General features: G+C 48.4%; 1 protein-coding gene and 1 pseudogene across 3 annotated transcripts; one reads left to right on the top strand and one right to left on the bottom strand.

The window, feature by feature from the left end:
- Positions 1 to 12,857: 12,857 nt before the first annotated feature.
- Positions 12,858 to 13,455, top strand: LOC146036749 (HIG1 domain family member 1A, mitochondrial pseudogene; annotated as a pseudogene).
- Positions 13,456 to 29,286: 15,831 nt separating this feature from the next.
- On the bottom strand, positions 29,287 to 77,115 carry PRRC2A (proline rich coiled-coil 2A). 3 transcript variants are annotated; one of them, XM_083160103.1, is made up of 32 exons: positions 76,961 to 77,115; positions 64,078 to 64,215; positions 63,701 to 63,878; positions 63,428 to 63,527; positions 61,617 to 61,689; positions 61,001 to 61,144; positions 60,726 to 60,910; positions 59,331 to 59,410; positions 59,107 to 59,246; positions 58,940 to 59,024; positions 58,564 to 58,792; positions 53,776 to 54,064; positions 52,796 to 53,019; positions 51,884 to 52,187; positions 49,769 to 49,970; positions 47,688 to 49,679; positions 47,391 to 47,599; positions 47,184 to 47,287; positions 46,930 to 47,041; positions 45,883 to 45,968; positions 45,642 to 45,803; positions 45,442 to 45,558; positions 38,595 to 38,669; positions 38,374 to 38,497; positions 38,147 to 38,187; positions 37,733 to 37,800; positions 37,394 to 37,622; positions 37,219 to 37,314; positions 33,870 to 34,031; positions 30,870 to 30,955; positions 30,739 to 30,793; positions 29,287 to 29,684 (listed from the first exon to the last, which is right to left on the bottom strand). In XM_083160103.1, the coding sequence occupies exons 2-32, from the start codon at positions 64,187 to 64,189 to the stop codon at positions 29,559 to 29,561; spliced, it is 6,189 nt and encodes a 2,062-aa protein (XP_083016229.1). In that variant the 5' UTR covers positions 64,190 to 64,215; positions 76,961 to 77,115; the 3' UTR covers positions 29,287 to 29,558. The 3 variants fall into 3 exon arrangements, with proteins under 3 accessions (XP_083016229.1, XP_083016228.1, XP_083016230.1); XM_083160102.1 differs by having other exon boundaries at positions 76,946 to 77,107; XM_083160104.1 differs by lacking the exon at positions 45,642 to 45,803 and having other exon boundaries at positions 76,946 to 77,107.
- Positions 77,116 to 117,139: the final 40,024 nt, after the last annotated feature.

Below are 117,139 nucleotides of genomic sequence, written 5' to 3'. Positions count from 1 at the left end.
CAGGATGCGTCCCAGTAAATATAAGGGCACCCATATGAACTAGAAGAGAAATAAAAAAAAAACATTCAAAAGCAGGCATATATTAAACCAGCAAATACAAATAACAAGTGATGAAAAAGGAAATCCCGAAACAGAGTAAAAAGTGTCAAACCAAAAATGGTTTAAGTTCGAATTCACCAAGTTTAGGCCTTTGTGGACACGGTGCCCAAATGGTGAATCCAGCGTATCTCAGTCTGTGACCATCTTTTCTCCAGATCACAAGTGCATCATATACAGTAGGACTTGCTGAATTCCCCAGAAATGATGATGGCATATTCCTTAGATTCATAGTACAATAACTAAATAACGGGGTTTTGGTACTTAATGGTAAATCCTTTTTTTCTGAATCCACAGGGGGTACTGGAGTGATATTTACAATGGGTATAGATTGGTAGTCACTGGGAGCTGGCAAGAATTTAATCAGTGTGACCACTGCTGCTCCCCCTCTATACCCCTCCTACAAGCTAGTCTTAGTAACCGTGCCCAAGGAGAGCTGAGAAAAGGGGATTTTGTACTTACTGTTAAATCCTTTTCTCAGACTCCATAGGTGACACTGGAGAGTTACAGTGGGAATAGAAGGCGACCACAGGGAGCTTGGGCACTTTAGAATAAATTAACAGTGACTAACTCCTCCCCTTCTACTTCCTCTCCTATGCAGTCTAGGTATGTGCCCGGAGGGAGCTGGAAGAAAGGAAAAACACACACTTCCGAGAGGAGGTCAAACATAACATAAGAAGTCACACACTCACATAGAGTGAACATATAGTTTGAAGTAGCATTCATAACAGAATGAACCCATCCATAAAAATCTTTAGAATTCAGACTAAGTACAACAGTCTCTTAACGTCAGGTAATCGAACCAACCTGAAACCAAACAGTAAAAAGGAGAGACAGCGTCGGGTGGGCGTCCAGTGTCACCTATGGAGTCTGAGAAAAGGATTTAACAGTAAGTACAAAATCCCCTTTTCTCTTTCCTCCACTAGGTGACACTGGAGAGTTACAGTGGGGACGTCCCAGAGTTCCCAACACGGGTGGGATAACGCTGAGAGCCCCTTACCACAGAACGGCCAAACCGCGAAGCAGCTGCCGCAAAAGTGTCAAACTTGTAAAAGCGGACAAAGGTCCTCTGACCAGACCACGTAGCCGCTCTACATAGATCCTGTATAGAAACTCCACGGGCAGCTGCCCAGGAGGTACCCACCGACCTTGTAGAATGGGCGGAAATTTAAGAAGGTGGCACCCTAGAGGAAGCCACATAAGCCTGACGAATCGTCAATCTGATCCACCTGGCCAGGGCCTGCTTGGAAGCGGGCCAACCAGGACGCAGGGAGTCATAGAGGACAAATAAAGCATCCGACTTACGTACAGACTCCGTTCTGGCCACGTAAATGCGCAAGGCCCGGACCACGTCTAGCGCCCTAGACTCCTGTGAGTCCACCCGAAAGGCCGGCACCACAATAGGTTGGTTAATGTGGAATGCAGAGACCACCTTTTGGGAGAAAAACGCTAGAAGTGCGCAGCTCCGCTCTATCCTCGTGGAAACGCAAGAAGGGTGCCTTACAAGAGAGAGCACTCAGCTCCGACACCCGTCTAGCCGAAGCCAAGGCCAGCAATAGGACAGTCTTCCAAGTGACATATTTAAGGTCCACCTCCTTCATGGGTTCAAATACAGAGGACTGGAGAAAAGCCAGTACCACATCAAGGTCCCATGGAGCAGTAGGAGGCCTGAAGGGAGGTTGCAGCCGCAACACCCCCTGGAAGAAAGTCTGTACCTGAGGAAGAAGAGCCAGCTTCCTCTGGAAAAAAATGGAGAGGGCGGATACTTGAACCTTCAAGGACCCCAGCCGGAGTCCTGAGGACAAGCCCTTCCCTCCTGGATTCGCACCAGGCCACATAGGCCCTCCAGATGCGGTGGTAATGCACCGAGGTAACCTGCTTTCTAGCTCCTATCATGGTTGGTATCACTGCCTGCGGGATCCCTGCTTTCCTCAAGATGGACCTCCTCAACAGCCATGCCGTCAAATGTAGATGTTGTAAGTTGGGACAGGTGAACGGACCCTGTGTTAGCAGGTCGTCGCAGAGAGGTAGAGGCCATGGTTCGTCTACTAACAGGCCTGTTAGAACCTTGTACCACGACCGGCGAGGCCAGTCTGGAGCGATGAACAGCACTGTCACCGACTCCCGTCGGATTCTCTGCAGAACCCGAGGGATGAGAGGCACTGGAGGGAAGATGTAGAGGAACTGATCCGTCCAGGGTGCCGTGAGAGCGTCCACGGCCACTGCCTGTGGATCTCTTGTCCGAGCGCAGTACCGGGGCAACTGGTGGTTGTGTCTGGAGGCCATCATGTCTATCTGCGGACAACCCCACCGACGAGTCAAGGTCTGGAAGACCTGAGGATTCAGACACCACTCTCCGTGATGGACGTCTCGGCGGCTGAGGTAGTCTGCCTCCCAGTTTTCCACGCCTGGTATGAAAATGGCAGACACGGCCCCTGCGTGCTCCTGCACCCAGCAAAGAATCCTCTTCACCTCTCTCATCGCTGCACGGCTGCGAGTGCCTCCCTGCTTGTTTATGTAAGCCACAGCCGTGGCGTTGTCCGACTGCACTCTGATGTCCTTGTTCCGGAGAACCACTTCCGCTTGGAGGAGGGCATAATATACCGCTCGTAGTTCCAGCACATTGATGGACATCTGTGCTTCCTCCGGGGTCCACAGTCCCTGGAAGTGGAGGCCCAGCGTGACCGCTCCCCAGCCCCTGAGGCTGGCGTCCGTGGTGAGGAGCGTCCAATTGTGTATGGCAAACCTCCGCCCCTCCTGCAGGTTGCTGGAGTCGAGCCACCACGCCAGTGATGCTCGAGCCTGATGGGAAAGAGAGATTCGCTGATGTAGAAACAGGTGTGAACCTGTCCACTGGCGGAGCAGACACAGATGAAAGGGGCGAGATCGAAACCGCCCGTACTGCACCGCCTCGAACGTGGCCACCATCCTTCCCAGCAGCCTTGTGCAAAGGAGAACAGTGACCGTTCGATGCTGCAGCACCAGTCGAACCGCTGCCTGCAGGGACAAGATCTTGTCCATGGGAAGGAACACCCTTCTCTGGACTGTGTCCAAAGTCATCCCTAGGAACAGGATCCTCTGCGATGGTGTCAGCTGTGACTTCTGGATGTTGAGCATCCAGCCATGGGACTCCAGAGTCTGACGTGTCAGGTGGATGTTGTGCAGAAGGACCTCCTTGGACGGAGCCTTCAACAGGAGGTCGTACAAGTAAGGGACAATGGTAACTCCTTGAGCCCTGAGTATCTCCATCATGACAGCCATCACTTTGGTAAACACCCGGGGCGCAGAGGAGAGGCCGAATGGGAGGGCTCGGAACTGCAGGTGACAGTTCTGGACAGCAAAACGCAGGTATGCCTGGTGAGGGGGCCAGATGGGGATATGCAGGTATGCATCTTTGATATCGATGGATACGAGAAATTCCCCTGGTTCCAGGCCTGCAATGACTGACTGCAGTGACTCCATCTTGAAGCGAGTGAACCGCAGGAAGGGATTGAGCTGCTTTAAGTTCAAGATGGGCCTTACTGAGCCGTCCGGCTTGGGAACCAGAAACAGGCTGGAATAGAATCCCTTTGCCTTTTCTGGTTCCGGGACCGGGATAACCACCCCTAGATCCCTGAGCTTTTGAATGGCGGCCTGTAAGGCCCTGCCTTACTCTTGTGAAGCTGGCAAACCTGTGGGAAAGAACCGTTGAGGAGGAGGCAACAAGAAATCTATCTTGTAGCCTGCTGCTACCAAGTCCTTTACCCATGCGTCCTGGCATGATCTGGCCCAAACCTGATGGTAAAACAGCAGCCGGCCTCCCACCCTGTGATCTGGACAGGAGTTGGGAGAGTCATGCCGAGGGCTTTGAGGTAACCTCTGCCTCTTCCTCGGAAGCCTCTGGAACTGGTAGCCGATCCCCTAGACCTACCCCTGAATCTGGGGGTGGGCCGAAATGACCGAAAGGACTGCCCTCCAGTAGTAGGAAATGACCTACGAGGGGGAGGGGCTGCAGTAGGCAGGAACTGAGACTTAGCCCCTGTAGCCTGTGAAATAATTTTGTCCAGCTCTGGACCAAAGAGCGCCTCACCAGCAAAGGGTAATGCTTCCACCGCCTTCTTGGAGTCGGCGTCTGCATTCCACTGTCTCAACCAAAGAGTACGGCGAGCAGATACTGAGAGGGCAGAGATACGAGCCGCAAGCATACAAACATCTGAAGAGGCTTCTACCAAGTAACCTGCAGCCTCGCGTATGTGTTCCACTAAGAGCAACATATCACTTGCCCCTGGGTCTAGAGAGGAGGCCACCTGGGATGCCCATACCTCCATGGCCCTATTGACCCAACAGCCCACTTGTGCTGGACTTGTAAAAGACCAGCGGCTGAATAAATATTCTTCAGAGCACTCTCTAACCGCCTATCAGACACATCCTTAAGGGTAGAGGCTCCTGGAATGGGCAACACTGTCTTTTTGGACAAGCGTGATACCGAAGAATCAACAGCAGGTGGCGTTTCACATGACTTCCTAGCATCTTTAGGAAAAGGATAGGCAGTGAAAAATCTCTGAGACACCTGAAACTTTTTGTCTGGGTGTACCAAGCCTTTTGCAAGTGCTCATCCAGCTCCTCTGAGGCTGGGAAATATGCAGACTGTTTCTGCTTTTTAGCAAACACTGAGGGACGCGCAGCAGGTCTCTCCTCCGTGACATTGAGGGTTAACCGGACTGCCTGTATTAAGTCCTCTAAACCCTGAGAGGGGACATCAGTGTCCTGTATAAGCAGAGCATCAGGCTCATGAAATTCACCCTCCTCTAGAGCTGGCATGTCATCATCTGTATCATCTAACAGAGGGACCTGAGGAAACATCCTATTAGCAGAAGCCAGTCTAGGGGGAGGGGGTGTAGAGGGGTCTGCATGCAATGCTCTAGACAGACCCTCCACAGCAGAGGTTAACTCTGCCTGCTGATCCCTGGCTGCATCCCTATCTTGTCTGGCCGAAGATAACTCAGAGGCTAGCTGAGAAATCACTGTAGACAACTGGGAAGCCCATACAGGCATATCCTGCCCCGACGTTGAAGGAGGGGGGGCTGGGGATGCAGCACATGAGGGGCATAAAATGGCGCCCTCCGCGTGTGGGGTGAATTTATTGCTGCATTTCTTGCACGCAATCTTTTTACCCGCCATCATACACTCAGCAATCTTTCACAGAGAGGAAAGAAAGATGGAAATACCGGACAGGAGAGGAGGTATAGAAAAAAGAGTCTGCCACAAGCCTGATACGCGCACTGTATATAAATATAACTTGCGCCGGCTAAGGGACCTTTTTGGACACAGTCCAAGCCGCCCTGACCTCCTATGTCCCGCTGTGACTCACTGAACCAGGGTCACCGGCACTTCACAGACGCCTCGATGGAGCCGCGGATCACGCTGCTGCTTCAATGGCCGCCGCTCCTACAAAGAAGGAGGAAGCGGAAGTACCCAGCATGCCGCGCTCTCGCTCCTCAGTAATGGCGCTGTATTTAAAAAGTGCGCTGCCGCAGCTTTTTACACTGAATTCCCCCCTAACGGGAGATCATTGCTATACTCACCCCTGCCTTGGCTGTCGGGTGCGGCGTGCTGACTGGTCCTCGAGGCGCGCTGCAAGCAGCGGCGATGGGACCTCAGGATCTGTGGATCCTGCAGCCAGGTACCGGAGGCAAGCTGCATGCAGCTGCGACCGGACCCGCCGACAGCGCCCTCGTCGCAGGCAGGTAGGGACAGGGAGCTACCTGCCTGTCCTCTTGCTGATTGAAGATCATTTATATTATTAAAAAAAAAATTTAAAAATTAAAAAGCTCAGGAGTGAGCCTTGAACGCACCCAGCTCCCGCAGGGCACATGCTAAGACTGGGTAGGAGAGGAAGTAGAAGGGGAGGAGTTAGTCACTGTTAATTTATTCTAAAGTGCCCAAGCTCCCTGTGGTCGCCTTCTATTCCCACTGTAACTCTCCAGTGTCACCTAGTGGAGGAAAGAGAAACAATGAATGAGGGAGAGAACAAGAACACACATAACTGACTGAAGAATATATAGGGGGAATTTACCAAAATGGATTCGTAAAAAATAGGTTTATTCGTAGGCAGAAATACACCTATTTTTTACACATTTGTATTTTTGGGATTTACAATCCCGAAAATACAGCAATTCGTATTCCTAAAGAATTAACAAATACGAATGTCTACACCATCGTTAGAATACGACAGAAATCACCATTCAAAACAATGGTGGTTCCTGATGTACTAAGGAGCCGTATTGATAATACGGCTGCTAATTGGTGTAAAACAGGCACGCAAATACGGCAGGAAAATACACCTTGCTTTACCTGTCGTATTTGCTTTAAGCCTGCATGGATCAGTCAGATCCGTGCAGGCTGCAGTGTAAAAAAAAATTAGAAAAATTAAATAAATAAATAAATTTAAAAAACAGCGTGGGGTCCCCCCCACAGCTGTAACCAGCACCAGGCTGAAAGAGCCGGAAATTAAAAATCAGGGAACCCGACAAATAGGGGTTCCCCGATTTTTAACAACCAGCCCCAGGGCTGGTTCTCAAAATACGGGGGACAAAATGAGTAGGGGTCCCCTGTATTTTAAGAACCAGCCCCAGGCACAACCAGCCAGCAGGGTAATGTCACAGCCGGGGGACACTTCTGATATAAGGTCCCGCTGCCAAAACATTAACCCCCAGACCAGTCAGCCTGGCCAAGGGCCCTGGGGGAGTGGGGACCCCCCCCCAATAAAGGGGTCCCCCCCCCCTCCAGGACTTACCTGACCAGGCTGAAGCCTGGTACTGTCCCCGGTGACCCTGGGCTGTGGTCACCGGGCTGATAGTGGTGTAAAAAAAATAGATGAAAAAACTATTGTCTAATACTGGGGAACTATGAGTCCCAGCAAGCCTCCCCCGCAAGCTGGGACTTGGAGAACCACAAGTCCCAGCCTGCGGGTCATTAAAGGGCCCGCTGGGTCTTGTAGTTCCACAGTATTAAAAATAGTAAAATAAAACACACTGACACACACTTAAAATAAAACTTTAATACATCCAAAGCCCTTACATACTGATACTTACCTATCTTCATCCCGTAGGTAGCGCTGGTCCTGATCTTCTGGTCCTGTGTCGTCTTCTGGCTCCATGACGACCGTCGCTGTTGCCGTTCGGGTCCGACGAAAACCATGGAGGAACCTATGGAAGGAAACTATACTCACCTGTCCCAGGGCGACGTAGTCCAAGGGGGTCTTGGCAAAAAAACAAACCGAGAAGCAGAACCAGACGAACAGCTGAGCCGCACGGTACTGTGTGTACATCGTGCGGCTCCGCCTCCGAATGCCGCTATTGGCCAGCGGCCAATCAGGAGCCGCACGATGTACACACAGTACCGTGCGGCTCAGCTGTTCGTCTGGTTCGGCTTCTCGGTTTGTTTTTTTGCCAAGACCCCCTTGGACTACGTCGCCCTTGGACAGGTGAGTATAGTTTCCTTCCATAGGTTCCTCCATGGTTTTCGTCGGACCCGGACGGCAACGGCGACAGCCGACATGGAGCCAGAAGACCAGGACCAGAAGACCAGGACATCAGGACCAGGGCTACCTACGGGATGAAGATAGGTAAGTATCAGTATGTATGGGCTTTGGATGTATTAAAGTTTGATTTTAAGTGTGTGTCAGTGTGTTTTATTTTACTATTTTTAATACTGTGGAACTACAAGACCCAGCGGGCCCTTTAATGCCCCGCAGGCTGGGACTTGTGGTTCTCCAAGTCCCAGCTTGCGGGGGAGGCTTGCTGGGACTCATAGTTCCCCAGTATTAGACAATAGTTTTTTCATCTATTTTTTTTACACCGCTATCAGCCCGGTGACCACAGCCCAGGGTCACCGGGGACAGCACCAGGCATCAGCCTTGTCAGGTAGGTCCTGGAGGGGGGGGACCCCTTTATTGGGGGGTCCCCTCTCCCCCAGGGCCCCTGGTCAGGCTGACCAGTCAGGGGGTTAATGTTTTGGCCGCGGGACCTTATATCATAAGTGTCCCCCGGCTGTGACATTACCCTGCTGGCTGGTTGTGCCTGGGGCTGGTTCTTAAAATACGGGGGACCCCTACTCATTTTGTCCCCCGTATTTTGGGAACCAGCCCCGGACCTGGAGCCTGGTTGTTAAAAATCGGGGAACCCCTATTTGTCGGGTTCCCTGATTTTTAATTACCGGCCCCGGCTCTTTCAGCCTGGTGCTGGTTACAGCTGTGGGGGGGACCCCACGCTGTTTTTTTTATTATTATTAAATTTTTCTATTTTTTTTTTTTTTACACTGCAGCCTGCACGGATCTGACTGATCCGTGCAGACTGCCTGTAGGAATTCGTATTAGCGGCCGTATATCCGGCCAGCAAATACGAATGGTTACAAAGCAGTCGTATCTGACTGCTTTGTACATTCCCCTCCGGAACACGACTTTGCATACGACTGAAACAGTCGTATGCAGTCGTAGGGAAAATACTAATACGAAAAACTAGGTTTTTCATATTAGTAAATTTCCCCCATAAATTCAAAGATAAAAAAACATCATGTAACACCAAGGCAGGACCAAAGGCGTAACTACCATAGGTGCAAGGGGTGCAGCTGCTATGGGGCCCAGAGCTGAAGGGGGCCCATCTTTGCTGTCGAAGTATATGTTTTACATACATTTATCACCATCAGTTGCTAAATAGGGGGCCCTTACAAAATTTTGCTATGGGGCCCACGATTATCTAGGTACGCCTCTGGGCAGGACGGAACAGCGCCGGGTCCCGTGTCCCCTGTGGAGGGTGTGGTATATGGTCCTGACAGTCATTAGCCCGACATCGGGATCCGGACTCAGCATGGCGAGCGCAACAAAGACCCTTGGAGGCTAGCTATGCTTGCCACCTATTCTATTCTCCCTCTATGGGGGTCGTGGACCCCCACGAGGGAGACCTCAAGTGTCTGGGTTTTGACTGTCAGGATCCCGACTGTCGGGAAACTGTCCAGCACCCCCTGTGGATTCAGGTAAAAGGATTTACCGGTAACTACCAAAATCCCATTTTCTCTTTGTCAGGGGACACTGCAGTGATGCTTATAATGGGGACGTCCCAGAGCTCCCAACCAGGACGGAAGAGCACAGAGAACCTTGCAGAACTACACAGCCAAATTGTGACACAGAAGCTACGAAAGGTGTCAAAACTGTAAAAACCCAAAAAGGTATGATGGCTTGACCCGTAGCGGCTCTACATAGTTGGTCCGTAAAGACTCCACGAGCAACTGCCCATGAGGATCCCACTAAGTGAGTGGAGTGAGCTTTCACCACTGGAGCTTTGGATGCATCGAGGTAAGCTTGTCTAATGATAACACATATCCAACATGCCAGCATCTGCTTGGAAGCCGGCCAGACTGGCCAAGCAACATCATACCAGACAAACCGCAAATCTGACATCCACAAAGAAGCAGTTCTGTCCACATAAAAAATGAACGGTGGAGGAGTGAACGGTGGTTGCCACCAAATTACCCTTCACAGGGCTGGGCAACACCGGCCCTCTAGATGTTGATGAACTACACATCCCAGCATGCCTTGCATCAGTTTCAGCATGGCCACATAGCAAAACTAATGCAAAGCATCCTGGTGTGTGTAGTTCATTAACATCTGGAGCGCTGGTGTTGCCCAGCCCTGCTCTAAAAGATCTGGAAGTATGTCAACTGTGAAAACCTCAGAGAAAAGAAAATAGAAAGGGTAGAAAACTTGGACCTTAATAAGCCAAGACGCAAAGCACCCTGCAGGAAAAGGAGAAGAGATGTCTTAAAGTTCAGAGGGGAAAAAAACTTCCTTCACACAGGAAATTTAAGTTTTCCAAATATGATAATAACGTAACCACCTTATGGGTGGTGAGCATTGTAGGAATGACAACTGATGGAAGACCTCTCTTCCTCAGGGGAGCCAGCTCAACAACAATGGCTTCAAATTAATATGCTTTAAGACCAGAAAAAATAAAGGTCCCTGCTGTAACCGATCTTCACTCAGAAGAAGGGTGCCATGGTTCGTACACCAGCTGTAGTCAGAAACTGGAGTACCCAAGCCCTGTGGGCCAGTCAGGAGCTATCAAAAAAACACTGAGTGGCTCCCTCTTGATTCGTTGAAGAAGACGAGGCAACAGAGGAAACTGATAGACAAACTGAGACTCCCAAGGAGCTACAAGTGCATCCGCTGCCACAGAGTCAGCTTGAAGAAGCACATAGCGAAACACGTGTCCTGTCTACTGTAGAGTTAGGGAAAATGACTGTTTGGTGTTAGCATAGAAAATTTCTTTCTCATGTACAATAATAGTATTCCAGTGTTGATGTCTCCTTAAATTTTGCTTTATTAGACCACAGAGAGGGCTATTATAGTGGTAAAGATCATTCAGGCGAGCCTGAGACCATCTAATTAATAATACCAATGTGGGGTTTTATATTCCATACCTACATATACCACTAACAGAAGTGGCCAATAGATGGTGCTGTCGCTCCACCTTCCAAAGCTCTAAATAATTACACAAGGAGCCTGACTTCCCCAGTTCTGGGCATAACGCCAGATCTGAATAAAGTGACACAAATAAATGTATCAAGTGTGAAATAGCAACATTGTCTCTGCATTTACAAACTTAGGAGAAATCCCTTGTGGTCAAACAATCACTACACTTGAGAACAAACCCATTGAAAAATATGTGCGTATTCTTCTTCTCAAATAAAGTATAAACACAATATAACCTGTGAAACATCCGAGGAGCCTGGTGGGAATTATACCCCTGCTTATATGCAGTAAAATTATATGTCATATACTAACGACATACCAGCATTTGATACCCCCTTTTTTAGTGATGTCTGATTAAACCACAGAGAGGGCTGTTAAAAATCAGCAGGGATTATCTAAGCCAGCTTGAGACTACCTAGCTAATAATACTAATGTGGGCTAGTATGATTTATATTTAAATGTACCACTGACTCAAGTGGCCAATAGATGGCGCGGCCGCTCCATCCTTTCAGACTCCAAATATCCATACAAGAAGCCTGATACATTTAATCCTGGGCATTACGCCAGATTTTGAGTGAATTGATATAAACTACTAAATGTGAAACAGTAATATCATATTGTCACCTAAAGATCCACTATAACCCTCTGTGGCTAAGCAACTATTACACTGGAGAAAAAAACCCATTGAGGTATAAATTTGTATATTTCTCCCAAAGTGTAAATACGACTAAATGTACATACAATTTATGGAGTACTAGACATCAAGAACACTGGTGGGGAATATACCCCTAAACACACCAAAAACCAACAGTCACCCCTACCTACATTTTAAAACTCTCAAAATCACATTTTCTTGTCTTTATCGTCACTATATGTATGTATGTCATTGTCAATTTTAACCCCTTAATTTTGCTACTAGTGGCCGTCTCCTTATCCTACTTTTTTGAACAATAAAGATAAAAGGAGCTCCCACTCATTTTATATAAAACACAAGGAAAGGAATTAGTTCGTAAATTTCTTTATTGAATCTGAGGAGTGCATCCAACACAAATTCTTTCTCTTCTTCTTTGTCCAAGTTTGTGATTGTTCCTGGAGGCCATGAGATCGACCTGAGGAAGACCCCACCTGTGAGTCAACAACCGAAAGACACAGGGGGGCAGAGACCATTCCCATGGATCCATGTCCTGCTGAGGGAGGTAGTCGGCCTCACAATTCCCCGGTATGAACATGGCCGACAGCGGTGGCATTGGCCTCTGACCACACCAGGAGGCAACTTCTTGTGCCTCTCTGGCAATGGATGTACACCACAGCACCTTGCAGAAGATGATGAGCCTTTTGGAGAGCCAAAAGCATCTCCCTCAACTTCAAGATATTTATTGGTAACCACATCTCTTGTGGAGCCAAAAGACCTTGTAAGTGCTCCCAGCATGGCACTGAGCCCCAGCCGTGCAGGATTGCATCCTTGTCCGATTCCAAACTCTGAGTCTCCATCCTGAAGGCAGCGAGAGTCCAACCACTAAAGGAGAGACAGACATGTCTTTTGTGACAGACACACTCTGAATAAAAAGATGTGAGCACAACCACTGTGTCAGGAGGTCAAGCTGGAACATCCTGGAATTAAATAAAAAAAACGCTCAAATAAAAGCCTAATTGTCATTGATGCAAGGGGACTGGGGTTATTGCTCCTGCTAGGAGCAGTCTGGAAATGGCCCCCTTTGAAAACAATCATTTTTCCTGGTGTTGCGGCGTCTCCTCTGGAAGTGTTGCCCCCCCCAGGGAATGGCTTTGGAAATGGGCAGAGGGCCGAAAAGACCAAATGGAAGGGCTAGAAAAACATCTAGGGCAGGGGCTGCAGATGGCAAAAAAGTAGACTTACCCCCATTGCCTGGGAGAGCCATATATCCAGCTCCTCTTCATACAGGATATTTCCTCAATATTGCAGTGCTTCTACCGCCTTTTGGATTCAGAATCCGCTTTCCACTGTCATAGCCAGAAAGGCCTGCAAGCAGAAATCATTAGCCCTGACAACCTGAAAGCTTCACCCAGAGAATCTATCGACTCCTGGATGTGTTCTGCAAAAGAGAAAAGATTGTCTATCGGCCTCTCCGCTGGCAGGTCTGCAGCAAGCTGAGATGCCCACGTTTCAACAGCTTTGTTCACCCAACAAACCACTATAGCCAAATGCAACAGAACACTTGCGCCTGTGTTATTAGATTTCAGGGAGCTGTCAAGTTTCCTATCTGAAATCTTGTTTAAAGAAGTGGAGTACTGTGACAGTCAGAGAGCCGCCATTCCGCTACAGCTAGAGAGATACCGACAAGATGACGTCAAGTTCCGAAGATGTCCTCCCAACCTTTGAGTTAAATGACTCTCAGACCTCAAAACTCATGAGAAAATCCAAGGAGTCTCCCTTTGTGCCAATAGGACTTGCTGGACTTGTGGCGGTTGTGGGCTACGGATTGTACAAACTGAGAACCCGAGGAGACACCAAAATATCGGTCCACCTTATACACATGCGCGTGGGGGCCCAAGGCTTCGTTGTTGGAGCAATGACTTGCGGTGTCTTATACTCCATGTACAAGGATTACCTGGCAAAGAGCAAGGATTAGAAGCGGAGCACCCATCACACATTGTTTACAGAACAAAGATATGGACCCCACATTAGGATGGCGCTTTTTTTTTAACTGCATACAGCACCTTTATCTGCAAGCGGACCCTGCAGTGCGTTGCAGACCGGTTCAGCAGCTAAGGGGTTAATTGTTTTAGCTTTGGTAAAGGACACATTTACTCCACTTCTGTGATAGAAAATCTATTTATTTTTTTTAAAATATTAAACCTATAACAATCCGGTACATTTGGTGCGGTCGTGGGGTTTGTATTTCTGGCCGGTGTTAGTCTGCGCTCCGGCGTGGGCTGGTGCTGCTTTTTAGAGTTGTTTTTTTTTTTTTTTTTTTTCGGTTTTCCCACTACCACAAGTCAGCTCAGGGCTCGCGGGTTCCCACTTGGTCAGGTGCAGTGTGATATTCACCCCTCATTGTAGAAGCCTCATGAGTATCAAAATCTATTCTGAAGATCCCCCTCTGTCTTGGATGGTACATTCCACTTCTGTGTTACCCGGTTTACTGAAAAAAAGAAATCTCCTCCCCAATAAATAAAATAAATAAATAAAGAAGTGGAGTACTGCCTTTTTAGAAAAAAACACAGCACTGCAGTTATTTATATATATATATATATATATATATATATATATATATATATATATATATATATATGATAGTGAAGAAACAGCAGCGGCACTCTGGGGATTTTTAGAAAAAATATATTTTCAGCAAAAAAAGCTTCCAACGTTTCTGGGTATGTGACACCCCTTTGTCAAGGTTATACATGCACGTATAACCTTGACAAAGGGGTGTCACATACCCCGAAACGTTGGAAACTTTTTTTGCTGAAAATATATTTTTTCTAAAAATCCCCAGAGTGCCGCTGCTGTTTCTTCACTATCCTGTACTTCTGTTCCTGAAGGCACCTGGGTTACCTGTACTAAGTTGATGTGACACCTGGAATCTATTATTTGGAAGGGAAAGGGGGATTGGGTGGGTTCCGGTGCACAAGTCACTTATACGAATAAAGACAACAATACATGAAAGTATGAGAATCCACAATATTAACAATAGGGGGCTTTTTATCTGTATGATAGCTGGTGGAGGTGCTCTTCAGAGTAAAATACAGTACTTGAACAAATAGAAGGAAAAGTACTCTCTTTTTTTCTGGGGGCACTGTTAGAATTTTTTTTTTAAACTTAACTTTTAATATTAATTAGTTGCAAGAGTAAAATGGACATATTATAACACACTCAACATGAAGCACAAAAATGATGTTTAGCACTGAAAAAGTGTACTACACCCTCATCCAATTCTAGAGTTTTGAATAATGCACAATTAATGATATTCTCAAGATCAGAGGGTGCACACTTTAACACAACAAGAAAAACACTGATCTGTTATTTTTAGTAAGTGTATTTTATACCTTTAAATGGGTATTAATAGTTAATCTTTCAATAGCAATATATGCGAAAATGTTTTTTCTGTTAACCACAATTAATCAAAACTAAGCAAGAAATAAATATAAATCTTAATACAGATAATCAAGGTGATCATTCAGTATAACCCTGTTGCTTCTCAAACAACAATTCAGAGGATATGAGCCTATGATTAGAATAGTAACACAATAAACTGCAGCTTTGTATATTTAATCTGCTAACTGCTTGTGAACAATGTAACAAATTGCTTAGTAAGCAGCTGGGTCACAATTCTAAAGCCCCGTACACACGGGGGAGATATATTGCTCAGCCATATACTGCTAGCAATATATGGCTGAGCCATATATTGCTCAGTTTCTCCTTTTCATCAGCGACCAGAGATGGTCGCTGATGAAAGGAACCTCTGCCGGGGGGAGCTTGCTCCTGCGACCAGCGATTAGAATGGGGCTGAAAACGGGAGCGCGCACCCAGCAATTTATGGCCGGGGCACACTCCCATCACTGGCAATATGGTCGCCTGCGACCATATTTCCAGCGATTTCAGCCCATATGGCCCCGTGTGTACACAGCTTTAGGCTAAAGTGATAAATTGGTTCCTCGTAAGAATAGATGAGGGAGATCACTAGGTTTATTGTTAATCGGGTGCCGGACGGGTTCCCGACAGTCGGGATCCCGACAATCATTTACCCGATGTCGGGATCCCGACTGTCAAAACGCCGACAGCCGGGTGCCCGACAGCCACCCGCTATTTTCCCTCGTGGGGGTCCACGACCCCCCATAGAGGGAGAATAGAATAGGTGGCTTGCGTAGCGAGCCACCGTGCCCGCAAGGGGCTTTTTTGCACTCGCCATGCTGTCTGACTCTGGCCAGTCGGGATCCCGACGTCGGGATAATGACTGTCGGGATCCTGACTGACGGGGTCCCATACCACACCCTGTTAATCAATTAGGATAATTGCTCACTATGATTGTAATGTTAAACAGATATTTGTTTTTAAAGAATAAAAGAACAATAAAACAAACTGGTTTTTTTTTTGTGTGTGTAGGTATTGAACCTAGTAAAATTACCGTTCTGCAGCTTTACCTTAATTCCTAGAATAAAATATCTAGCTAATATGACCAAAACAATGTTCATTGGTTTTATTAAAGTAACACCTGTATGTAAGGGAGCGATAAAAAGAGGTGATGAAATGGTGAGAAGGGTACCCTCTCTGATTCCAGGACCGCGGCTTCTGCGTCGGAGTCCGGGGCAAGGTAGCTGCCAGTGAGTGGGTCCGTGGATCTCAGTATGGGGGTGAGCGGGAGGATATTACTACTGTCCTGAGGAGAGATGTGGCACAAACCCCTGTTGGTTGATGCCAGTGCAGGGTGTTCAGCCTCACACTCAGGATGAGTATATATCTGTGGATGAGTGAAAGGAGACAGGGAGTGTGGGTCCCTGTCCACTGCTGCTCACAACTTGCCAGTAGCAGAGGTGGGAAGCAATGTTCCCTCTAATTTTACGAAGGCTGTGTGCGGCAAAAGATTTTGGCTGTGCAACTTTGGAAGGAAATTTAAATTTTTGTGCGCCACAACTGCAAAAAGGGACCACTGCTGCTTTGTGCGCACAGCTTAGAGGGAACACTGGTGGGGAGTGAGCAGCACATCAGTGGGTGCAGAGATTCCCTGGGGTAAAGAGGAACAAAGTCAAGTGTGTAAAGAGCAGAAATGTTGAGGTCCCTTCCGTCGGGACCTCAGGGACTGAAAACGGGAGCGCGCACTCAGCGATTTATCGCTGGTGCACACTCCCATCGCTGTTAATATGGTCGCTTAGCGACCATATTGACAGCGATATTTGCCATAATCGCCCCCGTGTGTACGCACCTTTAGAGTGTGCACCCTCTGATCTTCAGAATATTACATCATTAATTATTATTATTATTCAAAACTCTAAAATTGGATGAGGGTGTAGTACACTTTTTCAATGCTACACATCATTTTTGTGTTTCATGTTGAGTGTGTTATAGAATGTCCGTTTACTCTTGCTACTAATTAATATTAAAAGTTACGTTTTAAAAATACTTTTTTCAAGCAGTGCCCCCAGAAAAAGAGAGAGTACTTTTCCTTCTACCTGAAATCTATTATCAGGATGCAGCCAAGCAAATGACAGAACGTCATAAGATTCATGTGAGTCAGGAGACTACAGCAGATTTCTGCATTTTTACCCCAAAAATAATACATTTTTGGCGGACCTTAGCCTCCATCCAATATGCCACATCTGCCAAACAGCAAAAATAAACACGTGAATTCCCTATGGAACAGTCTGTATCCTCCAAACACAGTTCCCTGTCAGAGGCCCAAGTAAACTTGCCCTCCTCCTGTTGGGGGTCATCCTCTGTGAAGTATCAGATTGCAGTACAGAGGGGAATAATCTTTTCTCAGAAAGCTGAGGTGGTGTAAGGGAAGAAGTTTTAGGGACCAATACCTTAGATCAGGGATGGGGAACCTTTGACCCTCCAGCTGTTGTTAAACTACACATCCTAACATGACCTGCTACAGTTTTGCTATTTGACCATGCAAAAACTGTTGCAGTGCATGTTGGGACTTGTAATTCAACAACAGCTGGTGGGCCGAAGTTCCCCATCCCTGCCTTAGATAAACCAGCTACTGTCTTAACCAATGCATGGGCTCAGGCTGGTCAGAGTCAAAGGAAGCAGACAGCCTAGCAGATTATCTGTCCACTCTAGAAAAGAGCTCTACTGGGAGACCACACATAACCCTAGTGAGCTCAGGAATACATGTCTCACAGAACAGGGAGTTACTAGATTGTCCCTGAGTAACATTTGCAGCACAGCACACCCTGAAAAAGGGAGTGCTTTTTCCCTTTCCAGCCATGGTGATAAAAACACTGATCAATACAATATAGGACAGGGGAGAGAGGGGCAGAAAGGGAGGAACAACCACACTTTATACTCTAATCACGTTATATAGCTGTGTTAAGAACTCTAGGCACAATATACAGTAACTGAAAAGAGGATTTTTGTTCCTGGCATGCTGGCTCCTCCCCTCTATATCCCCTCCCACAGCCCAGTCTAGGAAAACTGTGCCCAAAGGAGACGGACAATTGGACATAATCAGAGAAGAGGAACCTACTTATCATAAAGAACAGTGAAAACATAAAAACAGCATAACCGGAGAAGACTGCAAGCCAATACGAGCAGTGAACTGAACAGTATTACTGAAGTCAAAACCACACAGGAAACAATGGTGAAGCACAAGGGTGGGAGCCCAGTATACCCTATGGACTACAACAAAAGGGTTTACCAGTAGTAATCTAAAATCCTCTTTACTCTAACATCCATAGGGTATACTGGGAAGCAGTTAGTACAATGGGGATGTCCCAAATATCCCAGAAAGGTTGGGAGTGTGCTGAGACCCTTGTAACACAGAACTTCCAAACCGAAGATCCTCAGACTTTAAAGGTATTGAACTTGTAGAACGTCACAAAAGTATTTGTCCTAGACCACGTAGCAGCTTGACAAAACTGTAAGGTTGTAACCCCTCTGGCAGCCACCCATGGTGAGCCCACCGACTTGGTAGGATGGGCTTTAATAGGATTCAGAACCGGAAGGACCAGCCAAGAGTATGGCTGCTGGATAGCAAGCCGGATCCAATGAGCGATAGTTTGCTTAGAAGCTGGACAACCAATCTTGACTGCGTCATATCAAGGCGGTCCTTCTGATGTACACGCTCAATGCCCGGACCATGACAAGAGATGCCCGGACCATGTCCCGTGGATGGGACTCCCCATGACGCTGACTTCATCGCTGTTAGGGGGTGGAAGCGGCTGGTAACCTCCAACTGCAGAGCGGCACCCTCAGGAAGAATCCTGTCGGCGGGGACATGTAGGTTGGTACAGACCAAGAGGTTGGTACGGAGCAGACAGCCTGGCACCAGACTGTCCAAAATAACAGGAAAAAAAAAATCTTCTGGAGCACCATGGAATGCAACTGGTCATGAGGGCACATTTTTCTACATTGACCTGTAGGAGGGGGCATAGAGGGGAGGAGCCAGCACACAGGAAACAAAAGTTTATTTGGACCGGCTCCTCTGGACCCCATCTATACCCTATTGTACTAATTGCTTCCCAGTATACCCTATGAATGTGAGAGAAAGAGAAAGTAATGTGCTCCAAACACTCCTGGCAAGCTGTACGCCTCTGTATTTACTACTCTGGTGCAAAACAACTTCCTCCCCAACAGCGGTAGCCATCTACTACACCATCAGCCTGTAACATGTGCTGCTGAAGAAAATGGCCAACAGCTGGGAGCCAGAAGGTAGTCTAGTCAGTGATCTCTGCACTGCTACAATGGCGCTGCTTTGTAAAGCTGCACTGAGGACCGCTGAAGGAATCTAATGACTGGCGTAATGCCTGGCCTACCGCTAGTCATTTTGCTATTACCCAGTTTCATTTTATCTGCGTGTCCAATAGTAAAGCGCATACAGTATATAAGAAACTGTTAATAAATATATAACAAGAGTTATGGTAGACCTACCTTCGGTTAACTCTCTTTCTTCGAGGTCCATGGTAACCACAGGGTGACATCGGGGTTGTAGGCGGATCCAGAGGATCGTGGCACCAATCAGCAAAGCTTTTGAAGTTTCCCAGGATGCCTGGTCCCTCTCCCCTATAACCCCGCCTCCACGCTCAGCTCCTCAGTTTTGTTAACCAGCCGTTAGCAGGACAAATAGAACACATGCCCAAGTACTCATACACACTCTTATAGCACAGAGACATTACTAAGGTCATGGAAGGTCACAGTGCAGTATACCACACATAGGAATACCTCAGGTCTAAATTTAGAGTGGGCACCCTGTGGTTACCATGGACCTCAAAGAGAGAGTTAACCTAAGGTAGGTCTACCATAACTCTCGTTTTCTTCTTCGGTTTCCACCCACAGGGTGACATTGGAGATGTCTCAAAGCCGTATTGAAGGGAGGGAATTTGCCTGAGGTGGCAGAAATACCCGACGACCAAAGGAGACATCCTGGGAGGCGAACGTGTCAAATGCATAGAACTTTATGAACGCATGGACAGACGACCACGTTGTAGCCTTGCACAATAGTTGCTCGGCAGACGCTCCGAGGCGTGCTGCCCATGATGGACCTACCGCTCTGGTGGAGTGTGTCTTTATTGACAAAGGAACGGGAAGATTAGCCTGCTGGTAGGCTTGATGAATTGTCATGCGGATCCAGCGAGCGAGCGTTTGCTTGTTCGCTGGCCAACCCTTTTTGTGGAAACCATAAAGCATGAAAAGAGAGTCTGATTTACTGACCGAAGCAGTACGGTCCAGATAAATGGTCAGAGCCCTGACCACATCCAGTGTAAGTTCTTCGCAGAGAGATCCTCAGAGTTGAACGCTGGAACCACTATTTCCTGGTTGATGAGGAATTTGGAGACTACCTTGCAAAGGTGAAATGGCCAGGTCCATAACACCGCCCTATCTGGATGGAATATAAGGAATGGCGTTCTGCAAGAGAGAGCAGACAACTCCGATACCCATCATGCCAGAATTCTGGCTACCCTAAACACCTTAGTGTCGTACTTACGAGATGAGAAATAAGTGCCAGACTCTGTAGTAAATTCTGGCAGACGCTGGCTTGCGTGCCTGAATCATAGTCCTGACAACCTTGGCAGAAAAAACCTGGTCTTTCAGTAAGGCACTCTCAAGTGCTATGCCGTCAAAGACAGGTTCTGAAGCTATGGGTGCAGACAAGGTCCCTGACTCAGCAAGTCTACCAGGAGGGGTAAGTGGCATGGTGGCTGGAATGACATCTGTTGCAGATCCACATACCAATGCCGACATGGCCAGACCGGGGCTATCAGAATCAAAAAAACAAATCTGGACCCCAACTCTCCATCCAACTACAGGCCCATCTCCCTCCTCCCTTTTGCCTCCAAGCTCCTAGAACCTCTGACCTATAATCGTCTCCTAAGCCACCTTACTGCTAACTCCATTCTAGACCCCCTCCAATCCGGGTTCCGCCCTTTACATTCCACTGAAACTGCCCTGACCAAAGTCACTAACGATCTACTATCGGCAAAATCCAAAGGCCTCTTCTCTATCTTCATCCAGCTTGATCTGTCGGCTGCCTTTGACACTGTTGACCACCCTCTCCTGCTCAACACCCTCCGCTCTTTTGGCATCACTGGCACGGTCTTCTCCTGGTTCACCTCATACCTCTCCGATCGTTCCTTCTCCGTCTCCACTCCGAGCTCCTCCTCTCCTACTACCCCGCAGCCAGTCGGTGTTCCCCAAGGGTCAGTCCTTGGCCCTCTCCTCTTCTCCCTCTACACCACCTCTCTGGGCACCCTCATCAGCTCCTATGGTTTTCATTACCACCTTTATGCTGATGATACCCTAATCTATCTCTCCTCCCCCGACTTATTACCATCGCTCCTGTCCAAGGTCTCCGAATGCCTCACGGCCATCTCAGCCTGGATGACCCAACGCTTCCTGAAACTAAACATGGCTAAAACTGAACTTCTAATCTTCCATCCCCCGAACATCCCCTCTTCTCCCACTATCTCCATCAGCATTGGTGAAACCGAGATCACGTCCACCGACCAAACGCGCTGCCTCGGTGTCATCATTGACTCCTCCCTCTCTTTCACCCCCCACATTCGTGCTCTCTCACAGTCTTGCCGCTTTCACCTACGCAACATCTCACGCATCAGACCATTCCTCTCCACTGACGCGACCAAAATTCTCATTCACTCTCTTGTCATCTCCCGCCTTGACTACTGCAACATCCTTCTCTCTGGGCTACCTCTCACCCGCCTCGCACATCTCCAATCCATTCTTAACGCTGCTGCTAGGCTCATCTTCCTCTCCCGTCGCTCTACCTCCGCCTCCCCCCTCTGTCTATCTCTTCACTGGCTCCCCATTCCTTTCCGAGTTCTCTTTAAACTCCTCACCACCACCTACAAGGCTCTCTCCTCCTCCACAGCTCCCTACCTCACTTCACTGATCTCTATCCACACTCCCTCCCGTCCTCTTCGCTCCATCGCTGACCGCCGACTGACCTCTCACCTAATCACCTCCTCCCACTCCCGTGTCCATGGCTTCTCTCGCGCTGCCCCCCCTGCACTGGAACAACCTCCCGCCACCCATCAGGCTATCTGATTCCCTTACCTCCTTCAAGCTCTCCCTCAAAACCCACTTTTTTCGACTAGCCTATCCCTCCTCCTAACCTCTTTTTATCCTCCTATCCTGCTTCCGTTCCTACTTATCCTATTGTATTTCGTTCATCCACCCACCTATTTTTAGTATGTTAACTCTTATGAGTAGGGTCCTCCTTCCTCACGTACTAACCCTACCTCATTACCTCACCTGTGCTCCTGTCCTGTTCTTCCCTTACTCTACTTCATCTTCAGTCTCCTCGACAATTTTGACACCTACTTCTGAACTGATGCTGATTTATACTGTATTTTTCAACACACCCTGTACGTTACCTTGTAATTTGATTTTTTGTTTGCTATGTACGGCGCTGCGGACACTTTGCGGCGCCTTATAAAGTACGGATTCTTACCGTTAATACGCTTTCCTCTACTCCACCATGGCAGCTGTACTATGGGTTTTCCCCCTCATTAGGTAGATCTGGAAAGGAAAAAAAGACACAACACTGCCCCTATATAAGGACCGCCCCTACTGAGGCTCAGTGTCTTGATTATCAGCAATTATACGCTTTAACATAACATAACATAATAACTTATCTTGCTTCATATATCCCAAGGGAGGGAATAATGCTGCCATGGTGGAGTAGAGGAAAGCGTATTAACGGTAAGAATCCGTACTTTCCTCTACCTCCCCATGGCAGCTGTACTATGGGTAATACCATAGCAGTATAAAGAAATATTCTTTGGGTGGGGCAAATATAGAAAGTAAATAATACCTCTTAGGGTGCAGGTTGTCATCACCTACATGTAAGGCTGCTTTAAAAAATTAACGTTCTTCCCCTTTTAAAGGGGGATTTAGTGTATTCTTTAGATTACTGCGCTTAGTATCTTCCTGCCCAGTTTTGCATCACTGGAGGACTCGACGTCCAAGCTATAATGTCTGGAGAAGGTGTGTGCTGAGGCCCAACAGGCTGCTTTGCATAATTCTTCCAGGGATGCTGCCCCTTTCCTGGCCCAGGAAGATCCTACTGCTCTAGTAGAGTGAGCCTTTAAGCTTTGCGGCACTTCCTTATTGTTCCTCCTACACGCCTCAGCTATGCATGTCTTGATCCATCTAGCGATGGTTGCTTTTGAGGCTCCGAGACCCTTGTTCTTGCCTTCAGTCACCACAAAGAGCCTTTTTGTCCTCCTCCAGTCCCTTACTCTTTGTAGGTAGATAGTTAGTGCTCTTTTAACATCGAGTTTGTGGAGCCTTTGCTCTTTCTCGTTCACTGGTTTTGCGCAAAGCGACGGTAGCACTATCTCCTGATTGATGTGAAAAGAAGTCACCACCTTGGGCAGGAAGCTAGGATTTGTCCTTAGGACGACCTTATTTTCGTAAAAGTTCAGGAATGGCTCTTCTGCCCATAGGGCTTGCAGCTCTGACACTCTTCTTGTGGACGTTACAGCCACCAGGAATGCCACCTTAGTTGTAAGCCACTTGACTGGTACTTCCTCAAGTGGTTCAAAAGGGCTCTCTGTTAGGGCATTCAGTACCAGATTAAGGTCCCATGGTGTAGTTGGGCTGCGAAACTCTGGTCTTATTCTCTTGGATGCTTGTATGAACCTTTGTACATATTTATCCTCTGCTATTCTCCTGTCTAGTATAGCCCCAAGAGCAGATACTTGGACTTTTAATGTACTGACTGATAGTTTTTTGTCTAAGCCTGATTGCAGGAAGTCTAGCACCGTGGGTATAGCTTTATGACTTTTCCCCTGAGTTTTGCAGAATTGTATATATGTTCTCCAAATTCTGTAATATGTACCTGAGGTTGAACTCTTTCTAGCCTTTAGAAGTGTTCTCACTACTTTAGAAGAGAAACCTTTATTCACCAAAGTTCTGGTTTCAGCAACCATGCCGCTAGGTTCCAACTCCTGGGCTGTTGTTGCGCATATTTCCCCTGCCCCAGCAGGTTTTCCCGGTCTGGCAGCCTCCAGGGCCCTGCTACTGCCATCCTGACCAGTTTCTGGAACCAGGCTCTTCTTGGCCATGTGGGTACGACGACTATCACCATTGCCTTCTCCTTCTGTATTTTGTTCAACAATCTGGAGATGACCGGGAATGGCGGAAAGGCATACATCAGACCTTGCTCCCATTGGCACGTTAGCGCGTCTGTCTCCCAGGACTCCTTTTCCCAGTGTCTGGAAATGAACTTCTCCACTTTCCTGTTGTCTCTGGTTGCCATAAGGTCTGTTTTTGGTATTCCCCACATCTGGGCTATCTCTTCGAACACTTCTTGGGATAACTCCCACTCCCCTGGTTTTATCGACCTCCTGCTTAGGGCGTCTGCACAGTGTTTTTTTTGTCCCGCAATGAATACTGCTGAGAGACTTTCTGTCCAGGCTTCTGCCCAGTTCAGTACTTGTGTGGCTGCTGCCATCATGGATCTGCTTTTTGTACCTCCCTGCTTGTTGAGGTATGCCACTACCACCAGGTTGTCTGTTCTGATTACTATGTCTCTCTGGTACAGGTGGGATTGAAAATGCAGACACGCTTCCTTCACTGCGTTCATTTCCCTGATATTTGAGTGAAGCATTCCTTCTTGTCTTGACCATTCTCCTTGGGCTGCTGCTCCTTGGCATACTGCCCCCCAGCCTGACATGCTGGCATCGGTCGTCACCAGCACTTGTTCCCCTGTGGTGAAGGACTTCCCTTGTCCTAACCTTCCTTTTGTCACCCACCAGAGCAGGTCTTGTTTGGCTCTTTTTGATAAGAGAATCCTTTGTGTTGTTTTCTTGCTGTCCCCGTCCCATTGAGACAGAAAGCAATTCTGTATGCTTCTTGTATGAAGCCTTGCCCAATTTATGGTGTCCGATGCTGCTGACATAAGGCCCAGTAACCTTAGACAGTCTGCTGACCTGACTGCTCTTCTTGATAAGTAGTTTATTTCCTGCCTTATCTTCGTTATTCTCTCCCGTGTCAGCACCGCTTTCATTGCCCTTGAGTCTATGACGACTCCCAGGTACTTTACTGCTGTTGTGGGTTGAAGTTGACTTTTCTTCAGATTTATAATATAGCCGTGCTCCTGAAGAAACTCCATCACCCTGTGCGTGTGTCTTAGGCTTTGCTCCTTTGACCGTGCCATTACAAGTAAGTCGTCTAGGTAGGCCCAGACTGTAATGCCTTCCTCTCTGAGTTTTGCTACAAGAACTATCAGGACTTTTGTGAAAGTCCTTGGCGAGGTTGACAGGCCGAACGGCAGTGCCGTGAATTGATAGGTTATGCCTAATATTCGAAATCTTAAGAATTTTTGGTGCTCCGAATAGATTGGTATGTGTAGGTAGGCATCTTTGAGGTCTATTGTGGTCAAGAAAGCGTTTCTTTTTATGTCTGGGAGTATCGTCCTGAGGGACTCCATCCAGAATTTTTTGGCTGTTACATACACGTTCAGCCTCCTCAGGTCCAGTATGGTTCTGAACCCTCCTGATTGTTTCTTGACTACGAAGAACCTTGATTGCCATCCTGTCATCTCTTGTCCTTAGGGGACCGTCACCACAACTCCTTGCATTATCATGTCCTGTAGACTTTGTCTTAAAGCCAGTCTTTCTTCTTTGTTCCTTGGTATAGGTGAATCTTCCAGCCATACCCCAGGATCCCTTATAAATTCTATTTTGTATCCTGACGATATGACCTCAGTCACCCATCTGTCCTTTGTAGATCGGCCCCAGACTGAATGGAACTTCTTCAGCCTGCCCCCGACCTTCTCTTTGGCGTCATTGTGCTTGTCTATTGTATCCGAACCTTCCGTCTCTGCCTCTTTGGCCACGAAAGGAACTTCTTCCCCCAGACCAGGGCCTTCTGTACCCTCTGCCCGGTCTATATGTCCTTGCCTCCTTGAAATCTTGGGACTGAAATTTCTGAGATCTATTAGGCATTTTCTTAAAGCCTCTGTCCTGGGGAAGCCAGACTGACTTTCCCCCCGTGGTTTTCGATATGATCTCATCCAGATTCTTCCCGAACAGGTAATCACCCTGGAACGGGAGTGATACCAGCTTATTTTTAGATTGTGCGTCCGCCGACCATGGCTTCAGCCACAATGCTCTCCTGGTAACCGCGGTGCTCGCATTTGTTCTGGCCGCCAGTCTAACCGCATCCAGTGATGCATCGCAAATGAACTCAACAGCAACTTGCACGTTCTGAACTATCTTGAGGAGTTCTGACCTTTTTACCCCATCCAGTAAGTCGGACTCTAGGTCCTGGCACCAGGACCTTAGTACTCTCGAAGTCACCGCTATTGCCGAGGAGGCTTTAATAGAGGCACCGGACGTGATGTGCTGCTTACGCAGGCTCATCTCCATCTTTCTTTCCATTGCGTCCTTAAACACATTGACGTCTTCTAAGGGCAAAGTAGTTTTCCTTGACAGTCTGGCAATGGCTGAGTCGACTTTAGGAGCCACCTCCCACTTCTTCACCTGTTCTGTGTCGAATGGGTACATCTTGTTGACTCTGAGTGGTACGGCTATTTTTTTTATCTGGGTTAGCCCACTCTTCCTCTACTATGTCCTGAAGTGGCTTTGATAGAGGGAATGATTTTGGTTTTTTCTTTTTATCCTTAAAGAGAAGGTCCTGTAACTTTCCTTCTTCTTGTGGATCCTCAATGCTGAGTGATTTATTTATAAGGATGAGAAGGTTGTTCAGGAGATCTGGATTAAAGTCCAGCTCCATTTTCTCCTGGGTTACTTCCCCATCTTCCACTTCCTCCAATAAGTCAGTGGCAGGACCTTCCCCTGGGTCAGAGTCATCAGATGGTGGGTCCCTAGGCCTCTTTAACCCCTTCTTCATATCCTCCTTTGTAACAAAGGTATCAGCTAAGGAAGTTTTAAGCATGGCGACCAAGTCCGCCATTTGGTCTGGCCTCATTATGGGGGCTCTTTTGCAATTCTCACACACAGCACTTTTCCATTTTTCTGGCAGAGGTGCATCACGCAGAGCATTTAGCCACATGCAGCTTTTTGTGTTTCTGCTTAACTTCCAGCTTTTCTTTACTTGATTCTGACCTGCAAGGAATAATAACCCTGCTCAGAGCTAGAAATATGAACTTTACTAATAATTTCCTCCTGGCTTACCCTGATTTTGCTTGCTGCTTCCTATCGTCCTCCATTGCTGCAGAGTCACTGTCAGCACAAATATGCTAGTTAGACATGTACTGGGTAAAATAGTAAAAGAATGCACTCCAGCAGCAACGCTGCCCAGTGGAGTCTTACCCGATATCCGTCTGGCTTAAAGAACTCAGCAGCGTTACTGTTCAGCTGCGGCGCCATTTTAAGTCCTGGCGTCCTCCTCTGCTTGTCAGAGGCGGCACGCCCCGCCTAGCGCCTTCTGATGACATCAGACGCCATATTCCCGCGCCCTGGGCGCGTGCCAGTCTGAGACCAGCGCGATGCCGTCAGACGCCATATTCCCGCGCCCCAGTCTAAGACCAGCCCGATGACGTCAGACGCCGCCCCTGGCCGCTTGAGGCTGTATCAGCGCCTCCTGACCCCGGAGTCCCGCCGGAGGGAGAGAGGTCCGAAAAGGATGGGGTGAGACGCCCGGGGGCTAAATGCCAGACATCCATTGCACAGCCGCGTTCCGGTATGGCAAGGTACAACTGGGGGGTTTTAGTTTTTTTTTTTTTTTTTTAAATCCATAATCCACAGCTGCACTAGGCAGAGGGGTATCGCCAGACAGGTGTCCCTACTACACTAGGTAGCGGGTAACCTCTAATTGCCTAAACCCCTAGCTGCACTAGGCAGTGGGGAAGGCTGCAGCAGTCTCAGTGTAAGCCTCCTCTACCTGGAAAGGAAAAAAAGACACTGAGCCTCAGTAGGGGCGGTCCTTATATAGGGGCAGTGTTGTGTCTTTTTTTTCCTTTCCAGATCTACCTAATGAGGGGGAAAACCCATAGTACAGCTGCCATGGGGAGGTAGAGGAAATAAATGTACTACTACTAGATCCCCTACTTCCTGTTTGAATTTCCTGAGTACTCTGGGAATCATGTATATTGGAGGAAAGACATACGGAAGATGATAATTCCATTGTACTGACAGTGCATCCGAAGCTGGCTTGAGGATCCCTGGACCTCGACCCGAACGTTGTCACTTTGTTGTTGTGCCTGGACGCCATTAGGTCTGCATCTGGAAGGCCCCAATGGTCTAGTAGGAGAGAAAATACCTCGGTGTGGCTTGACCACTCCCCCAGATGGATATCTTGGCGGCTTAGGAAGTCTGCCTCCCAATTTAGTACACCTGGGATGAAGACAGCCGACAAGCTAGAAGATGCTGTTCTGCCCAGGTCAGGATCTTGGACACTTCCCGCAGAGCTGCTAGTGTGCCCCCCTGACAATTTCTATATGCGACTGCAGTGGCATTGTCCAATTTGACCCGAACAGCCTTTGCTTGGAGGAGGTCCTGTGTGCGGATGAGGGCATTGTAAACTGCCTGAAGCTCCAGTATATGGATGGACAGTCGAGTTTCTGGGATGGCCCATACACCTTGCAAGGCCCGGGATTCTACTACCGTCCCCCAGCCTCGTTACAGACTTCTGTTTAATGTCTTCACCAAATAAATGTATTGGCCCAATTATAAGAGCCATTCTAAGTGCACATGGTAAACTAATTTTATAAGCTGTAACATTAAAACCACATGCCTTATATTGTGTAGGTTCCTCTCATGATGCCAAAAATAGCTGAACCATCGAGGACTACACAAGACATCTGAATGTAGCACCAAGACGTTAGGAGCAGATCCTTTAAGTCCTGGTCAAAGGCTTGGATTTGTTTTTCCAGCACATCCCACAGATGCTGGACCAGACAGAGATGGGGAATTTGGAGGCCAAGTCACCACCTTAAACTCGGTCATGTTCCTTAAACCATTCCTAAGCAATGTTTGCATTGTGGCTGGGTGTACTTGGTCTGTAACAATGTTTAGGTACGTGGTACATATCAAAGATCAGGCAGAACTCAAGCTTTCCCAGCAGAACATCATGTTATCTCCGCCGGCTTGCCTTCTTTCTATAGTGCATCCTGGTGCCAAACAATGCACATATGTACTCGGTCGTCCACATGATGTAAAAGAAACTCATCAGACCAAGCTGCCTTCTTCCATAGTTCCAAGGTCCTCTTCTGATGCTCACATGCCCATTCTAGGCACTATTAGTGGTGGACTGTGGCAGCATGGGCACTCTGACCATTATGTATGTATCCACTCTTCCAGTCCACATGAAACCCCCTTTTCAGCACAGTTTAAATTTCTTCTGGACATCGTAATATTAAAATACTCCCCCAAATTTACTAATAGAGTTCTGTTCTACAGGGTCTATGGCCAAACCACTGAGCCCAAAGCTAACAATGACATATAACCAAGCACTTGTCACTCTACAGCGCCAGGATGGTTAGAATTGTGCAATATCCAAGAATCTAATTAGTTATATTTGAAATGACAAAATACTTTAAATAAAATAACAGAGCCGGAGAAAATACTCTTTTTATTTGTCAGAAAAGGACAAAAAAAACAAAACAAAACGAAATATAAAGCTGCTAGGGAGCTTCAGGGTGGGAAGAAAAAAAAATATATATAGTAAGACTCTGGACATTAACATAGATGGTGAATATCTGAATACGGACGTCCCTAATTATTCAAAAGAGCCTCAACAATTGTTCCCCACTTGACCTAGGCAAGTGGGGGTTATATTTTAAATTTCATGTGACTGGGTCATATTAATAGGTGACGAGAGATAGAGTTAGGGGTTCCGAGCTGTGGTTGTCCCCTCGGAATGGGAATCTCTTGTGTGTTGGGCATCGTTATTCCGAGTTTGGGGTCTGTCCCAAGATCTCGGGGTCCAGCGCGAAGCGTCGGGCGGAAGAGCCTGAGAAAGATAGATAAAAATTCACAAAATTACTTCATAAACAAATAGCTATGGCCTTAACCCTTTCAGTGCCAACGTTGCTGTGAGAGGGCCTCAAAATAGTTGTTAAAAATGCTAGCGTCGCTCACAGCAACTGTTCTTTTTTTTTGGGTGCAATATTTAATTATACTACTCAAAGGGTTAAGCTTTATTGCTCAAGGAAGTATTTATATACAAAATGAATGTAGTTCACATCACCTTTATATCGATAAGCCTTCTATTATTTCCCATGAATATAACTCGGTACTTGTGTAGTTTCACGGCGCCGCCGCCGCGCGCACAGTCTGTTACAGAAACTTGGCAGCTTGCCAGAGGCTCTGTTTAACTGTGCGCGTGCCGCTCTAGCTCTGCCTGTGCTCGTGCCGCTCTAGCTGTAAGCTACGTATTGACAGCTACGCTAACAGCGTAGCAGCCGGGCAGCAGCAGCGCGCTGCCCAGGCGCGGACAGGTCACTGTGGTACTTGTAGTTCAACAGTGAAATAGGCAGCGCTGACAACGGGGGCAAGAGGAGACACCCCGGGCACAACGCTGACGGGATGTAGGCGCTAAAGCCCCTGGATTAACACTCCCTGCAAGCCGCTAAGAAGGAGCCGCTCAGGTGGTGGGGCATCTAAATCCAGACACTAAAGCGCCTGGATTTAGTTGGGTGTAGGGGTACATCTAAATTTAGACACAAAAGCATCTAAATTTAGCTGGGTCTAGGGGTACACTATTAAAACCCGCCCACAGTACCACTAGTCGACACAGCAGCTGTCGACCTTGTAAATCCCACTATCCACGCCAACCGGAAGCATGGCGAGCGGCGGCGGTACGCGTCCTACGACCTTTCATACCCCCACTATCCACGTCGGCGTGGAGTGTCGAAAGTGTGGCGAGCGCAGTGAGCCATCGAGCCCGAAGCGTGGCGAGCGGACGCGGATACCTTTACAGGTATCCGCGTCCCCTCGCGGGCTTCACAGGTGTCCGCGTCCCCCCCTGATGTTCACAGATAAAACTTAATAGCAAAAAGACCTACCTGCTGATACAGCTGGTTCCTGGCAGCTCCATAACTTGAATGTGAAGGTTTTGTCCTAAAAAAAAGATAATATGACATAAGCCAAACTCCAGACGCAACTTCCCAGCCATTCGTCTGAGGTTAGTTCTCACCTCCCCCCTGGTATTTGGACACAAGATCCAGCTCCGCCTCTTCTCTGGTCTTCAGGCTGTTTTAGATCAGCTGAATGGGCAGAGTACTGGAAATAGATAGAACCAGGGGTTATTCAGGATGGGTGCCCAGTTACTGTTGGACAGGACACCAATGTGAATAAACATGGTCACATTTAGGGCCCCATTTAGAATCGAATATCAACTGTGTCTGAGGAATTATACAGCGCATGTCAGCCAAAATGCCTCCACATCGGCTGTGCAAGACTTATGGCTGGGGAGGCAGGATGGGTGATAGAAGAACTGGGGGACCGTAATGGCCCCCTGGTGGTGGGAACCGAGTCATACATTTGTTTACACAGCTTTCCATACTTTTTACCAAGATGTTATCCAGCTATACAAAATCCGAAAAAATGAATGACTTCAGGACCCTGGAGCACAATCTAAGCCAGTGGTTCCCAAACTCCTCATCAAGGACCCCCCGACAGTTTATGCATTCCTGATCACTCGGCTGGTGCACAGGTGTATTCATTACATGCTGTAAAACATGTTGTTCGGGTTCCATGAGGACTGGACTTGGCAAACACTGATCAAAGCTTTTAGCTAGTTTTGTTAAATGGAGAGCACAAGAACAGCTGAAATCCTGACCCCCAATTAGACTATATCCATGAAATATCGCCCCAGAAGAAATCATCCATAATCCTGGAGAGGATATGGGGAGACTTCTGCCAAATTCTAGCAATTTAGCCAGGGCTGACGCTAATCCAGCTGGTCTAGTCACAAGATAACCCAAGCTGGGAGCAGGTGAATGCATGGGGTCATATATCTGATACTGCAGCAGGTGCACCCAAAACATGGGGATATGTTTAACATGTAGTCTATGAGCTCACAGGTACAGAACATTTAGTGTTCCGGCTAAAATCTGATGCGGGCAGGGTGTCGGGGCACAAGGAAAGGTAGCATGGTTTGGCGGGGAGGCTGCGCAGCACCGCCAGGTGTCACTCCAACGCCAGGTTGGGCTACCTCTCCAATACATTCTTAACGCTGCTGCTAGGCTCATCTTCCTCTCCCGCCGCTCTACCTCCGCCTCCCCCACTGTCTATCTCTTCACTGGCTCCCCATTCCTTTCCGAGTTCTCTTTAAACTCCTCACCACCACCTACAAGGCTCTCTCCTCCTCCACCGCTCCTTACCTCTCTTCACTGATCTCTATCCACACTCCCTCCGCTCCGCCGCCGACTGTCCTCTAACCTAATCACCTCCTCCCACTCCTGTGTCCAAGACTTCTCTCGTGCTGCCCCCCTGCACTGGAACAACCTCCTGCCACCCATCAGGATTTCTGATTCCCTTACCTCCATTCAAGCGCTCCCTCAAAACCCACTTTTTTCGACTAACCTATCCCTCCTCCTAACCTCTTTTGATCCTCCTATCCTGCCTCCATTCCCATCCGTTCCTACTTCCTATTTTTCATTTGTCCACCCACCTCCTTTTAGTATGTTAACTCTTATGAGTAGGGCCCTCCTTCCTCACGTACTCACCCTACCTCTTTACCTCACCTGTGCTCCTGTCCTGTTCTTCCCTTCCTCTACTTCATCTTCAGTCTCCTCGACAATTTCCACACCTACTGCTGAACTGACGCTGATTTTAGTTCTACCAGCTATACCCCTATTTATACTGTATTTTTCAGTAACACACTCTGTAAGTTACCTTGTAATTTGTTTTTCTGTTTGCTATGTACGGCGCTGCGGACACCTTGTGGCGCCTTATAAATAAACGTACTACTACTATCAGGATTGGTCCAGCACTACAGAGACTTTTTCTTGACGTCTAACATCTAATTCTGCTGGATAACAACTAACACCTAATAAGGGTTGAACGAACAGTCCTCTCAAATCTAAAATGTTTTTTCCTTTTAATATCATAGGACTAACCCAATTGGTTCAATACCTATCGTAGGAATTCTTTCCTTTTTTTTTTTTTATTATTTTTGATTGTGTTATCCTTCAAAACTGTATTACTGGCCAGTGCATTTTTTAGAATCAAAAATATTTTAATTGTTTAATATATACATTGTTTCCAGCGCGTTCTTTGTATGCTTATGACCTCTTTATCTTATATGAGAGATAAAAGCAATGAGACAGCGATAGGGCATCGCTAAGAAGTCTCTAATGCACAAACTCAGTCCTAAGGACACAAATAGTTCATGTTTTCCAAGTCTCCTCTCAGAATCTAGAATGAGCTTCACATGTGAATCTTATAAAATGTGTCAATGAGTAATTAATACAACGGGAACTAGTAAAAGAGTGAAATGATTATATCAATCAAACCAACCAGTAGGGAAAAGACGGCCAAGAACTAGACCTTGCATGACTGAGCTTGAGGGAGGGAATAAAGTGTTCCGCAGCCTACTTCAGAGAAAAGGCTTCAATGGTAAGGGACCAGGAATCCTCTTTTCTCTTTCAGCAAGGCTGGGGGGATAAATGACCATGGGAAGTAGGCTGCCTGACCGGAGAGCTGTACGCCCAAAGCAAGTGTCTACCCAAAAATGGTTGAAGTGTGTCCACAAGGAGCAAAGAGCTTCACAAAAGGTCTGTTCCACCATGGCCTTGTGTCACACTGTATCAGAGATCTCCACTGCCCCTAGCAAAATGCGTAGACACGACATTTGGCGATAGTCGTCCGGCACAGTGCGCATTGCACATTATATATAGAGAATCTGTGCGACAGACAGAAAGAGAAAATAACACTAACTACCATAAGGAGTGCACAGCAAACCACTAATGAAGACTGGCATCATTTGGGTGCAGAGGGAAGGAGCTTCAAATTTAAAGCTACAGTTTAGTTTATGTGAAGACACTTCCAGCCAACCTGCAACCACAAGTTCCAGTGTTCCAAGCAATGCTGAACGAGACATGAAATAAAAACGCCACTTTTGAGGAATATTTTCTTTGCATTATATTTTTTAATTTGCAGAGTAGTCTTCGGAAGTTAGTCAAGTACTTACCTCATTTCTGACATTGTGCAAAAGTGTCCGGCCAGCGGCAGAGAGTTGGTGAAGAGGCTGCAGTGCTTGACCTACAGTGACAAGTGAAGGCTGCTGAGCTGCCGAGGACAGGGAACCAAATCCCATTACTGGGAGCTGAGTATCCATCATAGAAAGAAGAACCTTAAAAGAGAAAGAGGAAATATATCACGCAGCACAGATACAGTACAGACAGCAGCGCCAGTCTCCTCCTCACATACTACTACACCATGTCATGTACACACAGCACAGGTACAGCACAGACAGCAGCAGCGCCAGTCTCCTCCTCACATACTACTACACCATGACATGTATACACAGCACAGGTACAGTACAGACAGCGGCAGTGCCAGTCTCCTCCTCACATACTACTACACCATGACATGTATACACAGCACAGGTACAGTACAGACAGCAGCAGTGCCAGTCTCCCCTCACACACTACTACACCATGTCATGTATACACAGCACAGGTACAGTACAGACAGCAGTAGTGCCAGTCTCCCCTCACACACTACTACACCATGTCATGTATACACAGCACAGGTACAGTACAGACAGCAGCAGTGCCAGTCTCCTCCTCACATACTACTACACCATGACATGTATACACAGCACAGGTACAGTACAGACAGCGGCAGTGCCAGTCTCCTCCTCACATACTACTACACCATGACATGTATACACAGCACAGGTACAGTACAGACAGCAGCAGTGCCAGTCTCCCCTCACACACTACTACACCATGTCATGTATACACAGCACAGGTACAGTACAGACAGCGGCAGTGCCAGTCTCCTCACACACTACTACACCATGACATGTATACACAGCACAGGTACAGTACAGACAGCGGCAGTGCCAGTCTCCTCCTCACACACTACTACACCATGTCATGTATACACAGCACAGGTACAGTACAGACAGCAGCAGTGCCAGTCTCCTCCTCACACACTAATACACCATGTCATGTATACACAGCACAGGTACAGTACAGACAGCAGCAGTGCCAGTCTCCTCCTCACACACTAATACACCATGACATGTATACACAGCACAGGTACAGTACAGACAGCAGCAGTGCCAGTCTCCTCCTTACACACTACTACACCATGTCATGTATAAACAGCACAGGTACAGTACAGAAAGCAGCAGTGCCAGTCTCCTCCTCACACACTACTACACCATGTCATGTATACAGGTACAGTACAGTACAGACAGCAGCAGCGCCAGTCTCCTCCTCACACACTACTACACCATGTCATGTATACAAAGCACAGGTACAGTACAGACAGCAGCAGTGCCAGTCTCCTCCTCACACACTAATACACCATGACATGTATACACAGCACAGGTACAGTACAGACAGCGGCAGTGCCAGTCTCCTCCTCACACACTACTACACCATGACATGTATACACAGCACAGGTACAGTACAGACAGCAGCAGTGCCAGTCTCCTCACACACTACTACACCATGTCATGTACACACAGCACAGGTACAGTACAGAAGGCAGCAGTGCCAGTCTCCTCACACACTACTACACCATGTCATGCATACACAGCACAGGTACAGTACAGACAGCAGCAGTGCCAGTCTCCTCCTCACACACTACTACACCATGTCATGTATACACAGCACAGGTACAGTACAGACAGCAGCAGTGCTAGTCTCCTCCTCACACAATACTACACCATGTCATGTATACACAGCACAGATACAGTACAGACAGCAGCAGTGCCAGTCTCCTCCTCACACACTTCTACACCATGTCATGTATACAGGTACAGTACAGTACAGACAGCAGCAGCGCCAGTCTCCTCCTCACACACTACTACACCATGTCATGTATACACAGCACAGGTACAGTACAGACAGCAGCAGTGCCAGTCTCCTCCTCACACACTACTACACCATGTCATGTATACACAGCACAGGTACAGTACAGACAGCAGCAGTGCCAGTCCCCTCCTCACACACTACTACACCATGTCATGTATACAGGTACAGTACAGACAGCAGCAGTGCCAGTCTCCTCCTCACACACTACTACACCATGTCATGTATACAAGTGCAGTACAGTACAGACAGCAGCAGTGCCAGTCTCCTCCTCACACACTACTACACCATGTCATGTATACACAGCACAGGTACAGTACAGACAGTAGCAGTGCCAGTCTCCTCACACACTACTACACCATGTCATGTATACACAGCACAGGTACAGTACAGACAGCAGTGCCAGTCTCCTCCTCACACACTACTACACCATGTCATGTATACACAGCACAGGTACAGTACAGACAGCAGCAGTGCCAGTCTCCTCACACACTACTACATCATGTCATGTATACACAGCACAGGTACAGTACAGACAGCAGCGCCAGTCTCCTCCTCACACACTACTACACCATGTCATGTACACACAGCACAGGTACAGTACAGACAGCAGCAGTGCCAGTCTCCTCCTCACACACTACTACACCATGTTATGTATACACAGCAGAGGTACAATACAGTACAGACAGCAGTGCCAGACTCCTCACACTACACCATGTCATGTATACACAGCACAGGTACAGTACAGACAGCAGCGCCAGTCTCCTCACACACTACTACACCATGTCATGTATACACAGCACAGGTACAGTACAGACAGCAGCAGTGCCAGTCTCCTCCTCACACACTACTACACCATGTCATGTATACACAGCACAGGTACAGTACAGACAGCAGCAGTGCCAGTCTCCTCCTCACACACTACTACACCATGTCATGTATACACAGCACAGGTACAGTACAGACAGCAGCAGTGCCAGTCTCCCCTCACACACTACTACACCATGTCATGTATACACAGCACAGGTACAGTACAGACAGCAGCAGTGCCAGTCTCCTCCTCACACACTACTACACCATGTCATGTACACACAGCACAGGTACAGTACAGACAGCAGCAGTGCCAGTCTCCTCCTCACACACTACTACACCATGTCATGTATACACAGCACAGGTACAGTACAGACAGCGGCAGTGCCAGTCTCCTCCTCACACACTACTACACCATGTCATGTATACACAGCACAGGTACAGTACGGACAGCAGCAGTGCCAGTCTCCTCACACACTACTACACCATATCATGTATACACAGCACAGGTACAGTACAGACAGCAGCGCCAGTCTCCTCACACACTACTACACCATATCATGTATACACAGCACAGGTACAGTACAGACAGCAGCGCCAGTCTCCTCACACACTACTACACCATGACACGGATACACAATATATACTGTACAAACTCTGTAGAACTATAACCATAAGTACCTGCTGGGTAGGAGCTGTAGGGAGATATCCGCTCTGCCCGGCATGGTGAAGGGGAGGAGAGTAATAGTCAGATGGGGATGTCATATCCTGTCTGACCTGAACAGGAAAACATTGAACAGTAAGTGGCGGAGTCACCATAGTTGGAAGGTGGTGCCACAAGTTATTCCTGGCTCACCTGCAGCAGCTGCTGCTGTTGGTCAGTGCTGACCTGGGCTGGGCAGTAATGTCCGCTATAAAGGAATGCTGGTGCCTGGTACAGTAGGCTACCCGCAGGCACCTTGCTCAAGTCGCTAAACTCCAGGTACTGTCCTTTAAGGGCTATGCTGGAGAGTAGTGCAGATGTAGGCAGCAGGGCAGGTGAGGAGCCTGGAGATGGAGCAGCATGCAGGTACAGAGGCTGGGATCTGCCAAAAACCAAGACATAAAACCATATTACAATAATCGGAAGGAACTAATACATAACAATGTACGGAAAGGCTGAGAGAGGATAGTTGCTCAGGGTAAGGGCGCTGACCTGTATGGCTGCAGAGAGGGGGTTCCAGGCCTGTACCCACTGCCCGTGCTTGTGACATGGACGTCCACCTGACACGCAATACAAGCAATGGAAATTACTGCACTGGCTACAAGAATATTCCAGGTATAATAACTTAAAACGGAAATGGACTCATGAAACAAAGATAGGCCATTTTTATGTAAGCCGTTACTTCCTGGACAGTTGAAATTCAAAACATACTGGTTTTATTGTCCACCTCCAACCGTCCAGGAAGCGGCGCCCTACCAAATCCAGCAAGACATTGCGGACACCGTTCTACAGGCGCCAGTTGCCAAAACAAAGTGTTCCCGCAGCAACTATACGGATTATTATGTAAAGGGTTGCCTGCGGAATAGTGCACCAAACTGTAATTGGGCACAATATGGTATTTCGTACCTGATAGTACTGGTTGGAGTACACTCTCTGGCTTCGACCCTCTGCAAACAGAAGAGACTCATTGTTAGGGATAAACAGATAAATGTTGGTTTTGAGAGATACTGAAAAAACATAATGTGATGAAACAAAGACTAGAATTGGTAGACCCAACAAAGCCTTCCTTCCATCACAAAGAGGAAAACACAGTACACCACTAGACGTCACCACTGAGGATTACTGGCTTGTACCTGGCAGTTGTGATTGTGCCCCTTCCGGGAGGGCAGCTGGTAACGCCAGCTGTTGAGATTCCATTTGGGGCTCGGGTGTTGCTGAATGTTGGGGGAGGTTCCAGGGCCGCGGTGAGGTGGCTGTCTGTAAGTCAGTATGTGAGAGTTAAAGAGTACACCAATACAGAAAGGCACAACAAGAAAGAAACATTATATGTACAGCTAAAGCATGGTCTCCTTACCATGCATGGATGCTGACTGGCAGCGCTTGGAGTTTCTCTGCCCTGCTTGGCGCCATCAGAGGGAACGCACTGTTCCTGGCAAAGGAGAGAAAATCAGATTTGTTAATATATATATATATATAGAGGAGTACAACAAAAAAAGATAAGGAATATATGGGTGCAGCTGTGACATAGTGTTTGCAGTGTTAGCCCCTAAGTGCCCTAACCACATGGTAGAACCAACCTACATACGCATTTAATGTTCATCCATTTATCCAAGAACTCTTGGATTAGGAGAAAAACTGGATTTTGGGCCTACCTGTAAAATCCTTGGTACTCTTTACCTAGAAGGGCGCCCACGATTTTGATCTTGGGCATCGCAAAGTAAAAAATTGCATCGGTCGCATCGCATGCAACCAAAAAAAAAAATCGAACAATGTTAAATGTCCCAATTGACCCGATTTTCCATAGGGAACAATGTTAAATGGCCCACAGAGGCCAAATAGGCACCCTGAAGTGTGAAATGGCCCCCCCAATGGTTAACGCCACCCCACGATCAACGTGAACACGAAGCGTGGCGAGCCCGTGAGGGGCAGCGGTACGCGTCCTACGACCTTTTCATACCCCCACTATCCGCGTGGAGTTGAGAATAGAAAGTGTGGCGAGCGCAGCGTGCCCCGCGAGGGGACGCGGACACCTGTGAAGCCCGCGAGGGGACGCGTATACCTGTGAAGGTATCAGTGTCCGCTCGCCACGCTTCGGGCTCGGTGGCTCGCTGCGCTGGCCACACTTTCTATTCTCAACTCCATGCCGACGTGGATAGTGGGGGGTATAAAAAGGTCGTAGGACGCGTACCGCCGCCGCTCGCCACGCTTCGGGTTGACGTTGATCGTGGGGTGGCGTTAACAATTGGGGGGGCCATTTCACACTTCAGGGTGCCTATTTGGCCTCTGTGGGCCATTTAACATTGTTCCCTATGGAAAATCACGGTAATCGTGTCGGTCGCATCGCATGCGATTTTTTGGTCGCATGCAATGCGACAACGCGATTTACATTTTAACATGTATTTCTATGTAAAATCGCTGGCATCGCATCGGTCGCATCGCATGCCATTATAATGGCATGCGATGTACATGCGATGCCCGCCCTTCTAGGTAAAGAGTACCAAATCCTTTTTTTCCGAATCCATGGTGGACACTGGGACAGTGGGGTGTGGGTGGAGCTTCAGCTACAGGCACCGAGGAGATTGACAATCTTTGAGTGCAGCCTAGGCGCCTCCTCCTCCACGCCCCTACAGGCTTCAGTTTGTTCAACAGCTATCCGAAAAGGAACAGGAAGAGGAATAGAAAAGGAAGGGAAACCATGCAACCAGAAGGAAGGATAAGTTTCAAGAACGTATAGTACAGTCCCCCTCATTGTCAGAACAGTGCATGAGGGTGGGCGTCCAGTGTCCACCATGGATTCAGAAAAAAGGATTTTATACGTAGGACCAAAATCCATTTTTTTCTATTATACCAATGGGTACTTATGTAGTATCTGGGCGTCCGATTTAGAAATTGGATCGGATCGCATGCGACCAAATCGTATGCGATGCGATGGTCAAGATTTTTCCATAGGATTCAATGTTAAAATGGTCTGAGTCCATTTTAACATAGAATTCAATGGGAAAAAGGGGTATTCTGTGTCCCCTCGCGGGGCTCGCCACGCTTCAGGCTCGCCACAGGTTTATATCCAACTCCAAGTGGGCATGGAGTTGGATATAAACCTGTGGCGAGCGTAGCGAGCCACCGAGCCCGAAGCGTGGCAAGCCCCGCGAGGGGACACAGAATACTTTTTAAGAAATATGCGTCCGCTCGCCACGCTTCTGGCTCGGTGCGCTCGCCACGCTATATAAAATCAACTCTATGCCCACTTGAATAGTGGGGAAATGAACAGGACCTTCTTAACATTGAATCCTATGCAAAATCGAATCGCATCGCATCTGATTGTATGCCTTAAGGTAAGGCATACAATCACAAAATTGGACGCCCAGATACTACATAAGTACCTACCAATGGTGGTCACTGGGACGTCCCAAAGCTGTCCCTTTACGGGAGGGAACGCACCTGAGCTGCACAGCGACCAAAAGCAGAATCTGCCGTGGCGAATGTGTCAAACTGGTAAAACGTTAGAAAAGGTATGTGGTGAAGTCCAAGTGGCCGCACGACACAACTGCTCTGCAGAGGCTCCTTGGCGCGCTGCCCAACTAGCCCCCACTGAACGCGTGGAGTGGGCTCGAATGGATGATGGGACCGGCTTATTTGAGGACAAGTAAGCCTGCTTAATAGTTAGCCGCAGCCAGCGAATGTTTGGATGAAGGCCATCCACGTTTGGCCGCATCGTATAAAACAAATAACCCATCCGTCTTACGGATGTGTTGTGTTCTGGAAACATAAACCTTCAAAGCTCTCACAACGTCTAGAGAACATAACTCTGTAGAAGTTTCTAACGGAGAAAACACAGCAATAACAATGTCCTGATTTATGTGAAACCTGGAAACAACTTTTGGTAGGAACTCCCTTCGAGTCCGCAAGACTGCTCTGTCCGGGTGAAAAACCAAATATGATGAAACATGGGATAAGGCTGATAGGTCGGATACTCGCCGAGCTGAGGCTATGGCTAACAAAAAGACCGTCTTCCACATTTGCCATCTGAGATCCACCGACTCTAGTGGTTCAAAGGGTGAATGTTGGAGCGCTGATAAAACCAAGGTCAGATCCCAAGGTTGAATTGGTGGTGTAAAAGGAGGCTGGATGTGTAGAACACCCTGCAGGAATGTTTGGATATAGTCATCTGTTTCGTAAGCAGTCTTTGAAAAAGAATTGAAAGGGCCAAAACTTGAACTTTAAGTGAAGCTAATTTTAGGCCTAAGTCCAAGCTTGTCTGTAAAAAGGCCAAGATCCTGAAAAGTGAAACTCTCGAGGCGTCAGATTTCGTTTAGCACACCAGTTAAAAAAAGCACTCCAAACTCAGTAATACACTCGGGATGAGGCCAGTTTCCTTGCTGCTATCATTGTTTTGATGACTGGCAAAGAGAACCCCTTTTGCTCTTAGAATCTCTGTCTCAAGAGCCACGCCGTCAAAGCTAGTTTGTGTAGATCCGGGTGTAGACATGGTCCCTGTGACAACAAGTCCGGAGAAGCTGGTAGTTGCCAAGGAGGCTCCAGTGACATCTCCAGAAGGTCTGTAAACCAGGGGCCAGTAGGATGGCCGTTGTCTGCTCTTGCTTGAGACGTCTGAGGACTCGCGGAAGAAGGGCCACCGGAGGAAATATGTAGACCAGGGAGAATGGCCAAGGAGCGGACAGTGCGTCCACTAGGTAAGCCTCTGGATTGAGCCCCGTAACACAGAAATTTTTTGTTTGCGTGAGAGGCCATTATGTCTGTCTATCTGTGAGAGCCCCCAATGGATGACTAACACCTGGAAGACTTCCTCGTGGAGAGCCCATTCGCCCGACTGGATGTCCTGCCGACTGAGGAAGTCGGCTTCCCAATTTTGGACGCCTGGAATGTGAACTGCTGATAAGGCCAGCAGGTGACGTTCCGCCCAATGAAGAATTGAGGACACCTCCCTCATTGCGGCAGAGCTCCTGGTTCCGCCCTAATGGTTGACATATTCCACCGTATGATTGAACTTTCACAGCCTTGGAGTGAATCAGAGGGCCTGCACTTTGAAGTGCTCATAAGATGGTTTGTAGCTCCAAAATATTGATCGGAAGGATTGCTTCTTCCTTTGACCAACATCCTTGAAAGGAGTTTTCCGCCAGAACTGCTCCCCAACCTCGGAGGCTGGCGGCTGTTGTTAGGAGTATCCAACTCTGGGATGACAAACTGGCGCCCTTTTTGCAGACTTGGAGGATGCATCCACCAATTTAGGGATAGACGGGTCTGCCTGGACAGAACAAAATGTTTGTGATTTGAGATCCGCTGGAGAGCGGTTCCAGCACCATAGCATTTCCTGCTGTAGCTGTCTGGAGTGGAATTGTGCGAATTCCACCATTTCGAAGCAGGAGACCATCTTTCCTAAGACCTTCATGCATAGGTGAACTGATATCCTGCAATGTTTAAGGAAGGCTTTCAGAAGATCCCTGAGCGCAACTCGCTTGTCCTATGGCAGGAAGACCCTTTGGGTCCTGGTGTCTATTAAGGCACCCACGTCTACGTCAACCTCATCCCCCGTGTCGACTAGCACCTACTCCTCCGGGTCGTCATCAGAATCCAACTGATGAGCCACTAAAGGAGCCTGTGCCCTACGTTCAGGCAGCGGGGCCTTCAACATGAACTGTAATGAGGTAGACACTTGAACCAAACCCTGAACTGAGGTGGATAACCCCTGCACCCAGCAAGGCTCTGTACTAACTTCAGGCTGTGTCTGTACAGGCGGTGCAGACTGCGTAGGCCCCCTGGCCGCAGCCAACTGTGAGGCTAACTCCTTCATAGCAGATGAAAGAGAAAATGCCCAACTTGGCTCCACTGTAACTGGACCAGAGGGTCTGTTCTCAGGGGAGTCCTGTACAGAGCAGCGGTCACACAGGCCAGCATGGTCCTGTTCAGAGGAATAATTCTCATTACATTTAGTGTGTTACATGTGTAAGCACCCTAGGAGCTTCCCTGGCAGGTTTAGCTTTGGGATTTTTCTGTGACATTTTACCTCACAGAACACCCAAACAACACTCTTAATGTGACAATTGTAAATTACATTACAGGAGACAGTGTACAGTTGTATAATACTACAACCCTCTAACACAGCAAAGAAGCAGGAAAGAGGAGAGAAAACAAACGCACAATACTCTCTGACCAACACTAATTTAGTGTGGTGCAGAGGTCTGTTGAAAAACCTGGTCCTGTAAGGTGTAAAGGAGCAGGAATCCCGGTGCGCTTCTCCCTCAGTGAAGTCCCGTGCAAATGGTGCTTCTGGATGCTGCAGGGGTGGGGAGAAGCCTAGCTCAGGCGGGAAACGGTGACGGGACCCGCTCTGAGAGTGGAGGCGGGGAGCTGTGGGATCAAGCCCCACCTCCCCTGGAACCAACAGTGCTCTGCGCCAAAATGGTGCTCCACAGTACGGCGCCCTGGTGGTCGTGCAGAAACAACTGGGTGCCACTGCCAGGGTCACCTGGCCTGCACCTGGGCCCGGTGACACTACCGCTGTCCTGCGCCGCGTACGTCAAACCCCCTTCTCGTCCACCCTCCCGTCCGCCCATCCGCTTACCTGTGGTCGGAGTGCGGCGTCATCCGTGCGTCATGAAGAGAGCGGCGGGTCTGGCTGTAAAAGTCAGCGCGCCGCTGCCAACCACAGGGGAGCAGCACTGCAATATGCTAGCTGTCTCCTAGTTCAAAATTAAAAGCAAAATAAAAAATCTCTGACAGGGCACAGAACCCTGTCCCTTGAGGCACCAAGAAAAAAAACTGAAGCCTGTAGGGGCGTGGAGGAGGAGGAGCCTGGGCTGCACTCAAAGATTGTCAATCTCCGTGGTGCCTGTAGCTGAAGCTCCACCTACTCCCCACTGTCCCAGTGACCACCTTTGGTATGAAGGAAAAACTGCAATATAAATAACATTATTATTATCCGAAGGGGGCACTAGTGCGAATATGCAGCAAACAGCGATAAGTTAAGACGAATGAAGTCGCGCCTTGCGAATCAATGTGCACGCAAATAGATACGTATAGCATTTTCCTAGGTAGGCCTACCATTTATTTGGGGCTAGTCTGCATTTTTCTAAGCACTCCCACTAAAGAGCCAGTTACCACTCCCAGACGCCTACCTCCTGTCAATCACCCTTCCAATGGCCAGCGATAAAAAAAAAAAAAGTAGCAGGAGTTCATTACTGTCGGGCGTTGCACATGCGCATTACGGCCCATAGGCATGCGCAGTTGTCGATAATCGGCCACCGTGCAAATTCGCGGCTAGGTCTGAATTACCCCCTAAGTGCTAAGAGTACCTCACTAATCTGTCGACAGAAACCAATGCCTTAGATGCCCCATATCCTCACCCAGTGGCGTAACTATAGCACCGCAGCCCCCGCAGTCGCGGGGGGGAGCTGTGCATGTGGGGGCGCCGGGGGGCTGCGTTGCTATAGTTAGCACCCTCCCGTCCGCCCATCCACCCCTTGCCGCCCGCAGCCTTACCCCTGTCTTCAGTTCTGCTAGTGAGACGGACCACAATAAAATGTCCGCCCCATATAGCAGACAGTTCTCTGAAACTGTCTGCAGAATGAAGCCAGCAAGGGAGCCGGGACCAGCGGCAGCAAGACAGGTAAGGCTGCGGGTAGGGGATGGGGGAGGGTGCTGCGGAGGGGGGCGCCCCCCCATTAATGGCGGGGGGGGGGGGGGGGGGCGCCCAATTCATAGTTACGCCCCTGTCCTCACCCTCCTCCAAGCCTTCGGAAAAATAACTGTAGCACTCCAATTACCCGGAGGAAAAGGCCCTCAACCATCCCCAACACATCCCAATGAGCTGAGCTAGGGCTCCGAGACATGGCACCCTACGGATGTGTAATAAGGAATAAAGGAACCGAGCACGTCTGCCCACCTTCCCTGAATAGCAGAGGAGCAGGAATCGGTACTTATGTATTATCTGGGCTCCCATGTTAAATGCACCCCATTTTTTTCATACCCCAACTATCCAACTACGCATGGAGTTGATTTTATATAGTGTGGCGAGCGCAGCGAGCCGCCGTGCCCGAAGCGTGTTGAGCGCAGCGAGGGGACGCTGTCTCATAAGAAAAACGGGAGCCCAGATTTTACATAAGTACCCAGGAATCTTTAGGGCACTGCCCTAACCGGAACAGGAGCAGGAATAGAGAATACAATATCGGGCCACCAACACAGACCTTAGGACTGGGGGATGGAGGCGCTGATGACAGACAGGAAGGTGAGCTGGGTCCACATTCTGACGCAGGTTTTTGGGAACGTTCCATTCCGATTGGATCAAGGGGAAGACCCGCTATCTGCACAGAGAAGACAGAATGATGCAGTGAAGGATAATAATAGAACAATGTTATAACAAGAGAGCAGACAATATGTCAGTTACCGGAACGTGTCCGTGCTGTGGCTGACCCGTGGGGCCGGATCTTCCCGATCTCTTGCCTCCCTCGGGCTTTATACCACCATCGGGGGAGCTTCGCTGACTACAGCTGCTGGAAGAGAGCTGTGAGTCGCTGCTCAGATCCACTCCACTGTCCGACTGACTCATCTGGAGAGAACACAAGAAGGGGTTGGCGCCAACAGCAGCTGCGGTGCTGCACAAAACACTGGCGGTCCTGTGTACCTACCTCGGTGCTGATGGCATCTTCGTAGGAATTCAAAGGCTCCATCCACGGTTCCAGGGGGTAAGACGGACAAAGTTTTCTTCTGTCATCTGAGTTTAGCCAAAGGAAAGAAAATGGTGATTACATACAGAGATAGGGGAACATATAATACAAGCTCAACACCTAAACCAGAGCAGGAGAAGATCATATAGGGTAGAGGTCTACAGCAGATGGTGTAGGGACGACACTGGCATCAGCGTGCCCCACTGGCATATAACAGGTGGCACGGGGAGCTGGGTATGGATCGTTAAGTGTACAAGTTTTAGGTCTAATGTCTACTAATGGTATTAAAAGTAAAAGATCGACACAGTCGACATGCTTCAGGCACTATTATATCCACCCTCAATGTCCACTGGGATGGTAACACATGAACAAGTATTTTCTTAAACTAGTGGGACAGCTCTCAATGAAGCTGCTCCTGGCAATATAATTGCCAATTGCCGCCCCGCGCCAGCTGACGGAAGGGGATGCGCGCGCCCCGTACCGTCGGAGCACTCCGCCGCCGACCCCTGTACCTCCCCGCAGTCCCCACTCCCTGCCCGTCTCCCTGAAGCGGAGAAGGGCAGGGAAGCCATTCCCCATCGCCTTGCTGAGAGGGACGCGCAAGTGAGTGAGGCGCTCGCGCGTCGTCAGCTGGAGCTCCTGTCCGCCAGCCTATGCCAGATGTACACACGTAGTGACTAACGGGTATTTTCAAAGCGATCTCACTAGATCACTCAGAAGGCTCTTTGCTACGTGTGGACCACCGTAACAGAACTCAGCCCAGAGAAATCCGGAGCCTTTTTTTTAACAGCTGAAGTTTCCAATATACGAACATCTTTATTATAATCTTTCTGTTCCAATATAAAAACAGTCAAATGTGACTAATTTCTCAATTGAAGGATATGATTTTATTACATTTAATAACTTTATGTGGGGTCCCTTATTAGTTGCATCTTTCATAAAAGTGAATACAGTGAGGAGAAAGGGATCGTTCTCGTGCTCGACTGAACAATCTCCCTGGTAACTTACTGCTCTGCTCCCTCCTCCAGACACCGGTACCAAGCGCTTCCAGTTGGTGGTCTCCAGATCCGCGCTGGGCCCACGTGACCGACGGCAAAGTCCGGCCTTCATGCGGAGGATTCTGAAAAACAGTATTATTGTTAGATGACATCTATAGTAGTTACAAAATGCATAATGAAAGTAAAACAGAACCTATTATTATAAAATTGGGGTCGGACCGAAATGAGTTCATCAGCCTGTAATATGCAACAGTGAGTACATACCTCCTGGGAAAACCCTCGCCCCCTCCGACACGGCACGTTCCGTTTTCCTAATGGAGCTGCAAAATTTCCACCCGCTGAGTCTCCGCAGCTGCCGAGGAGGGTGTCTGCCAGGAGAAATGCCAGCTGATTACTTTATTGTAAAGAGCAAAACATTGATTACATTTCATCAATACCATAGAAACAATATAGTTTCCTTAATCCTCTTACCTGTCCTTGGTTGGCAGCGCCCACTGGGCAGTTCGATGCTTTGTTTGACAGGGGCTGATTTGCCATGCCTTTGCCCTAGTTCATTGAGTGCCTGCTGTATGCCCGCAGGATTACTGTGAATCACTCGGTCTACACGATAGACAGTGCTTGAATTGGGAGGCGGATGAGGAAGAGGTACAGATGGAGGACGTTCCTCGTTAGCTCTGCCACTGGGACCAGATGGAAAGGGATTAGTACAAAGAGGTGGCAAAAACATTTAAGAGATCAAAGAGCGAAGACTTCAAGAAATTGACTCACCCTCTGTTCCTAGGAGACGGCCAGTTTCTCTTCTCTCCATTCTTACCACCGCCGCCACCACCACCACCTCCTCCTCCTCGGCCGGTTCTGGGCCCACCAGGATGCATGGGTCGGCGGTTTTGTCTCTCCATGACTGGTCTCTGACTGGAGAAGCTCCTTTTTGATAAATCCTTCCTTTGATCTCTTCCTCCTGCAGGTGCTGAAACGAATACTCCAGTAGGAGTTGGCCCCAACCCTCCGTTTTGGACAGGAACATGCCCCCTTTCTTTTTTCTCAGTGAAGTCACTGCTTTCTGAGGCAGTTTCCCATTCTTCATTGGCCTGGTCAGAATTAGCATTGCATGGCTCAGGGGATTTGTGCCCTCGGCGGAGCACAGCCCGCTCTTCTTCAGCCGGGGATGGGCGTTGATGCTGCTCTTGTGTTACGGCCAACTGTTGATGGGGGGCTTGTTGGTTTACTCCGTTTCCTGCCCGAGCGGCATTCTCTCTCTCCTGCTTCAGTCTGCGGAAACGAGGGGGTTTGTCCTGCTGCTGAGATCTACCGTGTCTCCTTCTCCGAGGTGGTGGTGGAACTCGTTCCTCGCTGGGAACTATAGGATTCGGTGCCACTACTATCTTTTCATTTTTTCTTTCCATTTTGTTAGGTGGAAGCGGTGGATGAGCCGATGGAATCTGAGGTGCTGTTGGCTGATGCCTGGGGTGAGGATTCCAGGGCACGGGTCCTACAGGTGGTCCTCCACGCCCTCTTCTAGAAGGGACGCCTCGTGGTGTGAAAGTGCGCCCCCTACCAGATTCTCGTCCCTTTTCTTGGTGACGTGAATTATTGGTAACCAGTACCTCAGGTTGCTGCTTCTGCAGAGAGAGTCCTCCCTTCCCAGGTTCTTTTTCAGAAGCGACCGGCTCGGTTTCACTACCGGTCTCAGAACCACGCTGGCGTCTTCTTTTGGGAACTTCTTCATACTCTGAACCCTCGCTACGCGTTTCACTTGCATTACGTTCCCGTCCTCCAGGTCCAGGCGCGATTTTGTTTATTGCATCGACTTCATCTCTGTAAAAAGGGCTCTCTCTCCTATAGCCACCGCGAAACTCCCGGCTTCTGCCTCTGCCACCCCGACCACGACCACTGTATGCACCCCGAAACCCTCGTCCTCTGGCAAAGTACTCCCCTCTGCCCCGTCCACGAGAAGATGAAATCAATGCTGGGGCCCCTCGAGCTGGTGGTGGCATCATCATGGTGTCCTTTCTTCTGCGTGAAGGTGACCCAGCTGCCTGTTCCCCCTCCCTGCTAGAATGGTTCACTTGCCTGGGCTTCTGAGGCTCGGGTGCTACCGGTGGCGGCTGATTTGCCTTACCATCTTGGTGCTCCCTTGGTGCGACATCCTCTCTTCTTACTCCCCTCTTGATAGGACCTGCCCGTCTCTGGGAAGCTGCCTGAGATGGGGCTCCAACTGTAACAGAACCCTCCTCTTGTCTTCCTCTTCCTCCAGGTCTAGGTCCCCAGCGAGTTTCAGTCTTAGACTCGCGGCGAGGAGGTGGTCTGTGGTATTCGGGTCTGCCAGTTTGTCTTTCTGGCTTTGTCTCGTCTTTTGCATTTTCCTTCCTGTCCTCCTTGCGTCTCCCGCTGCTGACTTCCACTTTTGCAGGGATATCCGGCTGTGCTGGAGGAGCTGGAGGAACAGAAGCTTCTCTTCGGAGTATGACCAGCTCATCCTCTACCCGACGTGGTTGTGACAAAGGAGCAGAAGCTGGTGTAGGCTGAGCGGGAGTGGCTTCAGGACGTCTTTGCTCAATGGGAGGCGGTGGGGGTTGCTGAAGAGCAACTGCATGGTTATGCTGATGCCAAGTACGTTGGTCATCTATAGGGTAGCGGTGACCAACAAGAGAGTGTTGGGAGGATGTAACAGCATTTTCCTGGTATGAATTGAGGTTTCCCAAGTAAGGTGAAGGTTGGGACTGCTGTGGACCGTGGGAACGAACCGGCGGCGTTTCACTTCTGAAAACAAAATAAGACAGAAAACAAATGAAGACCAATCATCCATATTTACCATGATCACACATAGAAAATATACTTGTGCTACCCACCTCATGTCCCGGTCCTCTTCCTCTGCATTCTGTCTCAGGGGAGATGCTACTGGCCGCGCCTCAGGAGGATTGTACATCTCGCCTCCCCACATCAGTTTGGCGTCTGCTGGAGGTGTACCTCGCTCTCTCATCAGGGGTGTGTGACGATCATATCCGTCTGACCCAGACCCGCCACTGTCTGACCGCTCCCGAGACAGGATTCCTGGATGGTGAGTAAAAACAGGAAACAGTAAAACAAAGCATGCCGGTGCTAAACCCCCTACTGCCACTTCTGCCAGGATACTAATGGGTAGCTGTGAAATCACAATAGAAAATGCATCCTCCATAAACTCTGGTCATAGAGTACTCCAAACATTAGTAGGTTTCTCTCCTTGGTTTGTCGAAGGGAGAAATATGGGGATTTTTGGTCTTACATGTAAAATCCTTTTTTTCTGAAGCCATGGTGGATGCTGGGACTATGGGTAAGAGGAGTTCTGGAAGAAACCGGGCACCAAGGAGTTAACTTCTTTAGAATGTGGCGGCTACTCCCTCATTCCCTCCCCTGTCTTCGGAAACCAGTTATTTTAGCAAGCCAATAGGGACAAGGTGATTGTCTGTTACTTCAGATGGAGGTGCTATCGGTTCCACCAGTGAATCATCTCCAGCCGAAGCAGTCGTGAATGAAACTGACCGAACTTCACCATTTCCAAGGAGGAGACCAGTTTTCCCAACACCTTCATGCAGAGATGAACAGAGACACTCTGCAGTGTTGCGGGAAAGATTGAACAGTGTGGCGAAGATCTGCCTTCTTGTCATCTGGCAGGAACACTCTTTGGGCCATGGTGTCCAACCAAGCTCCCAAATGTAGCATGTTCATGGAAGGAGAAGTGCTGGATTTTGTCCAGTTGTTCATCCAACCATTTGCACTCAGAAGGTTTGAGTTAGGAGGAGATGGTCTTGGAGAACCTCCGGAGACTGGGCAAGCAAAAGGAGGTTATCCAGATAAGGGTGGATCTGAACTCCCTGCTGGTGAAGAGTTGCCGCCATCACAAAAATGCGTGGTGCGATTGACAAACCGAATGAAAGAGCCTGGTACTGAAAATAATGGTGTCCGCAAACCGCAGGAATTGCTGGTTAGCCTGGTGTATCTGAACATGCAGATAGTGAAGAATGGAGAGAACCAAGCTTCGGTAAGACGAATAGGTTTGAGTAAAAACCCAGACCCCTCTGGGAAGAAGGGACCGGACAATGACCCTGGTCCGAACCAACTTTTTGTATCGCCACTAGTAGCGTATCCCGAGTAACCTGGGAAACCGGCAGACCTGACTTGAAAAATCTGCGAGGCTGGCAAGAGCTGAATTCTAGTTTGTACCCCTGGCAAATGGCATTCTGTACCCAGGAATCCTGAAGATTTGGAAGAGGCAGAACCAGTACTCTGCTCCTGGAAGCTGGCCACGGTGGGTGCCCGCTATTTTTCCCGACCGCCCATGGAGGCATTGGAGGTGCTCCATGGCTTACTCTGAAACCTGCCCCCACGAAAGAACTGGAAGGTGGTGTTCTGAAAGGACCGTCTGACAGGCGGAGATGCTGAGGAGAGGAAGGTGGATTTTCCAGCTGTGGCTTTAGAAATCCAAGCATCCACTTTCCCTCCAAACAACCACTACCCTGTACAGGGAAGTGCTTCTACGCTCTTTTTGGATTCAGAATCAGCCATCCACGTACGCAGCCATAAGGATCTGCGTGCCAAGACTGCCATAGTGGAGTTCCTGCTGTTAATGACGACGACCACCTTAAAAGGTATCACAAAGGACACGCGTGTCCAGGCAGCATTCCTGAATAAATAAAAGTTAAAAATAATGAAGAAACTTCTCTGGAGCTCCAGAGTGTGCATCCTCTCCAGAGGGCACATTTTTCTAAACTGAGCTGTGGGAGGGGGCATAGAGGGGAGGAGCCATCACACCCTGTTTTATGTGCACAGGCTCCTTTGGACACCATTGTACTAAGTTAATCCCCAGTATCCCTTATGGATAGAGAAATAAGAGCTAAAATACAGCAATCTCCTTAAAAATGAGCCGTTACCCATAATCCCAGCAAACATCATAAGCTGAATGTACTCTCTCCCCAGTTATGACCCACCTGTAGGGTGCACTCCCGCTGTGGCAGGGTAATAATCCATGGGCCTTCCTTGCATCATGCGGGGGTCAATGAATGGCGGCACCATCACCCAGCGAGGATCATAGCTAACGTGAGGTGGTGGCAGAGGGGCGGGCTGCGGTGGCTGTTGGGTGGGCACGGGTGTTGTCCGTCCCATGGATCCTCCGCCATAGAGTGCTTTCTGCGGTGGCTGGGAGGTGACTGAGAGAGGCTGTGAATGAGAAGGTCCAGCAGGGGAAGGAGGAGTGGGCACTCGGTTCTGCTGCCACTGTTTCATCAGCTGCTCCTGCAACAGAGGAAAGTAAGAAAGGCAAAAGCCTAATTAAAGTTCAACACAAAAACTTCATAGACGCATTCAGTTAATGAGGTACATTTAAATTATTTAGCATTATATAAAAAAAATCTGATTTAAGTGGTTATCTTACATTGTCCTAGTAACGTAGAGATGTATTAAACCTACTCAGGGCCGGCTCTACCACTAGGCAGCTGCCTAGGGCGCCAGGATCTCGGGGGCGCCACCAAGTCTACAAATCAAAAAATCAAGGATGTCTATGAGGATCCTTGTTGTACTTAATGCAGGCGGCGACTGTAGAACTTCTAAGACCTCACCTCCATACTTCCCTTGAGGCACACTTCCTACATTGCTGCCCCCTCCTCCTTGTACTCTGTTGTGGGTGGAAAATGGGAGGGTGCAGAGAACCTCCAGGAAAAGCAGGGCACTTGGCCACCTTCCAGGGGGGAGAAGAGCCAGAAAGAGCAGCACAGGTGCCGCCTCCCCTGTACCCCACCTGGCAACCTTGAGCCTATTATTTTCTTGGTGCCCTTTCTTTGCCACAGGACCCAGTCCATTATGGCCACTATACAAATATGTAGCTCCATGCCCAATCCTCTTACCTGCTGCTGGCGCTGAAAGCGCGGTGGCAGACTCTTCTGGAACTTGCTGTATCCTCCCTGGGAGGGTCCTGCTGCTGGCGGGCGGCTCACACTTGGAGCTGGCTCCTGTTTGGGCTCTGGCCGTGGAGGTTGAGTTGGTTCTGCTGTAGCCTGGGGAACCTCAATTTGAGGCGTAGCTTCTGTGGGCTGTGGAGGAGCTTCAGTAACTGCTACTGGTTCCACCACTAGACGTAGAAAAAGAGAAAAGCATAAGGCCAAGAAAGCAGAATTTTTGTTCTTGCAATAAATCATTCTCTTTGATCCATTGGGATAGGAAATAGAGGCTCTATATTAGGACTGAAACTCTTTATTGTCTATACCCAACTCCCCTGTAGTTCACTCTCACTAAGGAGTCTAGGATGACGGCTCTCGATCCCCGCCGACAGCCGTGATCCTGGCCTGTTTGCGGTCAGATCGACCGCATAACGACAGACGAGATTCAATGTCCCGCCTGCCGATGGGCGCAAAGGGGCCGTGGCCGCGAAAAATGGCCGTGGGTTGTCGATCTGCGGCCTGGATCGTGACAATCCACGGCCGTTATCGGCACAACGGGCCCGACAGCTTCTGAAGTCGGGCCCGTTCTGCCGTGATCCCGCATCAATGCTGTCATTAATGACAGCATTGAATAGGGAGCCCCTGTCGGAAATAGCGGCGGCACATTGCATACCCCCCTAAGAGAATTAACGGCAGCCTCAAATAGGAGTTAAAGAGTAAACAACCTTCATGAGAACCCGGAGACTCTATTCAGCCTGTTCCGCATCTCACTAAATAGATTACACAATGGGGCGGTATCGGAGAGAACAGATATCCTTATGTTAGTGGAGGAAGAGAGGTGTAGGAGAACCAGAAGCAGCGCTACCCCCCAATATAAATATGGCAGGTACTTAGGCAGGCAGCAGGGTCTCTACCCAGCATGCAACACAACTCAGATTCTATCATACCAGGAGAAGAAGGAGTTGGAGGACTCGGTCCTTCATTGCCTCCGCTCCTCACACTGGCCGCAGAGTCCGAATCATCTGGAGCAGCCCGGTGTTTCATATCCAGGCGCTTGAGTTTTTCCGCACAAGCAGCTCTTCTCTCCTCCTCCATCCTGCGCTCCTCTTCTTCTCTCCTCCTCCGGGCACGCTCCACTGCTTGGGAGATCTCCGAGGAGGACTGTTTCCTGCGCTGACGCCATGCCTCATCCTCGTCTTCCATGGGTGCTACAGCTGGAGGGGCAGCCGGCTTTTCCTGAAGAAAAAAATAAAAAAGCATACGTGAAGTACCCTATGAATTACTTAATGCAGAATTTTCTCTATTTGCCTTCATGAACATACTGGGGCAGATGTATTATTATTTTGTTTACGTTTGAAAATAATGGGATTTTTATCTTACTTGTAAAATCCTTTTTGTGAAGTCCATGGTCGTCATTAGCACAATGGGTATGGGTGGAGCTCCGGCGACACAGGGCACCAAGGGTGTGAAGACTTTAACAGGGCAGCCCAGGGGCTCCTCCTCCCCATACCCCCCGGCCTCAGTTTGTACCAAGCTAGCCTCAGGGAGAACAGGAAGAGAAACAGAGAGTGTCCGACCCTAAACAGCCAGGTGCATAAGGGCGGGCGGCCAGTGACCACCATGGACTTCGCCAAAAGGATTTTACAAGTAAGACAAAAATCCTGTTTTTGCTCACATTCCATGGTGGTCACTGGCACAATGGGATGTCCCAAAGCTGTCCCCCTCACGGGAGGAAATGCCCCTGAGCTGCAGAAAGGACACTACGCCCGATAGCCGAGCCAGACGAAGCAAATTGTCAAAGTTGTAAAATTTGATGACGGTGGCGGCACAGCACAACTGCTCCGCCGAGGCCCCCCGACCAGCCGCTCAGGAAGGTCCCACCGAGCGTACAGAGTGGGTCCTAAGGGAAGAAGGCACTGGTTTCTTAGCCAAAAGGTAGGCCAGTTGAACGCTAAGCCATAGCCATTGGGCCAGAGATTGCTTTGATGTGGGCCAACCCCGCTTAACAGCATCGAACAAAACGAAAAAGGAATCAGTCTTGCGGAATGAATGGTACATTCCACATAGATCTTCAGAGCTCTGACCACGTCCAGAGAGCACCGGTCTGGGGAGTCGTCCTCAGGAGAAAAAGCCGGTACCACAATTTCCTGGTTTAAATGAAACCGGGTGACCACTTTAGGTAAGTGACCTAGTCTTGTGCGAAGCACCGCCCTGTCACTATGGAACACCAGAAAAGGCGAGACATGAGACAGGGCCGACAAATCCGAGATCCTACGGCCAAGGCAACCGCCAGTAAAAAGGTTTTCCAAGAGAGCCAACGGAGATCTATATCTTGAAGAGGCTCAAATGGCGACCTTTGAAGAGCTCGTAGCACCAAGGGCAGGTCCCAGGGATGCACCGGGTGAACAAAGGGGGGTTGGAGGAAGGTCTGGATGGCCATACATTTGGCCAAATGCCGTTGAAAAATAACTGACAAAGCCGAAACCTGGACCTTTAGGGAATCTAGGCAGAGTCCCTGGTCCAGGCCCGCCTGCGGAAAAGCCAAGATCCGAGATTAGTGGAAATCACCCGGTGAGAAGCCCTTCTCCGCACACCAATGGTGGAAAGCTCGTCACACCCGGTAATAAACGTCGGCAGGTGAAGGTTTGCGGGCCACGATCATGGTGCAAACCACACTCGGGGAGAAACCCTTTGTCCTCAAGATCCGGGTCTCAACAGCCAGGCCGTCAAAGCCAGTCTCTTCAGATCCGGGTGGAAAGAGGGACCCTGTGTGAGAAGGTCCGGGCACAGGGGTAGGGGCCATGGGGGTGCTATGGACAGACCCTATAGATCCAAGAACCACGGCCAATTGGGAGCTACGACCATGGCCACCAGAGTCTCCTGCTTGAGGCGCCGGAGGAACCGAGGCAGCAGAGGCACCGGAGGAAAAACATATTTTTTGAAACAGCCAAGGGGCCGTCAGGGTGTCTATTAGGAAAGCGTTTGGATCCCTGGGGCGGGAGCCGAAGCAGTGGATTTGACGATTCAGATGTGAGGCCATCAGTCGATCTGGGGAGGGCCCCAGCGGTCAACCAGTAAACTGAAGACCTCCGGGTGAAGCCTCCACTCTCCCGCCTGAATGTCCTAGCGACTGAGAAAATCGGCTTCCCAATTTTCCAACGCCTGGTATGTAGACTGCCGAAAGAGCTAGGTGACTTTCCGTCCAAGTTAAGATTCGGGCGACTTCTTTCATGGCCCCTCTGCTCCGATTGCCTCCTTGGTGGTTGACGTAAGCCACTCCCGTGGCTTTTTTCCATCTGTACTTTGACCGCCTGTCCCTGTACGAGGTGGAGTGCTTGTCGAAGAGCGCAAAAAAAGCACCCTGAGTTCTAGAACGTTGATGGGAGGGCTTGATTCCTCTTTTGACCAACGTCCCTGAAATGAATGACCGTCCAGGATGGCTCCCCAGCCTCTCAGGCTGGCATCCATTGTAAGGAGAAGCCAGTGTCGAATTCCAAACGGGCGTCCCCTCGTTAGAGTCCGAGAGTGGAGCCACCAAGTCAAGGAGCCGCATACCCGCTGGGGAAGAACAAAGGTTTTTGACCGTTTTTTTCAATCGAGCGGAGGATTTCCACCTGTAGAGGTCCACGTATTTGACCAAATCTGACTGGGGAGTGCCAGAGTTGATGTGTTGCAGCAACTGTGTCGCCCAGTCCGAAATGGCCTGAGCCACCCAAGCAGAGGCCATAGCTGGTCGAGCTGTGACCCCTGCATTGGAAAAAATTATTTTTAGCAGATGTTCCAATTTCCTATCGGTTGGGGTCCTTAAGGGATGTCACCGTAGGAAGGGTGGTGGACTTAACCAAACTGGCAACATGTGCGTCCAACTGTGGAGAAGACTCCCACTTGAGACGATACGCTTGCTCAAACAGGTACACCGAAGTAAGGCGCTTGGACACCTGGAATTTCTTGTTTGGATGGGACCATGCCTCTTTCAGGATGTTGTTGAGCTGTGAAGAAGGTGGGAAGACAGCGGACAACGGGCCTGTGTCATGCATCATGTCCACTTCCACAACCTCCCAGTCAGACTCGTGGTCTGAATCGTCAGAGGAGGTAAAACAAAGGAGGGGCTAGTGGCGGCGCCTGCACTTAGCAGAGGGAGCCAGCAAGGACTGCAGGGAACTGGAAACTTGGACCAGACCCTGGACGGAGGAGGAAAGATTATGAACCCAGGCCGGTTCTGGTTGCTGCTGCTGGGAAATCACCAAAGATGTATCCTCAGCAGGAGCAGGTGGTGGCGGGGGCGGCAAAGGGGCCCTAGCCCCTGCCAATTGTAACACCAGCTCCCTCATGGCAGAGGAGAGGGAGGCTGCCCAGTCAGGTGCGGCTGTTGGGACCGACCCAGAGGACCCCTGCTGAGAGTCCTCAGCGACACATCGGTCACACACCCCCAACATGGCCCGTTCACAGGATGAAAAATTTTCCTTGCATTTAGTGCAAGTATATGCTCACAGCTTAGGAGCTGACCCATCCCCTGAGGGTACGGCCTTGGAATTCCTGGAAGGCATGCTTCCACGTTCCACCAGGCACAGCAGTAAGTAGGTACAATGTACACACAAACTGCCCACTGTGCTGTATAGGGCCTGACACTAACAGAAAGAATAAAGGGGAGAGCAAAAGCAGATAAACCAGTTTCTCACACTAAAATAGTGTGGTAACTGTGCTGGCAAACCTGAGCACCGATTGGCAGAGTCACTGGGAGCAGGAGGACCTGGGGTGCACTTCTCCCTGTTCCCACAGCATGCAATGGCGCCCAGAGCTGAGGAGGGGGCGTGGAGAAGTGATCCCTCAGCACGGGTGGGCCTATGGAAGACCCTGTTGCCACCGGAGGATGCCCCCCCACTCCGGTGACATCACCGCCGAACCGGGACCTATCCCCCGCCCGCCGCCTTGCCGGACACCTGCTGGTAACGGACAGCGGTGAGCGGCGCATCAGGGACCCACTAACCTGAACTGCTGCAGCGGTTCTGTCCCAATGTGCTGCAGGGCACTGGCAGGTCTGGCCATGTAGGTCAGCGCGCCAGCCATGCTTGCACCCCCGGCTTGCTGAAAGTGAAAGTAAATAAATAATAATAAAAATGAAAGCCTTTACACTTAAAAAGGGCTCCGGGCTGCACTGTAAAAGTATTAACCCCTTGGTGCCCTGTGTCGCCGGAGCTCCACCCATACCCATTGTGCCAATGACCACTATAGTACGTGAGCAAAAAGGGTCTCACTGGAAGCACTGCACATGCGCACTTAAAAAATAAAACAGCAACAACAACCTTCTCTCCCAATGCTGGCTGTATTGGGCATGCGCAATATCCCGAGCGCAGCCCAGAGCCAGCAGCAGGGCTAGCGTTGTCCCTGCAATGGGAATAGGACAAAGCTAGCCCTGGGCTGGCGAAGTGGCCAGCGCGGGTATTGATACATCGCTCCGAGCTGCTAGGGGGATTGAAAGGGACAGCCGCACCGAGCATTAATCCGCGGGCTGTCCCTAACGCACGTTAGGTGCGCCAGTAATACATTTGAAAAAGAGTTATCCCCCCCAGATAACCAGCGTTAAGTGCAGCATATGCACTTAACATTAGTTCATACATCTGCCGCACTCTCTCAAAAATAAACACTTCATACTAATATGGCGATTATCCCTTACTCCAACTCTCCTCATTCTTTATATCCAAGTCTAAGGTTAGAGGTATCAAACAGCTCCTTACTTTGTGTTCTGGTGGTGGCCCCCGGTGAGTGGTCTGTGCCCGTGGAGGAGGTGCCACAGATGCAACAGGCAGCTGCATGGGTTCTGGAGCATGTGGCACCTCGGCCCAAGCCGTCTTGACGGTGGGAGGCTTCTCCTCTGTTGGGGAGGCCTTCCTTGGTTCAGAGGTCTCCGTAGCCTTCTGAGTCGGGGGCACAGACGTCTTCTCTGTACTAGAGGCTGAAGTCTCCCTGCAGACATAGAGGAGGGTAAAGAGCATGAAACCCTTCCCAAGCTGAGGCTGCGGTCAACAAGGGTTTATTCAAATAAATATAATACTTCCAGCAAGTACATATAAAACAATGTTCTACACAGAACAGAACAAAGCCAGGACAAACCTCTTTTCTTCATTGTCTGTGTCCTTCCCGTCCTCATCATCGCTGAATTTCAGCTTTTCGGTGTAGTCCACTTCCTCGTGTGCCCCTAAAGTGATGTCATAATATGCTGTAGACAAATGATTTGCCGATTTTATAACAGAGAAAAAAAAAAATGTTGCTGTACTTACCAGCCCAACCATCATCTGCCTCTTGCTCTAGCTCATCAAATTCTTTAAGGTCGTCTTGCTTTAAGATAGACGGGCGACTGACAGGATCAGGCATCCTCGGGGCAGTCTGAGAATTACGTGGTGGAACCAGCCGTGGAAATCTACATGACCAAGACATAATGTTAGCACTCCAAGACAGAGGCAGCTGGAATTATTCTTCTCATTGGCAGGCGACAAGCACACACCTGGGTGCATCCGGTCCATGAAAGCGGAAGGTCCCCTGTGGCCCATACGGAGGAGGAAACGGCAAATACGGGGGATACATCTGTGGGTGGGGTGGGAGAAAAAAAAAAAAAAGATTATTGTAAATGAAGGTGTATAGATTCTTAGGAGCTGATTGGCTTGAACTTTACCGATCGCCAAAGCTTAGGAGGCATAAACACGGGGTGAATGTGCGCTTAGCGATGTGTTCTAAGTGACCTAGCCCAGGCAATCTTACTATTTAGTGCATGCACTAAACATCTGGGCCAGCGATGGAGAAGCGCAGGACCGCTGGTTGGTTGGCACTTTATATCCGTCAACATAATTTCTTGTCAAGGCTTAGGGCAGTATTCAATGACAATATTCTCCGTGCATGGCGAGCGTTTTTTTTGCTCGCCATGCACTCTCCGTGTTTTTGCGGAGATTCTCCATGTTTGGAGACTCTCCGTCACGGCACTTTATACACTATTCAATGTGACTGAGACTCGCCGCCCCTCGCTGCAGGGAGCCTGAGGACGGCGGCAGGCAGGGAGATGGAAGTCTCCCTGCCTGCCCCAGAACGTATGTGGGGGGGAGGTGGGCTCCCCGGGAGCCAGGCAGCACAAGCTGCCCCCCCCCAGGAGAGCCAACAGGGGACCGTGTATTCACTGCACCCGATCGTGCATATGTAATGATCGGGTGCAGTGAATATATGAATATCTAAGGAGCGGCTCGGCTCCCTGCTCTGTGTAAAAAAATAAATTAATTTTTTTTTAAATTAAATATATATTCATGTGCTATAAGCACATGAATAAAAATAGCATGCCCTTTCACAGAATAAAATTCCTGATTTTTTGACACTAAAATTAAAACAAAAAACCTTTTATTTTAAAAGTTCACATTCCACTTCTCCATGAAAAGATTGAGAATTGCTACACGGCGAAAATCACTTAGAAAGACGGCGAGAAGTGCACATTGAATAGGGTTGTTCGCTTTTTGAGAGCAAAAGTCTTCGTTCAACGCGAGAAAAGAACAAATTCGCCATAAAACACGGAGAATTTTTCTCATTGAATACTGCCCTATGTACATAGACGGCAAAGTGGTAAGAGGGCCCTGCCCGCACACACACACACACATACTCTATCGGCAGTGCTGCGGGAGAATGATATTGACAGTACACACTGGCCGAACCGGGCGTCTTGTCTGTGCACTAATTACCGACCGATTCTCCTCCACCTCTGAGCAAACCCTGCGTAATTCCCAGCCGTTATTACCTTGAAACACATTTCTATAATCTACCGATGTTAGCGGGGAAGCTGCTGCATGGTAATGGCTGCTGAGGAGGACTGCAGAAGACAGAGCGATAGTAAGGTATAAGGCCGTTTTCTGTTAATACTCACAAATGGTGTAAGCATCCCCCGATACGGAGGGAACTGCTGAGGAGCAGGTGGAGGCAGCCCTGGGCGGGGTGCTGCCTCGCTGCTGAGGGGGTGTGCCGCGTCTGGGGGAGGCTCGCGGCCGTCACCAGGCATAGAGCCTGGTCCGAGCCCCCCCCTCCCACCCCCGTCCCTCCAGCTCGTAACATCTGAAAAATAAAAAAAGGCCAAAAAATGAGTAAGAGCGAACCACAAATTATGGGTTTCAGTCATACGATGCGCCCCAACATGCGTCTTACTCTGGGGGCGGAGGCTTGGTCCTGGCCCATACGACACAGCGGAGGTGCTCTGGTCGTGCCCACTTTTGTCCTGGTCCCCAGCAGCCTGCAGGGTTGGAAATTCCTCGCGAGAGAATGGCGACGGTCGGCTTGATGCCTTTCCACCTGATATGGACAAGAACACAAGATTAACGGAACCCAACGACTTACGAGGGTCGGAGACGTCACAGGAAAACCAAAGTCCACCTAGAAAAAACTTCCATAGACTTTTTTTTTTTTTTTTATTAAATAATCCCACTTGTACCAACCAAATAATCTGTGAAGTACCCATGCCACGTACACGCTCTCCCCAACAATTACTTGACCCAATTATTTTCCGATGCTAACAACTTGGGGATTCTGTGCAGAGTGGAAGGTGGAGACGGATGCTGATTGGACAGATCTCAGCTGTGGTCGCAACCATCCACTGTGTATCACACACACACACACTATCTACTCCTTAATGTTGCCCCTAAGCACATGCTGTAGGGGTGAAAGGGCAATTTCTAGGCAATTGCTACACCCCACAGACACACCAGTTGGGGAGAGGTGTTTGAGAAAAGAATAATAATTTCCAACCACTACATGAGCCACGTACCATCTTCTTGAGTTCCATGTGTGATACTGGCCTGTGCCCAAGTCTTTACCGCGACGACGACTGGTGGGGGGGGCTGAAAAGAGAGAAATCAATAAATGTGTCACATGTGCATACCAAAACTACGAGGACTCTGGGATTAGTAACATGACCGGTTACTGCTGAGTTCCTATAGTCGGAATGCGAATCACGGTAGTTTGGGTAAACTGACTATCTGGTTTATGTTTAACATTGGCAAAACAAAGAACAATCAGGCTTCTACGGTGTGGCCAATTGGCAATTTGTAATGAGTACGGATGTTGTGGAGGCACTAGGGAGTTGGTCCAGCTGCCAAACCATGACCTGGCTAGACAGCGCTCTTTTGGCTTACCTGACTTGTGCCAGCATGTGCACTGTGCCCTGTCACTATGCCGGATGTAGCCCAGATGATAAGCGTCTGTTCCCACCCTATTACACCAGCCTGTGCCCACTTGTACATTGCTTCAGCTGACTCACTATACAGTCACAGCCGCCATCTAGCTGATCCACCATTATACCAACCAGGACGATCAACATATTACACACAATAGAAGGAAAGCAATTGCGAAATCCAACTTTTATAATGAAAGGTCCAATCGCTCTGAAATCTGCCAGTACAACATAAGATGTAAAACAGAGCATACAGGCCAGGAAATGCCAAATCCACAGGACACAAGCATTTCCCCAGTCACCCTGCACCCGCTTATACATATACATTGTATCACCCAGTAGGGAGGCCAATCCCCAGCCATGTGAATAATTCACAATCATGGCATTCCCGGGATTGACCTCCAGATGCCACACGCTGAAAACTGAGAACTTGGGCGGGCGTGGCTGAAGGGGAACATCCCCTAATTAAAATCTCTGCAATTTTGCGCCTAAATCCCAGTATCCCACCTGCCCCGGTATTGGCCTCCCTACCATCTAGTGCACCAACCTGCAGCCTGACACCCTATATCCTGAGACCCAGTACCATAGTAACCAATGTCAGGATGCACACGCCATGTATAAAACAGTCAATGATACATCCCATAGCACGGACGTTAGATAACCTTAGGGACTGATCCATAGATGGAGGTAAAGTCGATGTGTCTCCGAACTGAGCGATTATGAACAGACTGCACAACTTGCTGCTGCGTACCTGCACACAATAAGGATGCCTTCGCAAGGTGATCAACCGGACGTGACCATTTGGGGGTGTTAACATGTATGTAAAAACGCTGGCGTGTCATTGGCATTTTCAGTTTTGGAACCTGATGTCGGCAGCCTCATTTGCTGATATCAGCAGCTGCGTTGTGCAGCTGTGTTAGCGTCCATCTCTGAATTAGTCCCTTAAGGTGCCCATACACTAAATAGATTTATCTTCAGATCTGGCTGGTTGGAACAAAAACATGGTTATGGACGAGTGACAGTGAGTGTCAGGTTTCCAGCATTTCATGGTCAACTGTCATTTGCTCTCATCCATAACCATGTTTTTGTTCCAACCAGCCAGATCAGAAAATAAATCTGCCTGTGTATGGCCACCTTTAAGGTGCCCATACACTAGTAAGATTTATCTTCAGATCTGGCTGGTTGGAACAAAAACATGGTTATGGATGAGTGACAGTTTGTCAGTTTTCCAGCATTTCCAAGCAAATGGTCAACTGTCATTTGCTCTCATCCATAACCATGTGTTGGTTCCAACCAGCCAGATCTGAAGATAAATCTGCGTGTGTATGGCCACCTTAAGTGTAACGTCGTATGTCCGATTGTGAGATTCATTCAAAACAAGTACTGTAAGTGGAGCAGTGCCTCACCTCTTGAGGAACTGGGGGTGGCTTCGGCTGGTTTGATGCAGGCGTCTGCGAAGCCAGCGGTGGCTGCAACTCCGGCTGCGCTGCTGGAGAGACATCGGTACTGAGGTGGGAGAGAGACGATACAGAAGAGAGGATGTTAAAGGTGTTACAGGAGCGGGACACGTGATGTTTAACTGTGGCACGTTCCCCCTATAGCCCCCAGCAGCTTCTAGGTCTATGCCTACATAGATCTCCAGCATCACCATTACACATGTACCAATGTGGCCTCCTCACCTCTTTGGCTCTGGTGTATCCTGCTTGCTTGCCCATCCTGATCCGTCTTTGGGAACTAGAGAGACGTTTGGGTCATTCCCTTTATTTTCTGCTTTCAGGCTTGGCAGGTTGGCTGGGGGGGGCATGCGCCGGGCAATGGCAACTTTACCGAGACTCTGCAGGCCATGACGGGGAGCAACTTGGGAAAGAGAGAACAGCAAAGACAGTGTTCAGACACTATGAACGAAAAGGAGGTCTCTGTGCAGGGCTTCCTCCTTACTCAGAGTCACAAAAGGCAGCACAGGCGTTCTCTCCTCTTACGCACTCACAAACTCAGTTATCTGATTCAGACGGTGCAACTTGAAATAGGGGACAACAGTTTTATAGGTGACTCTTACCTGCTGGTTTCTGCACCTCTAAGGACTTGCCCTTGTATGTATCAAACAGGTTGAGTGACGAGTACTTCTTGCCATCCTTCCCTTTTGCAGTCTGCCCCGGCCGCTCTGACATTGCGGGGGAAGCTCATTGAGTACGGACTGAAAGAACAAACCAAGAAAGGCATAAATTCAAATCAGACGGCATAACAGTCACTCCGGTAAAGTACCAACAAAGTTTAACATTCAAGCTTAAAACCTGAAGAACACTTGTCCCAAGTAGAGGCTGGAGATCCCTGGTGATGGAAATCATTGTAAATGACAGCACTCCATGCAGACCCAAGACGAGCATCACAATGTATAAACAGGTTGCAGGTTTACCAGGGGAATAGTCCTTTGTTTAGTGTTTCTAATCTTACTACAGGGCAGGTGCTTCAGTCTAGAAGAGGGACAGCGCTGGTAGGTGCATTATTCTGGAAACATCCTGTTCTACATGAGATGAGTAATTACCTGTTTGTAAGTTTATCGCGGCTATAACAAAAAGCTGCTGAAAGCACAAAATCCTGACAGAAGGCAACAACCAAATAAATCTATGTTCTAGCAGATGAAAAGGAGAATGCTTTGGATTTTGTCCCATTTTCACTTGTTAGTACTCGTAACAATCCAGGGGGGAGAGGGGTAAAATGTGCCTTTTTGCAGAGGACACAAAGGTATGCAACAGGGTAGACACACCAGGAGGGGTAAAACAAATGATTGAGGATCTAGGCAGATTAGAGGAATGGTCAAGAGAATGGCAACTACAGTTTAATGCCAAAAAATGCAAAATCATGCACTTGGGTCTCAGAAATCCAAAGACTCAATATAGTATAAATGGCACTATAATGGAAACTACTGAGGAAGAGAGGGATCTAGGTGTCACTATTTCAGGGGACTTAAAGGCAGGTAGGCAATGTAACAAAGCAATGAAGAAGGCAAGTCAGATGCTTGGTTGCATAGGGAGAGGTATCAGCAGTAGGAAGAAAGAAGTAATAATGCCACTGTATAGGTCATTGGTACGACCTCACCTAGAGTATTGTGTTCAGTTCTGGAGGCCATATCTCCAGAAGGATATAAATACATTAGAGACTGTATAAAGAAGGGCAACTAAAATGGTGCATGGCCTACATCACAAAACGTACCAGGAAAGACTAAAAGATCTTAATATGTATACTTTAGAGCAGAGAAGGGAAAGGGGGGACATGATAGAAACTTTCAAATATTTAAAGGGCTTTAACAAGGTACAGGTGGGAGACATTCTTCACAGGAAGAGGAGCAACAGAACACGAGGACATGCACTGACACTGGGGGGAGGAAGATTCAGGGGAAATCCGAGGAAGAATTACTTCACAGAAATAGTAGTAGATAAGTGGAATAGCCTCCCATCAGAGGAGGTAGAGGCCAATACAGTCGTGCAAATTAAACATGCTTGGGATAGGCATATTGATATCCTTACAAAAAAATAAGGATCAAATATGGTTTGAGGTAACATGTTTAAAACAAGTATATCGGAGGTCCGCTCAAACGGCCGATTTATCGCCTAATGTTTACCTAGGTTTAGACGTCTGCAGCCAGTAGAAACTAACAAGTAGATGTATCATACCCGCACATATCCTACCACCTGCTTCTATACCAAGGGGCATCAGAAAGATCTCAGATGCCCCACAGTGCATCAGCCTATGCAGCCCAAAGCCAGAATCTGTCCCTGCTGTGGTGAATGGAACGGTAATATATTGCCTGGCGTATTGGCATATTATCTTGTAGATAGCGGCACAGATATAGACAGGGGTTCATGTAGCGCACATCACTGGAGACATACATGGGGAGAACGAGACGGAGGTAATGCCACCCGAGTTCGGGGGCCGTGCGGGATGCTATTTATATTTTAAAAAAAAAGGCTATTTAAAGAGAGACCAGCCAGCATTCCGCACGGCCGCCGAACTCGGGCAAAATTACATCTGGCACATGTGCTAACACCACTTCTGTCCCCCAACTGAGGATCATACATCTACTCGCGTATAGGTGCTAATTTTAATTAGCCGGGACGCTCGGTACCTGACTGACAGGCAGGGGGCGTTCTTGGGACACCTGGCGTTTCATGGACATACCCACAAAACTGGTGGGCACACCCATAGAAACACTAGGCGGGACCCAGGTAACGCAAACATTCCCCTGCCTGATCGGGATGGCCTGGCTCCTGGGCAACCTTTTGTCTGTGAACAGAGGAAAAGTCATTCAATGGGGAGCAGCCATCTGGGCGCGCGCAGCACTTCCCACATCCCCACTGAACAACAATCATTTCCCTGAGATCTCTGCTGAAACCTTCCAGCAATGTCTCTCTAAGACAAATGTCTTCTCCACGTGCCATGCGGTTATGTTGGGGCAGCGATATTACAGTAACATGAATCCCTACAGAATAAGCAGTTGGACCTCTATGACGCGCCATCCTTAAGACGCGAGGGGGCCTTCCGCTGTATAGTGGAGCACACGGATGATTGTAAGCAGATTGCAGTGGAACACAAGGGGTAATAGGGGCCCTGTAACATTCCATAATGGCAGTGCGTGGGGTCACACCTGCCGTCTCCGCAGTCAGTGTATGCTGCCGCATGCTCCTGTAACCGAGAGTAAAGTGTTTCCACAGCAACATCTCAGTGCGCACCCGAGAGGAGATAACTGTACGGTAACATATGTAATATTCCACCGCTGCTGAAGGTTCCACATGTTCTCTACACCGCCTCCATTGTAAGTGCAATCAAGCTGAACATTATCTTCACATCACATTTTATTTAACACAGAAACTTTAATACATAACAACTGCAGTGGCTTCAGTTTCCTTGCCCTGCTTCCGGTGGCACATTCATAGGATACCATTACCAGTATACCGGGCACCCACCAACGTTGTGAGAATCAGTGGCCTTGCCCTGCTTCAGGTGGCACATTCATAGGATACCATTACCAGTATACCGGGCACCCACCAGCGTTTTGAGAATCAGTGGCCTTGCCCTGCTTCAGGTGGCACATTCATAGGATACCATTACCAGTATACCGGGCACCCACCAGCGTTGTGAGAATCAGTGGCCTTGCCCTGCTTCAGGTGGCACATTCATAGGATACTACTAGTAAGGCCGGACACCCACCCGCATTGTGCGAATCAGTGACCTTGCCCTGCTTCCGGTGGCACATGCATAGGATACCACTAGTAAGGCCGGGCACCCACCAGCGTTGTGAGAATCAGTGGCCTTGCCCTGCTTCCGGTGGCACATGTATAGGATACCACTAGTAAGGCCGGACACCCACACACACTGTGCGAATCCTTGGCCTTGCCATGCTTCTGGTGGCACATGCATAGGATACCACTAGTAAGGCCGGACACCCACACACACTGTGCGAATCCTTGGCCTTGCCCTGCTTCCGGTGGCACATGTATAGGATACCACTAGTAAGGCCGGACACCCACACACACTGTGCGAATCCTTGGCCTTGCCATGCTTCTGGTGGCACATGCATAGGATACCACTAGTAAGGCCGGACACCCACACACACTGTGCGAATCCTTGGCCTTGCCATGCTTCTGGTGGCACATGCATAGGATACCACTAGTAAGGCCGGACACCCACACACTGTGCGAATCCTTGGCCTTGCCATGCTTCTGGTGGCACATGCATAGGATACCACTAGTAAGGCCGGACACCCACACACACTGTGCGAATCCTTGGCCTTGCCCTGCTTCCGGTGGCACATGTATAGGATACCACTAGTAAGGCCGGACACCCACACACACTGTGCGAATCCTTGGCCTTGCCCTGCTTCTGGTGGCACATGCATAGGATACCATTACCAGTAAGCCTGGAACACACAATAATTCTGAGAATGGAACAGCATTTTTTGGCACTCGCAGCTCCCATCTGAAGTGATGGGCAATAAGTGAGCAGAAATTACACCCCACCCCCAGCTATTGCACCCAGCAGCAATTACAGGAGCTGCAGCAGCAGCACAAAATACATTGGACTCCCCTGTTAGTCTATACTCATTAATAAGACTTGTAGGAACGTCCAGGTACCCATGGAAAACGGAGTGTCCTGGGAAAATGAGGGAACTTCTAGAGTTACAAGACATGTAATAGCTGCTGTATGCATGTAGCTGTAGAACCAAGACCAATGCCTCCTACGTATTTCCTATATAGCGGTAGCAGCCACCTTTAGCTGTGTACACACGCTTAGATTTTTCCCTGTTTTCGATTCGATTTTGCTTCTATAAGCAAAATCGAATCCACATCGAATGGATTTTAGGACACTTTGGATCTGCATTCGATTCGATGCGCGCTCCCGTTTTCTCAAAATCGAATAGAAAAATCTACTTTGCAGCCAAGGAAATCTCTAATTCAATCCAGTAAATCGAATGAGTACATTGTGCCTACATTGTGAAATCGAATCGAATGCAAAAGTACAGATCTAATGCCAAATGGAATGGGATGATCTAATGCCAGATCTAATAGAAAATCCAATCTAACATCAAATCTAAAGCAAATCTAAGCATGGGAACAGTCCAACTGGCGTCTATATACCATGCAGTGCAATCCAAGAGCAGTAGGTGACTTTGCTTTACCTGTTGTGTCTTATACGCTACACACATGCAGCGAGAAGCCATCTGCAACATTCCCCACACAGGAATGGGTTTTACACACGTGAAGCCCACTAGGCGCGATGGAAAGACAAAAACACTGCAGCAGAGCTCTTAACGCGTACATTTACACTCAGGGGCAGATGTATTAAGCCTTGGAGAGAGCCAACCAACCAGCACAGCCTGTGACGTGGCAGTTAGGAGCTGATTGGCTGGTACTTTACCACTGTCCCCTTGTATCACTTTATGCATATAAAACACATATTGGAGTGGGTAAGCCACTTGGTGCAGCCGTTGTCCGAGACCGTGTGCGCCTAGCGAGGCTACCTGGGGCAACTGAACCCCCACTGTATAAGGACACATATGCAGTTTTTATTCACTTACATTTAGAGTTGCATAAAGTCACACACTTCTTCCCCTTTCACATCGCAATCCTGGGTCTGACCCTGACCGGCGCTGTCAGATTAAACCCGGGTCGCAAATTAAAGAGGTCAACCCTTTATATAACCAGTGTCCAATCGCTGGGTTGCTTGACCCAGGTTATAAGATGTGGTGCCATGAGGCATTTGCCATTTTTATAAATTGACGAATTGGGGGTAGGCGCTGGTGCTCACGCCCAATTTATAAAGGGCAGAATGTGCCATGCCCTGCTAGAACAGCCTGCCGCCCGTCCCCAGCTGTGCACTCGGGGGGAAGCCCAGCACCGCTGCAGATGCCGGGCCCGTCCCCAACAGTGATGGCGGCCACACCCCTCATGCTGCCCCCAGCGACCAATGGTGCGTGTGGCTCCTGCCAGCACTGAAAAAAACTGAGTTGCCTGGCGGCGGAGTAGAGGAGGGGAGGAGCCTGGTCTGACTGGGAGGCAGAAGTTTAACCTCTTGGGTGCTGGAAGCTTCTCTCCCACTCCAACTACCCAGCGTTAGGCTGTGGCCCCTGATGTGTCCCGAAGAATAAAGATCATTAGGTGCCTTGTACTGTCTAATGACTGAATATAGGTTTAAAAATGTGTTTTACCTGTTATATAGTCAGTGCACTGTGCGCAGTTGGAGAATAGGAATACATGTGTAAATGCACAGACAATGCTGGAGTGTTTAAGGGTTATTAGGGCAGAAGAGAAAATCTTATATATGCCGTCTACCTACATATGCTAAATTAGGGTGTTTTAAAACACCCTGGTATACAAAAGGAGGAGTTGGTTGCCCCTTTTGACATGTAATCTGTATTTATTTATGTCTTGTAATAGTGGGTACAGACGGTGCGATTTTGCTTGCGATTCAATCAGGATCGAATTGCATGTTACGCAAAATGCATTCCATTTGACAATGTAGTACAGATATGTACTAGGTTTAGTCTTTCCTGACAAGACTATTTTTCTATCCGATTTACACTACACGGGAGTGCGCATTGGGATCGAATCTGAATCGAATGTAGAAAAACCATGATTTTGCTTTTATAAGCAAAAAAATCGAAAAGAACATTAGTGCATATCTTGCTGTGTGTACCCTCTATTAGATAGTTGGTCCGATTTATATACTGTACCTTAATACAGGGTACAAGGGTATGCACTATTTTTCTAATCGATTTTGCTTATAGAAGCAAAATCGAACAGAAAATCGAATGGGCATCGAATGGTTTTTCTACATTCGATGCAGATTCAATCCCAATGCTCGCTCCTGTGTAGTGTAAATCGCATAGAAATGGCAGCCAGGACTATATAGTGCAGATCTGTACTACATAGTCAAATCTGATGCATTTTGCGTACCATTTGATTTGCGTCCTGATTTGATTCCAATTGAATCGGGATCAAACCACAAGCAAAATTGCACCATGTGTACCCACTATTAGAAAGATCTCTTCTTACTGAGGAGGGAATATGGTGCTGTAAGAACCCTGTATGCAGTGAATGATCCTTAGCACCTTTAGCTACAGACTTTGCCTTCAAGACCATACGAGGTCCCTGGGTCGACAATATCTAGGTCAACAGGCACAAGGGTGACCACTTATGGTCGATGGTGACTTGGTCAACATCTGGAAATGGTAGGTCAGCATTGACAGGTCGACATGGGCATGGTTGACACAAGATTTTCACTTTGTTTGGTGTAGACTTTACTATATCTATGTTTGGAAATATCCGCACAGACTACTGTATTGGCTGTTAGAGGATTAGTCCTATCCTGAGGGCGGTATTCAATGAGGCTGATTCGCCAGGTTTTTATGGCGATTTTGTGCTGTAAGGCGAATTTCTGACTAAAACGGTGAATCACCCTATTCAATGACCAGATGGCGAATACATTTCAAGGTTTTTTTCACCATGATTCACCGAGTAGCAATCGCTATCTTTTTATGGTGAAGTGGAATGTGAACTTTTAAAATAAAGTGTTTTGTTTTTTACATTTGGTGTAAAAAAAAAAATCAGGAATTTTAATCTGAGGAGGGGCATGCTATTTTTATTCATGTGCTGTAAGCACATGAATATATATTTAATTTAAAAAAAAATATTTTTTATTATTTTTTACACAGAGCAGCCAGCAGAGGGCCGGAGCCGAGCCGCTCATTAGATATTCATATATTCACTTCACCCGATCATTACATATTCATGATCGGGTGTAGTGAATATACGCGGTCCCCTGCTGGCACCCCCGGGGGGCAGCCTGTTCTGCCTGGCACCCGGGGAGCCCACCTTCCCCCCACAAACGTTCTGGGGCAGGCAGGGAGACTTCCATCTCCCTGCCTGCCACCGTCCTCAGGCACCCTGCGGCGTTCGCTGCAGGAGCTCAAATTCGCCGGTCAGGGGCAGCGAGCCCCTGACTCGTTGAATACCGGAGCCGGCGAGGCTCCGGAACGCGGCGACCAGTGGCGAATGTGCAGCGAATCCTAAACAGGATTCGCTGCACGTCGCCGGTATTCACATTGAATACCGCCCTATATGTGCATATATGTATTATTAAAGTCTTGTAATTGCCATATTAGCAACAAAGTTGAATTCGGAGGGGCTCCCAGGAATATTAAAGGGGGGTATTCAATGTTTAGGTCAAGCTCAACCGAGAACATGCAGGCGGGGTTCAATGTCCCGCCTGCCGGGGAGCGAGAAGGGGGCGTGGCCGTGAGTTGCGGCTGGGAAGAGGCGAGCTGCAGTCGGCGGCTCGTCACTTCCTGGCCGTTCTCGGCAGAACGAACCAGACGACTTGTGAAGTTGGGCTCGTTCTGCCGGGAAACCCTGCTCAAAGCTGTTGGCGTACTTTACTATCCAGGGAGGCATAGAGTGAGAATAGAATATAGCGGCACCACGCCCAAAACATGGTGAGCGGACACGGTACACTTATATGGTGGCCATGTTAGCATAGACACCCAAAAACGGTGCAAATCTCATGTCGACCTTAAGCTTGTGTCGACCATTTTCAGGTGTCAACCTAGTCACTGTTGACCCACTATACCTAACCTTCAAGACTAAGTTTTCCCCATCCTGCAACTAATAGGAATGCGATACAACAGCCGGGAGGCTGCTCTAGTTTGAGCCCAGTGTCTCCAAGCTCTGTTCTCAGCCATCTTCGGTGCAGGACATGATGAATGGTCAGTGACCAGTGGGGGACAACGGACGCCAGTCGGGAGGTGTGGCAGCACACAGCAGTGAGCAGTATTCAGGTGCCGGGAAGGTGCTAGGACCTGGTGGTGGCAGCAATGTAATGGGTGGAGTCAGTTACTGCTCAGAGGGTAGGAAGTACAGGAAACTTCTCCTGCTGCCTTCTCTTAATATGATTCCTACTAGAACCCTGCTAACGGTAGCCAGCAGGAAGCTTTCTGTGCAGAGCTGTTCTGTTACAGCAGCCAATCAGAAGCGATGAAAGCTACAGCACACCGACTGTTCCTCTTGTACCTTTCAGCCAATAACACTACAGATTTTACCTTGCACTCTATAAAAGATGTGCAGGAAATTCTGTAATGTTGGGCTACCGTAAGTACCAGTGATGTGCTAAGACCCCATCTCCGCTATTTGAGTAACCCCTTTAGGTCTCGGATCAATAAAGCAAGAGGTAGTGTAGGAGAATTGCATGGGGTGACATTATGGTACTAAATCATTACTGGTAGTGCCATAATATCAGGAAGGGTGTTCGTTCTCCTATAAAAAGGGGCTACTGCAGGACCTTAATTGCACCCTTCATCTCTTCACACTTCTCACATTTGCCTTTCCTGCAGCACAAGGTGACAAATGCCACCTTCTGCCTGGAATCACTGCGGACTCTAAAGAAGACCTGGAGGGTTCAATAACAGTCTATTAATAATAGGACACAGGACTTATTATAGAACCAGTTCACAGAAACACAGGACAGCCATCGCGGAGTTACTACACTATATTCTCAGAATCTTACTTGCTTTATTCACAGTACATGCAATATAGATAAAATGCTAATAAAACTCAAAAACATGTTAAGCTGTGTACACACGGGGGCGATAGGGGCTGAAATCGCTGGAGATATGGTCGCAGGCGACCATATTGCCAGTGATGGGAGTGTGTCCCGGAGATAAATCGCCAGGTGCGCGCTCCTGTTTTCAGCCTCATTCTAATCGCTGGTCGCAGGAGCTTGCTCCTGCGACCAGCTGATTACCTCTGCGGCACCGCCGGCAGAGGTTCCCTTTCATCAGCGACCATCTCTGGTCGCTGATGAAAAGGAGAAACTGAGCAATATATCTCCCCCGTGTGTGCAGGGCTTAAGAGTCACGCTTTTGATGTGATGTCACACTTGGGGGGGGCCTTTCCACCTTCTAGCCTACTGTATCTAGGTGATCTTCTGTACCTCTAGCCACCCAGCTGAAGGTGTGAGAGCCGGTCTCTCCCAACTAGTGATGACAATTGAATAGCTATGGGACCTCCTTCCCAATGATATTAACATGATTTTGAACTGGATTGACCCCAAAGAGAACCTCACTGTACACAGGATGCATGGATAGAAGTTAGCTCACACAAGCTAGAAGGATGAGAGGCCCACAAGTGTGACATCACATCAAAAGCACAATTTAAAAGCCACATATCCCATTACACCACTTTTCTTTCCTCAATTATTGGTCAGTTTTCCATCATGTAGCCATAAAGTCATCACCGGTGAGCACTTGTAGCAATGGTGAGTTTTCCATGCGCCGTTTGGGTTTGGCCAAACTGCGCCAAGAAATGTCCGTTTCCACTAACGAAAAACAGAAAATGCCGGCGCTGTATGAGCTACTGTTAATGAACGCATTCCATTACAAGTATAGGATGAGGCCCACTGTCTGTTGGCAAGGCCCCTTCCCAGGCACCAGCCAAGCCAATACATTCAGATTAGCCCTATGCCTGTCCTGCTTCTCCCCTCCCCATCATTTGATGCCATGGCCGTACAGGCTTAAGGTGCCCACATTCACTGTTACAAAACACGAGCTGCTGTAGCACATCTCTACGTGGATGGGCACCTTAAGAAATGTCCAGCACAGAAGACAAGATCTGTGGCTTAAACAAGCATTCTAGGGTTGTCCCAACCTGCAGGTGAGTCTGCTACTGTATATAAATGCCCATAATTAAGCTTCCCCTATACAGAGCAATCTGTAGCTTGAGCGAACAATTAGATTTGAGAGCGACACTTATCAGGGAACATGGGAAGCAGCTGTAAAACAGAGACTGATAGGGGGAAAGTCATTGTTTTATGCACTGCGCTAATTAATGAGTGCCCGGAACAACTCAATTGTGTTCGATGCCCATTAATTACTGCACATGCAGGGTCCAAATAGACAGAGTGCCAGTTAATCAGCCCAAACAGCAATCTGGGCACCCACATACTTTTGACTTGTTTCCACTCGCCACCGCAGGAGGCTGCAAACAAAAATGGGTACTTGTTTCCGAGCACGGTGTCCGTCGGGTCCCATCGCATACCATTAGTTAAGGTATGCGATGGGACCCGATATTAGAGTTTTAAGAGCTTCCTATACAATTTTAACATTGCGTCGCATTGCATGCCATTACAACGGCATGCGATGCGACGCGATTACACCCGATTTTACATTGTATAGGCACCCTGATGGGTGATTACTATGTTAAAAGCACTCCCAGACACCCCCCCTCCCCCCACTAGCAACGCCAACCCGAAGCGTGGCAAGCGGCGGCGGTACGTGTCCTCCAACCTTTTCATACCCTCACTATCCACGTCGGTGTGGAGTTGATTTTATATAGTGTGGCAAGCGCAGCGAGCCCCGCGGAATACATGTGAAGTTATCCGCGTGCGCTCGCCACGCTTCGGCCTCGCCACACTATATAACATCAACTCCACGCCGACGTGGATAGTGGGGGTATGAAAAGGTTGGAGGATGCGTATCGCCGCTGCTCGCCACGCTTTGGGTTGGCGTTCATAGTGGCGGTGGCGTTAACAATGGGGGTGCATATAACATAGTAATCACCCATTAGGGTGCATGTACAATAAAAAAATAGTTTTCATTGCATGCGATGCGATCGAAACGATGGCACAAGATGAAAATCATGGGCGCCGTGCTAGGAAACAAGTACCCAAAAATTAGTGCGGAGCGCACATTAATTAGCATAAAACAATTGAATACCTCACTATATAGAGCAGGTGTTCCCAATCTTTTTCTAATCACGGCACCCTAGAGTATCAGAATTCTTCCACGGCACCCCTAGGCCCCAAAAAATATATATGAAATGAAGTAGATTGTGTTTATATGTGCTTCTTAGGTTCAGTTATGTGGTAAAGGGCAGGATTTGGTTCTGATTGTACACATGTTATGATTGGCAGCCACCAGCACTGGTTTTGTCCAGAAATAATTGATCATAAATAATTTGAATTGGTCCTGGACGACCAACCCAAGACACCCCTGCAAGTGTCCCGAGGCACCCCAGGGAGCCTAGGCGCACAGTTTGGGAACCACTGATATAGAGCCTTCTAAAAATAATTGCCAATGGATACTGACCACCCCCAATACCGATGTATAATACACAACAGTGTGGGCCAGAGCATGCACCAGGTAACCCCTGCCTCACTGCACAGAAACGCGGCCACCACAGCGACATGCAGTACTCTGCTTCCCTGTGTGCAGACTGATAACGTATCACCCACAGCATACACAATAGCTGCCAATTACTGTCCCTGATCAGCTGCCTGCAGGATACAATACAATTACCTGTCGTCGACCCCCAATCGCATACACCTACTGGCAACGAATAATAAGCCAGCTGCACGGTCGCCATTTAAACCACTTAACAGCAAGCGGATGATTTGGTCTGAGACATGTATGCATCAAGCGTGATCACCCAAAACGTGTCACAGAATCCATGCATCGTTATTACAATAACACGCTGCCTGACGGTCACATCCACAGCATAAGCTGATAATAAATCATACGATGTCTATAGACATATACACATATAAATGTAACTACACATATACACAGCTATAGAAAATGGCAATATCAAATAAAAGGCAAATAGCTGAATTATATACATGCACTCACATATATATATATATATATATATATATATATATATACACACACACACATATATATATATATATATATATATATATATATACACACACACACACATATACACACATATACATATACACACATCATGAACATATTCAGGAGAAATATTCCACCTGGTAATGGGAACAGCACCAATAATCACAAGAGCTGCAAACAACAGGTTAAATGATCACATATCAGCATAAATGTAACATAATTGTTAGTAAATGCCATTAACTGAGACTGGATGAGAGATATTCCCAGTATGCACCAGCAGCAGGGAGATGCAGGGTACCTGACAGATGCAAGATGCCAGTAATTACTGGGAGCCCTCTATGCAGATTGGGCTTTAATAATTGCTATTTAATTCTGTATTAGGGACATTGCCACCCCCAGCCCCCATTATACCCTAGCCCTGCTGGGCTGCATCCCTGTAGTACTCATAGGAGGTAGCAGGGTACCAGTGAGGCCAGTGATGGAGATGTGGGTGGGGGGAGGGGCCCAGGACTGGGGAATAATAACACATAAGGGGGCATTTGGCCTCAGGCTACCCATTACTAGGGCCAGGGGCCACCTCAGAGGGGGGAAGGGAGGTGAATATGTGGATGTAGTAAGATGTGGGTGACTGAGAGGAAAACAAAATGGCGACACTACGTCTTCTAGGACGATGCCAGGAGCCCCCGCTTTGCTAGGGGCGCCACTGCGACCACACCGCTCCCCAGGACCCCATACCCACCTGGGCTCGGCGCACCTGGTGAGGGGGTTCCGATGAGCGGCTTTTCGGGTTGGGGAAAGGATGCCGGGAGGAGGATGGCGGCGGATTATCTTTCCCCCCCTTGTTTTGCCTGGTAGCTCGCTGGGGGAGGGGGACTAATGACAAGATGGAGGCAGGAGGCCCGCACACCGTTGGGCAGCACGTCACTGCATTCCAGGCTTTCTGATTGGGAGGGGCGGGGACTGCTGCGTCCCAGGAGCGGGTTGGTGGAAGAACGCGGTGAGCGTGGCTTTAGAGCGGCTCAATAGCCAGTAACGAGGAGACAGGATTTTCACCAACCAATGCGCTTCCTTATCACTGAACATGCTATGCCCAGACTGAGGCTTGGAATACAAATTAGACGCTTGGCTGTTATTATTGTTCCGTGTTACTATTTCCGACATCTTTGTTTACCCCCTGACGTCGGTTAGGTTACGTTGCATAGTGTCCATGTTTTCTTGTTGTATTACATTAGCTGTTGAGATCAGCATATAGCTTCCATGCAGTCATATGTATATGGTGTTGTTGTTGTGTACCCTAATATCTACTGGCATTTTAATAATGCCCTCCAGGAGAAGCTGAAGGGCAGCATTGGGTGGGTAGTTCTGCCAGAGACAGGGCACTGTAATGCCCCTTTCAGACATACGCGAAAATCCCTGGTTTTTTCACATGAACGCGCCCAAACCCGGGACTAGCGTATGTCTGAAAGGGTATACCCGGGATTTCACTCCTGGATACTGAGCACCTACAATTGACCAGGGTTTTTCCCGGTATTTTAACTCCCGGGTATAATACCTGGCTTATGTCTGAATGGGTTTACCCGGGTTTTTCAGTTTTAAACATGTGATGTTGCTTTTTTTTTGCTGCCAGGGCGTGTCCCATTTTAATAATGAAACATTGAAATGCTTGAAAAGCCTGGCTTATGTGTGAAAGGGGTATACCCGGGTTTTTCCCGGATTTGAGGTGTAGTGTGAAAGGGGGTCTGTTACTAAAATCCCGGGAATGACCTGGGTTGAAAATCCCGGGTAAACCTGGCCAAAATCCCAGGTAGTATGTCTAAAAGGGGTATAAATTATGTCTTGTCAGCAATGCTGGGAATTGCAGTATGCCCACAGTGGCACAATATCTAATTGCCCATGTCCTCAATCTCACCTAGATTGGCTGTGTCACTTGGCAGTCAGGGGATGCTGGGAGGAAGAGCAGGCGGCCTTCACGTTCCTTTGAGCACTGTACGGAGTGGGACATACACACTTGCCAATGACAGAACCAAGCGGGCAGGGGTGCTTTTGCTAGCAATATCCTAGATCATCCTGCATGTACAGACAACAGAGGACATCGCTAACGACCCAAATCATGCGATTATTGAATGATTGTGCATTAATAGTTCGCGCATACACGAGTGCGTCAGAAAATGCATGTGGATTCGAAACGCAAAGCGGGCGGAGCTTGACTGACCGGAAGCCGGCATTTGGGGGGCGGTTAGCTGCAGTTTTCTGTGATTGACAGAAATTAAACAGGTGTGCCCAGGCTTTTTTGAGGAGGGTCTATGACATCAACGAGGACCACTTCCAGCCTCAGTAGAAGCTTATGGTTAGGATCAGACCTACTCACATTTGCACAGTCTGAGAAAACCATTTGATGGTTCGGGAATTGTGTATGGATTTGCGGGTGGATAGAGATCTGCAATTCACTCACAAATTTATTTTCTGTCTGGATGCTTGCATACGTACTCGCAGTCCTCTGCAACTTTGCACAATAGTGATCAGGTCTGAGTCAGGCCCATAGTCTGTACACACTATTTAGTAACACTTTCTTATATAGCGCATTCATATTCCGTAGCGCTGTACAGAGAATAGTTGAACATTCACATCAGTCTCTGCCCCAGCGGAGCTTACAATCTATATTCCCTACCATATTCCTGTTCACGCACACACAGACATTCTAGGGTTAATTTTGTTGGAAGACAATTTGCCTACCAGTATATTTTTGGATTGTGGGAGGGAACCGGAGGAAACCCATGCAAGCACAGGGAGAATGTACAAACTCCGCACAGTTAGTTATATCGTTAATGATGGCCGTTATCGCACATATCGATTCATTTATTGACTGGTGTGTGCAGGAGAACCACGTAGTCTCCAGTGGCCAGAATACAAAGACATTTATGTAAAAGATTCAAATTCCGACATTATTCCCAGATATGTCGCCCCCCCCCCCCCCCCATCATGTAATGCAAACAAAAGTGTGGCATCATTAAGCCCCGCCCCCAGGATGTAAAATAGTCAAATTCACAGATCTCGATGGAGGGGGCGGGACTAAAATGATGCAATTGTGACACTTTAGCTCCGCCCCCTCCTCCGAGACCCGCGGATTGTGGCATTTAAATGCCAAGGTCAGGGGAAGACGGCCGCGATGGGAGTCCCCCTGAATCTGGGAGGGTTGCCCACCTTTCCGGGTGTCCGGGAGGGGGACCCGATTTTCGGGAGACTCACGGCCATTCCGGGAGGGTAGGCAACCCTGTATAAGATGCTTCATTTAAGTACTTAATAGTGTACAAATCAGGTAGTGACACATCTGCAGCATTTACTACAGACGCTGTTCCGTCACGTCTACTGGCCGGAACCAGGCACGTGTAATACTTGTTTATCCTGACATGAACCTGGCACATCTGCTCCTGTTCTCCCCAGCACAGATGCTGGATCCTCTCTTTGGGTGCATTTAATGCCTGCTTGTTTATCACAGATTGCTTCCAACTCTTCATCAGTCCCTGGTTTACATTTGCAATCATTAATATTGAAGATGTTTTTTCTGTACATCCCCTGTTTATGTAGGTTTATATATCCATGTCCCCATCTCCTCATGCATTTTGCAACTCCATCTAATTTCAAATCAGTGGTCACAATTCTGCATGCAGCACTAGCACACAGCTTAGCCAAAGCCCCATACACACCGGGCAATAGAATGAGCGCTATTGCTATTATAGCCTTACACAGCGATATCTCCCACTTTATCGCTCCTTTGAGCAGCGTGGCCCTCGTTCCGACCAGGCAGAAATAGACTTTGCTGCACTGTCTATTTCTACTTTTGATTCCGATGCCACAGCGTCACACACAGAGCTGGGGGCCCCTGGGGGCCCAGGGTACTTATGACAGAAAGCGGCAATAGCTCACACTACTAACAGCACAAGCACATACTGTGGGACCTGCAACGCAAACAAAGCAGCAATGGAACCAGTGCCTGTCACCTCGACCCTACTTCATAAATAAAACCAAAATGTTTGGCACTAGCTCCAGTACCACCATGTGCACAGTCTAAGGGCCTGATTCAGCCTGATTTGTAGGTTAGGGGAAAAAAAAGGAAAACATCACCTCCTGTTGTCAGCATGTTGGGGGGCCGCCCAGCACAGGGAAAGGCCATCCATCATGCCGGGTCCCTCACCGTGTTGCGATTGGTAAATCCTGCAATCACATCACAAAAGTGCTCGCATCTTTAGGGTAGCCCCTCTGGCAGGCATGCACATGCTGATCCTGTTTTGGGTTGCAGCGGCTGCGTGTTGTTACGCAGCTTCCGCGGTCCATCCAACAAACAGTCTGGACACACTGGCCTGGTTCCAGCATCATCTTGGGCTTCACACAAGCCCCGCCCCATTAGTGCTGCCAGCATGGCTACCTCAAGGTCAGGTCAAGCTCCCTGTTTGTGAATCCATGCCCCATCACATGCAAGGGGGTCACTAACCTCGGTAAGGCTGCTGGGGATGCAGCTGCTATGGGGCCCAGAGAACACGAAATGCAGCTACTAAAACTTAAGCATAGCTACTGTACATAACAGAGGGGCAGGGCCGGATTTCCCACTAGGCACGTGAGGCACGTGCCTAGGGGTGGCACCTGCTGGGGGCAGCACGGCATCCCTCCTTCTCATGGGGGTCTCAGGGGGGTCCGCGAATCACTTGAGGGGGGTCGCGGGGGTCTGCGAATCACGGGAGGGGTGTTCACGGGGATCTGTGAATCACGGGAGGGGGGGGTTGCGGGGGTCCACGAATCACGGGAGTCACTGGGAGTCCGCGAATCGCGGTAGGGAGGTTTCGGGGAGCCCGCAAAATGCGCGGTGGGGGGGGGAGGAAATCACGGAAGGGGGTCAGCGAAAAGTTGAAGGGGGGTCCAAATGTAGTTGAGCCCCAAAGCAGTTAGTAAGAACTACTATACTTGGTAAAGTGCTGGGAAATGGTGCTGATGATTCAATGTAACTGTATCTATCTCTCACTCTTTTTCTCCCCCAAAATGTAACAGTGTAATGTGGGCTAGGTGACATGAGGGAGATTGCTAGACTAATGAGGGAGAGAGGGAGATTGCTGCTACAGTATGTCAGGGAGTCTCCTGCAGAATGCAGGAGAGGAGGTAACTATGATGTAACAGTGTAATGTGGGCTAGGTGACATGAGGGAGATTGCTAGACTAATGAGGGAGAGAGGGAGATTACTGCTATTTCAGGGAGTCTCCTGCAGAATGCAGGGGAGGAGGTAACTATGATGTAACAGTGTAATATGGGCTAGGTGACATGAGGGAGATTGCTAGACTAATGAGGGAGAGTGGGAGATTGCTGCTATGTCAGGGAGTCTCCTGCAGAAAGCAGGAGGGGAGGTAACTATGATGTAACAGTGTAATGTGGGCTAGATGACATGAGGGAGATCGCTAGACTAATGAGGGAGAGAGGGAGATTGCTGCTATGTCAGGGAGTCTCCTGCAGAATCCAGGAGGGGAGGTAACTATGATGTAACAGTGTAATGTGGGCTAGGTGAAATGAGGGAGATTGCTAGACTAATGAGGGAGAGAGGGAGATTGCTGTTATTTCAGGGAGTCTCCTGCAGAATGCAGGAGGGGAGGTTACTATGATGTAACAGTGTAATGTGGGCTAGATGACATGAGGGAGATCGCTAGACTAATGAGGGAGAGAGGGAGATGGCCGCTATGTCAGGGAGTCTCCTGCAGAATGCAGGAGGGGAGGTAACTATGATGTAACAGTGTAATGTGGGGTAGGTGACATGAGGGAGATTGCTAGACTAATGAGGGAGAGAGGGAGATTGATGCTATTTCAGGGAGTCTCCTGCAGAATGCAGAAGGGTAGGCAGCTATGGTGCATGGTCAGGTATGCCGGCGATCATTACTTGCTCAGTAGCATCTCACTGTTTAGAGAACACCAGAGAGATCATTTATCGAGACACTTATCTGGTGACCAGGGGGCGTAACTAGAACTTTGTGGGCCCCATAGCAACTGCAGCCCCTACACCCAGTGGTGTTGAGAGGGGGGTACTTTTTACCTGGGCTTGGGTGTGCTGGAGGGTCCCGTATCCCGCTCCCCCTCCCCCTCCCCCAGTTGCAGGGAGCCGATCAGTGGGGAGAGAGATGACAGGCTGCTGGCGCAGCACAGCCTCTCTCTCAGTGCCATGTGCTGAATTGGGGAGAGAGACAGCTGCAGCAGCAGCCGGTTATCTCTCTCTCCCTCTCGTTTAACTTTTTCATGGGGATGCCCTCTCCTGGTGGCCATGCCCTATGTCCCTCCATTGTATCGCACCCCTGCCTGCACCCACTATAGTTACACCACTGCTGGTGACTCTCTATAGAGAACCTTTCCACGCTGAGATAATCTGGGTCTCTGTGATACACAACTATGCAGGATGTCTCCTAGCACTGACAAAAGGGCAATATTAGTACATTAACCCCTAAGGGTGCAGAGGACCCGGCCCCTGAGAACTGACAGTCTGGAGATGGGAGGGAGGGGGTTAGGGGGTAAGCAGAGACAGTAAATGGAAACGTGTGAGCGTGAGTCGTGGGGCAAGAAAAGTGGTTAAGATTCGGGGTCGTCTGTATATGAACAAATACGAAATATGAATCACCACTGGAAGATGTGAATCCTGAGAACTCGGCAGCTCTGTAAATTTCCCAAGTTCTCATGCCGAAAATACATGTGATCGCGGACGAAGCCATGCGTTACTGTTTGTATATCGGCTTGTCCATTACAGCCAAGCTTAGTAAATTTCCCCCTGTGAATGATTGGTCACATACTCGTATTATGTATATATGACATATGATTTAGATTTGTTGTGCTCTGTAATTGGCTACTGAGAGCCCTTCTACACCGGGTAGCCAAAAGAGGTTGGTACATTTAAAGTACAATTAAGTTTTTTCTTTACTGAAGGTAATTTACAAAGTGCACCCAATACTCTATCTAGAAGCACAAAACCTTCTTAGTACTTAGAACACAACTGTTACAAAGTCTCACAATTATTTTATCCAAATTAGAATGTCTAAATCAGGTATGTCCAAAGTCCGGCCCGGGGGCCAATTGCGGCCTGTGCTGTCATTTCAAGTGGCCCGCAGCCTCCAGCCAGAAGCGGGTGGAGCATCAGATGCGGGACACACAGCACTAAAGGTGGGGCCCCGGCGAGCGTGCCTTTACCTTGCTGTATTCAGCAGTGAGGAGGTGCCGGCTACCACAGTGAGATGTGTTTGGCATCTTTCGGGTGAGTATGCATCCACCCCCTGCAGCTGCAATTGTATATCACCCTCCTTCACAATCACAGTGACAGCAGTGTGTGGGGAGGGGGTGCAGCAAGGGGGAAGCTTGCTCCCGTAACATGCAGAGTGGAGGAGGGCGGCAGCGGGAGCCCAAGCATCTCCTGTCCTTGCAGTGCCTGCTTTGCCTGTCCGTCCTCTGGCTCACACAAGGGGCAGGGAAACATACAGAGAAGAGAGGGGGCAGAGTGGGGGACATACAGTGAATGGGGGCAGAGTGGGGGACATACAGTGAAGGAGGGTCAGGCTGGGGGACATACAATGAATGGAGGCAGTGATGAACATTCAGAGAAGGAGGGGCAGGCTGTGGGACATAGTGAATTGGAGTCATACAGTGAATGGGAGTCATACAGTGAATGGGGGCAGATTGGGGGACATACAGTGAAAGAGGGTCAGGCTTTGGGACATACAGTGAATGGAGGGTCAGGCTTTGGGACATACAGTGAATGGAGGCAGTAATGGACATTGAGAGAAGGGGGGGCAGAGTGAATGGGTGCAGAGTGGGGAACATACCGTGAATGGTGGACATACAGTGAAGGAGGAGCAGGCTGGGGGACATACAGAGAAGGATGGTCAGGCAGGGGAATATACAGTGAAGGGGGCAGAGTGGGGGTCATACAGTGAATGGGGCAGGCTGGAGGAAATAAGGGGGGGCAGTCTAGGGAATATACAGTGAAGGGGCAGGCTGGGGGGACATAAAGTGAATGAGGGCAGAGTGGGGGACCATTCTGATGCGATTAATGATTCAAAGAATGTCAGGCTGAATGGTCGGCCCCCCACATTTTCACCTCACTAAAACTGGCCCTCGTCGCAAAAAGTTTGGACACCCCTGGTCTAAATGTAGAAGGAATTTCCATCACTAGTAATGCTGCGTCTTGTGTGAACCACTAGAGGGCGTCCAGTGCCCTTCTAATGCTCAGGCACACTTTTAGATGTTCTGTTAGATGGATAAGAATTTGGTGTAAGTGAGTAACCCTTCTGCTCAATGGGAGGTTTCTGTCCTCCCTGAGCTCGCCTTAGGATGTGCAATTAAAAAAAATTGAGTTTGCTAAAGTGGAAGGAAGGTGCAAGACAGAGATCTGCCTTACATCAGATTGGGAACTCCTGGCATGATTGGCTGGATTTATGATTAATTTGATTAATTGTCGGAACTCCTGGGGGGAAACAAAGTGTTCACCTCTTGTCTCCGATGTGGAAGGGGTACCGACAGCAGAGTCGTCTGTAGTCCTGGACCCTTTGAACACTGCTTCCCCAATGAATAGCCAGCAGATAAGAAAGCAGTATCCAAATGTAATCCAATTCATGGGAGACAGGAAAGATATGACTTTACTATTTATTTTATTTATTACCAGTTATTTATAGAGCGCACACATATTCCGCAGCGCTGTACAGAGAATAGTTGAACATTCACATCAGTCCCTGCCCCAGTGGACCTTACAATCTATATTTCCTACACGCACACACAGACATTCTAGGGTTAATTTTTGTTGGGAGCCAATTAACCTACAAGTATATGTTTGGAGGATTGTGGGAGGAAACTGGAGTACCCAGAAGAAACCCACGCAAGCACGGGGAGAATATACAAACTCCGCACAGTTAGGGCCATTGTGGGAATCAAACCCATGACCTCAGTGCTGTGAGGCAGTAATACTAACCATTACACCGTCCGTTCTGCCCATTTACTAGTATAGTGTTGTAGCTTCAAAGCAAAAGGAGCTTGGGCTCATTGGTTGGGGGCTTGCAATGGATACAGCAGCTTAAGAAAAATGATCATTTATATTAGATTAGCCTGACCCAAGTATGAAATCTTAATAGAGAAGTGTTGTCCAAGGAGTATAAGTTGTGTATATTTTGGGTAAGGTATAGTAGATGTAGACCACTGCAATCTTTCCAGATTCCCTCTAGGTCAGAAAGATGTGTTACCTAGGGCCAAAGCCAAGGATTTAGCAAATGTTATTGTAAACCCAGAAATATTAACAAGTTTTTAAGTTTTCAAATAGAGGAATCAAACTGCTCTCCAGGTGTGATATATATTAGCAGCGGGTCATCTGCAATGGCCAAAAGTTTTAATATGTTACTTATAAAAAACAGACACAACAATGACCAGTTCTGAAGGGTGCGCGTTAGCGGTCCGAATGGTTAAATAAAAGAGGTGAAAGCGGATATCCCTGCCTTGAAACTCACTCTGAACATCTGTATGTTTTACCAAGAAGGCCGTTGAGGAGCAATTTTATACCTGGATTTAAATAAAGGTATTTGATTGGAGTAATAAAGGGTGATTCAAATTCTGTAGAATCCAAGATTAAAAATAAAAATTCCCGAAGGATTTTAGCAAAGGCCTTCTCAGCACCCAGTTTCAGTAGGATATTAGAAGACCTTTGCCAAAATTAATTTCCAAGCCAAAATTAATGGTACTTGTGTACTTTCACGGCTCCCATCGCATGCCATCGCATGCCAAATGGAGTGGCATGCGATGGCATGCAATGGGATGCGATTTTTGCCGTTTTTAAGCATTTTTTTTTACAAAATAGCATGCGATCGCATCGCATGTGATCGCATCGCATGCGATCGCATGCGTTTTTAACAAAAATGCATCCAAATGCATTGAAATTAGTATCAAACATGTTCAATGGCCCCCAAATGTCATTTTTGAGGCTGTACCACCCCCACTATCAACGCGAACCCGAAGCGTGGCGAGCGTAGTGAGCCCGTGAGGGGCGGCGGTACGCGTCCTACGACCTTTTCATACCCCCACTATCCACGTCGGCATGGAGTCGAGAATAGAAAGTGTGGCGAGCGCAGCGAGCCCCGCGAGGGGATGCGGACACCTGTGAAGGTATCCATGTGCGCTCGCCACGCTTCGGGCGCGGTGGCTCGCTGCGCTCGCCACACTTTCTATTCTCAACTCCACGCCGAAGCGTCAAAAATGACATTTGGGGGCCATTGAACATGTTTGATACTAATTTCAATGCATTTGGATGCATTTCTGTTAAAAATCGCATGCGATCGCATGCGATGCGATTTTTTGCTATGCGATGGACATCGTGGGAGCCGTGATTGTACACAAGTACCTTAATTTCCAACACAGAATGACGCTCAATTTGCCACTCCACCTCTTTCAGTTTAGTACCTTCTACTGAGGTCCTTCTGAGCAGTAATGGACCCCTTTTAGTCCTTAGAGGCCCTGGTGCTAAACACCTGCTGCACCAATGCTAGTTCCACCCTGCTTCTTGTAGCCCTCACGGAAAAAGCCTTGGCATGAGCTAATCTGCTAATACTCCTTTCAGACCGCCCTTTTTACCCGTTAGTTTGCAGTTTTTGTACCGTTTCAAAACGGTAATTTGTGCAGTCTGAAAGGTGCAGAGTGAATTTACCGGTTCTGTTGAACTGGTATTTCTAAACGGTAATAAAGCAGGGTCCTACCCGTTTCAGACCCGTTTTTTTTCATCCACTGTTTTCTATGGGTTAAAACGGGTTCAGTGTTGTGAAGGAACAAAAACTGCATTGAAATACCGTTTAAAGACATGCGGTGTGAAAGGGATTTTAGCTGGCAGACCCGTTTTTAGGAACATTTTAAAATACCTGATCAAAGCCAGTTTTGCGGTCTGAAAGCAGCATTATTGAGTCCAAGGATCCAGTGCTTCTGGACTTCTATGAGGTTGTACTTTAAAAAGATGGTTTATGTTCCCATCAGTCTACAGGGAGTTTGTCCATCGTCCAGTCTCTTTAATATCCAAGATCTATTCGTCTATTCGTGAAGGACAGTTCAGAGTCAAGGGTGACCCCTAGGCAGCGAGCTGGAGGGTTAGAATATTGTCATGTTGTCGACAGTTATGGAGATATCAGGATGGTAACTGCTAATGGCTGTTAAGGAATATAATTAATTCAGTTTTGGAAATGTTAGGTTTGAGGTAGCGAGAAGACATCCAAGATGAGATGGCAGAGAGGCATTCAGAGACACGGGCCAAAACCACTGGTGACAACTCTGGGGTTGATAGATAGATTTGAGTGTCATCCGCATACAAGTGATAGTGGAATCCGAAAGAGCTGATTAGTTTGCCAAAAGAGAAGGTATAGACTGAGAAGAGCAGAGGAACTAAAACTGAGCCTTGCGCTACTCCAACTGACAGAGGTACGGAAGAGGAGGTATCCGATAAGCGAACGCTGAAAGAGCGGATAGGTAGGATGAGAATCAGGAAAGGGCTGTATCATTAAGACCTAGGGAGTGTAGTGTTTGTTTGAGGAGAGAGTGGTCAACAGTGTCAAAAGGAGCAGAAAGATCTAGAAGAATGAGTAGTGAGTAAAGGAAATGCCTTAGTTTCATCTTCCTGTGTTCTTCCTTTGACCCAATGAGTTCTGGTGCCACAAATATTTTGCCTGGTCTAGATGCTGTTCTCAAGAAGAAAATCTATCTATCTTAACTTTGGTATTAGATATGTGGATAACACAAGCTATGACCTTGGAGGTATCTTGTTTGCCAACCATCCTTTCATCCAAGAAGACGTTTTAGTACATCAGTTACAGGTTCTCGAAAGAACCGATGAGTAGTATCTAGTATCTCAGTTCCAGGAAGAGATTCTAGTGTCATTGTCCCTTTGTATGTTATAGATGAAAACAACTCTGATTATAGTGATGGAGAATGGTCTATATGTTCTTATGACAAAGATCTTTCTTATGGCGATGAGAGCCGTAAAGACATTTTGTGTGGTATATAGTAAGAAAATCTAAAATCTGCTACTGTTTAATCATGCTCGAGAAGAAAGGTTCCACATCACGTTTTCAGCTCAGCCCCATCTAAAGTGCCCGGTGGCCAATCGTAGAGGATAGGCCACTCCCACAAATTGGGGTCTTTGCCTGATTTGTGCTACTACAAGTCTCAGCATGGTAGAACCTCTTATAGGGCCAGATGTATCAAGCTTCGAAAAGTGATAAAGTGGAGAGTGATAAACAGCCAGCCAATCAGCCCCTAACTGCCAGGTTACAGACTGGGTTTGAAAAATGCCAGTTAGGGGCTGATTGGCTGGTTGTTTATCACTCTCCACTTTATCACTTTTTGAAGCATGGCCCATTATGTTTTGAATACTTATGTGCTGTCCAGCCCCCCGGCCCATATACACCTTATTGTTTTACTAGATTATTTTCATCTCTGTTCTATACAGTTCTATTTATGTTCCTTATATATCTGCAGACTACTATTATTTGAACACAAAAGGGTTATGGTATGCATCATATGTGGTCATATGGTCGACCACTAATGGTCCACAGTCACAAGGTCGACAGGTAAAAGGTCAACATGGTCAAAAGGTCGACATGGAAAAAGGTCGACATGAGTTTTTAATGTTTTTTAGGGTATCTATGTCGACATAGGTCGACATGGACACTGTCTAAATGTAACACGTCCCCTCGCATGGCTCGCTGCGCTCGGCACACTATTTATTCTCCCTCCACGCCCTAGTGGATGGTAGGGCATGAAATACCGCCTGTCGGCACATGTCGGCTGAAAATGTAGTAAAAAAATGCATTTCGACCTTTACCATGTTGACTTATTGCATGTCGACCTTTAAACCCTGTCGACATTTTCAATGTCGACCTTTAGACCCTGTCGACCTATTATGTGTTGACGGTACTCTTTACCTAGAAGGGCGCCCGTTGCGGGCATCGCGGGTACATTTATGTATGGCCGCGACGCGACCGACGCGATGCCCGCGATTTTCCATTGAAACCAATGTTAAACATGAAAATCGTGTCGGTCGCGTCGCGGCCGGCCATAAATGTACCCGCGATGCCCGCGACGCGATGCTCCCGATTTCCCATAGGAATCAATGTTAAAAGGCGCGATGGACCCGATTTTACTGTTAAATGCCTCAATCCACCCGATTTGGCCATAGGAATCAATGTTAAATGGGCCACAGAGCCCATTAACCCTTAAATGTCCCCCCAAATTTTTAACGCCACCCCACGATCCACGCCAACCCGAAGCGTGGCGAGCGCAGCGAGCCCGCGAGGGGCGGCGGTACGCGTCCTCCGACCTTTTCATGCCCTACTATCCACTAGGGCGTGGAGTGAGAATATAATAGTGTGGCGAGCGCAGCGAGCCCCGCGAGGGGTTGCGGATACCTTCACAGTTATGCGCGTCCCCTCGCGGGCTTCACAGGTGTCCGTGGCGAGGCGGACACCTGTGAAGCCCGCGAGGGGACGCGTCTACCTGTGAAGGTATCCGCGTCCCCTCGCGGGGCTCGCTGCGCTCGCCACACTATTATATTCTCACTCCACGCCCTAGTGGATAGTAGGGCATGAAAAGGTCGGAGGACGCGTACCGCCGCCCCTCGCGGGCTCGCTGCGCTCGCCACGCTTCGGGTTGGCGTGGATCGTGGGGTGGCGTTAAAAATTTGGGGGGACATTTAAGGGTTAATTTGGCCTTTTTGGCCCCAAATCGGGTCCATTGAGGCATTTAACAGTAAAATCGCGGTCAATCTGCCGTTTTAACATTGTTCCCTATGGGAAAATCGCGGTGATCGCGGTCATCGCGGGCATCGCGGTCATCCCGATTTACCCGCGATGCCCGCGATGACCGCGATTTTTACCCCCGACGACCGCGATTTCAATCGCTGGCGCCGTTCTAGGTAAAGAGTACCGTGTTGACCTTTTGACCCTGTTGACCTTTTGACTGTCGACCATTAGTGGTCCACCATATGACTGTCTATCATGAGCCAGTCTGTGATCAGTCCGGATACCCACAATACTCTATAGAATATTATTATCATCATCATCATCAACAATAATACATTAGATTGTTTTGTCTTTATAACACAACTGACCTAGAATAAAGGCTAAACCATCCTTAGGAAGGATGTGGTTGGGTTCATATACATAGACCCGAATTTATTGCATGCAAAAGGAATTTTCTCGCTTAATAACCACTCATGGACCCCCCCCCCACCCCCCCAAGAGGCGCTGTCTGGCCCGGTACGTCAAGCTGCTTACCGCAAGGATAACAATATAGGTGTCTTGCTTTCCTTGTGCTTTAAGTGACCTGGATTCCAGCTCAGACGTTTGAAGACCAAGTACAAAGTAAGGACGTGAGAGGTAACATAAGTAACTATATAATTATTACAGATAATGGTTGACATGTATCAAATACTGTAAATGAAACCGCAAACAAAGCTTTCTGACTTCATATGCTTTATTTATCTATCTATCTATCTATCTATCTATCTATCTATCTATCTATCTATCTATCTATCTATCTATCTATCTATCTATCTATCTATCTATCTATCTAGGCCAAGTGGTCTGTATCTGCCATCAAATTCTATGATTCTAGGTTGAAAGTTAAATTACCGCTAGTACAAAGATTGAATCTACTCATATTGGACTGATATACGCACCTTACATCTACTGTCTGTCTTTCCCATAGTCTTGGCGAGATGTCTTATTATTACCGTGCGGTGGCATTTTGGGCTGTCTTACTTCCAGGTTGGTGTCATGTACCATCACTTAAATATTGTTTAATTTAGCAATATATATACGGTATATAATAATAATTTTTAATAACAATTTTTTATATATAGCGCTTTTCTCCCATAGGACTCAAAGTCACTTAAAATACATCAAAACATGGTACATTGAACAAAGGCATTAGAATTGCATGAAGTTGAAAATAGATAGTTGATGACACAGTAGAGAGCACAATAAGCATACTGCAGACATTTTGGGTAATAACTTCTAGGGGTTATATATTCGAACAATATGCCACTGTACAGGGGGGGGGGGGGGTGCCGGTGATTGCGGCGGCAGGCCGCCGCGGTGTTCCGGGAGGGGGGGGGGGCTTTGCTCCGGTGCTCACTCGCCCCCCGGCCGTTGTTCAGAGAAGGGGGGGTGGGGGGAAGCCGGTGATTGCAGCGGCAGGCTGCCACAGCTTTCCGATCTGGGGGTTGACAGGGGGTGTTGGGTGATGCGGCGGCAGGCCGCAGCGTCATTTCCCAGGGGGCGGGGAGGGGGGGTGTGGTGTCGGGTGATGCGGCAGCGGCCGCCTAGTCGCTCCGGGGGGGGGGGGGGTTGCGGCCGCCACCGATGCCACTCACCTCATGGACCTGCTGCAAACTGGCACCCTCCAGAGGCCGGCGCCCTAGGCAAATGCCTAGAGCTGCCTAGTGGTGGCGCCGGCCCTGCCTGCAACTCCCAAAAACCCACAAGCCCCCCCCCCACGCACCCAGGGCCGGCGCCACCACTAGACAGCTCTAGGCATTTGTCTAGGGCGCAGGCACCTGGAGGGTGGCAGTTCGCCCCTCACCCCCAGCATGGAGGGTTAGCGAACTGTGTAAAAAACTTACGGCGCCGGCGTCCCTGCAGTGCTGGAGCGGGCAGGGGTGTCCGTGCCGCGGGGGTGCCTGCGGCGCTGTCATTGTGTACAAAGCTGGCGGAGACCGGCGGGGTCCCTGCAGTGAATAGAAAAGAACTAGCGCTTTGTGCGCCGCCGTGCGCATAGCGCTAGTTATTTTCTATTCACTCCAGGGACCCCGCCGGCCGCAGCCAGCTCTAAACACAATGACAGCGCCGCAGGTACCCCCGCGGCACGGACACCCCTGCCCGCTCCAGCACTGCAGGGACACCGGCGCCGCAAGTTTTTTACACAGGTACCACCACCAACCCCCCCCCCCGGCACCGGGGCGCCCCCACCCCGACTCGCCTGGGGCGCTCCGGTGCCTTGCACCGGCCCTGCCTGCACCTCAGTGCTATGATACAGATAAAGGAGCACCAAATGCACAAAGGCAGAGAGCAACACCCCATAATTAATCTACGGACATGTATTAATTATATATATAAATAGATAGATAGATAGATAGATAGATAGATAGATAGATAGATAGAATTCCTTTATTCGTCTCACAATGGAGAAATTTACAATTGTTACAGCAAGGTTCAAGTACAGATAAGGGTGAAAATAGCAAATAAGAAGTCCAATCTATTGATAAAAAGTTAATCTATTGATTAACTTTTTCCACTAAAATCATTATTGCTCGGCTCCCATGTGGGATAGGCCGATGATAAATATACCTAAACCTTCCTCGAGCACTGCACTACATTATAGTGAAACCGCACAAAAATTCACCCAGTGGTTTTCGAGATTAGCGCGTTCAGACGCATTTCGGGGGCTTTATTTTCTACTGTGTAAGGATATTTTTTTTATACTAGGTGATTTATTGTGCTCTACGGGCGCTCTTCACACCGTCGTAAGGGGCTGCGCCCCCTTAATTTGTGAACATTTGTATTGTGAGATATATGGTTAGAATTGTATGTAAGATGCCTGTATTGCAACTTGAATTATAGGTGAAATGTGTTAAATAGAGAGCATATGATTTGGAAGGGGGTGTGTATTGTTTTGTTTAATTAAAAAGCGGTTGTTTAGGTGTGTGTGTGCAATAGTATAGTAGGGTGTTTTTGGGTCAGTGGCTCCCCACTGGCGGAGGTCACGACACAGGAAAACAGGAGGCTGGGTAGTGATAGGGGTGGGTGGGCATACGGCAGTGGCAAACGCAGGATTTTCAGAAAGGGGTTTCCAGAGGGGCGGAGCAAAGCACGGAGATGGACACTTAGGTGACCCAGTATATGCCGGGTCAGTTAAAGTAGTATTATAGATAGACCAAATGTATATAAATAATAATAATAAAAAATATATAAACACACACACACATATATATATATATATATATATATATATATATATATATATACATACAGGGGCATCAACAGCAGTGTAGACCCCTGGGCATAGCAATGTATTGGGGCACCTACCAATCCTCCAGTGGTAGGGGTGGGGGATGCTTTGATGTCCCACGGGTGGTAGGGGGTATTATATCAACCGCTCATCATGTAGGGCCTAGATCAGTAATTTCCACTAATTACCCCTTTACTGTACAGATGGTGGGAGATGTGGTGGGAGAAGGGGGCATTGGGCTGAATGAAGGGGCCCTGATACATAACTTCCAGGGTGGTAGAGGATGTTTAATATGCAGGGGAGGGGTGTATAGTGGAGTGGGCTTATTATTCATAATTTTCTGGTGGGAGGACAGCTTGCTTGACTGCAGATATCTCCAGTTCCCAGAAATAGATTTCTTAGATTTTAATGGAATTAAACACTAGAGAATCCCACCTACCAAATGATAGAGTCAGAGTTCAGGAGGCAGAGCAATCTGCCAACGAGGATATAAAACTACATACCAGGTGTGTGGAGCTGGAGCAGTAACCAGCTGCTGGAAGGCTGATATCTCTGGTTCTGGGAACAGTAGAGACAAGCTACTAGTGTCCATCAAAGGGGGAGAGTCCCAGCTTTTGGAATATACCCTCAGAAAAACTCTAAGTCAGACACAACCTGAAATATCTGACTGGGAACAGCAATTAACAGGCTTGGATGGGGACCACTGCTTTGAAGTCAGATATCTCCGGTTCCCAAGGGCCGATTAAAAAAATTCTTGTACCCCTGGAAAGAGGGGACCCTCAGCTTTCAGTCTAGACTCCTGGGGGGGGGTTTCTGGGTACTCAGAAACCCCCCCCTGCGTGCGCTACTGTACGGGGGACCAAAGAGGAGGGTGGGGGACACTGTGCAGCTTCTGTCAGTGGGTGAGGGTCCAGCGTGGTAGTACAGGAGTACAGGACGGTGGCCCTGAGTCAGTGTCTCCTCCTACTGGGTGGGAGTTAGGATGCATGAGAGCAGGAGGCTGGGTGGTAAAGCATGATAGGGGCATGTGGGCAACACAGCATCAGCGACTCCCCAGTGGTGGAAGTTACGGTTCAGGAGAGCAGGAAGCTGGGTAGTGATAGGGGTGTGTGGGCATACGGGGGGTGGGGCGCGGTGGGTTGCCTCGAATCGCGGGATGGGGGGGGGTGGCGGGGGTTGCTGCGAATCGTGGGAGGTCGCGCGGGGGGGGGGGGAATTGCGGGGGGGGGGGTCAACACATGTAAATGTTGACATAAGTGTGGCACTTCATTGGTGTCCATGTCGACACATGAGAATGAATATGAAAACATTCAAAAAATGAAAAATGAATCTTCAAAAACTCATCAATTGTGGGTTAACTATTTGAAGGATTTTTAAGGGATGGTATCCAGGAATATTTAGACCATCACCGTCTACTCAGTACTAACCAACATGGGTTCGTGAAAAATCGTTCATGCCAAACTAATCTACTAGGGTTCTATGAAGAGGTTAGCAAAAACCTTGATAATGGAAATGCTGTAGATGAGATTTTCCTAGATTTCGCTAAAGCATTTGATACTGTCCCACACAAGAGATTGATTAATAAAATGGAGAACCTAGGATTGGGTGAAAATATCTGCAGATGGGTAGGGAATTGGCTATGTAATAGAGAACAAAGAGTAGTTGTGAATGGTGCTGTATCAGATATGATACCGGTACTAAGTGGAGTGCCCCAGGGTTCGGTTTTGGGGCCCATTTTATTTAACATTTTTATTAACGATATTGGGATAGGGTTACTCAGCAATGTATCCATCTTTGCGGACGATACAAAACTTAGCAAAGTCATCAAATCATCAGAAGATGTCACCACGCTTCAAAATGATCTTGCAATTCTAGATGAGTGGGTAAAAAAATGGAAGATGAGGTTCAATGTAGATAAATGTAAGGTTATGCACCTTGGGAGACATAACCAGTGTGCAAGTTACAACCTTAGAGGGGAGGAACTGGGTAATTCCATACTTGAAAAGGATCTAGGAGTCCAAATAGACAGCAATCTAGGATGTAGTGCCCATTGTAATGTAGCTACAAAAAAGGCCAACAAAATTCTGGCATGTATTAAGAGGGGAATGGAAACTAGGGACTCGAGGGTAATTATGCCACTGTATAAAGCATTGGTGAGACCTCACCTAGAGTACGGAGTGCAGTTCTGGGCCCCACACTATAAAAAGAACATCATAGAATTAGGAAAAGTCCAAAGGCGAGCAACAAAGCTTATCAGGGGAATGGAGAATTTAAGCTCCGGGGAGAGATTAAGCAATTTGGGACGTTTAAGGGGGGACATGCTCAACATGTACAAGTATATCAAGGGCCAATATAAGGAACTGTCACACACCCTCTTTTCTACTAGAAAGGAATCTAGGACGCGAGGGCATGAGTATAGATTAGAAGAAAAAAGCTTTCATTCAGCTAGTAGAAAGAATTTCTTTACAGTCTGAACAGTCAAACTCTGGAACTCTCTTCCCAGAGAGGTGGTAACGGCTGGCTCATTAAATGCGTTCAAGGCAAAGTTGGACAAACATTTACTGGAGAAAAACATCCATGGGTACAAATAAGAAATATAATCTGTCTGTAAAATATCAGACCTACCAAATCAGCAATGGATATCTATACCAGGTTGAACTAGATGGACGCAAGTCTTTTTTCGGCCTTACCTACTATATGTAACTATACTATGGGGGAAATTTACTAAAGGAAATTTGTAAAAAAATAGGTGTATTTGTATCCAGAAATACACTTATTTTTGACATTTACTATTCCCGAAAATACGGCAATTCGTATTCGTAATGATGTGCTATCAATACGAATACGAATTGCCGTATTTTCGGGATAGTAAATGTCAAAATAAGTGAATTTCTGAATACAAATACACCTATTTTCTTACAAATTTCCTTTAGTAAATTTCCCCCATAGTATATGTCAACTTTTTTCATTGTCGACCATAGCCATGTCAGTGTTTTGCTTTTGCCATGTAATCCTGGGGTTGCCGCGGGAGGGGGGGTCGCGGGGGGGGGGGGTGTGTGTGTGTGTGCGCAGTGAATTGCGGGAGGGGGGGTCGCGGGGGGTGTGTGCCGCGAATCGCGGGAGGGGGGGCGGGGGTTTGCAGTAATGGCGGGGGTGGGGGTGGCCGCAAATCGTTGGAGGGGGGTCACGGGGGCGGGTGCTGCCGCCAATTGTGGGAGGGGGTCGCGGGGGTGCCGCGAATCTTGGGGGGGGGGGGCGGCGGGGGGGGGGTGGCGGGGGGGGCGCTCACCTGGTGGCTGTGAAGTAGGTTCCTGGGCAACATGGGGAGGCAGAGGGTGTCTGGCACTGTGGCTGGTTCTCTGTCATGTGAGTCAGTCATGTGAGTCATAGGCTCCACCCAGCGTTACAGACACACACACACTTTGAGTGACAGATGTAGCCAAATATATAAGAGATAATATATAGTATATACAGTATATATTTATTTTCATCTGTCTGCATGTGCCATGATGCCAGGCAGCACTTGCTACTTTTAACTTGGACTCTGAAGGCCTTCTGGACACTGCTGTTCACCACTCTCTGCCCACCCTTGGACCCCCTCATTGCTCAAATACCCGGATTGCTCCCCCCTTGTTTGGGACTTCATCTCCCACCCACTGTGGATCCCCAATTCCGCATACATCGTGAGGACCTTTCCAACATCCAGGAATAAGATCATCCTCCAGCGTGAACTGTGGATTACAAATGTCGCATTATTGTGAGGACCCCACAATAAATTGGGAACAAGATCATCCTCCAGTGTTATCTCTGCAATCCAGCACGGTATTCTGTTTTCATTACCATCAAAGGGTTTAAATCCATTGGATCAAGGAGCCCAATATTTATATGGGAGCAAGATAAAATCAGCAGTGTTCCAGATACATAAGTATAAACCTTCATTGTCTAAACTTTTATACATACATTATCTTAAATCACTGTCATTGATGTCTTTTTTATTTTAATAATTTAACAATACAATAAATTAACTTTGTAATATCCAATTGATCCGTTTCTAGCGCTCCACATAATTTTTCTTTTCTTCACCCATACTGTAGAGGGTTGACCAGGGGCGAATTTAGGGATGAGGGCACCCCTAGGCACAACAATAATGTTTGCACCGCCGCCTAATTGTATTATTTTTATTGATTACTTATAAGCCCTCATTTGATAATAGCCAATATAATGGATTTATAAAAAAGCCACTAACTGTGACGTGTTCTTTTATTATGAATACATAGTTACTAAGTAGGACAGGTTACAGGGGCAGTATCTGCATGTCCTATCCATTTACACTCTATTTAAGATGGAATATAGTACAGTACAGTGGATATTTTTCAGTTATTGGTACACAGGGCCGGTGCAAGGCACCGTAACGCCCCAGGCGAGGGGGGGCGGGGTGCCCCGGTGCCTACGGGGGAGGGGGGGGTGTACTTGCGGCACTGTGTGATCTGGCGGCGGGGTCCCTGCAGTGAGGCGCGCTATCCGGCAGCCAGGTGACGCGGGGAAGCGCTGATGGGTTTGAAAAATCGCCGCACGCTGATTGGCTGAATCTCAGCCAATCAGCATGCGGAATGTTTTCAAACCCAGCAGCGCTTCCCGTGCCGCCGCCTGGCTGCCGGATAGCGTGCCTCACTGCAGGGACCCCGCCGCCAGATCACACAGTGCCGCAGGTACCCGGCACGGACACCCCTGCAGCCTCCATGCGAGAGGCGAGGGGCGAAGTGCCGCCCTCCAGTGGCTGGCGCCCTAGGCAAATGCCTAGATTTGCCTAGTGGTGGCGCCGGCCCTGTTGGTACATTTTGGGCTGACAGTACTATCGCAGGCATCCAAGTGCCTCCCCCAAACATGTGCCGCCCCTAGGCACGTGCCTCATGTGCCTAATGGGAAATTCGGCTCTGCGGTTGACACCCTTTAAGTTGTAGCAGCTTGGCACAGCACCCCACAAGGCGCCTGTTTCTACTCTGAGTACCCCATCTCGAGTATACCACTTTTTTTCCGGGATCTGGTTGACTCGCAAGGATGCAAATTTGCATCCGATTGAATTAACCAGAATGTCCCCCTATGTCAGAGGTCCATAAGTAACCTGGCTCCATGTTTCCCTAGCTCCGGAGATCTGATCTGAGCCTCTTCATTGGTATAAATTGCGACACAGGAGCGGTTCTAGAGAGGAGGAAGCCCACGTGCATGTGTCTCTTTGGGTCGCCCTCCTCTCTAGCCGGCAGTGCTGTAGTGCTCAGTGCGCGTATACAAAAGTGTAATGTGCAGGAGACATTGGGCCCCATTCAGACTGGGTTCCGATGGTTTGCACACGACTACTGCTAGATCCTGTGCATTCACCGGTCTTCTACACTTGCAGTGCCCCAAAGCCGGCGCCGGGCTGGCAGGTTGGGCCTTTGTTTGCTGGCTGTTGTATTCCTTTCTGTATATCATGTGACATCACCGATGCCCTGACAGCGATGTAACAGCTGCATCTGATTATTTCGCTGGTGCCGTTTTCATTATCTTTTTATTACTCTGCATAGCGACTGCAGTGTGTGTATTTATTCAGAATATTGCTGCTGGCCGTCCGTACTCTGGGCCGGATTCAGTCAAGTAAAATGCAAGTCATTTTGTGTCTGGAACAAACTATGGGCCTGATTCGGGGTGGGTGGCTAGGCTGCATGTAATAGTAAACAGGTAATCCCCTCCCCGTGCCAGAATCCCCTTGCTAGCACGTGAGGGGATGTGTATGCGACTGGGCATTCCCCTGCTGCTGTCCGTGTCCGTCCCCGGCCATCCCCTGCTATTCGTTTCCAGGGGTTTGCGCATGTGCAGACCCCGAACATTGGGGAAGGGGCCTAATTCTGACCCTAACGTATCGGCCCCCATGTTCCGTGCAAGAGAAGCAAATAGATTTGTATTGTTTCTGTGCAGGTTAAATATTGTCTGCTTTTGCATGTAGCCAACAGATGTTAGACAGCTTTATTTGTACACTGCAACTTACATTTCAGTGTGAACACACCCCAGCCACGTTACATCTGCCCCACCTGCAGTGCAGCATGGTGCCCATGTGCATGCTTTTTTGCTTTGCTTACAAAACTAAATCAGCCTCTCTGTACTGCTCTCTGGCTCTCTGTACTGCTCTCTGGCTCTCTGTACTGCTCTCTGGCTCTCAGCCTCTCTGTACTGCTCTCTGGCTCTCTGTACTGCTCTCTGTACTGCTCTCTGTACTGCTCTCTGGCTCTCTGTACTGCTCTCTGGCTCTCAGCCTCTCTGTACTGCTCTCTGGCTCTCTGTACTGCTCTCTGTACTGCTCTCTGTACTGCTCTCTGGCTCTCTGTACTGCTCTCTGGCTCTCAGCCTCTCTGTACTGCTCTCTGGCTCTCAGCCTCTCTGTACTGCTCTCTGGCTCTCAGGCTCTCTGTACTGCTCTCTGGCTCTCTGTACTGCTCTCTGGCTCTCAGGCTCTCTGTACTGCTCTCTGGCTCTCAGCCTCTCTGTACTGCTCTCTGGCTCTCAGGCTCTCTGTACTGCTCTCTGGCTCTCAGGCTCTCTGTACTGCTCTCTGGCTCTCAGCCTCTCTGTACTGCTCTCTGGCTCTCAGGCTCTCTGTACTGCTCTCTGGCTCTCTGTACTGCTCTCTGGCTCTCAGGCTCTCTGTACTGCTCTCTGGCTCTCAGCCTCTCTGTACTGCTCTCTGGCTCTCAGGCTCTCTGTACTGCTCTCTGGCTCTCAGCCTCTCTGTACTGCTCTCTGGCTCTCAGCCTCTCTGTACTGCTCTCTGTACTGCTCTCTGGCTCTCAGCCTCTCTGTACTGCTCTCTGGCTCTCAGCCTCTCTGTACTGCTCTCAGCCTCTCTGTACTGCTCTCTGGCTCTCAGGCTCTCTGTACTGCTCTCTGGCTCTCAGCCTCTCTGTACTGCTCTTTGGCTCTCAGCCTCCCTGTACTGCTCTCTGGCTCTCAGCCTCTCTGTACTGCTCTCTGGCTCTCAGGCTCTCTGTACTGCTCTCTGGCTCTCAGGCTCTCTGTACTGCTCTCTGGCTCTCAGGCTCTCTGTACTGCTCTCTGGCTCTCAGGCTCTCTGTACTGCTCTCTGGCTCTCAGGCTCTCTGTACTGCTCTCAGCCTCTCTGTAATGCTCTCTGGCTCTCAGGCTCTCTGTACTGCTCTCTGGCTCTCAGGCTCTCTGTACTGCTCTCTGGCTCTCAGGCTCTCTGTACTGCTCTCTGGCTCTTAGCCTCTCTATACTGCTCTCTGGCTCTCTGTACTGCTCTCTGGCTCTCAGCCTCTCTGTACTGCTCTCTGGCTCTCAGCCTCTCTGTACTGCTCTCTGGCTCTCAGCCTCTCTGTACTGCTCTCTGGCTCTCTGTACTGCTCTCTGGCTCTCAGGCTCTCTGTACTGCTCTCTGGCTCTCAGGCTCTCTGTACTGCTCTCTGGCTCTCAGCCTCTCTGTACTGCTCTCTGGCTCTCAGCCTCTCTGTACTGCTCTCTGGCTCTCAGCCTCTCTGTACTGCTCTCTGGCTCTCAGGCTCTCTGTACTGCTCTCTGGCTCTCAGCCTCTCTGTACTGCTCTCTGGCTCTCAGCCTCTCTGTACTGCTCTCTGGCTCTCAGCCTCTCTGTACTGCTCTCTGGCTCTCAGCCTCTCTGTACTGCTCTCTGGCTCTCAGGCTCTCTGTACTGCTCTCTGGCTCTCAGGCTCTCTGTACTGCTCTCAGGCTCTCTGTACTGTTCTCTGGCTCTCTGTACTGCTCTCAGCCTCTCTGTACTGCTCTCAGGATCTCAGGCTCTCTGTACTGCTCTCTGGCTCTCTGTACTGCTCTCAGCCTCTCTGTACTGCTCTCAGGATCTCAGGCTCTCTGTACTGCTCTCTGGCTCTCAGGCTCTCTGTACTGCTCTCTGGCTCTCTGTACTGCTCTCTGGCTCTCTGTACTGCTCTCTGGCTCTCAGGCTCTCTGTACTGCTCTCTGGCTCTCAGACTCTCTGTACTGCTCTCAGGCTCTCTGTACTGCTTTCTGGCTCTCAGCCTCTCTGTACTGCTCTCTGGCTCTCAGCCTCTCTGTACTGCTCTCTGGCTCTCTGTACTGCTCTCTGGCTCTTAGCCTCTCTGTACTGCTCTCTGGCTCTCAGGCTCTCTGTACTGCTCTCTGGCTCTCTGTACTGCTCTCAGCCTCTCTGTACTGCTCTCTGGCTCTCAGCCTCTCTGTACTGCTCTCTGGCTCTCAGCCTCTCTGTACTGCTCTCTGGCTCTCAGCCTCTCTGTACTGCTCTCTGGCTCTCAGCCTCTCTGTACTGCTCTCTGGCTCTCAGGCTCTCTGTACTGCTCTCTGGCTCTCAGGCTCTCTGTACTGCTCTCTGGCTCTCAGCCTCTCTGTACTGCTCTCTGGCTCTCAGCCTCTCTGTACTGCTCTCTGTACTGCTCTCTGGCTCTCAGGCTCTCTGTACTGCTCTCAGGCTCTCAGCCTCTCTGTACTGCTCTCTGGCTCTCAGCCTCTCTGTACTGCTCTCTGGCTCTCAGCCTCTCTGTACTGCTCTCAGCCTCTCTGTACTGCTCTCTGGCTCTCAGGCTCTCTGTACTGCTCTCTGGCTCTCAGCCTCTCTGTACTGCTCTTTGGCTCTCAGCCTCCCTGTACTGCTCTCTGGCTCTCAGCCTCTCTGTACTGCTCTCTGGCTCTCAGGCTCTCTGTACTGCTCTCTGGCTCTCAGGCTCTCTGTACTGCTCTCTGGCTCTCAGGCTCTCTGTACTGCTCTCTGGCTCTCAGGCTCTCTGTACTGCTCTCTGGCTCTCAGGCTCTCTGTACTGCTCTCAGCCTCTCTGTAATGCTCTCTGGCTCTCAGGCTCTCTGTACTGCTCTCTGGCTCTCAGGCTCTCTGTACTGCTCTCTGGCTCTCAGGCTCTCTGTACTGCTCTCTGGCTCTTAGCCTCTCTATACTGCTCTCTGGCTCTCTGTACTGCTCTCTGGCTCTCAGCCTCTCTGTACTGCTCTCTGGCTCTCAGCCTCTCTGTACTGCTCTCTGGCTCTCAGCCTCTCTGTACTGCTCTCTGGCTCTCTGTACTGCTCTCTGGCTCTCAGGCTCTCTGTACTGCTCTCTGGCTCTCAGGCTCTCTGTACTGCTCTCTGGCTCTCAGCCTCTCTGTACTGCTCTCTGGCTCTCAGCCTCTCTGTACTGCTCTCTGGCTCTCAGCCTCTCTGTACTGCTCTCTGGCTCTCAGGCTCTCTGTACTGCTCTCTGGCTCTCAGCCTCTCTGTACTGCTCTCTGGCTCTCAGCCTCTCTGTACTGCTCTCTGGCTCTCAGGTTCTCTGTACTGCTCTCTGGCTCTCAGGCTCTCTGTACTGCTCTCTGGCTCTCAGGCTCTCTGTACTGCTCTCTGGCTCTCAGCCTCTCTGTACTGCTCTCTGGCTCTCAGCCTCTCTGTACTGCTCTCTGGCTCTCAGGCTCTCTGTACTGCTCTCTGGCTCTCAGGCTCTCTGTACTGCTCTCAGGCTCTCTGTACTGTTCTCTGGCTCTCTGTACTGCTCTCAGCCTCTCTGTACTGCTCTCAGGATCTCAGGCTCTCTGTACTGCTCTCTGGCTCTCTGTACTGCTCTCAGCCTCTCTGTACTGCTCTCAGGATCTCAGGCTCTCTGTACTGCTCTCTGGCTCTCAGGCTCTCTGTACTGCTCTCTGGCTCTCTGTACTGCTCTCTGGCTCTCTGTACTGCTCTCTGGCTCTCAGGCTCTCTGTACTGCTCTCTGGCTCTCAGACTCTCTGTACTGCTCTCAGGCTCTCTGTACTGCTTTCTGGCTCTCAGCCTCTCTGTACTGCTCTCTGGCTCTCAGCCTCTCTGTACTGCTCTCTGGCTCTCTGTACTGCTCTCTGGCTCTTAGCCTCTCTGTACTGCTCTCTGGCTCTCAGGCTCTCTGTACTGCTCTCTGGCTCTCTGTACTGCTCTCAGCCTCTCTGTACTGCTCTCTGGCTCTCAGCCTCTCTGTACTGCTCTCTGGCTCTCAGCCTCTCTGTACTGCTCTCTGGCTCTCAGCCTCTCTGTACTGCTCTCTGGCTCTCAGCCTCTCTGTACTGCTCTCTGGCTCTCAGGCTCTCTGTACTGCTCTCTGGCTCTCAGGCTCTCTGTACTGCTCTCTGGCTCTCAGCCTCTCTGTACTGCTCTCTGGCTCTCAGCCTCTCTGTACTGCTCTCTGGCTCTCAGCCTCTCTGTACTGCTCTCTGGCTCTCAGGCTCTCTGTACTGCTCTCTGGCTCTCAGGCTCTCTGTACTGCTCTCTGGCTCTCAGGCTCTCTGTACTGCTCTCTGGCTCTCAGGCTCTCTGGCTCTCAGCCTCTCTGTACTGCTCTCTGGCTCTCAGGCTCTCTGTACTGCTCTCTGGCTCTCAGGCTCTCTGTACTGCGTTTGATTGCGGAGGTTTTATTCTTTGGCAGCCTGATTACTGCTGTGAAAGATGTTTTTGTTGATACAGACATGGGGGTTATTCTAGTTCTTTCTCTCTTACAAAATCCTTCAGATGGACAAAACCATGTGCACTGCAGGGGGGCAGATGTAAAATGTGCAGATAGAATTAGATTTGGGTGAGTTATTTTGTTTCTGTGCAGAGTAAATACTGGCTGCTTTATTTTTACACTGCAATATAGATCTCACTTTGAAGAAAAACCCCACCCAAATCTAATCATATCTGCACAAGTAGCATCTGCCCCACCTGCACTGCACATGGTTTTGTCCATCTAAGAAGGATTTTGTCAGATAGAGTGAACTAGAATAAGGCCCCATGGTGAGGAGAGATAGTACAGGAAGACAGAAGCAGCTCCTGCAACATCTGCGACCCACGCCATTAACCACAAACTAGAAAAAACATTTTACAGATATACATGGTAAAATCATATCTGCACCAGAACCACAGCGTAAGAGAATAGTGGTTGTGTGCAGGGGAGGCTCCAGAGGGGGCTGCTGTAGCACAGATCAAAATTCAAATAGGGGAGGAACTCCAACAGCCACCAACTGCCATTCCAAACTGACTCACTGCCGCTGGTGTTTCTCCCCTATTTGAATTTTGGACTGCGCTGCGACCCCTGCACTGGTTGTGTAGTATAATACTGCAGGTATGGATCATTGGATAGTAGACAGTAACTAGGTCGACAAGCATAAGGTCGACATGACTGAAGGTCGACATGTGTTAGGTTGACAGGTCATTAGGTCGACATGGGGAAGGTCAACAGTCAAAAGGTCGACAGTCAAAAGGTCGACATGGGGTTTTTCACTTTTTTTTGCCCTCAATTTAGACACAGTCGTCATAGACACTGAAACGTAGCACCACGTCCCCTCGCATGCTTCGGGCACACTATTTTATTCTCCCACCACACCCTAGTGGATGGTGGGGCATGAAATACCGCCTGTCGGCACATGTCGGCTCAAAAAAAAAAAAGAGAAAAACCCCAACTCGACCTTTGACTGTCGATCTTCCCTATGTCGACCTAATGACCTATCGACCTAACCCATGTTGACTTTCAGTCACGTCGACCTTCCTGCATGTCGACCATCAGTCATGTCGACCTAGTGGTGTTGACCTAATGCATGTAGACCTAGTGACCATGGGCCTTATTCTAGTTCACTCTTTCTGACAAAATCCTTCTTAGATGGACAAAACCATGTGCACTGCAGGTGGGGCAGATGTTACTTGTGCAGAGAGAATTAGATTTGGGTGGGGTTTTACTTCAAAGTGAGATCTATATTGCAGTGCAAAAATAAAGCAGCCAATATTTACCCTGCACAGAAACAAAATAACTCACCCAAATATAACTCTCTCTGCACATGTTACATCTGCCCCCCTGCAGTGCACATGGTTTTGTCCATCTAAGAAGGATTTTGTCAGAAAGAGTGAACTAGAATAAGGCCCCATATCCCAATGCTGCATATTAAACACTAGTCATTACAATATTCATATGTTCTATTCTAAACAAGACAGATAGGAGCAACTCTAAATACTTACTGTAAATACCTTGTGTAGATTAATGGGAATCCAATAAACTCAATTAGCTCAGTACTGAAATGATATTATACTCGTATTGCAGATGCCTGGCTGCAGACACGGGAGAGTCAGCGCAGAACAGAAGAGTAGGCTCACACGCAGAGGTGAAGGGTGCAGACTGTCTCTGACATTAGGATGAACGATACCAGTACTACATGTGCGGTCCTTGCACAGATCATTCCCATGAGGCTGCTGCTGAGTATCAGCCGTCCATCCAGTGCTCTGACCCCTCTGCCGAATCTCATGAGACAAACCAATTACTTACATTACTCTTTGTAAGTAAGTCTGGCTCCATGGGGTGAGTTGCCGAGGTATGGTATGCGAGGCTAGCACGCCATACCTCAACAGTGTATGGGGAGCTATAGAATTTGACATCAGAGAACAACCCCTAGGCTCATCTAGTCTGCCCATGTGATGGTGGTGTCTAGGGCCCTCCCAGGTAAAATCCACCATCTCAACTGTGACTGGCTGCGACTTTCTATTGGAAGTCCTAGCTGCCAGTCACATGCATGACAGGCAGTCCCATTGGGAGGTGTTCCCTCCCTCTGGGACTGCCAGTGCAGGCTGCTATAACAGATAGCTGGCTTCCTGTAGGAAGCGACTTCCTGCCTCCCCATGCCGACCTATTCCGATTCTATGGGCTGCAGCTAACGCAGCCCATAGAAGCCAGGCTTTTGCGCACACGCAGTACTGCTGCAACTGTATTGTAAAGATGACATGACCTTGGCAACGGGGACCAGTGGAGACCTGGATGGGAACAGCGGGGACCGGCGCAGACCCTGCCATGCGGGCAGCAGCAGCCCTTCTCCTACTCACAAGGGTTCACAAGGATCAGGGCGGGGCAGGCAGGTGGGACGATGTGTGCCAGGGGCGGGCAGCTGACATCACAGGACGTTGCCCCCCCCATCTTCGTTTGCCAATTTAGGAGAAAATATTCGATGGTCAGTGACCATCGAATGATTTCTCCTGCGTGGGAGAGATGCGAGGGGATGTGTTTTCATTACAAATCCCTCGCATGTAAACGAGGGGATTCGGCAGCCGGACCCAGAATCAGGGAATTAAGGTGGCAATACAAGGTGCGATGGCACTGTGCGATGCGGCGCGCGCTCCCGCAGGCATCTCATCGCACTGTACAAAATGTGCTGCACATACTTTTTGTACTGCCCCCGGATCACATCGCACGCAAATCGCATGCAAAATGTATGAGTTGCGATTCGATCCAGCCCATAACCGGTGCGATCATCGCAACATGTATGGGCACCTTTAGTCCTTTAGTGAAATAATCACTTAATGTGGGCAGAAAATTAAACTACATAGAATGTAATAACTGGAAACAAAGGATTAGTTGCGTTATATTGTAAAGACTGCACTGTGCCCAACACAGCCTAATAAACAAATGTAATGAGTAGGAATCCAATAAAAGCCAAGCGGCAATAATAATAAAAAAAAGGAACTGTTTATCCTGTCTGGTTGGAAAATATTTGCAGATTGGAGAATCATGGCTGTATTGTTTCTGTGGAATAAGAAAACACCGTCTTATAATGCTTGGCTGCCTCTAATTAACTTTCCATTACGTATAGATAAAACAATGAAGGCCTAAGTTTTCCTTCCCTGTGGGTTGGGTTGGGGATTTGCAGGTCTAGATCTTATCAGGCCGTAGTTATGTATCAGTGAGACGTGTGGCTTCCACCAGACATTGTCCGCCCGTCCATGACCGTTACCTTGGGAATTATGTTGCTGTCAATACCTCACAATAACAGTACTAAGTAAAGAAACCAGCCTTTAGCAAGTCATGAAAAGGAGATTTAATAACAGGGTTGCCAACCCTCCCGGAATGGCCGGGAAGATCCCGAAAATCGGTTCCCCCTCCCGGCCCCCCGGAAAGGTGGGCAACCCTCCCGGATTCCGGCGGTCCCCTTCCCCCCCTCTCATTTACCTGGGGGCAGAAGATTGAAATTGCCGCGTTTCGCGGCGGTTTGGCGGAAGGGGAGGGGGCTAAATATGCAAATCTGTCATATTTAGCTCCGCCCCCTCATTGGAGACCCGCATATTGCGGGATTTGCATCACTGGGGGCAGGTACTGATGATGTCTCCATCAGGCCCCGCCCCCAGAAGTGATGCTGACAGTCTCCTCTCTGGGGTTCTCCCGGAGAGGAGACGGTACTTATGTATTATCTGGGCTCCCATGTTAAATGCACCCCATTTTTTCATACACCTACTATCCAACTACGCATGGAGTTGATTTTATATAGTGTGGCGAGCGATTTTATATAGTGTGGTTGATTTTATATAGTGTGGGACGCGGTCTCATAAGAAAAACGGGAGCCCAGATATTACATAAGTACCGAGGAGACTGTAAAAGTCGGCAACCCCGTTTAATAATGCATAATATACAGTAATTATCCATATGGATAATTATTGTAGCCATCCTCTGTGCCTAAACCATACCCAGTATGACACTGTTCTCCAAATCTGATTAGGAGGAACTACCCCTCCCTGACTGGTCATTATTGTCTCTGATTCATTATAACAGGGTAACAACCCTAAAGGGCAACTTTGGGGTGCTACGTTAATGGCTCCCTTGACCTTCCCAATTGTTACATGTTTGGAGCACCCTGCTGGTATTTTACTAATTTGATCACCTAAAACCGCTTCTGAAAATTGGGACTGCTACACGGATATCGGGACTTTCAAGAGCTTTGTAGTAATCATGTAGTAATTTCATGCAGTCATGTACAGTAGTCATCTTTATGTAGTCCTATTCATGCAGTCATAGCAACATAGTCGTTGAGGTTGAAAACAGGCTTATGTCCATCAAGTCTAAACTTTGACCTACATTTGTCATCCCCTCATTGAAATAAATACTTGGTTTTAAGATTGGCTAAATAATAAAGTATAAAGTATAAAGTAAAATAATGGTCATAGGTTGTACCCCTGAATGTTTTTATTTTCAATAAATGTCTGTCCAACCTTATTTTAAATGTACTCAATGGGCGAGATTTAATGCCGCCTGAGTTCAGCAAGCTGATTGCCAAACTTGGACTTTTTAAAAAGGGGAATTAACTCACAAGGCAAAACCATGCTTTGTAAGTTAATTCCCCTTTAAAAAAAACGTCCAATTTCGGCGGACAGCTCGCACTGCCGCTGAACTCGGGCGGCATTAAATCTCGCCCAATGTGTCTGCCTTCACCACCTCTTCTGGAAGAGAATTCCATACCTTTATCGCCCTGACCGCAAAAAAAGACTTTCCTTTTAAGGGTACGGAATCTTCTCTCCTCATGCCATGTAGTCATCTTCATGTACTGTAGTCATCCTTGTTGCACGCCGCCGTCCGGGAGTCCCTGCACCCGGACGGACGGCGGATGCGGCATCTAGTGACGCGGCGGGGGACGTTGCCGGGCAGCGTCCCAAACCTCACTCTGAGGCTAGGCGTCGGGGCGTTGCTAGGCAACGTCCCCGAACTTCCGCCCGGCGTCCGGGAGCGCGCGCGCCTGACGTCAGTCAGGCGGCGCGAACTTCAAATAAATAGCCGGCGTCTGCTGGGCACAGACGCCGGTTATAGCTTTTTGCCCTGCTGCATTAAGCCTGTGCATTTCCGGTCCCCGTGGCTTCCAGTCCTCGGTCCTGTACCTGCAGATCTGTTTCCAGTGATCTCCTCTCTCACCGCCTTCTGTGGAGTTTTCTACCAGGGTCCTGCTTCAGCCTGAGCCTGCGTTTGGCCCACAGCCTCCTACTTGCCGTGGGTCACGTAAGTGCTCCAGTGGAGCCTTGGTCTTACTTTTCTTATCCCGTGGCCGTGCCCCTCCGCGCGTTTATTGTTATCTTTCACCTGTTTTTTATACCTCTTTTCCCTCTGGGATCTTTCTCTCTTTCTTATCTTTATTAGAGTCTTTCAGGCAGGATTTTGTTCCCTTCCTTCATATCCCTGTTTTGGGGAGTCGCCATCCCTGTGGTGTGTCTAGCTGGAGACTCCTCTTTTGTCTTTTTGTGTCTGCGACTAGGTCGCAATCCCGTTTTGGCCAGGTGCCGGCAGTTAGGGGTCTTTTACCAGTTAGGCCCGGTAGTTAGTTGGTCCTCTTGGGTTACCCCTTGGCGATCGTTTACCCCTTGTCTATTCCTAAGACCTGGCTGCATCGGGGTCGGAGCGGGCCTAACTCGCTCCTTCGGACGCGGCGGCCACAAGTGAAGCCTAGCTCTGCAGGGGTTTACCATCTGCCTCAGGCACTCAACAGAGTTAGTGTAGCATCCGCTGTGGCCGTCCTAACCGGCGGTCCCGGCTATGGGCTCACGCCTGACTTCCAGCCTTCAGTAGCTGACAGTTGCTACCTGTGCCCTAGTGGGCAGCGTAACAATCCTCATTTAGTCATCTTCATGTACTGCAGTCAACCTCATGTAGTCATCTTCATGCAGTCATCCTCATGTACTGTAGTCATCTTCATGCAGTCGTCTTCATGTATTGTAGTTATCCTCATGTAGTCATCTTCATGTACTGCAGTAAACCTCATGTAGTCATCTTCATGTAGTCATCCTCATGTACTGTAGTCATCTTCATGCAGTCGTCTTCATGTACTGTAGTCATCCTCATGTAGTCATCTTCATGTACTGCAGTCATCTTCATGCAGTCGTCTTTATGTACTGTAGTCATCCTCATGTAGTCATCTTCATGCAGTCATCCTCATGTACTGTAGTCATCTTCATTCAGTCATCCTCATGTACTGTAGTCATCTTCATGCAGTCATCTTCTGGTAGTTATCTTTATATAGTCATCTTCCTGTAGCCATTTCATGTAGTCATCTTCATGTTTTCCATCCTTATTATCATAATTATTCTACTGAATACTATAGAGTTGTGTTTCACAATGGTGTATAATTAATCAACAATATTACGCATATTGATTCTTGATCCTTGCCCAAATGGAGCTTACACAGTAATCACCATATCACAGACAATATACAAGCATCTAAAGCTAGAAGCTATTCATCTACCATTTCATTGGGCAGCGCTGTCTGATTATACAGAACCTCCTGGAAAAACCTGTGTAAGCATGAGAAAAGTGCTATCCATATGCTATAGAGGTTTTGCAACTGAATGCAAGGTAGCAATGCCAGACACTCAGACACCCATTAAAGCTGTCCAGCAGCTGGTGACCAAGGGCACTTTGGGCCTTATTCTAGTTCACTCTTTCTGACAAAATCCTTCTTAGATGGACAAAACCATGTGCACTGCAGATGGGGCAGATGTTACTTGTCCAGAGAGAGTTAGATTTGGGTGGGGTTTTACTTCAAAGTGAGATCTATATTGTAGTGTAGAAATAAAGCAGTCAGTATTTACCCTGCACAGAAACAAAATAACTCACCCAAATCTAATTCTCTCTGCACAAGTAACATCTGCCCCCCTGCAGTGCACATGGTTTTGTCCATCTAAGAAGGATTTTGTCAGAAAGAGTGAACTAGAATAAGGCACTTTGTGAGGATGGCATAAGACTAGGATCTGTTGTGACCTCGAGGACCATAATGGTTCAAGAATTCCTCCATGGCAATGGCATGCAGCCCCTGCTCACCACTGTAATGCATGGCAGCAATGAACAGGCTACAGGGTCTGTGTACTAAGGAGAGAGACAAGGGTGTAACTACAATAGGTACAAGGGGTGCAGCTGCTATGGGACCCAGAGCTGAGGGAGGCCACCTTCCTTAGATAAATGATATGTATTATATACATTTATCACTATTGGTTGATATGTAGGGGCCTTTACAATCTTTTGCTGTGGGGCCCACAAATATCTAGCTATGCCCTAGAGAGAGAGCTAAAACAGAGAGAGATAAAGTAACAACCAGCTCCTAAATGTAAATTTTCAAACATGACCTGTAACATTACAGTTAGGAGCTAATTGACAGGATGGTAGGCTTAGGGGGGGTATTCAATCTCGAGGCACGACTGTCGGTACGTTCCGACAGCCGTGACCCTGGCCCGTTTTTGTTTTGCTGGACCGCAAATTGGCAGGCAGAATTCAATGCCCCACCTGCCGATCAGCGAAAAGGGGGCGTGTCCGTGCTTTATCGATATCCGGCTGCTTTTAAAGGCAGGCCCGTCTGTCGATCTGCCTCTTCAATGCTGTCGGGAAAGACAGCATTGAATAGGCATCCGCCACTATTTCCCCTGTTGGGATTGAATGCCCCCCTAACACTTATCTTAAAACCACATTTTGGCAATTCTGACCGTCAACATTTCTTTAGGATCGACGAAATAATAATGTTGACATTCTCATGATGAACATCTAAAAAGCCCGTCTCTGATTTGACATGATCTCAAATCAGAGAGCATGTCTTATGTCTAGAATGTCAGAATGTCGACGGACGGAATCCTGAATGTAAGTATACCGGGGAGGGTTAGAGTTAGTTGCAATGTTGGTTAGGCTGTGAGAAGGAAGGGTTAGGATGTGGGGGTATCCGGTCCCTGGGTCGACAATGCCTAGGTCGACAGTCACTAGGTTGACCACTTATGTTCGACATCGACTAGGTCGACACCTAAGAATGGTGGACATACCCTCGGTCGACATTGATAGAAAGTCTACACAAGCTAAAGGTCTAGTACAGCGATGGACATCCCCGAAGCACGTGAGTGCAGCGAACGAGGCTTGGGGACGCGGTACACTTATTTACACACAAAACTGTGAAAAACCTGTGTTGACCTTATGAGATTGGACCATCGAACCGGATGGGGGGAGGCTTAGGCCGTGGGAATGGATTCAGGGTTAGGGTTAGTTTACTTGTTGGTTTCTGTTGGGAAAGCTAGGGTTAGGCTGCAGGAAGGCAAGAAGGGAGGGTTAGGCTGCAGGAAGAGAGGTTTAGGCTACAGGAAGGGCGGGTTACACTGCAGGAAGGGAGGGTTAGGCTGCAGGAAGGGAGAGTTAGACTGCAGGAAGGGAGGGTTAGGCCTCAGGAAGGGAGAGTTAGGCTGCAGGAAGGGAGGGTTAGGCTGCAGGAAGGGAGGGTTAGGCTGCAGGAAGGGAGAGTTAGACTGCAGGAAGGGAGGGTTAGGCCTCAGGAAGGGAGAGTTAGGCTGCAGGAAGGGAGGGTTAGGCTGCAGGAAGGGAGGGTTAGGCTGCAGGAAGGGATGGTTAGGCTGCAGGAAGGGAGGGTTAGACTGCAGGAAGGGAGGGTTAGGCTACAGGAAGGGACGGTTAGGCTGCAGAAAGGGAGGGTTAGGCTGCAGAAAGGGAGGGTTAGGCTGCAGGAAGGGAGGGTTAGGCTGCAGGAAGAGAGAGTTAGGCTGCAGGAACGGAGAGTTAGGCTGCAGGAAGGGAGGGTTAGGCTGCAGGAAGGGTGGGTTAGGCTGCGGGAAGGGAGAGTTAGACTACAGGAAGGGAGGGTTAGGCTGGAAGAAGGGAAGGTTAGGCTGCAGGAAGGGTGGGTTAGGCTACAGGAAGGGAGGGTTAGGCTACAGGAAGGGAGGGTTAGGCTACAGGAAGGGAGGGTTAGGCTGCATGATAGGAGGGCTAGGCTAAATGAAGGGAGGGTTAGGCGGTAGGAAGGGAGAGTTAAGCTACAGGAAGGGAGAGTTAGGGTGCAGGAAGGCAGGGTTAGGCTGTAGGAAGGGAGAGTTAGGCTACAGGAAGGGAGAGTTAGGGTGCAGGAAGGGATGGTTAGGCTGCAGGAAGGGATGGTTAGGGTGCAGGAAGGGAGGGCTAGGCTACAGGAAGGGAGGGTTAGGCTGCAGGAAGGGAGGGGGGGTTAGGCTACAGGGTGGAGGAAGGGAGGGTTAGGATGGAGGAAGGGAGGGCTAGTCTGCAGGAAGGGAGGGTTAGGGCTGAGGAAGGGAGGGTTAGGGTGGGGAAGGGAGGGTTAGGCTGCAGGAAGGATGGGTTAGGCTAAAGGAAGGGAGGGAGGGTTAGCTTTAGGATTAGGGTTAGTTTTCTTGCTGGTATACTGACCACAGGTATCCTAACTGCAGGTATCTTATATAGAATGCAGGTTGCAGTGCGCTGCTGCTCCAAACAGATAGCATTTAACTTTATTAGATGTCCTCTGTGTAAGTACAAAGTCACGGGTGATAAACAAGTGAAGTATTCAACCATTCAAAGAGCATAGAGAAATGATTTCCAGGGTGTAAGAACTTTTACTAGCCTCTTTCCAGGGGAAAAACAAGTAATAATGCAAGCATACCATAAATACCATGACCATACGCAGTCCCATAAATACCATCAGAGCGCACTGTCCCATAAATACCATCAGCACGCGCAGTCCCATAAATACCATCAGCACTTGCAGTCCATCATAAGACGACTGTCCTTCTGTCACCGATTACAGACGTCACAATTATGTTCCCTTCACCATGACAACAAAGCAGCCTGAGCATTATGGGCTTGAATCAGAGATGTAGGTAAACTCAGCACCCAACTGGCATTTTTCAAACACAGCCTGTAACATGGACAATAGAAGCTGATTGGCTGGTTCTTTATCTTTCTCCACTTTATCACTCTCCAAAGCTTAGTAACGACACCTTGCTCCATTAATACTTTCCTAATCTGTGAAGATTATGGCAGTTCCATGAGCACTTACTGGTGTCTCCAGTTGCAGTTAAAGCTTTGTAGGATACAACCCTTACTTATCAGGACACACATAGCTTGGCTGATACCTTATCGAGAGCCTGGTGTGCTTCTATAGCAGTCATTAGAGGAACATCCCTCCAGATGGGAATCCAATTGAAAAATACAGCATATGCCACTGCCAGTGGTGCTGGAAACTCATTTAGCTCAAGTTGATTGTTGGAAATAAAATCCGTCCTTTCCAAACCCTTGAAAAGGAATTGGCAACATGGAGGCATGAATTGCAATATTTATTTATGGAAGCGAATGAAAGGCGTTTATCTAAAGATGTTATACCCTAAGTAACAGCACAGGGCGATATCTAGCACGTAATCTACAAACCCGACAAGAAGTAACGTCTTCAGCTGGGCTTACACTTGGAAAAGGCACCTGTGATCTGCCCTAAATAATGCATGTCTAACTTTTGTCAGTATCTAACTAATGCTTGTCTTACCATTGTCAATGTCTAACTAATGCATGTCTAACTTTTGTCACTGTCGGTTTTTTGCATGTTTAACTTTTGTCAATTTCTAACTAATTTGTGTCTAACTTTTCTAACTGTCGGAATTTGTGTCTAACTTTTGTCAATATCTAACTATTTTATGTCTAACTTGTGTCAATGTCTAACTAATGCATGTCTAACTTTTGTCAATATCTAACTAATGCATGTCTTACCATTGTCAATGTCTAACTAATGCACGTCTAACTTTTGCCACTGTCGGATTTATGCATGTCTAACCTTTGTCAATATCTAACTATTGCATGTCTAACTTGTGTCAATGTCTAACTAATGCATGTCTAACTTTTGTCAATGTCTAACTAATGCATGTCTAACATTTGTCAATATTTAACTAATGCATGTCTAAGGGTGCCTACACATGGAATAATTTGAAGGACAATGTGGGCATTCCTGATCGATTGGATTAACCAATTGTTCCAAATCATTCTGTGCATTGTTAACGATGCTTGTAACCGCCAATTGTTAATGATGGTCTATGATCTTCCATGCATGCAGGAAGATCATAGACCAATATTTTGTGAAGGGTATCAAATCCTTCTATGTGTATGCATGATTAATGATTTGATACAGTCGTGAACGATGTTGAGTTGCTTCTGGCATCGTTCTGTGTGTATGCACCTTAACTTTTGTCAATGTCTAACTAATGCATGTCTAACTTTTGTCACTGTCAGACTTATGCATGTCTAACCTTTGTCAATATCTAACTAATGTGTGTCTAACTTTTCTTAATGTCTAACTAATGCATGTCTAACGTTTGTCAATATATAACTAATGCATGTCTAACTTTTGTCAATATCTTACTAATTCATGTCTAACTTTTTTCACTGTCCGACTTATGCATATCTAACATTTGTCAGTGTCTAACTAATGCATGTCTTTTGTCAATGTCTAACTAATGCACATCTAACTTTTGTCACTGTCAGACTTAATGCATGTCTATCTTTTGTCAATATCTAACTAATGCTTGTCTAACTTTTGTTAATGTCCAACTACTGCATGTGTAATTTTTGTCAATGTCGAAATAATGCATGTCTAACATTTGTCAGTGTCAAACTACTGCATGTCTAACTTTTGTTAATGTCTAATGCATATCTAACATTTGTCAATGTCTAATGCAAGGCTAACGTTTGTCAGTGTCAAACTACTGCATGTCTAACTTTTGTCAGTGTCTAACTAATGCATGTCTTATTTCTATCACTGTCAGACTTATGCATGTCTTACTTTTGTCAATGTCTAATGCATGTCTAACATTTGCATGTCTATCTTTTGGTATCAACCTATTGAATGTCTGACTAGACATTGTCTATATGCCATCTGGAACCGGGCTGGTTGCCCCCTGTGGTAATTGGTCCTTAGGCTTGGACCCTATCACTACATCTGATTTACGTTTTATATTGTCTACCTTTCCTGAAGGTAAGGGATATGCTTATTTGTGACTATACATTGGCCCCCTAACCCTTCCCTATCCTCACCTCCTAATGTTCACAACATTTCAAAATGTTTCAAATTATGATGATTAAAAATAAGGTACTTGTGTAGTTTCACGCATGGCGCCGTGCGTCTGAGTCCCCTTGCGGGGCTCGCTTCGTTCGCCCACGCTGCGGGCTCGGTGGCTCGCTGCGCTCACCATGCTGTTTAAAATCAACTCCATGCCAACATGGATAGTGGGGGTATGAACTATCTATGTTGGTATGGAGTTGTTACTTTTTTTAACATAGTTTGTGGCGAGCGTAGAACCCGGAAGTAGCACAGCGCCATGCTGGCGCCGTGAAACTACACAAGTACCAAAGATAATAATAACATATGCCCTCTAGTGGCCAAATTATCATGGAGAAATAAAGCATTCAGAAATAAGATATATAAGTAAAATCTACTTCAGCATAATGTACAGTATGTCAGAGGGCGGGACTACCATTGGTGCAGCAGGTGCAGTGCACCTGGGCCCCTGAGGACTAATGGGCATACTGTTGCCCCTGTCACCTACTGTTTTCCCCTGTCTTACTGTACCTTCCCTGACACTCACTGTCTTTTTGGTGCCTCATTTATAGACGATTGTCCATACAGCAAACTTTTCTACCATAGACGCTCCCGTGATTGTAATCAGTGAAATGTATCACTGTGGCTGACTGTGTTTAATGTGTTAATAAATACTATGGGACAGATAGGTATCCAGACTGATGATAGATTGAATCTAGGTCGACCACTATTGCTCGACAGGGACAAAAGATCGACAGGGTCAAAAGGTCGACATGAGTTTAAAAAAAATTTGAGCTGACATGTGCCGACAGGCGGTATTTCATACCCTACCAACCACTAAGACGTGGAGGTAGAATATAATAGTGAGCCGATCGCAGCGATGCACCGCGCCCCAAGCATGGCGAGCGCAGCGAAGGGACGCGGTACACTTAGATGGTGTCCATACCGACATACGTCGACATATACACCTAAGAAAACATGAAAACTCATGTCGGCCTTTTTCATGTCGACCTTGCCTGTTGACCCTGTCAATCTTTTGATTGTCGACCTATATTGGTCAACCTTATGATTGTAGATCTAAAATATCATAACCGACAGAAATACTTGCATTGAAATGTGATAAAGTGGAGAGTGATAAACCACCAACCAACTGAGGGCCAAATTCAGGATTTTTCTGAGGGGTTTTCCAAAACAAAACAAAAATATTACAATATAACTAGGCCCCGCCCCCCTCATGGCAAAATACAGAGATGGGCTGGACTAAAATGCGGGGGCTT

Source organism: Crinia signifera, chromosome 9 (genome assembly GCF_055691185.1).
Source record: "Crinia signifera chromosome 9, ASM5569118v1, whole genome shotgun sequence".
Taxonomy (NCBI): Eukaryota; Metazoa; Chordata; class Amphibia; order Anura; family Myobatrachidae; genus Crinia; species Crinia signifera.
Note: the sequence above shows the minus strand (reverse complement) of the source record. Positions and strands in the feature narration are given on the sequence as shown.

Coding starts and splice junctions, on each gene's coding strand:
- PRRC2A (XM_083160103.1), bottom strand. CDS start 64,189: ATGTCAGAGCGGCCGGGGCAGACTGCAAAAGGGAAGGATGGCAAGAAG. Junction 49,680..49,768: donor GAAGAGGACCGGGACATGAG/GTGGGTAGCACA, acceptor TTTTGTTTTCAG/AAGTGAAACGCCGCCGGTTC. Junction 37,801..38,146: donor ACTCCAACCAGTACTATCAG/GTACGAAATACC, acceptor ATTGCGTGTCAG/GTGGACGTCCATGTCACAAG.